Source organism: Nomascus leucogenys, chromosome 20, assembly GCF_006542625.1.
Source record: "Nomascus leucogenys isolate Asia chromosome 20, Asia_NLE_v1, whole genome shotgun sequence".
NCBI classification, from domain to species: Eukaryota; Metazoa; Chordata; class Mammalia; order Primates; family Hylobatidae; genus Nomascus; species Nomascus leucogenys.
This window is the reverse complement of record NC_044400.1, coordinates 71433988-71572058: the sequence shown is the minus strand read 5'-3', so window position 1 is coordinate 71572058 and position 138071 is coordinate 71433988. Positions and strand designations below refer to the sequence as shown.

Below are 138071 nucleotides of genomic sequence, written 5' to 3'. Positions count from 1 at the left end.
AAAGTGTTGCCATAAGGAGAGAATGATCACTGGTAAAATGTGCTGCTGTCAAGCAATGTGATAGAGAAATGGCCCTTGGATTTGGTAAAATGGACATTATTGGTCACCTTGATAGAAACCGTCTTGCAGAGTGAAGGGAGCACATCAGATTGGAATGCGTTGAGGAGAACATAGTACAGGTAGAAGCAGAGTTAGTGAATACAGGTAACTCTTTGAATAATTTGGCATGAAGAGGAGCAAAGCAGTGAGATGGAAGATGGAGGGGATCCTGCATCTAGAGATTTATTTTTAGATAGAAGATACTATAATATACTGTTATACAGGCTAGTAAGTAAGCCAATAGAGAGTGACAATTGATAATCCAGGACAGAAGAGAAAATTGCAGTAGCAAAATCCTTGAGAAGGTGAGACAGATGGGTCTTTTTAAATGACTTACTTTTAAAAACTGCCAGATGAATTGATATACCTTCAAGTTTACTGATTCTTTTTTCTGCCATCTCTAATTTGCTGTTAAGTCTGATAAGAACTTATTTTCTAAGGAACCTTTATATAAATAATGTATGAGTAATATAGATATATTTATAAATACATAAATAAATGGAGTACAATTAATCTCTTGCCATATGTAATTTAATTTATATGTAATTTATAAATAACGCAAGCTGGAGGAGGCAGTTTGTGCCTGTAATCCCAGCTACTCAGGAGGCTGAGGCAAGAGGATTTCTTGAGGCAAGGAATTCGATACTAGTCTGGGCAACATAGCAAGACTTCATCTCTAAAAGCATAAAAATTAGCCAGACGTGGTGGTCTGTGTCTGTATTCCCAGATACTCGGGAGGCTAAGATGGGAGGATTTCATGAGACCAGGAAGTTGAGGCTGCAGTGAGCTATGATCACACCACTGTACTCCAGCCTGGATGACAGAGTGAGACCCTGACTCTAAAAAGAAAAAAAAAAAATGCAGATGAAACAATGTCTGGGGCTGGGTGTGGTGACTCACGCTTATAATCCCTGCACATTGGGAGGATTGCCTGCAGTCAGGAATTCGAGACCAGCCTGGGTAACATAGCGAGATCCTATCTCAAAAAAAAAAAAAAAAAAAAAAAAAAAAAAAAAAAAAAAAAAAAAATTAGCCAGGCATGGTGGCACGTGTCTTTAGTCCCAGCTACTTGGGAGACTAAGTTTAGAGGATCCCTTAAGCCCAGGAGTTCGAGGCTGCAGTGAGCCAAGATCAAGCAATGGCACTCCAGTCTAGGTGACAGAGTAAGATCCTATCTCAAAACTAACTAAATAAATAAAACTGTTTACAATCTGTAGCTAGCTACAGTGTGATGCTGAAGGCTCTGGACATGAAGTTGGCTATTTGTTATAAGGACACATTGACAAGGGCTACAGACATGTCACCAAATGCTAGCACCAACCTGGACCTTCCTTTGACATGATTAGCCAGATTAAAAGAGAATTGACACAACAGAAATGCATACATAAGTTCACCAAAAGACATATGCCAGAATGTTCATAGCCTCATTTTTTGATAATAGCTCCAAATCTAGAAATTATGCAAATGCTCAACAGTGGAATGGATAAATCAAGTGTGGTATATTCACAGAATAGGATACTATATAGCAATGAGAACAACCAGTCTACATCTACATGCAACCATATGATGGAAGTTCATAAATGCAATGTTTTAGATGACTCAACTGTCACGTTCCTAGGGCCTAGAATGGGCCTGGCACATGGTAGGCTCTTAGCAAATATTTGTTAAATGAATGGTCTCATTTTATCATCAATACAACCCCATGAGATTGGCAGGGCAGGTATCAGAATTTCTGAGAGGTGGAGAGGTCAAGTGATTTGCTCCCAGTCACCCCGATCATGGTCACTACATTAGGATCCCTGCTAAAACAGCTAGCTCTGTGAAATGTGTGTTAACGCACCATCATTCTAAGTAACATTGCTGTTTCCTCAGCCTTTTAGCACAAATAGCATATTTTAGTTTCTTTTGTTGTTGTTAAATCATATTCTGGGGCCTAACTTGGAGATGTTTATTTCCATTATGGGATATTTTGGACTGGGATTTGAAAGAGAAAGGGCCAGAGGGCTGTGCTTTCAGAGAAAAAGGCTTAAGGTAAGGGGAGAAAGCTCACTGGAGAGATTTATGTCAAGGAATTTGCAGCAAACTCTGTCATTCCATCTGAGTAAGTGTGGCTAGAAACAGGAAGGGAAAAACAGGATACTGTGGTAACGCACGGGCTTAATGGAATGTCAGATGAACAGATGGGTTGGAGCTGTCCTGGCAACTGTCAAAGGAGGAAGTCTGAGGAGCCTTCAGAGGAATCCTTACACAAATGCAGGTGAAGTGGGGATGGGGACGTGTGTTTTCTGTAAAGTCAAAAAGAGTTGTGAGTGAAGCGTCAAAAGGACAAGCAAAGGCACCTCTGTCCAAGTCATCTCTCTAAAGTCAATCCGCATTTGGGTCAGAAGGAAGTAGGGGCCCAGTAGGTTCCCATCGATTTACTTTTAGGAATTAGAAATGATCAGTTATGCTACAGCTCCCAGCCTGAGCGACACAGAAGATGGGTGATTTCTGCATTTCTGTTTGAGGTACCGGTTTCATCTCACTAGGGAGTGCCAAACAGTGGGTGCAGGACAGTCGGTGAAGCGCACTGTGCACGAGCCGAAGCAGGGTGAGGCATTGCCTCACTCGGGAAGCGCAAGGGGTCAAGGAGTTCCCTTTCCTAGTCAAAGAAAGGGGTAACAGACGGCACCTGGAAAATCGGGTCAGTCCCACCCTGATACTGCGCTTTTCCAACGGGCCTGGAAAACGGCACACTAGGAGATTGTGTCCCACACTGGGCTCGGAGGGTCCTATGCCCACGGAGTCTCGCTGATTGCTAGCACAGCAGTCTGAGATCAAACTGCAAGGCAGCAGCGAGGCTGGGGGAGGGGTGCCCGCCATTGCCCAGGCTTGCTTAGGTAAAGAAAGCAGCCAGGAGGCTCGAACTGGGTGGAGCCCACCACAGCTCAAGGAGGCCTGCCTGCCTCTATAGGCTCCACCTCTGGGGCCAGGGCACAGACAAACAAAAATTCAGCAGGAACCTCTGCAGACTTAAATGTCCCTGTCTGACTGACAGCTTTGAAGAGAGTAGTGGTTCTCCCAGCACTCAGCTGGAGATCTGAGAACGGACAGACTGCCTCCTAAAGTGGGTCCCTCACCCCCGAGCAGCCTAATTGGGAGGCACCCCCCAGTAGGGACAGACTGACACCTCACTCGGCTGGGTACTCCTCTGAGACAAAACTTCAGAGGAACTATCAGACAGCTGAATTTGTGGTTTCACGAAAATCCGCTGTTCTGCAGCCACCGCTGCTGACACCCAGCCAAACAGGGTCTGGAGTGGACCTCTAGTAAACTCCAACAGACCTGCAGCTGAGGGTCCTGTCTGGTAGAAGGAAAACTAACAAACAGAAAGGACATCCATACCAAAAACCCATCTGTACATCACCATCATCAAAGACCAAAAGTAGATAAAACCACAAAGATGGGGAAAAAACAGAGCAGAAAAACTGGAAACTCTAAAAAGCAGAGCACCTCTCCTCCTCCAAAGGAATGCAGTTCCTCACCAGCAACGGAACAAAGCTGGACAGAGGAGGACTTTGACAAGTTGAAAGAAGAAGGCTTCAGACGATCAAACTACTCTGAGCTACAGGAGGAAATTCAAAACAATAGCAAAGAAGTTAAAAACTTTGAAAAAAAATTAGACGAATGGATAACTAGAATAACCAATGGAGAGAAGGGCTTAAAGGAGCTGATGGAGCTGAAAGCCAAGTATCGAGAACTACGCGAAGATTGCAGAAGCCTCGGTAGCAGATGTGATCAACTGGAAGAAAGGGTATCACTGATGGAAGATGAAATGAATGAAATGAAGTGAGAAGGGAAGTTTAGAGAAAAAAGAGTAAAAAGAAATGAACAAAGCTTCCAAGAAATTTGGGACTATGTGAAAAGACCAAACCTACGTCTGATTGGTGTACCTGAAAATGACCGGGAGAATGGAACCAAGTTGGAAAACACTCTGCAAGATATTATCCAGGAGAACTTCCCCAATCTAGCAAGGCAGGTCAACATTCAGATTCAGGAAATACAGAGAACGCCACAAAGATACTCCTCGAGAAGAGCAACTCCAAGACACATAATTGTCAGATTCACCAAAGTTGAAATGAAGGAAAAAATGTTAAGGGCAGCCAGAAAGAAAGGTCGGGTTACCCACAAAGGGAAGCCCATCAGACTAACAACTGATCTCTCGGCAGAAACTCTACAAGCCAGAAGAGAGTGGGGGCTGATATTCAACATTCTTAAAGAAAAGAATTTTCAACCCAGAATTTCATATCTAGCCAAACTAAGCTTCATAAGTGAAGGAGAAATAAAATACTTTACAGACAAGCAAACGCTGAGTAATTTTGTCACCACCAGGCCTGCCCTAAAAGAGCTCCTGAAGGAAGCACTAAACATGGAAAGGAAAAACCGGTACCAGCCCCTGCAAAAACATGCCAAATTGTAAAGACCATCAAAGCTAGGAAGAAACTGCATCAACTAAGGAGCAAAATAACCAACTAACATCATAATGACAGGATCAAATTCACACATAACAATATTAACTTTAAATGTAAATGGGCTAAATGCTCCAATTAAAAGACACAGACTGGCAAACTGGATAAGGAGTCAGGACCCATCAGTGTGCTGTATTCAGGAAACCCATCTCACGTGCAGAGACACACATAGACTCAAAATAAAGGGATGGAGGAAGATCTATCAAGCAAATGGAAAACAAAAAAAGGCAGGGGTTGCAATCCTAGTCTCTGATAAAATAGACTTTAAACCAACAAAGATCAAAAGAGACAAAGAAGGCCATTACATAATGGTAAAGGGATCAATTCAACAAGAAGAGCTAACTATCCTAAATATATATGCACCCAACACAGGAGCACCCAGATTCATAAAGCAAGTCCTGAGTGACCTACAAAGGGACTTAAACTCCCACACAATAATAATGGGAGATTTTAAAACCCCACTGTCAACATTAGACAGATCAATGAGACAGAAAGTTAACAAGGATATCCAGGAATTGAACTCAGCTCTGCACAAAGTGGACCTAATAGACATCTACAGAACTCTCCACCCCAAATCAACAGAATATACATTTTTTTCAGCACCACACCACACCTATTCCAAAATTGACCACATAGTTGGAAGTAAAGCTCTCCTCAGCAAATGTAAAAGAACAGAAATTATAACAAACTGTCTCTCAGACCACAGTGCAATCAAACTAGAACTCAGTATTAAGAAACTCACTCAAAATTGCTCAACTACATGGAAACTGAACAACCTGCTCCTGAATGACTATTGGGTACATAATGAAATGAAGGCAGAAATAAAGATGTTCTTTGAAACCAACGAGAACAAAGACACAACATACCAGAATCTCTGGGACACATTCAAAGCAGTGTGTAGAGGGAAATTTATGGCACTAAATGCCCACAAGAGAAAGCAGGAAAGATCCAAAATTGACACCCTAACATCACAATTAAAAGAACTAGAAAAGCAAGAGCAAACACATTCAAAAGCTAGCAGAAGGCTAGAAATAACTAAAATCAGAGCAGAACTGAAGGAAATAGAGACACAAAAAACCCTTCAAAAAATTAATGAATCCAGGAGCTGGTTTTTTGAAAAGATCAACAAAATTGATAGACCACTAGCAAGACTAATAAAGAAGAAAAGAGAGAAGAATCAAATAGATGCAATAAAAAACGAAAAAGGGGATATCACCACGGATCCCACAGAAATACAATCTACCATCAGAGAATACTACAAACACCTCTATGCAAATAAATTAGAAAATCTAGAAGAAATGGATAAATTCCTCGACAAATACACCCTCCCAAGACTAAACCAGGAAGAAGTTGAATCTCTGAATAGACCAATAACAGGTTCTGAAATTGTGGCAATAATCAATAGCTTACCAACCAAAAAGAGTCCAGGACCTGATGGATTCACAGCCGAATTCTACCAGAGGTACAAGGAGGAACTGGTACCATTCCTTCTGAAACTATTCCAATTGATAGAAAAAGAGGGAATCCTCCCTAACACATTTTATGAAGCCAGCATCGTCCTGATACCAAAGCCTGGCAGAGACATAACCAAAAAAGAGAATTTCAGACCAATATCCCTGATGAACATTGATGCAAAAATCCTCAATAAAATACTGGCAAACAGAATCCAGCAGCACATCAAAAAGCTTATACACCATGATCAAGTGGGCTTCATCCCTGGGATGCAAGGCTGGTTCAACATAGGCAAATCAATAAATGTAATCCAGCATATAAACAGAACCAAAGACAAAAACCACATGATTATCTCAATAGATGCAGAAAAGGCCTCTGACAAAATTCAACAACCCTTCATGCTAAAAACTCTCAATAAATTAGGTATTGATGGGACGTATCTCAAAATAATAAGAGCTATCTATGACAAACCCACAACCAATATCATACTGAATGGGCAAAAACTGGAAGCATTCCCTTCGAAAACTGGCACAAGACAGGGATGCCCTCTCTCACCACTCCTATTCAACATAGTGCTGGAAGTTCTGGCCAGGGCAATCAGGCAGGAGAAGGAAATAAAGGGTATTCAATTAGGAAAAGAGGAAGTCAAATTGTCCCTGTTTGCAGATGACATGGTTATATATCTAGAAAACCCCATCGTCTCAGCCCAAAATCTCCTTAAGCTGATTAGCAACTTCAGCAAAGTCTCAGGATACAAAATCAATGTACAAAAATCACAAGCATTCTTGTACACCAATCACAGACAAACAGAGAGCCAAATCATGAGTGAACTCCCATTCACAATTGCTTCAAAGAGAATAAAATACCTAGGAATCCAACTTACAAGGGATGTGAAGGACCTCTTCAAGGAGAACTACAAACCACTGCTCAATGAAATAAAAGAGGATACAAACAAATGGAAGAACATTCCATGCTCATGGGTTGGAAGAATCAATATCGTGAAAATGGCCATACTGCCCAAGGTAATTTATAGATTCAATGCCATCCCCATCAAGCTACCAATGACTTTCTTCACAGAATTGGAAAAAACTACTTTAAAGTTCATATGGAACCAAAAAAGAGCCCGCATCGCCAAGTCAATCCTAAGCCAAAAGAACAAAGCAGGAGGCATCACGCTACCTGACTTCAAACTATACTACAAGGCTACAGTAACCAAAACAGCATGGTACTGGTACCACAACAGAGACATAGATCAATGGAACAGAACAGAGCCCTCAGAAATGATGCCGCATATCTACAACTATCTGATCTTTGACAAACCTGACAAAAACAAGAAATGGGGAAAGGATTCCCTATTTAATAAATGGTGCTGGGAAAACTGGCTAGCCATATGTAGAAAGCTGAAACTGGATCCCTTCCTTACACCTTATACAAAAATTAATTCAAGATGGATTAAAGACTTAAATGTTAGACTTAAAACCATTAAAATCCTACAAGAAAACCTAGGCAATACCATTCAGGACATAAGCGTGGGCAAGGACTTCATGTCTAAAACACCAAAAGCAATGGCAACAAAAGGCAAAATTGACAAATGGGATCTCATTAAACTAAAGAGCTTCTGCACAGCAAAAGAAACTACCATCAGAGTGAACAGGCAACCTACAGAATGGGAGAAAATTTTCGCAACCTACTCATCTGACAAAGGGCTAATATCCAGAATCTACAATGAACTCAAACAAATTTACAAGAAAAAAACAAACAACCCCATCAAAAAGTGGGCAAAGGACATGAACAGACACTTCTCAAAAGAAGACATTTATGCAGCCAAAAAACACATGAAGAAACGCTCATCATCACTGGCCATCAGAGAAATGCAAATCAAAACCACAATGAGATACCATCTCACACCAGTTAGAATGGCCATCATTAAAAAGTCAGGAAACAACAGGTGCTGGAGAGGATGTGGAGAAATAGGAACACTTTTACACTGTTGTTGGGACTGTAAACTAGTTCAACCATTGTGGAAGTCAGTGTGGCGATTCCTCAGGGATCTAGAACTAGAAATACCATTTGACCCAGCCATCCCATTACTGGGTATATACCCAAAGGACTATAAATCATGCTGCTATAAAGACACATGCACACGTATGTTTATTGCGGCACTATTCACAATAGCAAAGAGTTGGAACCAACCCAAATGTCTAACAACGATAGACTGGATTAAGAAAATGTGGCACATATACACCATGGAATACTATGCAGCCATAAAAAATGATGAGTTCATGTCCTTTGTAGGGACGTGGATGAAACTGGAAAACATCATTCTCAGTAAACTATCACAAGGACAAAAAACCAAACACCGCATGTTCTCACTCATAGGTGGGAATTGAACAATGAGAACTCATGGACACAGGAAGGGAAACATCACACTCAGGGGACTGTGTGGGGTGGGGGGAGGGGGGAGGGACAGCATTAGGAGATATACCTAATGCTAAATGACGAGTTAATGGGTGCAGCAAAACAACATGGCACATGGATACATATGTAACAAACCTGCACATTGTGCACATGTACCCTAAAACCTAAAGTATAATTAAAAAAAAAAGAAATGATCAGTTATATCCTCTGACACTCCGTCAGCGTTTACTGGAAAATAATTTTTTGAAGAGCTGGAGAACCCCAAAATGACAAGGATGAAATTAACATAAATGTTCAAAGAAGGAAAGGGAAGCTCTTCTTGTACTTATTTTTGGCTGAAAAAAACAGTCAGTTTAACTATTTTAAGTACGACTCATTGAAGAGTGACAAGTTGGTGTTTTCAAATAAGAACAACTAATTTTGGAAAGGATAACTTTATTAGCCTGTTTCACACTGCTATAAAGATACTCCCAGAGACTGAGTAATTGATAAAGGAAAGAGGTTTAGTTGACTCACAGTTCTGCATGGCTGCAGAGGCCTCAGGAATCTTACAATCATGGCAGAAGGGGAAGCAGGCACTTCTTATGTGGCAGCAGGTGCGAGAGAGCGTGTGTAGGAGGAACTGTCACACACTTATAAAACCATCAGATCTCATGAGAACTCACTATTATGAGAACAGCATAGGGGGAAACCACCTCCATGATCCAATCACCTCCCACCAGGTCCTTCCCTTGACAGGTGGGGATTATGGGGATTACAATTTCAGATGAGATTTGGGTGGGGACACAGAGCCAAACCATATCAATGACATTTTTTAAAACAGCATTGCACAAATTCTACTAGTGGTCTTAAGGAATGCATTAATTAAAAACTAATTGAGAAGCTGATCCTTCAGATGTAAATTGAGCAAATGAGGACACAAATGATTTCTGGAGAACTTGGAAAATGTATTTGGAGTTTCCACTTTACATAGCATGGCAATATTAGGTACTTATAATGATCCTACTGCAGCAAAACACCCAGATGCTGGATTAATTACATACTTGAATTGCATACTTAGTGTGCACTGCTGGGTTTACTAAAGAATAAGTGATATCCACTAGCCACAGGTTGTTTTTTTTTTGTTTTTGTTTTTGTTTTTTTTTTGATGGAGTCTTGCTCTGTCGCCAGGCTGGAGTGCAGTGGCATGATCTCGGCTCACTGCAACCTTTGCCTCCCAGGTTCAAGCAATTCTCCTGCCTCAGCCTCCCAAGTAGCTGGGACTACAGGTGCATACCACCATGCCCGGTTACTTTTTGTATTTTTAGTAGAGATGGGGTTTCACCCCCTTGGCCAGGATGGTCTCAATCTCTTGACCTTGTTATCTGCCCGTCTCAGCCTCCCAAAGTGCTGGGATTACAGGTGTGAGCCACCGTGCCCGGCCACCACAAGTTGTTCTTGTTATATTGAAGTTGAAATATGTATTGAAGGATGGGATAGATAAGAAGAGTCAGAAGTGTGGCTGTGCTGATTGTTAAGCTATTGTCTCTTAACTCCAAACTCACTCTTCTATATTCTGCTTTATGGTGCTAGAATTGGGATTCTGCAAGCCAGATTTCCTCCCTAGCCAGCAGGCCCACTGTTAAGTTCAGTCAATAGGGGATGCTGAAGAAGTCCAGAAGGCTGAGATTGAAAAGACGTCTTATTTCTTGTTTGGTCACTCTTTTGTTAACATCACTCCAGCAATAGTTCTTCATCTCAGTAATGGCAGATGATGGCAGTTGCACTTGGTTCCAGTTTCCAATTTTCCACCCACTCTCCTAGGACAAGCCACGTTGTCCTCTCTCAAAGATAACCAGCACTGTCTGGGTAGCACCTCTTCTTAGGTTCTAAATCCCAGCCCTGGAGGGCTTCTCCTTCAAACTTCTAATAACCTCAATTTTTTTCTTTCTGTTCTCCAAGCCCGGAGATAGTACTGGTTGCTTTCAGAAATAACTCTGTATTATATCAGTGTTACCTTTTCCCCTCTTAGTTCTCTAATAGCTATTTAACTAGTTCCCATTAAATTATTGTCTTAATCCATTTTGTGCTGCTATAATAGAATACCACAGACTGGGTAATTTGTAAAGAAGAGAGATTTACCTATTGTTCTGGAGGCTGGGAAGTTCAAGATCAAAGAGTTGACATCTTTCAAGGTCCTCTTTGCTGAGTCATCTCTTGATGGAAAGTGGGAGGCAGAAAGGAAAGAAAGCATGAGCTAGCAAGAGGGGGGCTGAAACCCACTCTCACAATAACGAAACTACTCTCATGTTAATGACATTAATCCATTGCCCTCATGACCTAATCACCTCTTAAATGTCACACCTCTCAACACTGTTGCATTGGGGATTAAGTTCCCAACCTATGAACTTTGGAGGACACATTAAAATAAACAGCAGTTATTTATTCAAATAGCTGGTGCAGTTTCTAATAACTGACTGGACCATAACTGAAACAAGGTCCAAAATTTATCTCCTATAATATGGTAACATGAATATAGTTAGAATCAGGCCTTGCATCCAATACCAGGGCTACACCCCTCTGAAAGAAAGGTGACCTTTAGTTACGAATCCTTGTAAACTTGCTAATAAGGATAGACCTCCAGGAAAACAGCTAGTGGTGTTTACTAGTAGGAGAGTTGGCACTTATGAAATGCTTTTAGCAAGATATACCTGGTAGGTTCAGAATTGCTTATGGTAACAAAAAACCAAATGAAATCCCTTAGAATCTATTGATATGTGGGACATGGCTCCCTGGAAAGTATCACACAAGTTATGTAACCATCTGAATAGAGAAGTTCCATGACTGAAATGGCTTTCTTCTAAGTAATGGAGCTCCAGATTTTTTTTTTTTGAGACCTCATGTTTTAATCTAGGCACATGTGTGTCCTGATGAGAAAGGGCCTGGGAATAAGTTGGCTAGCTTGGACCTGTGTGCTTCACTTGTGCCTAACAACTACTTATATCCTTGAAATTATTTGTAAAGCTTGATGCTGGGTAAGATCTCTGATTCAAGAGTCTGATTTAACAGTTAATCCTTTATGCTATTGCATAGACCTTTGCTCAGAATGCTACAGGTGCTTCAGTAAAATACAGGAGTACACAAGCAAGAGGAAGACATAGGATATGGGTATTAGGAGATCCAATGGGAAGAGAAGTGAAGGGTAACCCTAGGACAATGATTAGAGAAGCCTCCAGGATGAGATGGCAGTGAGTCCAGACTGCATCAGGAGGACTCAAGAAACAGGTGGAGAGTTGTCTTCAGCAAGACGCCTTCTGGCCTTGGACCATCTTTTAATATCTAGGGGTACCTGGGAGAGTTTGACCTAGATTCTTTTATATACTTGGCTTGCTGCCAAAGCTCTTCCTTTCCTCTCTATCTACTAAATGTGAGGCAAAACATTAAAACTTTTAGAATATCTATTTGATCTTGAGTCTTTAGGACTCAAAAAAAGCTGGCCACAAGACTAAATTTATATCAATTACATTAAAATTAAAAACCGTTCATCAAAAAGTACCATAAAGAAAGTGAAAACATAAGCCGTGTGTGTGTGTGTTTGGGGGAGGGATATGTTTGCAACACATATACATGAAGGATTAATATCCTGAATATATAAAGATATGTAAAGAACTCCTAAGAGTTGATAAGAAAAACACAATAACCAAATGGAAAAATAGACAAAAACCATGAACCGGCATTTCACATAAGAGGAAATAAGGATGGAAAATAAGCACATGAAAGCATGCTCAACCTTCTTGTAACCAATGCAAATAAAGGCCACAATGAGATATATTATCCCTACTAGATAAGCGAAAATCAAGAAGTCCTGTACTACTCAATGTTAGAAAGCGAAGTAATTTTTAAACACTACTGGTATGAGTACAATATGGTACAAGCATCTGGGAAAAATTTTGGCATTATTTTCCAAAACTGAAAATATGCTTATCCTAGGAATTAGCAGTTGTACCATGGAGCAGAAAGCTGTATATATCTTAGTGCAAATAATGGATGCAGGTGTAAAGATATATTAATTCCCTAGCTTCAAAGTAGCTGAGTGGTCTGCTTTTCTGGTTAACAGGCTGATAGTCTCTTTAGGCAGCAACCAGCCTGGTCCTTCCACTTATATCCTGTGCCTACAAATACCACTTTCTGTATATACAACAAAATTTGTAAGTTTAGGAAACTCTACCATAGAGAAGCTTCATAAAAATGTTTAAAACAAAGCAAATTAATCTGTGAATAACCCAAGGACCAGTTAGAGGTGAATGGCTTAGTATACTGAGATAATATATATTCCTTCAATGGAATACTACATAGCAGTGAAAATGAATCCAACTGGAGCTATACATATTAACATAGATGAATTTTAAAACATAATGTAGAAGACAAAAGCAAGTCTCAAATGATCCAAAAATGATTCTATTTGGAAAGCAAAAAAATTTAAAACTGAATATATTGTTAGGGATATATACATATGTAGTAAAACTGATAAACAGCTATAAAATAATAAACCTTTATTTAGAATGGTGGTAATCTTGAGGGGGAAAAAGAGTGGCACAATAGGGATAAGGGATGGACATACATTTTTTTTTTTGTATTTTTTTTTTTTTTTCAGTAGAGACGGGGTTTCACCATGTTAGCCAGGACGGTCTCAATTTCCTGACCTCGTGATCCGCCCGCCTCGGCCTCCCAAAGTGCTGGGATTACAGGCGTGAGCCACTGCGCCTGGCCCGGGGATGGACATATTTTTTAAAAGGGCAAAAAGGTGGATATGTAAAATCTCATTTATGTAAAAAAGAATCTACTATTTCATTAATTCAAAGGCAGCTTTTTCCCCTGTATTTTAACAGCTCTGAAGTTAGAATGTATCTTGAAATTGCTATTGAACAAGTGACATTATGATATCGTTGTCATTGCCATGCCTGATATTGTTCCTAACTATTCATATATCACTTCAACTGAATTATGTATATCATTAGTTCTAGATCCTTTGATTTTAAACACCAATTAAAGTTTTTTAAAAGGTTAGAGTATGACTTGGCATCAAAACGGAGTTACTGTGTACTCAGAAAGGCACAGGAACCAAGGACTGAGAAATATATTTTATATCAATGAGGCAAATATTCAGTGTTAGAAAGGAGAAATAAGTATGATTCTATATTTTCTCAGAAAGCAACAACCACGTGCTTTCTGTGACTTAAGAAAGGAAGATACCTACAAGTAGGTGATGTTGTTACATTTTGTTCCTGAGATATGTGCAAAGAATTGCCTAAAACATGACAAATCATACAGCTAAAGGTGGAAAAATCACCAAATCCCTTGTAACTGAGGAGAGACATCTTAAAGCAACAAGCTGATATAACTGATTCATGCATGCCATTAAGAATATCATTAATTTTTGTGTTATGGTGTTTCTCTTTCCTCACAGTATACAAAGTAATGGTGCATGGGCATTTTATAGTCAATAGCATTTTAGATTCAATGATTTGTAGTATATGAGTTTTGAATATAGGTAAACAGAAAAAGGCCTGGAAGAATTACACATCAGACTGTTAATAGTGATAATATCTGACTTTGGGACTACCAGTGATTTTTTTTCCTCTTTATTGTTTATTTTTAATTTTCTACAATCAAAACATTGCTCACATAATAAAGAAAAATTAAGATTTTATAACATTTGTTTTGTTTTTGAGATGGAGTCTCCCTCTGTCTCCCAGGCTGGAGTGCAGTGGAACAATCTCAGCTCACCGCAACCTCTGCCTCCTGGGTTCAAGCAATCCTTCCACCTTAGCCTCCCAGGTAGCTGGGATTACAGGCATGCACAACCACACCCGGCTAATTTTTGTATTTTCATAAAAAGTGGGGTTTTGGCATGTTGGCCAGGCTGGTCTCAAACTCCTGACCTCAAGTGATCCACTTGTCTTGGCCTCCGAAAGTGCTGGGATTGCAGGTGTGAGCCACCATGCCCGCTTTTTTTTTTTTTTTTTTAAATCAAACATATTCCAAGAGAATGTCAAGGGAAAGCTGTTTCCACTTAGATCTGTTGTGGGCATTAGCTAGGTGAATGAAGTGGAGGAAGTCATCAAACAAGACCTTGGTTCCAATCCTAGTTATGCTTCACATGTGTGTTCTTAAGCAAGCTATGTAATGGCCCTGTGCTTAAATTCTCCCAACTATGAAATTGGGTGTATGATACTCTTCCACAGGGCTATTCTGAAACTCTAAAAGGTTTTCAAAGTTTTGTGCAACATCAGTTTCCATGGATGTTAAATTAAGTTCCTGTGTGTGTGGTTTAGGGAAAGCAAGCAGGAATTCTAAGGTTTAATAACCTTGGAAAATTCTGGGTTCAACAAAGTTAACCTGATTCCTCTCATAATTTCTTAGAATTTGTATTTGCTAATGTGCACAGTGAACTTCCAAGAAGGGCTATCATGTGAGGAAGCATCTCTTGGAACTAGCGTTTTGTGTAATGCCAAGATATATTGATAGTATTGTCTGTATCTTCCTTCGGGAAGTTTCTGAAAGGTTGACTTACTGGTAAAAATGGCATCCATTATTGTCTCCAGTCGTCCCTGCTCTTCAGCTTCCAAAATACTCTCTTTAGGTTCCAACCTTGCTTGAAACTCCATTTTAGACTTTTAAAAATAAACTCCTCCCTTCATCTGCCAGGAGTTAGTCCTTTGTCCTGCTTCTCTAAGGAAGGTATTCTTCTCCCGTTTGCTGTTCTGTGACAATGCCAGTGCAGCCCAGCAATGCTTCATATGATTGTGCCCTTGAGACTTGAGCCAACATTCGAGTCCCTAGTATTGGGCAGAGTAGTAGCTCAACAAATGTGTCCTTTCCTAGCACAGCAGTTTCAGTGGGAAAAGTGCTGGTTCTAGAACTATTTTCTTCGCCTGAGAACAGTATCTGTCGGTGTATTCTGAAAAGCATCTTGTTCTTGATTTAATCATACGAAGATGGCTACACAGTAATTTTAGTAAATGTAAGGTGCTCTTGTACAAATGATGAACAAGACATCCCAAAATCCAAAAAACCAAAATATAAAAAAGCAACCTTTTCCAGCATTTCTTCTAGTTAGAACTATCTCCTTCTGACCTCGAATCAGTTAGGTTTTATCATTGGCAGAGATGTTTGGGGAAGGGCTCTGCTATATTATGATCCTAAGAGCAGTGAGCCTGCTGTTGAGGTGGAAAGATCAATGCCTCCCTCCCATGGGCTTTCATATAAAGAGCCCTGGCCTGGGGGTTAGAAGACAAAGAGTTCAGTCTGTGTTGCCACCAACTTGCCATGAGATCTCATTGGGAAGAGGAGTGTTACCTGATGAGCATTCCTAATTGGTGTGGTTATGGTAAACCTCAGTTAGTAGATTCTAGTATTTAAGTAAAGTCTAGGTGGTAGGGGTCAAGTGGTACCACCCTGAGGAAAGAGGCCTGAAGCAGGCAGGGAAGGATTGTGGTTGTGGATGACCAGCTTCAACTGAAGAGGAACTGGCCATCGTTGTGAGCCACATTGCCCTCAGTCACAGGGCACGCCGCTGCCTTCACTAAGTCTTGTGTGATCCTCCTAGCCTTGTCTCAACTCCGGGTTGGGAAGAGCAGGTGGGCTCTTGTTCAGGTTGCTCATGTTGCTCATGGAGAAGCAGTGAGGCAGTGGCAGCGGTAACCAAGCCAAGGCCTGGGAAATGTCAAATTTGGAGATGGTGTGCAAGTGCTTCTCAGTGAGTTAGTGGAAGCTACTGGATTTTAGGCTGGATATTTTTTTTTGGAGTCAGGGACTGTCCTGTAAATTGCAGGATGTTTTGCATTCCTGACCTCCTTCCTTCTGCTCGATACTAGTAGTAGCAAATCATTGTGATGACTAAGAATTGCTTCCACCTATTTCCAAAGTCTTGTATTAGAACCATTGGAAGGTATGTGGTCTAACTGACTTCCCCATCATAAAATTTTTCATTTATTTCCACGATTTAGTTCCAGTTTTATCGAGAGGCAGCATTTCTTCACACTCCAACTACTCGGTCCCTATAGGGTCATGCCCACAGCAGCCATTACTAAACTGAATAACATCAGTGTCACAGTAAGACTGCAATTTCAGAATGCACTCCTGTTGAACCAATCTAAAACTGACAGTGCAAAGACTGTGACCAAAGGAATCAGGAACCTTAGAAACTAGTTCAGCTTCTACCCTTTTACTTTTTACATTTTTTACTTATATTTTGTATTTTAGATTTGGTTTTCTGTTCCTGAGTAAATTCACTTAGAATAATGGCCTGCAGCTGCATCAGTGTTGCTGTAAAGGACGTGATTTTGTTCCTTTTCATGGCTATAGAGAATTCCATGGTGTGTATGTTCCACATTTCCTTTATCCAATCCACTGATGATGGGCGCCTAGGTTGACTCCTTGTCTTTGCTATTGTGAGTAGTGCTGTGATAAACATGTTAAGTGCAGATGTCTTTTTGGTAGAACAATTTACTTTCCTTTGGGCATATACCTGGTAATGGGATTACTGGGTCAAACGGTAATTAATTTTAATTTTTTGAGAAATCTCCAAACTGCTTTCCACAAGAGCTGAACTAATTTACAGTCCTACCAACAGTGTATAAGCATTCTCTTTTCTCGCCAACATCTGTTATTTTTTGACTTTTTAATAAAAGCCTTTCTAACTGGTGTGAGATAGTACATCACTGTGGCTTTGATTTGCATTTCTTACTTTTAAGACAAATCACTTTAGATTTTTCAGTTTTGGTTAAAAATCATCCATATACGTAAAAAAGAGAAACTCTCATGTTCCTCGTCTCTAAGGGCCTTTCTGGATCTAAAGTTCAGTTCTTCCAAGTTCAATTCTACCAAGTTCAGTTCTACTGAGTTCAGTTCTACCGGGTTCAGTTCTACTGAGAAAGACCATCACTGACTCAAATTTGAATGTGAGCATGGAATGACACAGCTAAGACCAATTATTTAGAGAGAAGAAATAGTTGTCATGCAGACACATTTTAAAACACACAAATAAAATTCTTACCACTCAAATTTTGGTAAACATTTTATAATTTATATATAAAATCTCAGTAAGAAACCATGTAAAATGACAGAAATATCCACCTTACATTAAGAGTCAAAATAAAAAAAAAACCCATACACACTGAATGTAAATTTTAATTATAAAACAAGAATATGAACAAAACATTTTAAAATAATCTCAATTATTTGGCAACTCATCACATCATTGCAAGAGACAAATTTGATCGTAAGAAGTTTAATCTTATGAAAAACTGAAGTTGGACAGTTTGCTCATATGAGAGTTAAAACATGTTTAAAAAAACACTTGGCAATAAAGCCAGTTTCTATACTGAAATAATTGTGTATAAAACAACATAAAATCCTGAAACTGGATAGACAGAAGGGACCTAATCTTGAATGCATTTCTCTTCACTGAAAAAGACAATATGGAAAGAGTATTGGTAGAAGCTTCAGAATAGCACATAGAAGAGGAATGAACACAGAGAAGAGGAATGAAGAGGGGTTTCTGCTGCAGGTGACTGACGCAACTTTACCTGAACCAGAACCTGTTTTATGTCAATGCAGCTGGTAGTAAAGTCACAGATGCAAGTATAATCTAAAAACAAGTTACATTCTTAAAAAACAGAGCCACAACTGTGAACAGAAAAGCAATGAAGAACCTTTCTTTAGCTAAACTACTTTACTTGGATACATGCGAGTTTCTGCCAGATCATATTAAGATAGTTACAGGGCAGGCAGAGTCCTAAAAAATTTTCTACTAATGACTGCATAGCATTTAAAACCCTTTTTCATTTAAAAAAAAATAATAAAGTAAAATAAACAGATATATAGTAAAGTTCACAGATAAGTTTTCTCTGTAAAATAAATAAAGTGTTCATTGATTAGCATCATACATAGAGTAAAATACAACCTATTTTTACATGTTTATATACTATACACAGATTACCAGTAGGCAGCCTGGCGTCTGATGGGCTGGAGGGGTTTGCATTCATGATGTGTCACATTGGGAAATCCCAATTTTGAATGTTAAAATATACAACTACTTTGTTTTGAGTTCAGATACAAAGTAAACTTATTGTCCTTTATCTGAAATAAATGTACATAATATCTTCTATGAACAATAGTTTATAAAGCTGTTTAAAACATAACAAGAAAAAGCTTGCACCTAGGGACTTACAGCACATGCATATCTTTTTCCTGGTTAAAGAGAAGCCTATGGCCACTGAGGCATGTCTCTTTCCTCTCCACTGTGTTCCTCCATAAGCCTAGGGCAGCAGTGGTCAGGATTATCGCTTCGCTTTTTTCACAGGGGCTTCCTCCACCCTTTGCTGGCCTCTTGTTCGGGCCCCAGGAGGGCTGACTTCTCTCTTGCGCTTGATAGAAGGGGAGAGCTGTGTCTTTGATCTGCATTAAGCAAAGTCAAGGCAATGGTGAGGTTTAAAAGCAGCTGCTTCAAATAACTTGGGAGTTCCTTAAAAAAATAGAAGAGTTTTGAACTTGACAGCTAAGAAGAAGAAAACCCAGTAACATTTATACACGAAAGGAGCTACTTCGCGAAGAGCTTGAACTAACTGGTTATTTGTTGTCAACCTCACACACAAACACAGGACACTGGAAGAGAAGTTTGAAGCCTGTGCTCTGGTTCCAGCTCTACCACACTCTAGGTGCTGATGGTGCTCAAGTCCACTTCCTTCTCTGGGCCCTAGTTCTTTCATCTATAAAACAAAGACATCAACAGCGGGTCCCACCAATATACAAACTGTCCCAAGTTCAAACAACTAGCAAGAACACAGCAGGATTGCAACCTAGGTCAGACCAAGTGCAAAATCATGTTTTGTAGCACAGTATTACAGAAAATAGCTGTGTTAGAAAAGGCACAGGAATTTCAGAAGAACGTTCTAACCAATCTCCCTATCACCAGCATACCCTGTTGATATAGTCTGTGATTAAAATTATTTGTTGGAAACTCCAATTAATCATGTTACTGTCCTGGAGATGTATGAAGGTCCTCTTGGGTCTCTGATGCTTTCAGGAGAAAATCATCCAGAGCCTTTTAAAGTTCTGCCTTCTATTTGTGCACCATCTGGGCCTGCACTCCTGCACCTTCCACATCACAAAGCAAGATGCCCCATCTTTGGAATCCCCCACAGAGAAATGCGACTTTGTTGATATGAATACTTTAGGTCTTTACCACAGCGTTTACCATTGTAATTTATCTGCTGTGTTTTTTCAAACTGCAAGTTACAATCAATATTTTAAAACAACATGTTAATAGGACACAACAGAAAATACCACTCGTATCACATCTATTAAATTTGACTCATGAAAATTTTGTTTCAGTTACAGCAGCAGGAATGTGAGCACCAGCTGTATTGCAAAACATTCTTATAGTGGGTTGTTGCCAAGAAAGTTTGAAAGTCTTATACACATATATCTCTTCCATTAGACATGATGATTCTCTAGGGCAGCTGCTGAGATTTATCATTTTTCTAACTCCAGTGCCTAGTGCAATGCCCAACACATGGCAAGCGGGCAGTAAATGTCCTGTCAATGAATAAAAGACTTGGAAAACCAACATTGCAGGAGATGGAGAAATGGGACTCTTAGTGATATGAAGACACGTCTTCCGTTTCTTGTTTGACAGCAAAAGTAAATAAACTCAAATTGAGTCAAAAATTGTTGCAGATGATGTGGTTTTGGCATGTGTTGACAATGACTGAAAATGTGTTTGTTGATAATCCATTTCAAACTGTTTCCATGGAAAGCCACCAGCCACTCAGTGAACACCTCTTCAGTAAAGGTGCCGTGTGCAGTATTGTGCTGGGGGCCAAGTGGCAGCCAACAGAAGCTCTGAGTCAGGCTGCTTCTCCCCAGCCATGTGAGCTTCGTAGCTTATCCAGGCCCTTCTAGTCCACCCAGAATGTGGTCTGTGAGGAGGGGCACTGGTCACTGAGGAGCTTGTTGGAAATGCCAACTCTCAGGCCCCAGCCTAGACTTGCAGACCCAGGATCTGCATTTTACCAAGAGCCTCAAGTGATTTGACTGCATGTTCAATTTTGAGTAGTACGCATGGAAACCTTCCTGAGATTCTTTCCCTCACATATAAAATAAGAGTAACTATTACAATTCACTTACTGAGGGTTAAATGAGAGCATGTATGTGAAACTGCCGGGCAGTATAGTTTGCTTTCATTTCTAGAATGTGGGGAAAACAGCACATAGATACATTACAAGTATGCTGTGAAGATGAAAATGTGGTAAGAGGTCAAAACAGTTTTGTGTACAGTGAAGAGTCTTTTATTTTTGAATATGATAATGTATAGAAAGTATGACAAGCTCCTATCTCAAGAAAGAAACCTACAGCTCAGAGGGGTAAATAAAAGGAATATACCAAACCAATGCTACGTGGCATCTCAAGTGCCCAATATTGACCAGAAGTGCAGCAAGAAGAAGAGATGAAAATGGGCTGAAGCAGGATGGAAAGGATCTGACTTACTAGGGGTGCTGATGGTGAGGATGCTCCTCACTAGCTCAAGCAAAGGCAAGAAAGGAAGGCTCAGGACCACCTCTGGGAAGCAGTAAGACCAGTAAGGCTGCAGTGAAAGGTGTAAGCTGGCAGGGGCCGTGCCTGAAAGAGGAAGCCTTCTCACCTCATCACCTCTCCATTGCTCTAGCTAAAACAGAAATGATTCTGGGCTGTTAAATGCTTTACCACACTGCCTTGCCTTTGGTCTTGGTGGATGGGAGAAGGCATATAACGTTCATAGGTGTCAAGGACAAGCCTGTGTGGCAGTCCACTGCGGCAAGGCCAGACTGGTGAGGCCACAGAGACACCTTCTGCAGCCCTTCCTATTCTTCTTGGAAACCAATGATCCCCAAAACCAGTTATTTGGTGAGACAAAATCTTAAAGGAAATTAGGAAGGAAGCATTATTGTACCAAAAATAGTCTTAGGGGGTTAAAAATGACTTGAAGTGTAAGCAGGGACTTACCTTCCTAATGGGGGAGAGTTACTAACTTTTTCGCTGGTAGGTAACTTCTCTTTTGCTAATTTTTGGCGATTTCTAGGAGAAACTGTGTCTGGGCTGCCAAGTTTGGATGTTGCACGTGCAGATGGCTTGCTATGTTGCTTTCTGAAACAGATTATAGAAACACTGGGCAATGGTAGCACTGAATACTCCAGTCCCTGGAACTATGTAGGAAGTATGAGGCTCCTTGTGGGCAAGTCAGAACAACAGGAACTAAAATCAGAAAAATGGTTGCTTTTCCTGACCAATGCTGATAAGTCGATCTTAATGTCATCTACAACTACCTCTGCTTGTGTGACACTATCTTTGTTCTTACTGTGCATGATATTTTATTGTGATTTAGAAAAAAGATGTATCTGTGAAAAATAGAAAATATACCGGCTGACAAAATAAAGATTACAAAAGAGCTCATCAGGGTAGAATAAAGGGCCAAGATTAATGAAAGTACAATTCACAAGGCTTAGAGTTAAGGCCCAAGTAGTCAACTGCACAAGAATCAGATAAGGAATTCTGATTCCAGTAAAAACTCTGAAAAAGGAACTTGTTTAGCTGGTGTATTTTTCAATTTGAGGCTCAGTAATGAGGATGTGCACTGAAGAACAATATCCAGAAAATAAGGTAGAACAGTACTCTTCTGGATTAATTAGACCACACTTGGTATACAGAGTTTGCTTCTATCTATCTTTCTTTCTTTTCTCTCTCTCTCTCTCTTTCTTTCTTTTCTCTCTCTCTCTCTCTTTCTTTCTTTCTTTCTTTCGAGAAAGAGCCTCGCTCTGTCACCCAGGCTGCAGTGCGGTGGTACAATCTCTTCTCACTGCAACCTCCACCTCCTGGGTTCAAGCAATTCTCCTGCCTCAGCTGCCCAAGTAGCTGGGATTACAGGAGTCTGCCACAACGCTCGGCTATTTTTTGTACTTTTAGTAGAGACGAGGTTTCACCATGTTGGCAAGGCTGATCTTGAACACCTGGCCTCAAGTGATCCACCAGCCTTGGACTCCCAAAGTGCTGGGACTACAGGCGTGAGCCACTGTGCGTGGCCTCTTTTATTTTTTATTAATTTAATTTTTTTTTAAGAGGGTCTTGCTATGTTTCTTAGGCTGGTCTCGAACTCCCAGCCTCAAGCAATCTTCCTGCCTCAGCCTCCTGAGTAGCAGGGATTACAGGCATGAGCCACTGCGCCCACCTGCACATTTGCTTCTAAAAGAGGATAAAGGTAACTGAGGAGCACAAACAGGGATGATGAAGGGGCTCAATAAGCAAGCAGAGAAGACCTGGTAGCTGCCCTCAAATACGTAAGGGAAAATTAGACAGAAGGTTCTGAAAGTCGAACTAGAATCAAGAGTAGAAGCCATAGGGTGGCCGGCTTCTACTGAACACAAGTCAGAAAATGCTGAGGAGGATGTGGCTTTCCCTGCCACTGAGGTCCATGCAAAAGCAGGAAGACCCTTTCAGAGGAGCTGCAGGTGCAGTGACTCAGGCACTGACTGGCTATTGGTACTACATGACCACTGAGAGCCCACCCAACTCAGACAATTTATGAAATTATGAAGACACCAGAGCCCTGGGACTGATCAACCAATGCCAAGGAATCTAAACTAGAGAGAAAAGAACTCATTTGTAAATCAAAAGTTTATATTATAAAGTGCATGAAGGAAGAGCTTTGATAATCCAGGTGATTACAGAACCATATAAATCAAATAAGATTTTTAAAGAATTTATAAAAGGCAAATCTGAGAGCAATTTCTAGACACTCACTCGAAGATGGCTAGAAGGCCTATGGAACTTTCTCTGAGTTGAGTCCTACTTTCCACAACTGTTTTAGAGGGAGGCAGTAATTCTGGTGGGATGGATGCTATACCCAAATGCATGGGTGCTGGGCTCCAGCACCCTCACCCTCTCCTAGCAGCAGCAGTTTGGATTCTGTGACTTCTTTTCTATTTATCTGAGCTGCTCCACCTAAAAAAACAAATATGAGACCACCTTATAACTTTAGCCGTGTAAGCTTCGAGAGTCCTTTGGCTCTAAAATCTGATTGAGAAATCAAACCATGGCACAAATGGCTAATAATGCGTTAAGTTTGGAGGAATTAGAAACAGATTGATTTTAAGTTTTTGTTATTTTTTTGTTTTTTTTTTGAGACAGAGTATCACTCTGTCACCCAGGTTGGAGTGCAATGGTGTGATCTCGGCTCACTGCAACCTCCACCTCCCGAGTTCAAGCGAATCTCCTGCCTCAGCCTCCCAAGTAGCTGGGATTACAGGCATGTGCCACCACACCTGGCTAATTTTTTATATTTTTAGTAGAGACAGGGTTTCACCATATTGGCCAGGCTGGTCTCGAACTCCTGACCTCAAGATCTGCCGGCCTTGGCCTCCCAAAGTGCTGGATTACAGGCATGAGCCACTGCGCCTGGCCCCGATTTTAGTTCTTTATGTAAACACAAGATACTATTATATTATGGTGTTAGTGTTATTTTTGAAATAAATCTTCCTGAACTTTTTGATCAATCTTGAATAATGAAATTAAACAAGATGATACCAAGATTAATAGCTTGTAAATCACATTAATTAAAAATTAAAAAAAATATATATTTTTTCAGAGACAGAGTCTCACTGTCACCCAGGCTAGAGTGCAGTGGTGCGATCACAGCTCACTGCAGCCTCAAGCTCCTGGGCTCAAGCGATCCTCCCATCCCAGCCTCCCAAGTAGCCGGGACTACAGGTGCATGCCACCATGCTCAGCTAATTTTCAAAATTTTTTTGTAGAGATGGGGTCTCCCTGTGTTGCCCAGGCTGGTCTCATAAACTCCTGGGCTCAAGTGATCCTCCCATCTTGGTCTCCCGAAGTGTTGGGATTACAAGCATGAGCTACTGTGCTCAGCCTGGAAAATATTCATGTTTGGGAAAGTGATTAACGGTTAGGATGAGACTACACAGTTACGTACCATTTCTCATGTGCCATGGGGAAAGGAACACTGGATGATGTGAACAGGTATAATGATATAGGCCAACAACAGAAAAGGGGTATCAGCAAATAATGCTTGTTTAAACAAAGTTCAACAGGCTTCTTTCCTTTAGGAGTTTGCCAAACCCTTTTTTTTTTTTTTTTTTTGAGATGGAGTCTCGCTCTATCACCAGGCTGGAGTACAGTGGAGCCATCTCAGCTCACTGCAACCTCCGCCTCCCACGTTTAAGCAATTCCCCTACCTCAGCCTCCCGAGTAGCTGGGACTACAGGTGCGAGCCACCATGCCCGGCTAATTTTTTGTATTTTAGTAGAGATGGGGTTTCACCATGTTGGCCAGGATGGTCTTGATCTCCTGACCTCATGATTCGTCCACCTTGGCCTCCCAAAGTGCTGGGATTACAGGCGTGAGTCACCGCGCCCAGCCCTGGGTTTGCCAAACCCTTATATTTTAATGAACATGTAACTGAGGAAGGAGAGAGAATTCAATGACATTCCCAAACTCATCTGACCATGGTACTCTTTTTCTCAGAGGTTTCTGGCTACAATAGGGCTTGAGAGAACACATTTTGGGAAATATATGAAATTACCTAAAAAATGGTCAAATTTGGGCACTTTCCTATGATCAACCTATTGCATAGCACTGGTGAGATGCATGTGATGACAGTGGTGCGTGGGCCTGGTTCCTCCTGCTTTCTGGGTTGAATTAAGTATGCTGAGAGGAGGGATGATGTTTTATGTATGTCCAGATTCATGAATGGTGCTCAATATGACATTTGAAGGATGGCAGATGCTCAAAAAATATTTGTAAGGAATTGAATGGGTTCCACCAAATAGGCATTTAAAACCTGGTAAAGACTCTGAAGCAATCCCCCAAAATGGTTTAGGACAGAAAATGTGTTCTCCAAGAACTATGTGCCCACTGCTAACAATAAAAATGAAAGGGAAGAACTTCCACTGCAGCATGAATAATTCAGTTCAGATAATCCCAGGAAACCCAGAGCAGTTTTCAGATGGAGAAGCTGGTGAAGGTCTCCGGCAGCTCTGTGCTGCCCCCATTACCTCTGAGCCTCTGATCTGGTGGTGGATCTTGTGGTGGCTCCTGAAGGCTCGTCCTCTTCTTCATCTTCCTCTTCCTCATCAGACTCCTGCTCTTTCTTGTCCTCTGCTGGATCAGAAACTAATTTCTGGCGTTTTCTTTCTGGCTCTGAGGATTCTGTTCAAATAGAAGGGTAACACCTGGATTTTACAATTCCCAAAGATACTTCCAAGAGAGACAGTCAAGGAGTTTAGAACTTAGGATATTAGGGACTTGGAGGCAGAGAAATGGTTTTCCACTTCCTTTTTGTTTTAGAACTTGCAATTCACAACTGTTTAACTTAATCTCAAACACATTTTGGATAGTTTACATATGCAGTTCACAGCCAGCGTTCATAAAAAATTCACATGTACTCAGAAAAGCATCTGGGATGTACCATTTCTGACATGGGATTAGACCTATTTCACACATATTTATGTAATATTAATATTAGCTGTACCCATTGGATTTTTCCTCAAAGAAAAACTCTTTAAAAAGGTGATTTTGAAACAATAAGACTTATTAAGAATTTGCTAGAAACATACCAGCATCATCTGATACAGTGAGAGAACGTTTGGGTTTTCTTCCTCTCCGACGCACACTTGCTACTATTTTTTCTTCACCATCATCCTAGAAGCAATAAAATTAAAGTTAAAAGGGTGGTCAGCTGAGCATTTAAGTTGATTTCTAAACAACGTATCTTGGTAAGAAATTTAACACTTACATTGCTTATAGTTCTTTCTTGTAGGTTAGCTGTTTCTTTATTGGATTCATCTTTAAGAAAAGGGAAATCTCTGCATTAATATCTTATTACTGTAAATTTAAATTTCAACAATCAGCCTGGCTTCTCTGTCAATGTATCAGTATTAATTAATACATTGTTGTACATTTCATCATTATTTTGTATCAGTCAAGCAAAGATAGAATCAGAATACCTAGCAGAGATCACATTGGATTGTGAGTCACAAAACATAAGTTTTCATTTAAGATTTTATTTAAATTTGCTGACTCTCAGTTTTTTCAGCTGCAAAATAAGAAGTTGGATTAGACTACTTTTTTTTTTTTTCTAAGACAGAGTTTCACTCAGTGGCTCAGGCTGGAGTGCAGTGGCGTGATCTTGGCTCACTGCAACCTCTGCCTCCTGGGTTCAAGTAATTCTCCTGCCTCAGCCTCCTGAGTAGCTGAGATTACAGGTGCCCACCACCACATCCAGCTAATTTTTTGTATTTTTAGTAGAGACGGGGTTTCACCATGTTGGCCAGGCTACTCTTGAACTCCTGACCTTGGGTGATCTACCTGCCTTGGCCTCTCAAAGTGGTGGGATTATAGGTGTGAGCCACCACGCCCGGCCGGGTTAGACTACTTCTATTCCCTTTCAGCTTAAATGTTCTGACCCCAAAAAAGAAAAAAGGGGGCATATAAGGAGCCCACAATATGTACCAGTAACTGCAAGTTGGAATGATATATAGGCGGAGCATCCCTAATCTGACGATCCAAAATTTAAAATGTTGTAGAATCCAAAACTTTTTGAGCACCAACATGACCCTCAAAGGAAATGCCATTGAAGCATTTTGAATTTTGATTAGGAATGCTCAACTGGGAAATGCAAATATTCCAAAATCTGAATAAATTCAAAATCTGAAACACTTCTGGTATCCTAGGCATTTCAAATAAGGATATATAACTGGTACTTTTATTTTATTTTTATGAGACAGGGTCTTGCTCTGTTGGCCAGGCTAGAGGGCAGTGGTGCAATATAGGTTACTGCAGGCCTCCAACTCCTGGGCTCCAGTGATTCTCCTGTGGAGGCCTCCGAAAGTGCTGAGATTACAGGTGTGAGCCACCACAGCTGGCTAATATGGACTTTTCGATTTCAATGTAGCTCTGCAAGTATTATGATCCCAGCTTATAGTCTGAACAAACCAGGCTTGAGTAATTTGTTCAGAGTCACATAACTAACAAGTAGAGTGACAGGTAGAATTCTTTTGACTCCAAATACATCATGGTAGCTAACAAAGTACATTTTATGACCGGTTTGTAGGGTGCATACATACATTCTTTATGCATTTGTTTTCTGCAGATGTTATAATTTTCTGAGACTGTATCATGGTAAGAAAAGTAAAGATTAGTTCAATGCACTACTTGAAGCTGAAATTATGGGGATGTTCATCAGGCACTCAAAAACTCAAAGGTACTTCTTTTTAGTGACTGTAGCAGTTGTCCTTTTTTGCAAGTTTAAAATACCAATGAAGATGAAAAAGTTAACCCAATAGAAAGGTCAACAAAGAGGACTGTCTTAAAATGGTCATCATTTTACCCACATTCAGAAAACATTCTGAATCACACAGCTTTAATTGGAGTCCTTAAAGGGCACTGAAGTTATAAAGATTTCTTGTACGGATTCAAAATACTATAAAATTATTAATAAAAACTGGTTAAGACCAAATGTGCAGAATCTCCTCCCTCTTTTAAAAAATAAACAAACCTTAATTTACCAAGACACAAGAAAAAATGAAGTACGATCACACATAGTTGAATGTGGAAACAATTTTATATTACCTATTTGCTTTATTTGCTGATCAGAATATGTACTTTCTTAATCTGACCATACTATTTATTTGATACAAAATAGCTGTCACATTAATCTTTGTTGTTGATATCAACACTTCAAAGCTCACTAATGGCTCCTCTTGTTTTATGTAAAAAATTTTAGACCACAACAAAAAATATCTGGAAAATGCAGGCAATATTGACAAATAATATGGAATGCTCCCATTATTCCACCCTCCAGAGCTAATCATTATCAACATTTTGGAATAGATTTTTCTCCTTGGAATGAGGAGAAAAATAGTCAAAAAAATTTCAATTCTTAAGTCCTGGGCTCTGTAAGCCAATAGATATAGTCTCTCCCAGATACAAGGACAACTATTTTTACCAAGGGGGCCACCCACTTCAGTGAGAAGCAGTATGGAAGTTCCACCTTCTCCAACAGCCAGCCTCTCCTGCCCCTCCCTCAGATAACACACAGAGGAATGCTGTAGGTACATACCTGTTTGCATTACTTTCAGTTTGCTGCTAGATGGAGATTGTTCTACCTACGTTTAAATAAACAAACAAAAAAAATTTTTAAATCAGCAGTTTATAATCATCACATAGAAATGCATCAATGATGTAAAGGTGGTATAGGATCTTTATTTACATAGGCATATTTGAGACCTATTTTCTGTAATTGATTAAGTATACCTAGCAAACATGGATGCCTGAGCTTCTAAATACAGACTTTCCAATAAGTAACTTCCCTTCTGTGATGCTACAGGATGAGAAGTGAGGCAATGCAGCATGGCCGCTGTGGTTAATATTTCCCAAGGCAAACCATTTTACATGTTACTAAATGCATTCACATGTGCTTCTCTGGTTTTGTCTTATAATAATTCTATGAGATAAGTACTGCAGGCATCATACCACTTTACATTCAAGGAAACTGAGTCACCAGAGGGTCCCATGACTGGCCCTAAGTCACAGGTCTCGGGGTAAGTGACAAAGCTAAGGCTTGAATCCCACGTTCTTTTGTTAGGTCAGTGAACACACGTCTGTCCTCCTTACAATGCTCTTCTTGTAATGTCCTCCTTATAATAATCCATTGAAATGCATGCGATGGAATCCTGATACAATGATTTTGGTGGGTATATATGTCAGGGTCAAAGATAAAGAACATTCAAACATAAAATATCACTGAGGATTTTCCTGCACTGAAATCAGTGTATATTTTAGGTCAAAAAGAATTCCATAGAAAGTAGTAAGATGGCAAGACAACTCACAAGTCTCTATAAAGAAGCCACTATCTCAAAATCATATAAAATAGCTAATTTGTACGTTTTAACCAAGGGTGGCCACAGGAAGATAAATCCCTAGATAATTTTTAAATAATCAAACTCATGAATTAGAATGGAATCAGAATGAAGAACTAATATAACTCTGTTTACACAAAGATACTAGTAATCAAAATAGTTGAATGGTTACTCAGTCTTTTAAAGCTTTTCAAGTACTTAAAAAAATAAAGTTCAAAATACTAGATATTGCATTATACCGTTTTTCAGGTTAAGAGCAAGTATTTGAAATTGTCGTGTTTTGCAATTACTTACAGTGACAATGCCAGTATCTGTTTTGGAGTCGTCTTCTAAAAAAAAAAATATTCACTTAGAAAATGGGTTCGAAAATTTCTTGTGTGTGAACTGAAAACACACCAAGTACCTACTCATTTTTAACGTTGTGTCTACAGGGTATTTGCGAGGTCTTCCTCTTTTCCTTTTAATAATTATTGGCTGATCTTCCTAAGGAGGAAATAAAAAACAACAACAGCAATAAAAAAAAATTTTTATCCTTTATTATACAAAGTTTTCTCAAAAATCAGATTTAGAGTTCCTGTCTAAGAGAGCTCAAATCCTAGCTTTGTCACTTTAAAAATATGTGACGTAGGGCTTAGTGTTTTATTTACTGATCTCACCATTGTTTCTTCAACTTGATAAATATCACTAACTGTCATAAATTAATGGAGCTGTGAGGATTTTGAGACAATGAAGTAATCAAAGTGTAACCTTTTACTTCTGTAATAAATATGTATGTCCATTTAAATTGGGATTTGGCCCAGTTAGTTGTGACCAAATGATACCCTTATAAAAAAATAAGGGGGTCCGCTGAATGTATCATGCAGACAGAAGTGAGAACAATAACAAATGATTTAACAATGGGCAAACTTGGCAATGGTTATCTAGACCTGGCTAGTGCACAGGCTGTGTCTCTTGATTTATGGTGCTCAGTCTCAAGCCACTGCAATTCTCTGCTCCACAGGCTCCCTGAAAATCTATGGGCTTACAGCGGGCAGGGCTGGGATGCTCTGTTTGTGCATGCAGCCTCCAGGAATCCATGACTTTGCCTCATGAACTAGGTCCCCTTGAGTATTCCCTGCATGCCTTCTGCACACCCTGCTGCTGTTCCCATTTCATCCTAGCTGGACTCCATGTCTCAGACAGCCTCCTGTTTGCTGCCACGTGCCTGGCCTGGCAGCTCAGCATTGCCAGGCCAGGAACCTGACATTGCCACTGATGTAGAGCACTAAGCTGATCCTATTTGGCTATGACATAAGTGGGTCTCATACAAATGTTTTGAAGAAACAAACATGAAGAGAACAAAATTAATCAAAATGAAACTGATAAAATGCACTGTATGAAATGGTGTTCCATTGCACTAAAAAACCCCAGCTTCTTCAAAGTACTTAAGAAAAACTCAAGATAACAGTATTTAATGAATTTAATTTGGTTAGTGCTTAAATAATTGTGAACAAATAAATATGAAAAGCACATCTCACCTCCTGAGATTTTATGGTGTCATCATCGTTCTGCTCTGGCTTTTCACCAGTAGTTTCACTGCTGCTATATTCATCTGTAGAAAAGGAAGAACTTTGTTCACTGCTAGTGACCACGGTCAGCCTTCCCCACCTTTACCCAGGTGAGCTACACAGCTGCAGCCACACATAACCACACACTCCATTTTCAAGTTTCTACCATCAAAATTAACAAGCCTGAATTTGGGTGACTAGTAAACAGCACACTTTGGGTATAGCAGGATCCAAATTAAAAATGATTCCCTAGCCCTATTAATCTTAAGCATGAGGCACTTTATTATACAGGAAAAGTAAATGAGCAAAATAGACGTTTCGGTTGAGAGATATGCTGGCTGCTTTGAAGGCTCAGTCAATTTACCCAAGCAAATGTTTTACTCACCTTTTTCTTCCATGACCCTTGAGGCAGTGCTATTTGTCTCAGAACTGGTTTTAGATAATTCTTCCAAATCTCCGGAGTTCTCTTCCTATAGAGAAGTTGAAAAAGACTAGAAGCTTCTTCAAACTGAAGCCTTCATCCATTCATCCTCCCCACACAAGTTTGCCTTTCTATTTCAAAAAAACTTCCTAGCTCTTTTTTAGGATAGTTTTTGGAAAATGTTTTTGAAATGTAACTATTATTGCTGCTAGTGAGACTATAAAAAAAATAAACATTCTGAGAACAGAAAAGCATAAGTTCAAGTATAAAATATCAAGGCCATTTTCTTTCCTGCAAAATAGAAATTGTTCTTCTCCTCCCCCTACTTGGATTTTGTTTTTTTAAGACAAACTCCAAAGGCAGAATGGACAGATATTGACAACAGATATTTATCTTTGTGGAGTGATGGAGGGGAGAGATGTGGGGAAGCAATAATTTGGGAGGTGCCAAAGGGAATTTCTGGGTATTCAGATGGGCTGACTTGGAGCAGTGATCTTTCAGCAATTAAATTATCCCCCCATAGTGGCAAGAAAGTTCTCAGCATGAAATGCCAAAACGTTTAAACTATAATACTAATATAGTATATAAACAAAAATACATAAAGTAGAATAAGATCAAGATGAAATAGGAAACTAAAGCTTTAATTTTACTTTAATGGCCCATTATAAACAATTGTAAATCCTCATTTCTATTAATGTTAATTTTACTTATTTTTTAATAGAAATATATTCTTGTGGCTCAAAATTTAAAGGGGTCTATAATGAAATGCCCTCACCCCCGATTTCCCTATTTGGAGGCATTCAATGTCATTGGGTTTTGATATAGCCTTTCAGGGACTGGAAGGGGATGGATATAAAAGCAATTCCACATTTCACACACTCTTCTGAAACAGTGGAATTTCTGGCCCACTTCATGTCAGATATGATTAGATCTTCATTCTTTTTTACCTAACAATGAGGATGACACAGAGCTTCTGTTACTTCCTAGTAAAAGAAGTGTCAGCTCAGCCATTTCTCTTATTATTTGCTTGTATCTGCATTACAAATATTATCTTTGTCTTACGGGGTTTTTTGTTGTGGTTATTTTTGGAGAAATCTCAAACCAGTGTCTGTATTGGGAGGGTCAATTCAATTAAAACAAAGTAAACAAACTCTGCAAATTCATTTAGTTGAGCATCTGTAAACCATTAAGTCATATAATGCTGAAAGTGAACAAACAAGTGAGGGGCTCATTCTCAAGTCCTCTGTGTTGTGGGACTCTCAGCTACCTTTAAAGTACTTTGACAGTACTACATAACTAGGTCCAAGACATGAGATAATGTGCAAGACTAACAGGTAATGTCAGAGGAGAGCTCACTTTCAGTGATGGCACCAGGGCCAATCTATACAGTAAATATTAGTAGAGATTACTTATTAAGATTTTTAGATAAAAGGCATATATAAATCGTGGTTCTACCATTTCTTCTCACATTCTGATGGCTTGTCGTACATCCAATTTGGGAGGGTGTTGATTTAGAGGATGGAAGGTCAACTCATTTGGGAAAGCCAAGGAGAAACCTATTTGCTCTGTTATCAACACATCAACACTGAGGCTTCACTGAGATACTCATGCTGCACTGCCATTTTCAGCTCTTTAAGTGCTGTGTGTGTGTGTATGTGTGTGTGTGAGAGAGAGAGTGTGTGTGTAAGATGGAGAGAGGCAGCGTGTGTGTGTGTGGCGGGGAGAGAAAAGAGAGAAAGAGTGTGTGTGTGTGCGTGTGTGTGTGTGTGTGTGTGTTGGAGGGGGTTTAGGGGCAGGCAGACGTTTTTGGGGTCTTCTCCCTCATTTCAGCCAGAACATCTATACTTTTATCTGTTCCATATAGTGGGCTGAAGATGTCCTGCACAAAAGTCTTCAAACCATTGGATGAACTGCATTTCTGTTTTTGAACTGGCTCTTTCAGAGCCAACACTTGGTCCTGTAAGCGCTTTATCAGATCCTGATGACATGCATGCAACTCACTTTTTATTTCCTGCTTTTATTTTTCCAGTGCCTGGAATTTTTTCACTTATTCAATTTTGGTCTTCTTTTGGTCTTACTATATACATTTTAGAATAATGACTTTATTGCTTTTATAAAATGGTACATATTTACTACACAGAAAACTTTAACAGAAATGATGAAATCACTCCCAATTTACTGTCCAAAAATTACTAATATTAAGATGGTATTAAATAAATGCTATTGCAGACAGCTTTCCATGTAAGAAAAGATTCTTTTGTAGTAACTGAAAATACTGTGTCTATAAAACTGCTTAATGAAAATAAATTAGATTTTATTTAAATTTAACATTAAAAAATCATGAAATTTAAGACAAAATAAAATGATACTCCTTCAATCTGCTTTTCTTCAAATTTAGAAGTATTGTCTCAGGATTTTTGATTTTGGACAGGGCAGGGTGAGGGATAGCTTAAGAGCCTGTTTCTTCCTTTGGTCACAACCAACTAAAATTCATGACAATATGCCACTTTCCCTCTTAGGTTATTAAACCTTTTCCTATTTTTTATTTCGTTCTTTGGTTACTGGGGAAAAAAAGAGACCAAAGTCTGGTTTTAGAGAACTGGAAGTCAGCTCAAGTATTTTCATAACTGGACTTAAACACTTTTGGAATAAGGTGTTTAATAATTTATAAAAATATAAATTAGGGAGAGGAAAAGATGGAACTAGTTTAGACAGACGATGAGAAATTTTAGAGTACTGAGTCTCAGAAATGGAAGAACACCCAAGAAGAGGTATCTAGTAGGGAATGAAAAAATCTGGGCCTACAACAAGAGACGGCAGAACACAAATACAAATTTGTGAGGAGGTTCTGTGAGTCATAAGATGAAAATAAAACCATAGGAAAAAAGGCAATGGGTGAGGCCAATCCTTAGAGTACCCAGATTTTAGAGGCAGGAGGTGATATGATTTGGCTGTGACCCCACTCAAATCTCATTTTGAATTATAAGTCCCATAATCCCCACTTGTAGTGGGAAGGCTGCGGTGGGAGGTAATTGAATCGGGGGGCAGGTTTGTCCTGTGCTATTCTCCTGACAGTTAATAAGTCTCATGAGATCTAATGCTTTTATAAAGAGGAGTTCCCCTGCACATGCCCTCTTGCCTGTCATCATGTTAAGACGTGACTTTGCTCCTCCTTTGCCTTCCACCATGATTGTGAGGCCTCCCCAGCCATGTGGAACAGTGAGTCAATTAAACCTCTTTCCTTTATAAATTACCCAGTCTCAGGTATGTCTTCATTAGCAGCATGAGAACAGACTAATACAGGAGGTAAGCTAGAGAGTGGAGTACTAATAATAACTGTATTTCAATATTTTGGTGCAAGTATATCTGTGATAAAGCACATTATACTTTGGAAGAAAGCATTTAGAAACCTTAAGAAATCAATACTACTACTGAACAAAAACCTAGGCAATGTTATATCTAAATTGTAATAATTAAGACAATCTTGCAGTTTAAGAATTATAAAGTGCAACATTTGATTTTTGGGAGGAGACTAAAAAATATACACCTTTTATAATAAAGTGATTATTATTAGAGACATATAAAGAGGGACACTAAAATGAAAAAAATATTATAATAAGTATTCACAATGCTGTAATTAGGCCTCCCTACCCCCACCCAAAACTTAAAACTAATATGTGGAAAAAATACCTTTGTGTCATGTGGCTCCATTTCAGAACACTGCCTTTGTGCCGTTTCTATTCTGGAATCCAGGACATCTGGATTATCATCTGTAAATCAGTTTAGACAGAATCACAAAGGAACAAAAGCTAAATGAAAAATGAAATGCATAGTTCTATTTTAAGACTGTTTGAGCCTCTTTCTCAAAGAGAAGCCAAAAGTTACTCTATATTTATAATATCATGTGATTTGAGCACTGAACACTTGCCTTTCGCCCTGGCAAAGTAAAAATAAAACAAAATACAAAAATCCCATATGTTCACATGACACCAATGAAGTAGTGGGTTCTATGGGAAGGGCTTAGTGTATAGTTCCCAGAGATACTTTAACTTTCTAAACGAGTTACCACCTAAGAGGTATAGCTTAGTAATTGAGACCATGGGCTTTGGAATCAGATTTATGTGGTGAAGATAAAGTCGTAATTTTTCAGAACTTTAATCTCTTTATCCATAAGATGACAATACCACCTAACTTACAGGTTTATTGTAAAGATTAAATGAGAATGTGTATAATGTACCATGGATAGTACCTGAATACATCAGGAACTCAATAATTGCTACCAAATAATATAAAATATAAATATTTCATTCTTCACTCATTCTTTCTCATGTAGTCATTCAGTAAGTATTGAACTTCTCCTTTGTGTCAAGTATTAAAGGTCACTGCACCGTTCAACATGATAGTCACTAACCACATGTGGCTACTGAAATATAAAATAATTAAAAAACAATTAAAAATTCAGTCTTTCATTTCCACTGACCACTTTCAAGTGCTCAATAGTGACATGTGGCTAGTAGCTTCTGTATTAGACAAAATAAATGTACAACACTTCTATCACTGCAGTTCTACTAGAGGGCACTGTTACAGACCATGAGAAAATCAACAGTATGAAGCACAGAAGGGGTGTCAGAGGCACTTTTGGACTAAAGTGCTTTACTAGCTCTGTAGGGCATTTGCTTATGATATAAAATACAGACTGTAGTGGCACCTGGCTGGGCCCCAGGGTGTGGTTCCAGAGAGAGCCTGTCTTTGTTTGAGATCCAGGGGTTGGGTCTTCTGCAGGAAACAATCTAGTTTCTAGACTGGGATCCAGAAAGGACCCCAGAGGTATCAAGCCAGTCTAGAAACAAATTAGCCTCAAGACTTGTGAAGTAGAGAGTTACTATCCTCAAAAATTCTCTATGTTTTTGGCTCATTCTTTTGGATATAAAAATAATGATTTTCAAAGATATCTAAAACAGAAACATATATGTAAATACCCGGTTCATCTTCTGAAGAGAGAGAATGATGCTTTCTTTTTCTTTTAGGCATATGCCTTTCTTCCTCTTCAACCTGGAATTAAGAATGACTATATCAAAGGCCACAGAATCTTGATTCAAATAAACTGAAACAGGAGCACACTGTACTAGATTCTAACCTTTGGAATAAGTTGATATATAAATTTTTAAAAAATCTAGAAAACTTGGCCGGATGCGGTGGCTCACGCCTGTAATCCCAGCACTTTGGGAGGCCAAGGTGGGTGGATCACGAGGTCAGGAGATCAAGACCATCCTGGCTAACTCAGTGAAACCCTGTCTCTACTAAAAATACAGAAAAAAATTAGCCAGGTGTGGTGGCAGGTGCCTGTAGTCCTAGCTACTTGGGAGGCTGAGGCAGGAGAATGGTGTGAACCCCGGAGGCAGAGCTTGCAGTGAGGAGCATTCACGCCACTGCACTCCAGCTCGTGCAACAGAGCGAGACTCTGTTTCAAAAAAAAAAAAAAAATCTAGAACACTTGAGATTTAGATTTGGATTAGACTAATTTTGTAAGCTTTAGTCTCTTTTCTGGGTTTGAATGCGAATTCATAAAAAAACATGCTGTTTCTAGCTACATACTGTATATTTCAATAATTCTAAAACACGTTTAAAAAATTACTTATCATTTCACCATTTCTGAAGTCAAGCTATATATATCTTACAACTGACGGCACATCACAATTAGTATTTTTCTACTGTCTTAGTGGCTTATTAAAAATGGACTTCTTATGGTTGATGAAAGGTGCATGAAAAACCATTCTGACTGTACAACATGGACACTTCCAAACAGTCCTGGGAACTGCCAAATTGCCTAAACATTGAAAGGGCATATACAGGTAAAAGTGACATGTGGAACTCTCAGTATACCCATTTAATATTTAATTTATACAAAGAAGTAAAGCCTTTCTAAAGCCCTTCTTTGTGTACAGTGAAAATATTATGTATAAAATATCAAACACTTGAGTTTATTAAAATGCACCTCTTTAGGATCTGCTTCAACACTGTCACCGCTTATGGCTTCTGCGTTGTCTTTTCTACCACTGGATATCTCTGAGTAATAAATACAAAAAAGAAAAAAAAAATCTTAAATATTTTTATATTCCAATACTTATTTTAGGTGTGTGTTAGGGGGGCTGGGAGAAAACTGAATTAGTAACTTTACTGAGTACCAGTTATATACAGGGCACTGTGGTAGACAGTCACAAATGATTTTTGATGGGATCCTCCACACAACTCTGTCAGTTAAATTCTCTTTTTTCCACTTGTAGATGTGAGGGAATGGGGTTCAAGGAGGTCAGTAACATGTCTGGGGTAACAACACTGGACTTTACACAGAAGACTTCAAGGCCCTTCCCCCCAGTTTGTGTAGCAACACAGTATTAAGAAGCATCAGTGAAAATAAGGAATCACTGCATTATAATCATCAGGCTAACAAACATTCACCAAACAATACCAAATACAGGAGATGGTGTGGAGGGACAACTGGTACACCACTTGGGGTCAATTTAGCACACGCAGTAAAGTTGAAGAGGTGCCTATAACTGAGCAATTCCATACCCAGAATTACAAGTACACTACATAAGCACTGGGAAAGGTATGAGAACATACACAGTAGCATTCTTTGTAATTGGGAGAAGTTTCAAAATACCTACATGTGCAAGATAATGTACAAATGAAGCAAAAAAATACTAACTGTGGTATATTCAAAAGCAATTAAAATAATTGTTAATACAAATCAACAGAACAAAATCTTAGAACACTGCAGAATGAGCAAATAAGGTGGGGAGGGTTTATGTAATGTGAGACCACATATTTACCTAAAGCAGGCAACATAAGTTACATATTGTTTATGGACCTATATATAATTAATGCAGAATAGCAGTTCCTTTTGGAGTGGGATTAAAGGGAAAGAGATTGGGATTGGGAAGGGGTAAATGGGGATTCCACCATAACTGTAACATTTTTTAAAAGGTATGTGAAGCAAATATACTAAATTGTAAGATAGGGCAAAACTAGGTTGGGGGCACATAGGTGTTTATTACTGCTTTACTTTTGTTGGAAATATGGTATATGTTATAAAAATAACTGTCTAAGTAAAGAAGCCTCTTTCCCCACTCTATAATAGGAAATTAACAAAATTAGTAGGCATCAAGAAAATTCTATGTTCTGTTTGAGAAGGGAATTATCTGTCGAATTGGCAGCCTGCACAGGTTGTGTGGCCACCAGACCTCACCCCTGAGAAGACCCACATAAATGTGACATCCTTGATATGCTACCCTCCTAAACTGCCTGTCAGAAGTTAACACATTTCACAGTTTGGTACTTGCAATCCACAGGGGGCTATGCGTTTTGTATTTATGTTGGATTGAGTCAACTGGGAGACTAATGGCAAAGTTCTAGTAGCTATTTAAAGCAAGACATCACTTTTAAGCTGTATGGCTTGGAATAAGTCACCTGGCCTAAGACTCGTTCTCCTCAACTATAGGAGTGATGCTGTTAACTATCACTTTACTGAATTATTATGAACTAAATGAGAGAAAATATGTAAAATAATTAACACAAGGCCTGGTATACAGACCACACTCAATAAATGGTAACTATAATTAATATTAAAACTATAACTATGAAATTCATTAACTTACCTCCTTTGTTATAAGATTCGCTACGACTTTCTTCATTTGTTCTGAAGCCTGAATTTTCAACCTAAATATACAATATAAAAGATATTTATGGATAGTCTCACAAAAAATTTAAAGGCAAAAAGAAAGAGAGAGGAGAGAAGGTAATTTACATAACTTGGCTATTTGTACAAATGCCAAAAGGAATTGGGGTACATATTCTTTTTAATTTCACCCAGAAGCTCAAAAGCATGCAGCACCTTCTTTTTGAAAAAGTTTCAGTTTAACAAATTATTGTGCTTATTCTCCCTGTCCTTAAAGCAGCCAATGGCAAAAGAGTAAGAATAAATAAGAGAAAAATTTTCTGAATTCCATAAATTTCCCTTCCCATCCAAATCCTGCATGATTTTCTTTTTTCTTTATTTAAAAACTCTATAGGATTCTGTAATAAGATTTCCTATTTGGCAAATCTTATCAATTCTACTGTTTTTCTTTTTTTAAACTGAGTGGAAAGGCTCGGAATATCCTATAATATCCTAAGTCCTAGCTATAGGCTTTTGTACAAATTTGGAAAAGACATTTATGCTCGACTGGGGAAAAGACAGCTGCTGGTGGACTCAGGGGACTGAGGTAGGATGGAGAACACGCCAGCTGGCTCAGTAAGCTCCAACCCCATTTAAAGTCTTTTTAACTTTTAAAATGTATTTTATTTTAAAAAAAATTGTTTTTAAATAAAAAAATTATGCTATGTTGCCCAGGCTGGACCCAAATTCCTGGGCTCAAGTGATCCTCCCACCTCAACTTCCTCAGTAGCTGGGACTATAGGCCGTGCCACTGTGTCCAGCCATAATCTTTTTAACTCTTGGATGGCAAACTTGAACCACACCAAGTGGTGCTTTTCTCTTTCTTCTTATTCAGCATATGGTGTATGAGTTTCTAGCTACAAAATAGGGTGCTTGATGAGGAAATACTCTGATCTCACAGTTCACTGATAGTACCCTAATTCCTCTAGGGGCATTGGAAAGAATGCAGTTGTCTGCACATTTGGAAACATTTTATAAAATGTTCACTCCTGGTACAATACAAGGTTCCTTATAAATATATTAAGACAGACCAAAAATAAGACTCTTTCAAGAATGAACGGGATTATGAGAGCCACATCTGGGAAAAAATATGTACACTTAGCAGTTACAGGTTAGTATCTTGAGAAAAGCTTTCTAAAAACATAAAGTGAAATTTAATTCTCAAACTAAAATCTATTTTGTCTATAGCACCAGGATGATTTAAGACATCAAAATCCAATTTTCAATCCTGTTATAATAATAAACAATAGCGAGTTCAAAGTTCTTCGTCAGTGGGTATAGGTGAACATGGAAAAGAGCTAGTGAAAGCTGCTGTCAGGATGCTGAACTCAAATGAAGAGTACACTACCAAACGCCTCCTGGCTACTACAGAAATACACAGGCAACCCCTCCAGATGGCTCCTCCTCAATAGCTCTCCAAAAAAATAAAATAAAAAAATCCAATAACCACAAAAATCAAAACCATTACAGTGACTTACATTGAGTAATTCATTCACCAACAAAGGCTCCCTCTGGAGTTCAGCTGTTCAAAAATAAAAACGAGATGTAAAGAAACTGAATATTGTGTCTGAAATGCAGAGAAACAAATTTGAAGATTTTTAGGATTCGGAACCTACCCTATGTCACCAAGTGGCTTAGCTGCTTTCATAAATTATAAAAATCTGACCACTTATTTCCCACAATCAATCCATGTTGTACTACCAGAATATACTACCAGAAAAAGACAACAGAAATTAGTGTTGCCTGCATTTTTATAATAATGGTATTGGTATATTAAATCACTATCGTGATTTAACTATGTTGGTGATCTGAAGCTTAGAAAAAAAGTAAAAGACCTTAATGTAGCTGTTAGGCTGCAGTATAACACTGGTTCATTTAAAATAATAGCATCAAATGAAAAGTTAGATCCTATCCCCTCAAACAGCAATGGTCTGTTTATATTCTTTGGAAACATGAAGTACAAAGTCTACTGTTTCTACTCAACAATGACAGAACACACATTTTTCTTTTAAACAACTTCCTTTTACGTAAGTAGATCTCTTACTGAACTGTACCTAAACACAGTAAAGTTATCTGAAATATAACTGTGGGAACAACCGACTTCAGAATCCAAAAATGTTAGCTTCTTGACAATTAACAAATGAGACGTTAATTATTTGTAGTATAAAACACCCATGCACATTTTAACTAATGTATCTGTCCAAGTTTTGAATAGATTAGTCATCTTCAGGGTTTTAACATGTCAGTATAAATGACTTACCAAGCCTTGGTGTGGTCTTCCAGGACTGGCTGACACTTCTTATGAGTCTTCTGAGACCCTTTCAGATGGTTTTGTGTAAGAAGCTCCTCAACTGCTCCCACTCCCCAAACCTCCCCAGACAGTCATGGGTGAGGGTTTATATGCACTATTCACTTAATCTGAATCATTCCACATCTATTGCCCTTCTCTTTGCCTTGTACACCTAATGCATACCTACTCATTACTCAATATTTAGCCCCAAATGAGTAACAAGTACTTATAAAAATTCAAAACATATACAGGTTGAGCATCCCAAATTCAAAAATGAGAAGTCTGAAATGCTCCAAAATCTGAAATTCTTTGAGTGACAACACGACTCTCAAAGGAAAGGCTCACTGGAACTTTCAACTTTGAATTTTTAGATATGGGATGCTCAATGAGGTATAATGCACATATTCCCAAACCCTAAGAAATCTGAAATTCGAAATACTTCTGATCCCAAGCCTTTTGGATTAGGGATACTTAACCTGTATATTCTTTGACCCTCCCTCCCCCAATCCAATTTTATGAAAATACTTGGTAAAACACATGTAGTGACATGCATTATGAAAGTTCGTTGCAGCCCTGTAACAGTAGAAACCTTGAGGCCACTAAAAGATCTAAAACTCGTATTGGGGATGATTATTTAGCTATTAAAACAAAGAAAGTGGATCTGTATATGCTAATAAAGTAATGATGGGTGCCTGCAATACATGGTCAAGTGAAAAAAAATTCTAGAACAATATAAATATAATTTTATTGTACCGAAGGTGTTTATAGGGAATGGGAAACTTTTTATGCATTTCTGTATATCTTACTTTCTATAATTAAAGGAGAGGGGTGGGGGAAGAGATTGATTGAGCCAACACAAGTCTTCCCCGAGGCCCTACCTCAGGGAAGCTGACTCCCACAGTCAAGGACGTATCTTTATTATAGTACCTTACTTATTTGCACGTTGATTTCAGTGAATGACTTATTTCCATCAGTCATTTCCATGTTGATTTCCCTAGTACTCACAGGTAGCAGACTTGATGTTTGTCAGGGAAATAATTTAAAGAGCCAATCCAACTACAGTAGACATTACAGTTGCCCTCCTGGCACCTTTCCCAAGAGCCCAGACTGTGGTCTGGAATACCATGTGGATCCAGGAACAGAGCACCTGACTTAAGTCAACTGGTAAGCTACATTCCTCTGGTCACAGTAATTAGTTTAGGGTGGACACATGTACTTATGCTAAATCAGAATCTAAGTCTCAGGATTTTGGCCAGGAATGGTAAGCCAAAGCTAAAAATAGAGGCTATGAATGAGAAAGCAATGACCCTTATTCAGGGGATGAGGAAGAAGATATAAAATGGAGTTTCTACTAGATGTGTCTTTGGAACTATCTGCATCCTCTTGGATTATGCTTTACCTGAATTTTTCAGTTTTGTGAGCTAATAAAGTCCCTTTAAGCAAATACCTATAGAGTTTTTTGTTATAAGTATTTACAATAAAAATCACCCTGACTGTTTATTCCACCTGACTTGCATGGACATTTTAACATTGTGGAAAAAAATGGAGGACTGGCTTAAATTTGGTCACATACTCTATAGTTCCTAGTATTTAAAAAAAATATATTGTGGGAATCGGAAGAAAATACACAATCATGTTTGCAATACAAATTACAAATAATTCCTCACTGTCACAGTTCTTCTCAATTCCATTTCCTTAAGCCAATATGGTCCAGCCTCTCTGGGGAATTCCTGAGGCTTTCCATCAAGGAATCCACAAGGGCCAAACTAACATTATTTGTCTTACAGACTCATGAGTGCTCAATGGAATTTTCCAGAGGCCAAGATGTACCCATAATTATCTGAAAAGGCTATTAAAACCCAACCATTGGCCGGGCGCAGCGGCTTGCAGTGGCTCACGCATGTAATCCCAGCACTTTGGGAGGCCAAGGCGGGCAGATCACGAGGTCAGGAGATCAAGACCATCCTGGCCAATATGGTGAAACCCCATCTCTACTAAAAATACAAAAATTAGCTGGGCACGGTGGTGTGTGCCTGTAATCCCAGCTACTCAGGAGGCTGAGGCAGGAGAATAGCTTGAACCAGGGAGTCGGAGGTTGCAGTGAGCCGAGACTGCGCCACTATACTCCAACCTGGCGACAGAGTGAGACTCCGTCTCAAACAAAACAAAACAAAATAAAACAAAAAACAAAAACCCAACCATCTATCTGTAATGTTGGATTTTCTTCATTTACTTTAACCAAAAAAATAAATAGCAACAGGACTGAATGTGAAAATAGATATGAGAAACAGCTGTTTTTTATTAAGCCAGACTTAAAGGGATTTGCAAAAATGCAAAACAATGTCACTTTTATCACTTAATTGGGTTGTTTTGGAGAATCTAGCTATTTTTCATGAAAAAAGAGTTGTTAACTTATAGTGAGTTAATTATATTAAGAGTGACATAATATTTACTTTTCTCAATTTTAATTTCTTATTTGGCAAATGTCAACAGGTATAAGCCATATAACAAAATCTCTTTGGGGTCTTCGGTAATTTTTCAGTAATTTTTGGTCCTTGAGACCAAAACGTTTAAGAGCTCCTGCCTTTATCCTTTCTGATATTGAGGCTCTCCTTTAAAATCTGTAGTCCACAGTGAAGAATGTTGCACAGAGAGACTAAGAAGAGGTTATATAAGCTGAGAGTAGTCTCTGTGCAGCCACTGGGGCAAAAGCCTGAGCAAGAGACAAGAGCAAATGGTGTAAAGTGGGCCCTTATGCTCAGACTAGCCTTTTGGAAGTGAGCTGCAATAGCGTCTGGGGACAGGCAGGGGTATGGAGAAACATTTCTGAGATAGAGCAAGCGTTTGCTCCAAAACAACTTCCGTTTTGCATTATTATTTGGGGGTGATCAGATTTTAAACAATTACCCTACATAAGGTTGATTGACATTTCGTGAGGAAAAGTATATGTTAAAAATAAAATAGTAAAGAATTCTCCCTAATCTATTTTAAAAAGTGAGAGGCAAATTAATAGAGCCTGTATGTTATTATGCATCAGCTATTGAATTTTAGAAAGGTAAAACCACATGCAAGGCAAAAACAAAAACAATGTGAACAACCATTCTAAGGAGCTCACCTATTCCACTTGGCTTTCCCCCACACAGACTTTCTGGTGGTGCCAGAATTTCACGATTTTTCTCTTCCTCTGAAGGCACATAAGCCTAAAAAATCCAAAGCACCATAAAAATAAGTTAACCAGGGTTTTTACAAGAAGACTAACCTCAAGTGAATTAAACAAAAAACACAGCATCCTGAAACAATATAAAAGCCTATCTTCAAGAGTACACAGAACTTAAAAATAAATACATCAACCTTTAAAAACAAAGCCAAAAAATCAATTTAATCTTGTATTTCACCCGTCAATGGGTCTTCTATTGCTTTAAAGGTAAAACCCCAACTCAGCACACCACACAAGACTCTTCCTGATGGGCTCCCACTCCCTTCCAGGCTTAAGTCTCACCACAGCTCACCGTGAACCACTGCAATGCCTGAGACACACCACGTGCCCTCCTGTCTCTGAGTCTAGAACACAACATTCTCTTTGCTTGGAAGGCTTTCTTTTTTTTCTCCTCTGGGAAATTTCCCACTCTACTTTCAAAATTCTATTCCAGTATCCTCCTTGCAAGCCCTCCTGTCTACCTGCCTATTGCTACTATTGGGCAAGTTGTGTTTCCTCTGTAGTGTTCATAACCCCCATGTTCACTGCTGTCTTGTCACATATACTTGGATGGTGCCTTGAGATCAGGCTAGAAAGCGGATAGGAAGACTAAATTGTGTAAAGCACCAAAGCCATGCTTAAAAAAAAAAAAAAAGCAGATTTTCTTCTAAGCATGATGGGAAGCCACCACAAATTTTAAGCAGAGCACGGACAGGGCCTAAGTTATGTTTCTAAAGACTACCTGCAGGACTGTGTGAATCACACCAGAGGAGGGCTGGAGTGAAATAAGCCTAATGGAGAGGCTACTGAAGTAGTGGCTTAGGGTGGTGACTGTAGAAACAGAAATAGATGGACTTATATTTTGGAAATGGAACCTGTAAGAAATGGCGATAGATTAAATGTGGGATGACGGAGAAACTGAGGGTGACTCTTGTGTTTCTGGCTTGAGTAAATGGAACTGATGATGGCACTATTTACTAAGATTACTGAGGTTCTTAGCTTTCCCCCCCACAGGATATGGCAATAACAACACAAAGTGTCATAAGTACAATGAGAACAGGGGCTATATACCACATAAGTATATATATGTGTATATGTGATGAAACAGTATTTAATCACTTACAGTTCAGCACAGCTGAATTATAAGCCATACCTCCATTTTCAAGTTGGCTTTCAGTTCCAATCCTCCCAAAACATTCAATGGAGACTCTTCATTGCCTAATAAAATTCAAGCCATTTAGTACAATTTAAGAATTTGCTTGCAAAATACACCCAGGGTCAAAAAGTAATGGAATGTGGTTATCTGACATGACATGCCACCTTCCTTTTCTGGTTTATTTTGCTGTCAGTAGAAAATGATCAAAAGGAATATGTTGTATAAAAAGAATCTAGATGAAAGGCAGGCATTATTTGCCCATTTTGGGTGAGTGAAATTCTTATTTGCACAGTAAGATAACTGCCCAGAAAGAATGACAAAAGTATTATCTGTGGAGACATCTTCATTTCCAAGTATTTTTCTGCAGTGATCTCCATCAAGTTTGTTCTTAAAAATATTCTGAGTCACTAAGGTCTATTCTCAGTAAAGGTGATTTATTAACAGATTCACCTTACTTGCTTCACACTGAACACAGAAAAATTGAACACAAAGTTAAACTGTGAGGTAGACAAAAAGAAAAAATTTTCTCAGGTGGAAAGATTCAGTTCTGCTCTGGTCTTGCCTCTTTCTTATATCCTTCTGTAGATTGTGTAGAAGCTTCTGTGGAAACCCTTCTATTTTCACTTCTTCAGGAAAAAAGGAGGAATGAGTAATTGTAGCAATGATTTGAGTTATAAAAACTTCTGGAGCATTCAATTTACTCCAGGCTAAATTCAACAGAAACGTGTAAAGTTACTTGTTTCAACCCTTGGAGCATTTCTTAAAGTCTCCTAAGTCTCTATAATACAAGACTAAATCTATTGGCCTCAGCTTCCTGAGACTGGGTTAGATGATGGCTAAGGTCTATTTCAGTTAAAAGTCCAGGATGCTACAATTTATATAGCCAGAGTGGAAAAGAATTCCTCTGCCCCTTCAAGTCCAGCCCATGAGGACCCTTTGGTTCCTACAGCATCCTGTGCTTAATCCCAGTCTATGCAATTGTCATGCTTTAAAGTGTCACTGTCCACTTTTCTCCTATCTGGACTGGTATAAAGTATCTGAAGTTGGACCGTATAAGGCATGACTGAGATAATATCTTTGAAAGTTATTAACTATTTCTAAAAGACCAGAACTGTCCAAAATCTGTCAGCAGGGAAAAATGTTTCTTTTCACTTTCAAATATATTCTAAACTAGAAACTCATTTCATCTGAAAAATAAGCTCAGTTAAAAATAACATGCTCCTTTGATTCAAAGGAACCAACAGACTGAACAAATAAATACTGCAAACCTATAATCAGATGAGGGTTGGAATCGTGTTTGCCTTTGTATTATGATCCCATCTTATTATCCCCATTTTATACAACAAGAAATGGAGGCTCGGAAACTGATTTTTCCTCTAAAAGTCACCTGAGGCCCATGAACGCTATTTAAATTTTCTGACCCTATTTCCTCATTTGTAAAATGAGGGTGGTAAAAAAAAAAATATGTTGCTTTCATTGGGTTGTGGTAGGGTACTCTTCTTTTTGATTGACAAGAAACCTGTAGGTCAAAGAGGTTAAGTTGCAGCAGTCATGTAAATAAAATGTGGACTTCCCATGCCTCAGCCTCCTGCTTTTTCTCTCCCCACACATGAGAAATGGGCCAAAGGTTTTAAACTTTTAAACACAAGTAGCTTTTAGGGAAGTTTGACCTTCAAGTTTGATGAGTTATTTTGCAACATTATGATATGATAAAAAAATTTATAGATATTTTGTCTTTCTGGAACCAAAACCATCTTTTGGAAGACTGTCCTAAATGCACTCTGTTGTACAATCATCCTTGTAAAATGTTAAAATTTGCAATTAGGTACAGATTCTCACCTATGTCACACACATTTTCTTCAGAAGACACAGTAACCACTGCGTCTCCTTCCTCAGGGAATGATTTCCTTGTGCTGTTACCATCTCTTGTTTTCTCAGCAGATGCTTGATCAGTCCATTTGCCACTATAATCACTCTTTATAGTCAAGTCCTGCTCACATTTAGGAGCCAACAGAGCTACACTGTAGGTAGCTGGAAGGATCATTGTGTGGGAAGGAGCAATTTTTGATTCTTGGCCAGTAATACATTTGGTGGTACTGGTTTTCAAGTTGTCTTCAGGCCCCTGCTGCTCAGTAGGAAGAAGGGAAGGCTCAGCCATGGTGCCTTGAACAGGTGGCATGTCATCAGCTTTTATAGCACCGGTATTTACTGCTGCCAAATAGCGAATACTGACAGAGGGATCCTTAGCCGTCTGCCCAGACATCTGTTCTGGTCCTCTCAGGTGGGCAGGTGAGTTGGCATTCCCCTCTAAGCCCCTTCCTGTTGAATAACTTGCTGTGCTACTGCCCCCTGCTGTCCCTGTCTCTGGGCTGTTATCTTCTTTCTGAAGGGAGTTCAACAATACATTCTTCTCTTCTGCATTTATGAGGTGTAAAGTGCTCTCTTTCTGTCCTCTTCCTGCAAATGGTCCGATTTCGGGGCACTCCTTGCCATGCTTCTCTTCTTTTTTCGCACAAACAGCACTTGGATGGCCTTGCCCTGCAGAGGGCTTGTGGACTGATGGCCCGTTGTGCCCCTCCTCGGTGCTCACTGCCAACACGGGACCCAGTTCTTTGCCTCCCCTGACTGGCCCAGGACACCGACAGTTATTCTCAGCAATCAGGCTGGGCATGGGGACCTTGTGCTTGCTCACTTCTGTGGCTGACAGGTCACCGTTTCCTTCTGGGTTGTCTGCAGTCAGCTGATTCTCTTCATGTCTGTCAATGCTGACAGAAATTGGCACACATTCTGCTGTGCTGGTGGAGATGATGGCGGCGTCACTCAAGTCTTCCACTCTTGTGATGGTGAGCCGATCTTCATCCTGGAGGACAGCATCAACCATGACTGCTTCACACCCTTCAGAGGTGCTTGTGGAAATCATGGCAGTGTCACCCATCTCTTCCGCTGGTGTGACTGAGGGGTGGCCTTCCTCTTGAGGGACAGCACTGGACACTGGGCCCTCACAGTCTTCCACCGAGCTCGTAGAGATGATGGCACTCCCGTCTTTTTCTTCCATGACTGTACCAGCTCGCTCATTTTCACTTTCAACAACTACACCAGAAACAGATGCCTCACATTCTTCTGCTATGCTAGTGGAAATGAGAGCACATTCATCCTTCTCCTCCTTGCTGGTTGAGGCAAGAGGACTTTCAGCTTCTGGGGGTGCACTGGGCATAGGCCCCTCAAAGTCGGCGGTGCTTATCAAGACTGGACCTGTAGCCCTTTCTTCCACTGCTGCAGCAACTGGCTGGAGACTTTCAGCACACTTGATGGTTGTTGCACTGGAGATAGGCACTTCGAATTCTTCCCCTATGCTTGTGGAAATCATGGCACACTCATCTTTCTCTTCACTTCTGCTGGCAGTGAGTTGGCTGTCATCTCCTGAGACTGCACTGGGCATGGGGGCCTCAAATTCTTCTGTGTTTACTCTGGTACCTTCCATATTTTCTTCAGTTCTCAGAGCATCTGAGTGACCTCCTTCCACATCTGTAATTGCGCTTACCTGAGGGGTGTAATCATTTGTGGTACTGGTGGAAATAACCAAGCCTTTGCCTTGATTTTTACCCCCAGCTAAGCTATTCTGGTTGGTAATATCATCACTGGCTGTAGTTGCCATGAGACCATCGCACTCTTCATTTTCTACAGAGGTGATGATGTCCTCATCTTCTTTTCCACTTGGTGATGTGTGGGCAACTTCACATTCTGGGACTTCACCAGATACAAGAACATCGTAACTACCCCCGACCAGGCCAGTGGAAATAGTGGTATCTTCAACTTTTTCGAGCTGACTGTCACTTTGATCAGATGCAGCACTAGTCATAGGACCCTCACAACCTCCTGGAACTGGTGTCACTTCATCCTTTCCCGAGACTGCACTGGTCACACTGCTTTCTACAATCCCTTTTGCACTGGAGCAGATATCTGTGTCTTTACTTTCTTTCTCTGTGCCACTCATGCTGTCAACATTATTTTCATTTGCATTCATGATGGTAGCTCCAGCCTCAGCTTCCACATGCTCTACCACAGTACCAATCTGACTGTCCCCTTCTGCACTTTCACAAATCAATACCCCTTCACTTTCTTCTCCTAACCCTGTACAAGTTGAAGCATGCCCAATTTCATTTCCTCTTCCAGTACTAGTCACAACATCCTCCCCTTCCTCATCTTCCTCTTTTGCACCTGTGCTAGTCACAATGCCTTCATCATCACAAGGACCAGCAGCAACTAATGGTACATTAGTGCCTTCTTTGGCTACTGTGCTGTCCATCGCACTCTCTCCATTTTCTTCTGATTCAGAACTTATAGCAAAGCCTTCGCTGCTATCTTCTGAACCTGTGCAACTTGCTGGCCCCTCTCCATCTTCTGTTATCCCCGTGCTGGTGACTGCACTCTCACCTTCTGTACCATCATTCACAGAACCATCTCCTTCTTGGCTGGCGCTTGTTCCTGGTGGTGCATCATTATCTCCCAGGACAACACCTGCACCTGTAACCATGCGTTCCTCCCGGGGCCCTGCTCCAGTTACTGAGCAGATCACAAAGTTATCGCTTCTGCCTTCTGCTCCTGTACATGTCACAGTGCCCTCTGTTTCTTTTTTGGGACCCATTCTCATCATATTTCCCTGGGAGCCATCCACCTCTTCACTGCTTATAGATCCTGCTCTTATTTCTGTTCCAGCACTTGTAACTGCTCCATCACTTTCAACTTCACTAATAAAAGTAATAGTTCCTTCAACTATTTCTGAGTCTCTACTTAAAGAACCATCACATTTTTCTTCAGAGCCTGCACTGGTTACAGCATCATCCTTTTCCTCTGTCACAACGCTATTTACATTGGCTTCGATTTGAACTGCATGCACAGCCAGTAGGTCTGCTGCTCTGTCCTCAGATTCAGCCACAGCACACTCCCCACTTTCCCCTTCCTTAGTGCTTGTGAGGAAGGTTTCACTTTCAGCAAATCCCTCTGTGACAACAGCCCCACCTTCTTCAGCTGCAGCAAAAACAGTGCATTCACTGGCTTCTGCACCAACATGGAGAGGATTATTTCTGGAATGTGTTCCTATTATGAGGCCTTCGTCTGCCTCAATGCTGGTGCAGGGCAAAGCCACCTCACTCTCTCTTGTTTCTGAAGAAGTGGTTGTGGCAGGCCCAGCCTTCACTGGACTTAAAGTGACATCTTTGTCCTTCCCTTCAGTGCTAGTGGCAACAGAAGTCTTTTCTACTCTCCCAGGCCCAGTTGCCACATCCTCAGTTTGTCCGTTCCTTTGGTGTAACACAGAGGGTGCAGAGACACTTCCAGCACTAGTGTCTACCTCACTGTTTTCATTCCTTCTTTCAACACCAAATGATATGTCTTTTACTTTACCTGGGCCTCTTTTATGCTTAAGTTTGACAGTTTCAGTATATTTTTCTGTACTCAGGCCTACAACATGATCAACAGCAATGCCATCCTTCTTGCCATTCTCTACTGTTGCTTTAACTGTCTGCTTTAAATTGGGCTCTGCATTTAAGTCATTTTCTTTCTTGGCCATGTCCACTAAGCCACCTTCTTTGGTAACATTCTCATTTTCCACAATCACGCCCGTTAACTTGCTTCCAAGAGACATGATTACCTTTCCTTGTTTACCATCCAATAAAGTAGCCTGGTGACCTTCTGGAATGTGTCTTTTGCTAGTGATGCTTGCTTTTGCTGGTATATCTACTGTGAAACCTTCACCACCTTCTTTGCTGTCACTTGTCTGAAGGACTTCTGATTCCCTAACAGTCAGACTTTGGCTAGGGAGAGCAGAGTGATCCACAGGGGAGGTGCTGGCTGTGCTATCTTCCAAAACAGTTCTTTTGTCAAACAGAGGAATTATATCTGGATCATATGATTCCCTCAGAGGCACAACAGTCACTGAACTTAAGGATGGTGAGGAGTCTAAATTTGTGGAATGTTGAAGAGTGGCATCTCCTTGAGCAACATGTTCTTCAGCAGCTGTGTTTTTCAAATTCTTCTGTACCCTATCATTTTCTGATGGGGCACTCAGTAACATTCTATGAACAGTTTCAGAATCTGTATTCACTTCATTAGTTCCTCTATGAATGGGTTCTTTCTCCCCAGGGTTCAGTTTGGATGCAGCACTTTGGATATGCATTTTCTTGGTCAAGGTGCTTCTATGGTCAGCATGCTTTTCAGAATTATTAACTCCTGTTCCACGGCCTGGCTTATAAGTTGGAGCTGTTGTTTTTGAATCTGCTGTGCAAGTTCTCAATTCATCCTTTTGAACTGTGGCAGAAGTTTTTTGTTTCATATTTTCAGAGTCAATGTCTTGCTGAGAATTATTATTGCGGTTGTCTTGGGTTTTAGATACTTCAAACACATTTTCAACACCTGGCTCAGAATCAATTTCCATTGGCTCTTGTTCAGGGATCAATGTCATATCACCACTTTTTTTTGGTCTCTGAAGGGAGGAACCGCTGGGAGTGCTCAAAGTGTTTGCTGCTAACTTTTCTTCTCCTTTGGCCATTTCTTGTGACAAGCTTCCTCTCCGATTTTCACACAACCTTCTACTTAATTTCTTTTCCATGAGTGAACTATTACCTCTGGCCTTTTCATGATTGCTGTCAACTTCTTTACCATCCTTGTCATCTGATTTATTTTCTTCCTTCTTTTTTATGTCTTTACTACTATGCTTTAAGCTTCTGCTTTTGTGGCCATCTGACAACTTTCTCTCAAGCCTGGTGGAAGCAGAGTCTTTATCACTCTTATATTTCTCCTTTGCTAACGGTAACTTGGCTCTATGACTAGAATCCTTCTGTGTACTATGTGCTGAAGAAGAAGCAGTCTCTAATACAGGTTCAACACCAGTTTCTTCAAAAGGTTTGTCTTCAACTTTAGACTTACGCTGTTTTTCTGAGTCATTTTCTTCTGTGTTCTTCTCCTTGTCTGGTTTTGGAGTGGTTGCCTGTTTTGTGGCACCTTCTTGTAATTCTGTTTCTACTACTTTTAACTGTTTGCCTTGATTTTTTGATTTAGACTTCAACACAAGTTTCTCTTCTAACAAGCTCTTTGTTCGTCGTTTCTCCTTGTGAACAACCTCTTCTGGTTTCAAATTACTATCCATGTTAGTGGAGTCCATATCACACTTATCTTCCGAGTAACTTTCACTTCTTCTTTGTAATGTGATACCATGTTGCTTGGAACCCAGAAAATCTTTCTGAATTTTAGAATCACTTGACCTTCTTGATTTGTGCTCTGTCTTAGTTTTTTCAGCTGACAAGCGTCTCTCTTTTTTGTTGTTTTCTTTACGAACATTCTCATCTGTTTTTATAATATATTCAGAAACTGGCTTTCCATCTTTGCCTAATACTGATAATTTCCTTTCATTCCTATGTTTACTTTTTCGTTCAGCTTTATCATCTGAAGAAAGCTTTGTTTGTTGACTTTGCTTTTGAATATTTTCCTCTACTTTTAAACATTTCTCAGAAGAGTGAAGCTCAGTCTCATCACCTGTTTTATGCATACAATCACCTTTATATTTATGTTTCACAGACAATTTGTCTTCCGATGGAGTTTTCTCTCTTTCAGGCTTCTCCTTGGAGGATTTCACCTCTTTCTTAAGTAGGCTTTTCAAATGTGGTGTTTCAGAATCATCTTTCTTTAGATGCTTTTCATTTTTAAGCGTGCTTTTCTGTTTCTGGGGCTCTTCGGTGCAAATTTCTGAGCGTTCTACTTGCCTTTTTACATCTCTTGTGTCAGTCTCTTCCTGTGCCCCCTCCATGATAACAGGGGTAGATGTCCGTCTTTTATGTTCTCTTTCTATTTTGGATTCATTTTTGTTTTCATCAACTACATGCAAAGACTCTGAAAGTCTCCGGGCAGGTTTACTTGGTTCACTTTTTGCATGAACATGCTTCAGCTCCTTTGAAGAAGACATTTTTTCCTTTTCACAATGCTGAAAGAAAACAAAGGTTAAAATATGAGAAATATCAAAATCAATTTTTAGATTAAAACATAACATTTGGGTGGACTGAACATGTTGAGTGCTGTCACATATGTAACATCTCACTTAATTCTTGCAAACAGCCCGTGTAGGTGTCAAAAACTCACCTGATTTAAAAAAATAGGTATTTTTAACTTGATTTTAAGAAGTTAAATTCCTCAAAGAACTAACAGGAGTTTCCATCAACCACATTTTACAAAAAAAAACTAGTTCTAAACAATATGAACACAATTTTATGAGATTATTTCTCATAGAGATTTATCACAAAATAAAGTTAAATACTTATAAATATGCCATTAAAACATCAGGAAATTGGAGCTCAGCATGATTCTATAACTTGACACTCAGACCACAAGTAGGTGTGTTAGAAATGAGTTTGGATTATTTCATTCCGAGTCTAGTACTCCTTCTAGTATATCACAGGCACTGACTTGTCTATGAATTCTTCAATTCTGAATCACTAGAGCTCACTAATGCTCAGTACTCAATAATAAATATAAGCTGAATAAATGACAGTCCAATGTCCTTTTCAGTCAAAAACATAATACATGAAGCAATTTAAAATTGAAATATACTGAAATATAGATTTCCTATATTTTAATTTAGAAAGTTGAATTATGTATGGAAACCTCATGAATTTAGGCTACTTGTACAACATTCTACACATGAAGCTTCAAATGTACACAATAACTCACAGTAACCATATCATATATAACATATGTATATGTTTATGTATTCAAAAAAAGATACAGAGAGACAAGAGCATCTAAACCTTCCTCCTGGCCCTGTGTTTTGGCACTAAGTAGGTGATTAATATTAATGAGTGGATGTTGACTAAATCCACTTCAATAATGACTCACTGACTACTAGCTATAATTATTCTTACGCAAATAATGGGCCAAAGTTCTTAGACAGAACTTTGTGCCTCTAGGTCAGTTTAACACTTCATCTCCTTAAATGTCGACACAAAGATTAATGTACTTCTACTAATAATAGGGTCCAGGACATAACAAGACCGTATTAAATAGCTTAAAATAAAATTCCTCAAAGAACTAACAGGAGTTTACATCAACCTAACTTCACAATAAAAAACTAATTCTAAACAATGTGAATACTATTTTATGAGATAATTTCTTATAGAGAATGATCATAAAAGAAAGTTAAATATTTAAAAATATGTCATTAAACCATCACTATATACTTCTAAATACACCTTTAATTTCTGAGTAAATAAATTAAATTTATGTTTGCTGATGATGAACAAATAATCACTAATATTGCTTTTTCCCTCTGGAAATATTAAGATAGTTTAGCTACAGAACTACAGATAATGTGGTTTTCGTAAACAAGAATTTTAAACCAGTGAAAGCAAAAGTTTGTCCCACGAAAATAATCCTGAAAGGGGGAAGAAAATATTGTACATTACTTCTACTGTTTAAAATGATCAAATCTTGGAAACAACCTAAGTGCTAAAATATACGGATATGCTTAAATAAATTATGGTATGTACATTAAATGTAACACTACACAATCATTAAATAATTAGGATGCCTAGAAGGTAACATGAAATGAGTAAAATGTTAAAAACAGTTTGCCAGATTACTTGTTCTCTAAAAAATTATATGGACCTGTGGATAAGGAATGAAAGGGAATAAAAAGGATAATTTGTTATAGTGGAGGGATTTTAGATTTTAATTTTAGCCTCCCTTTTTCTTTTTTTGTCATTAATGGTATTTTTCTTATTGCAATTATAAGAAATGAGAAAAGACAAGAAAAGTAGCTATTACTTAGATAAAAGACAAATATATAAATCAACTCAACAAAATGGGCAATTTGGGACATAACAAAATGGGGTTTCAAAAATGCTGAATGTAAGTGACTTTTTATTTGACTTGAAAAAAGTCAAATTACATTCTAAGTTTTATTCCAAAGGAATAAACAGCCTATATCTAACAAAACAGCATTTGAAATGAGGTTTTATTAAGACATACCTCACTTGTTTTAAGGGTTTCTTTGGAATCTTCTTCAGATTGCTGTTTCTTTTTGGAGTTCTCTTCAACATTCCTAAGGGGAAAAGAGTCAAATATAAAGCATGAATCAAATGTGAAAATTTTTCAGGAAGGTTGAAAACAATAAAAATCTTTCCTTTACTATAATTTTTATTTATCTTATTTTATTATTATTATTTTTTGAGGTGGAGTCTTGCTCTTGTTGCCCAGGCTGGAGTGCAATCACACAATCTTGGCTCACTGCAATCTCCGCTCCTGAGTTCAAGTAATTCTCCTGCCTCAGCCTCCCAGTTAGCTGGGATTACAGGCATACACCATAATGCCTGGCTAATTTTGTACTTTTAGTAGAGACAGGGTTTCACCATGTTGGTCAGGCTGGTCTCAAACTCCTGACCTCATGTGATCTACCCGCCTCTGCCTCCCAAAGTGCTGGGATTAAAGGCATGAGCCACCGTGCCCAGCTGTTTACTATAATTTATACACTTGACTGATAAATGGAGACTTGTTACATTTCAATTTAAATCCTATCAATTATTGGTCAATAAAGGAGAGCACAATCCCAAATATGGCATGAACTGTTCTTGGTGCTAAAGGAAAGTACAGGTGAAACAAAAATTCCTAATTTGTTGCTTAAAGATGAATGCTTTATGAGACATAATTACACTTCAAAATTACTATCTTTTGAGTAAAGAGGGCAGTCTTATTTATTCAGATCAATAAGGATGAGATGTAATAACAGTAAGAAATTTGAGAGCTTACTACTCTTACCAAGTTCTGCAAATTATCGAATCAGTTATCCTGAAGTCTGTGATAAATTTACATAAATGCAACTTGATGGAATAGCAAAATTGCAGCCCATGGCTCACATGACTTCATAGCTACCCTCAAGGGTCTCTAGCTTTCTAATTCTTAAAAAGTTAACAATGATAATGCAGTGTTAACAAGGAATCTGGCTCAGATTCTGGGTTGGGGGAGAATCATGGAATACTGGTAAAAATAACGGCATGGAAAGACTGGAAATAATAATTCTAAATAAGTGGTTACTGAACGCCAACAAGAGGAATACCTCCAGAGAACTTCTAGAGGATTCATAAACTCTGAAAGTCTAGGGATAACTGTTAGCTTATGCATGTACGTTTTTCAGGGGAGAGGGTCTAAAGCTCTTACCAAATTATCAAAAAGATCTGAGACACCCAAAAATATCAGGATACACTATTTAGAAATGTTATAGATATTAACATTTTGATACTAAACATGAAACCCTAAGGTCCTTCATAAACATGCAGTAACATACACATCCAAAGTACAACTCTTTGCTGCTACTTCAATGCCTCTCTTCTGAAAGCACCCAGGGGAATGTTATAAGGGAAACATGACAAGATAAAATATGTACCTTGAATCTTTTTTTCTCTTTTTGCTTAAGGCTACTTTTTTTTCTAAAACTTTCCGTTCTTTAAGGACTTCTTTAATTCTGGGGGCTTTAGGTTCCAAACTCTTTGTTGATGATTCTTCTAAGTCCACACTACTCCTGCCTAGAAAAGAAGCAATCAATAAAATGTATTTCAGAAAAGTTTTATAAACAGTGTAATATTAATTTTTCATTAAGATTTTTCTAATCATTGTTAAAGCCAAAATGGCTTTAATATTCTTAAGTTGTGCTGGAATAGACATAATATTTTGGATGAAGAAGTCTTATCTCTCTTATTTCAAATGATCACATAAGTGTGTGTATGTGTGATTTCGTATATTACATAGGATTAGTGTCCAGAGGGAATACAATTTTGTTCAACGCAATATTACAGGGAAATGTTTGACATTTTAATTAACATAAGCATAGATTAATTTCATTAATCACCAGCAAGGGTTGATAACTCATGTGTTAACAATCTACTTTCCAGTGATAATTCAATCATTACAGAAAAATAAACTGCTAACAAATGAGTTGCATAAGCTGGTATCGGATAAAATGTTTAATTTAGATTTAGCAATATAATAAAAAAGAAAAATGATGAAACACATGAGACTAAAATGTAAGGAAATCTTCCACATTTGAGACTAGATCATTTTTATTTTATATTCATGTCTCATAAGTAATGTAAGAGTACCTGGAAAATAATGAAATATATGAGATAGTTTAAAATATTAAAAGTTGACATCTATACCTTGACCCTTGGTTTTTGAAGACTTTGTCTTTTCTGCTTTCTGTTTTCGTTTTTCTTCAAGTTTCTCTCTATTGATTTGCCTTCTTAAAAGCCTCTCTTCTTTTTCTTTGGCCTAAAACCACAAAATATCCTAACAGATTATTAGGCAAAGGCAAAAACACACTGAAAAACTGTATTTTTTTTAAGTTTTAGTTTACCCTTCAGATATTCTTACAAATTAATGGGCTCTGAAAAAATGCACATACACTACACATATATGCACACATTTATCTGTGTGTGTATACATACATATGTATGTGTATGTTTCAATCTGGAAGCTACCAGAATAAAAGAACAGATGTCAAAATTTGCCATTACTCTTTCAGAATGCCATTAGTTTAAAGAATGGGAAAGGTATTATTTTGGGAAAAAGTGATTAAATAAGCTGGTTGTTTCAATTAAAAAGATAGCTGTGAAAATATCTATGAACATCAAGTATATATAGGTAGGTGTTTATAACTTTCCAACTATTCTTATAGAAAACAGTTGAAATAAAAATTCAAGTGATAGGCTAGTTCTACAACATATATGACTTGCTGGTTATACGCTTGGGACCCAAGGGACTCAGGACTTGCAGCTGTTGTCTTTTACAGCAGAAAGAATTCACAGTCACTGTGCTACTCCCACTATCCCTTTCTGGCCCAGAGTGCCAAAAATCCTAAGCAGGTGCATAACTTCTAACCAAGTAAACTTTTCAAAAGAGAAGCCTGAAGGAAAGGCTAATCACTAATAGCATTTTGGGTTAGTTTCTTCAAATCATTTTCCTGTGTAACAATATTTCCTGATTCTGAACTTTTCATATTTTACAACTTTTCATATTTTAATGTTTCTGAAATTGTAAGCTATCTTAAAACCAATTTACATATGTAACAATAAGGTAGTAATTTTCTTTAAAAAGCTGTTATTAATTCGGTGGTACATTTTATAATTGGAAATATTTTTGAATCCAAGAAATAGGTAAACAGCACTGCCATCTCAATAGTATGTTAATGGCTGCATACTATATCTTTGCAGGACTGGATCTACACTTGATGTAAACATTTCCATACTGTGAAGCATTTAGGTTGTTACCAGTTTCACTACTACAGGTTGAGCATCCCTCATCTGAAAATCTGAACTCTTTGAGCACTGACATGCTGTCACAAGTGGAAAGTTCCACACCTGACTTCATGTGACAGGTGGCAGTCAAAATGTAGTCAAAACTTTGTTTCATGCACCAAATTATGAAAAACATTGTATAGAATACTCTTCAGGCTATGTGCACAGATATATAAGAAACACAAAGGAATTTCATGTTTAGACTTGCGTTCCATCCCTAAGATTTCTCGCTATGTATATGCAAATATTCCAAATTGTGAAAAATTCCAAAATTTGAAACACTTCTGGTCCCACCCATTCCGGATAAGGGATATTCACTTGTATTCGTAATGATGACACAAACATCTCTGTCACATGTTTACATCTACTCTACCTAGTTAAATGAGAAGCTTCCTGAAGGCAAATCCTGTACATCTCTGCTTCATATGCACACCAGTACCTTGCAGATAGACTATTTAAGTTTGTTAACCTGACGTAGTAGGTTAAAATAACAAAACAAACTGGACTTACAATGGACTGTCGTCGTTGTTCTACAGTAAGCTCATCATCAGAATCACTATAGTACTTTGAGTAAAGATATGGTTTGTGGACATACGTATGCCGTACACTTTTTGTTTTTCCTTCACTAGAATCACTAGTTTGAGTTTTTGTTTTATTCTGTTTGTTCTTCTCTTCATCTGTAAGAAAGTTAATAGAAAGAGGAGTATGTCTGTGAATTAGCATAAAATCAACATTATGCTGTACAAGCAGCAAAGGCAAGATCAATTGGAGGTCCAAAAGGGGAAATACCAGGATGTGAAAATTTCAGAAATTGACTTTTAAAAGCTATAATTCATATTTTTATTTCTTATCAGCTTCTCACACATAAATAAGACAAATAAAAATTAGACATTATAGTTACTTACGCTGTTAAAAGGAAAATTTCAGACAAATTAAATTTAACAGAGTTTTTTGGAGCAAAGAATGATCCATGAATCAGGCATCGGAACCAGGAGAGGTTCTGAGGGCTCTGCTGCGGCAACACCAGCCGTGTGCTTTCACAGGCTCAACACAAAAGCAGAGGAAATACATGACTGGACTGGCTACAGCTAGGTGTGTGCCTTATTTGAATACGATCTGGTGGAAAGTCCCTAGTTAGAGGTTAATTGGAGGTTTCTGATGAGCTAAGTTTAAATTCTGTTTTACTATTTAGACTGGGCTTCAGTTTGCCTTTGTAGGAACCCAAGGCACTGGAGCTATCTCAGCCTAAGCCTCCATCTGCGCCTCAGTGTTCTCTTGACAAACAATTCTTATTTGTCACTGGACTTGATATTTATGCTTTACCATTGTTAAGTTCAACAAATCCACTGGAAGCTGTACTTTAAAGTAAACTTGAGATTTTAATGACCACCTCTGAATTTCTCATTTAGGGAAGAGGTGGGAATCAATAACTGGAAGGTAATTTGCTTTGCTTTGACACAGCAAGAAGAAAAAAAAGTAAACAAGGTTTTCATTTCTTACCATGTACTCTTAAAATAGCCATCTTCTTCTCACTTTTTAAATCCCATACACATAAAATCTAGTCTTATCAGGAAAAAACTTAAGAAGACTCAAAGAGGCAACAAGAATTAATTTTAGTTAGGGCAGAGAAAGTGGAGCGTTCGCAGGATAGGGAGCACTCTTCCTACACAGGTAATGCAGAGCTGACCTCATGAGGACAAATACGGCAATTAGGAAGTACTGCTGCTGCTTTTTTTAGTTTGTGAAATGGAAGAAAACAAAATGGGAGGCACTGAGAAATACATCTATGGAGTTAAAAGCTTATACTTTTTCTCCTCTATGATTTTCTCTCTAGGTAGCCTATCTGAAAGCTAGCAACAAATTAATAAGATGCTCTCTACAGGCAATTGCAAATAAAACTCAATATTTTTATTACTCCTAAACTAATAGTCCTAAACAGAATTTAATCACGTGGTAAGAGCAGCATAAGATATTGGTAAGAAGCACAGACTCGGGTTTGAAATCTGCACTGGTGCTCACTAGCTACATGACTGGACAAGACAAGGTCTCTCTACGACTTTGTCTCCTTGCCTGTACCTACTTCCTGGGGTTGTTCTGAGGACTACAGGAGTTATTATACGAACGTCCTTAGCACAGTGCCTGGAAGATAGGAAGTGCTCAGGAGAGGTTTTCTGAAAAACAACCTGTATTATAAAGAATTCAGCCTTGCCCAGAGAGGTCTGGCCTTTACCATTAGCTTCTGAGAGGTAATTTCTAAGCCTCTGGAATGCTATGCCTGACTGGAGTGTTTTACAGTGAGAAGGCTCTTGAGTCAAGCTAAACAGTCTAACAATGTGATTTAGGGTTGGAGTGTTGGGTCATGGAGTGAGAGTTTGACCTCTAGAGGGGGTAGAGACTGAGATCAGCCATGTGGGCAGCCAACTCTGATTACATGCTAGAGCCTTGGTAAGAACTTTGGATCCCAAGGCTCTGGTGAACTTCCTCGGGTGGCAATATCCTGCGTATGTTGTCAGACATCAAGGCAGAGGAAGTAATTCAAGGGGGAACAACTGGAAGTTACTGTTTGAAACTTTCCTGGACTCTGCCCTCTGTGCCTCTTCCCTTGTCTGATTTTAATCTGGGTACCTTAACTGTAAACAACCATAGCTGTGAGTATACCACCTTTTGGTAAGTTCTATGAGCCCTTTTAGCAAATTATCAAATCTAAAGGCGGTATTAGGGAACGCTGAACTTGCAACTGGTGCCATTAATTTAGGGCAGTGTTGTGGACTATGCTGCCCCCAAATGTGACACACACAAATAAAAAGCATCTTCATACATTTATCTCCTCTAAATTTTAAATTAATAATCATACTAGGGGATAGAGTTAAGGAATGAAGAACCAAGGGTTGTTGAGATTTAGTAACTTACCAAGCTTGCTCAGACAGACAACTTTGGAGCTGGGACTCAGAAACAAATCTTCCAACTACAAAATCCCATGCTCTTGCTACTATACCACACTGTTTCTCAGGATATAGCCATCAGAATATACAAACAATGCTTCACAGGATGCTTCAGAGGCATTATTATGTAAAATGCTTTACCATCTGACGTAATCTCTCCTTCTTCCATGCTATCAGACATTACAACTTCCTCCTCAGTATCTTCTTCAAAAGACGAAAGGTCACTGGTATGAACAGAGCTAACTGTGATGTCTGTAAGTCCATCCACATCAGAATCTATCAAAGAGAAATCTTCAAGAGGAAAATAAAACACAGAAAAAAAAATCATCTTATTATAAGAACATACTCAGAGCTCAATTACTAAATTACATTTAAAATTTTCTGCTTTAAATAAGTGTCAAACTATCAAACAAGGCAGAGTGGTTTCCAGAAAATACAAAGGCAAAGTAGACTTCTGTAAAAATAACTAAACTATTAATTTACAATGTATGATATAATAAAATGAATTTTAAGTAAGTGAAGTATTTACTACCTAATAAAGATTAGGATATCCAACTATGAATTAAGTTGCTTAAAATAATGTATGTGAATAAATTATAAGACAAATTATAAATTCATAATTTCTGTTAATTTACTCTGTGAACAGATATATTAGTATACAAAAATACAAATATTTGTTGCTTTTTTTCTTAAGCAAAGGGGATATAAGTTTCCAAAAGTATTAAATAAACTTATTAAAATATGAAGGCAAATTTGATACTTCCCTGATCCCAAAATACTCTGTTTTTTAAACTTTGTAGATGTTTGCAAGTTTTTATATACCTTCTTTTGTCCCTTCAACAGTTTTAGCTTTATTACTGTTCTTTTCTGAAGGAAGTTTTAAACTCTCTACTTCTTTTTCCTTCGCTTGTTTTTCATCTTTAACTTTCTGTGTATCTTCACTCTTTTTTGAGTGATCAAATTTCTTTTCAGTCTTTTCCTTCTTTTCTTTCTTTCTTTCTCCTTTCTCATTGCTGTCTGGCTTCTTTTCACCTTTGTCTGTTGATTTATTTTTTTGCTCACTGCCTTCCTGTTGAACATCCTTATTTAGCAGAATTAAATTATTATGCTCTTTTGTGTAATTTTTAATTTCTTCAACTGGACAGGGGAGGTCGCTAAACTCTTCCGATTTAGGGGCTGTTTCCAGTCCTTCACCTCCAGAGTCAGCTGTAGATTTTTCTTTATCAGCCATGTCCTCTGAAGTTCTTTCTTTGTCAGTACTAGTATCAGTGGTTGGCTGAGATGGAAGTTTTTTTGATGCTCTCTCACTGGTCTTGGCATTTGACGTTTCTGTTGAAGCCCTAGCAGCACTGGCTTCTTGGTTAAGAGAAGTTATGGTTTCCAATATCGACATGGCATCATTGGCTACATTAGCACTGGGCCCAGGAGTAGGAACACCTTAAAGAAAAAGAGAAGTTTTAGAATACATTTAATCAGAAGGAAAATACCTCTGCTAAATCAATAACACATGCCATTGTCATCTTTATATGATGCATATGCTGTGCAGACCATCTGTATATTCTTTTAGATTTTCAGGTACCAGTACTAGTATATACCATATTCTGAATTATCTACCTCTCTAATAATATATTATCTTAGGGAGGGCACCATGCAAATCTGAGGAGTTGTCTACTTCCTAGAAAAAGACTATATTCTCTAATTATTTTAGTTATTCCTTCTATTATCATACTCACACTCACATCACATTACTAAAATGCTTCTTATTTTTATTAATCTAAAAAAGTAAATGTTATGACAACTGAGGAATTCAGGTGATATTTAAAGTAAGTACAATTTCACTGGAATAGGCAAATTAAAAAATGTGTTAAAGAGCCAAGTATCCCTAACTTGATATTCAGTTCAAGAAGAAAAACAATGGAACTGACCAAGAGTAAAAGAAAAGCACCTTGTGTAATAAGGGAAGTGTCTGGTTTCTCATCATCGGGAGCTGTGTTGCCACTTGCTTCCTCTTTGTGATTTAGCGTGGCCAAAAACTCATGCACAGCTTTCTCCACCTGAGGTCTGAATGTGTGGTTGATCTTTGGGTCCACAACCTGAGAAATAATTCGGTCAATACCAGACTCCAACATTCCTGATCTGAAACACAAGATAATTTATGGAAAGGTGAAAAAATAATATATTATTTGCATTAATTACTTTAAAATAACACTCTATAATCTATCTGTCATCTGTCTATCCATCCATCCATCCAACCTTAAATTGTCCCAATCCATTTACTTGGATATAGATAGACAATGGAAACTAAGTTTCATGCTATAGTAGCATTTAGATATACCATACTATAAAAGTCTGTAAACTTCTCTACCACTGTGTCACTAGTGGAAATACTGAAACAGACAAAACAAAACACCCTTAGAACTAGATACAGTACACTGCCTAGGGTCCAGTATAGAGGTGATGCTTATCTCACCCCTACTCTCATGGCATATAGGAATATGCTCATTAAAAAGCTGAGTTCTGGGTATAAAATAAACCTATGGTCTCTACAACTTTTTTTAACAGAAAAAATGTAAGCTTTTTATAAGCATTAGAGTCCAAGAAAAAAAACAACACATACAAAATATAATTTCATCAAATTGCAAAATAAAAGAAGGAAAACTTTAGGGAAAAAAATTTGGAGAAACAAGACTTCTGGCTTTCTATTATTTTCCTGCTGTAAAAACTGGATGACTTATTCATTCAACAATTACATTATAAGTGTCTTCTATGTAACAGGCACTATGCTGGCCACTGACAGCTACAAATTGACCTGGTCCCTGTTCTGGATGGGGATGTAGACACAAGCAATTAGACATGAGATGACAGGCACTAGTACATAACATGTACTATAGGAAAAGAGAGGAATAAGAAATTATTTGCTTATTAGAGGAATAAGAAATTATTAGATATGTTGAAGATAATTTAGGAGTGCTTCATAATGAAGAAGACATTTGAGCCAAGTCTTGATTTCTACAGAAGAGAAGGGGAAGAAAGGTACATGGAGTTAAAGAAATATCATATACAAGAGACAAAAGAGCAATGAGGACAACAATCTGTGAAATGTGCTTCTGCACAAAGGCATCTGAGTAAAATATGAGAACATGAATTTATTTTAAGAAACACACTTAAATCTTGTTTCTTCCTAAAAAAGAAGTGGAGGAGTCAAGGTACTCGGGATAGTGCTGGAAGATCAAAGTGCTAGTCATTTCTAGCTTCTAAGCCTCAATTTCTCTCTATGGAATGGATGAGGAGCCATCTTTCTTTACACTTTACAAATGCTATTTTTGAGTGCACTTCCATTGGAGTGAAGGATGGATTTGTTTTTCATTTCTGGAAGCACCTTGTTGCCTTGTGAAACTATAATCTACTTATGTGGGCCATAGAGAAAAATGAGCCAACTCAGCACAAAGTAGGTTACCTGCTTTTTAAAGTCTAAGATTAAAAAAAATGCAAATCTTGCAAACATTGTTACATCTTAGAGGTGTATTTAAAATGTAGTAGGTAGAAAAGAAATAAGAAAAAGCAATCTTAAAATGAGGTTTTAGGGTACAAGTAAAAAGGTACAAAAAGGGCTGGGCATGGTGGCTCACACCTGTAATCCCAGCACTCTGGGAGGCCAAGGCAGGCAGATCACAAGGTCAGGAGATCGAGACCATCCTGGCCAACATGGTGAAACCCCATCTCTCCTAAAAATACAAAAATTAGCTGGGTGTGGTGGCACACACCTGTAATCCCAGCTACTTGGGAGGCTGAGGCAGGAGAATTGCTGGAACTCAGGAGGCAGAGATTGCAGTGAGCTGAGATGGCACCACTGCACTCCACCCTGGCGACAGAGTGAGACACCACCTCAAAAAAAAAAAAAAAAAGAAAAAAGAAAAAAAAGTACCAAAAAAAACCAACTATCCACTCCCAAATTTTTGCTTCAGTCTCTTTCTCTGTTTGCCTATGTTCTAGCCTCTTGTTCTGCAAACAAACAAAACACTTCTACTTTAGTCCTTTCTCACACAGAGGTCAGCTCTGATCTTACAGAAAAATGGAGTCCAGTACTAATGATCATACTGCACTTAGCGGCCATAACTGCCTCACCCAAATGGGGAGAAGCTACAGCCCTAGGTCAACGGCAAAGCCAAAATGCCAACAGCTGGTGTTTTTCTGGTTAAAGTTACTTCCTTGTCTTCCTTTCAAATTATGTTGAGCTAAGTTCACTATTCAGTTATCTAGGATTTTCAGATTCTGTTGTACAAATAAAAGCTTAAGTAGAATAAAATTTTCCCTCCTACTGAGTCAGCAGATCAGCTATTAAGTTGAACCATCTGAAATTACTGACATTAGACCATTTTTGTCTTACAAAAATGGCAAGTGCTGATAGCTCAACCTAATGGAGTCAAGTGAGTATGTCTCAAAGCATACGTACGAAAAACTATTTGAAATTATATTTATTTACAGGGGCTAGTCCACCCCTATACCTTCGGATTGAACACAACTAAATAATCTCTTTAAGGAAGCTTTAAAATGTTATTATCGGTATCATAAGATGTTACTAATGGATATTAAATGAAAATAGTTCATTTAAGAATAAAAATAAACAATACAGCTAGAAGAAAATGTACAAATGTCCCAGGAAAAGCAATGCCTAAATTATCCAAGAGAAGGCAGCTGTCTTCCCTCTTTCAAAATGTCTCCAGAAAAAGAGATTCGTCATTACTCACAGGCAAATTGCTCCAGCATTTAATCACTGACACAGCCACAAGAACCCCTGACCTCGCACCAAACATGATTTTGTGATCACAATATCTTACTGGTACAGCAATAATTTTAAGTGCTTAATTTTCACATGTGTAAGACTTAGTTCCCTTAAATAAAAGAACGACTGCTCCCTTACCTTATAGATTTTGTACACTATAAAAGTAAATGCAATTCTAAGAAGTTTGCCTTCAATCTGACTATCAATATATGAAGAAAAAGAATGCCAGACTCCCCAAAAAATATGCTTTTAAAGCAATGCAATCATTTGTGAACAGGGAGGTGGCTATGCAAATCATTGAATGAAAGTAATCAGTACAGCTTTGTATAAATGTGTGTGAAGGGGTGCTCTACCCTACCTCCACTCCCTTATCCCCTAGTCCTAAGCTATTTTGGTCATTGTTCTCTTTGAAGGCCTTTGTGGAAACGACAGGCAGTGGGCCTGTCACCCAACAGATCTTTTTTGTGTCTACTTTTTCTAGAAACAGCTTTGACCTTTTCCCACCAGGTATTATTATGCAGCCTTCTAATGGCATCTTTTGATCTCACCTGGACTCTTTTACAGGTTCCTCAGACATCCTTTAAAATGTAGACAACAAAGCTATTGTGAATTTCCCTCTTCTCTTATGCACAAGGAGACACTGTCTGAGCCTCCAGGCTTCTGGTTTCTAGTATTACCTGTGGCTAAATAGGTTTGTCTTTTAGTCAGGGTGTGAATTTTGATTTGTGGGGCTTCCTGTTTGTTGAAACTATCAGACTAGATAGGATTTCGAGAGGTTCCTACGGGACAAAAGGAAATTAAGAGGTGGTAGGTATAAAACAGATTTGTTTAACTGTTAAAAAAAAAAAAGCTACACTTCATTCTCAAAGATGTACTTGAACATAAACACTTGTCAAGTCAGGGAGACTGGATGCTCTCTAAATAACTTAGTCACCCTTTTTTTGAGGGGTATAGCAAGGGTAGAAGGCTTTCTTGTCTTTGTAAATATTTACATTCAAGGACAAGTAGTGGCCAGGTGAGGTGGCCCATGCCTATAATCCCAGCACTTTCAGAAGCCAAGGAGGGAAGATCCCTTGAGCCTAGGATTTGGAGACCAGTCTGGGCAACATAATGAGACCATGTCTCTACAAAAAAATACAACGATAAGCTGGGCATGGTGGCAGGTGCTCAGGAGGATGACGTCGGGAGGTCTGCTTGAGCCCAGGAGATTGAGGCTACAGTAGGCTATGATCATGCCACTGCACTCCTGCCTGGGGAACAGAATGAGACTCTTAAAAAAAAAAAAAAAAAAAGGTAGAAGACTGTAAATCTAGTTTCCTAAGGATGCTCCAAACACTCGAGTTCTTATAATTGTCGTTACCTTATGTTCACTCAAAATGGCTCTGACAGGTCCAAACACTTTGAGGGGAGTTGGGGAGCTATATCATTCATAAACAGCAGTTAAAAGTCATAGTAAAATGCAAAAGACGGGGGCACTGTATTAAAATAAGACATGGCCTCAAATCAAGAGATAATATTTTAATTTCAGTAATCTTTAATGTCTTTATTTGTAAAATAAGAACAATAAAGCCTGCTTGCTCTCTTAGGGTCAAGAAAATAGTTGTGAAGGCAACTGTGTATATCATCTATTAATATTATATCTAGATTTTTTTAGAAAGTCATACTGTTATTTCCTTCCTTCAAATATTTCCAAAGGTCTATAGGAACAATCAGACTGTTAAAATGTATAGGAAAATATGAAGTGATTAGACCCAAATCCAAAATTATGCTACATCACACGAAATAGCCACACCAAATCTAGTAAAACTGTCAACATCATTAGGTGAACAAACATGTATGTAATGTCTCTGCTTTCAGGCAAAGTAGGTTAGGACATTTAAAACCTGCCCAGAACTCTATTTCTGAGACTTACTTGAGGACTTGTTGTCTAATGTTGTTTCTTAGCTGGTTCTTATTGAGATGGGGACTCCATGTGTGAGTTGCCAAGTGATTTGCAACAAAGTTGTCAACACGTTGTCTCAGATTCTGATAGGCAGGCTAGAGAGAAAAAAAAGAAGGTAAGTCTTCAATGTTACACAGTATCAATATTCACCTCTCAGAAAAGTATTTTTACCATGGGACAACAAAGTTTCACAGTTTCTGACAATTCTGCTTCAAGATAACTTACACTCATTAAAATACTACTTATTTTGTGTAAGACAAGGTGTTTGGAGATATGAGGAATATAAAGAAAAAAGATACATCTCTTATTTATAGACAGAGGACTGGAAAACAAGACACAAACAAGTGTTATTATTAGATGATTTGCAGTAAAAAAGGGAGAAGAGCTGATGAAGCATGCCTTCATTGAAAATGTGCCATTTGAGCTGGAAAAATCAATTGCACAAAGAAGCTGGGAATGGGAATGGCTGGCTTTGCTCATACAGTCAATGTAAACAAAGAGCAAGTGGATGAGAAAACTGGAGGCCAGGAGCATTTAGTGAGCCTCCAAATTGGTGGTCCAATTTGGCTATAGAAGAGAATACAAAAAGCAGAGAAATGAGGTTAAGACAGAGAGGTTGGGGCCAGGTGCTAAAAGGCTTTGGTTACTTGTACAAGTTTGGAATTACGGGGTAGAGAATGGGAGCCCCCTGCACATATGGGCAGAGTGATAGAACAGCTAAGCTTTCTGGTGGTTAATCATCCTACAGTGCAAGAGTAAAGAGACACAAAATACTTTTAGGAAAGCATGCAATAACTACAGTGAGGAAGGTCTGTACTGGGGTGGCAGAAACCAGCTAATGGCATAGACTCAAGAGAAATTATTGAGGGACAACTACTTGAACTAGGCATTAAATCTGAGGTAAGGCAATGGTTCTCTACCAAGAAGGATTTCACTCCCATCCCCCAAGGGACACTTGGCAATGTCTGGAGACATTTTAGGTTGTTACAACGATGAGAGTGCTACTGGCATCTAGTGGGTCAAGGGCAAGGATGCTACTGAAGATCCTACAATGCACGGGGCAATCTCCCGACAGCAAAGAACTATCCAGCCCCAAATGTCGACAGTGCTAAGTCTGAGAACACTTGATGCGCTCCCTGAGGGGAACATGGAGGGGAACACATATTACATCATCTCTACCTGAAGGGGCATTGCCTGGAAGGAATATGTGACCATGCATTCAGGACTGCACTCCATTTCTAGAGGCTGTCTCTCAACACTGATGTTCTTTCTCCGTTTCTTCTATACAGCTTTTAATGTGGATGAGTTTGAGTGTCCCTGACTGATATTAAGCAAGCACTGTACAGCCTCACCTTCTGCCATTTGCCTCCTTTTAGCTTCAAAGTTTATACTCCAGTGAGAAATTCTCATATCTGCACCTACCATCCTGCAACTACCATTCCCTCTGGTTGTCCATCTGACAAACTTCTCACCTTCAGAGCTCACCCTAATCTGTGAAATCATCTTGACACTGAAGGTAGGCTTATGGGCTCTTCATCCACGCTCCTACTGTTTTCTGTACATGCTACCATTCGAGCAGTTCTTGCACTACATTGTATTTTCGGGAGCAAGGCATATTTATCCTCCACTGACGTGTAAGCCTCCTCCTCTACCTCTCTTAGAATTTGTTTTCATGTAGCCTATCAAACTGCTTGGCAAATGAGCAATTAAAATATAGTCATCAGCTGAATGCGTAACTATCTCTAACACAGAATGATAAACATTTTATCCCTCTGATGCCCTTTCTCAGTTCCAATTTTCAGGCCTTTGCTGATACTTATTTCCTGTCCTACAAGGTAGTTTCATGATCATTTCCCATGTGCCTGTCCATTCATCCAAAATCGATATGAACTAAAATTAATTCTATTTTTTTTTTTTTTTTGGCAGATTCTTGCTCGATTGCCCATGCTGGAGTACAGTGGTGTGATCTCGGCTCACTGGAACCTCCACCTCCTGGGTTCCAGTGATTCTAGTGCCTCAGGCTCCTGAGTAGCTGGGACTACAGGCATACGCCACCACACCTGGCTAATTTTTGCATTTTTAGTAGAGACAAGGTCTTGCTATATTGGCCATATTGGTCTTGAACTCCTAACCTCAAGTGATCCACCTACCTCGGCCTCCCAAAGTGCTGGGATTACAGGTGTCAGCCACCATACCCAGCCCTAAAACTAATTCTTAATTCTTTCTCCCCAGTGATTCTAAAGCCTAATTCTTCTTTCCAGTATTCCCAAATCTAACACACATTCATTAGGCTCTAACGTCACAATGCATTTGGCATTCTAGTCTAGTCTTCCCATAACAAGTTCAAATTTGAACTACTCAACAGGTAATTTTCCTTGTTTTCAAGCTCTCCTTTCAGTAAAAAGTTGAGTGACTAGAGAAACATTAAGTATTCATTGAGAAGTATTCTCCTAGGAACATATATGTATCCACATGTACACACACACACACACACACACACACACATATTACACATACTTATACCCTTTCTTCCTTTTCCAGTGCTTTGGTGAAAAGCCTTAGAGTTATCCTTGAGTCCTCCCTTTGTCTTCTACTTCACATGCATACCATTAGCAAATTCTCTCAACACTAGCATGAAAATACACCCAGAATCTGACCACTTCCCACTACCTTTACCAACCCCATTCTGTTCCAAGGCATTCTCATCTCCTGTCTGAATTATAACAACTGGCCTCATGCTTCTATCCTCACCTACAACAAAGTTAAGCCTTCTAAAAATAGGGTAACCATGTAATTTATCGACCCATTCAAATCACAACTTAGCAAGAAAGGGGAAGCTATTACACATGGTCAACCCATCTGAAATGGAAGTCAGATCATGTCCTCCTTTTGCTCAAAACCTGCCAATGGCTTCTGAGCTTGAGTAAAAGCCAAACTCTTCTGATGGCTCCCAAGACCTGACAGATCTGTGAAGGCATACCTACCTCACCTCTTGTCACTTCCCCTTAGTGGGTCTATCTCAGGTCTTCTATACTTGCTATGCTCTCTTCTTGGAATGCTCAAGCCCCAGACAGCTGCATTGCTCCTTCAATTCCTTCACAGATGGCTCAAGTATCATCGCACTGAAACCTACCCCGAACAGCTTACTCAAAAAACAGTCAGCCTATCCATCCCTCATCTTGCTTTTTTCCATAGGACCTATCATACAGTATTTGTTGTCTATTTTTTTTTCCACTAGGATGTAAGCTCCATAACAGTGGGATGTTTGGTTCACTGCTGTATCCCTGGCACCTAAAAAAATGACTGGTACATAAGAGTTGCTCAATGAATGTTTGTTGGGTGAATAAATTGACCAGGGGCCATTTATAACTAAGAAAGTGTCCAAAAAATCAGACTTTGTTACTTGACAAGAGAGGTACCATATTTACCTGGTTGGTGAGCTCCCTGAAGGGCCTCTTGATCATCCCACCTCACACTCTCCAGATGCTAATCAGTGCAAAGGAGACGGAATGGCTTTGTAACCACTAAGCTTGCTCCAGAGATCTGGAAACTGGTAGTGTATAACGGAGGAGTCTTCGCAGTACTTGGAGCTTAGGGTTGCCCATGGTTCCATTTCTTTGGGTGGGAAAGGCTGATTTGGTCTGCTACAGTCAGATCTCTGTCTTGGTTAAGGACTATCAATGACCCTGGACAGTTTGGAGGGGGGGGTTCTGTGGTCTTCTGGTGTAGCAGCAGACTTTGGTACTTCTCATCCTGGTTTAAACACACTAAACTGGATGACGGTTTTGCTCTTAGAGAGCACCTGGCAGGTATCAAATGTCTTCATTCTTAAATATGCATGTGACAGACATAATCCACCATAACTCTATATGCTACAAGTTAAGACTTGTTGACAGAAAGCAGGTCAGTCTTTGAGGTTCAAGTGGCAGATGAAACTCAAGGATTCCATTAAAGTGATGGTTCTTTGCATGAACAGGGAATCTTCTACTTTGGCCCACTCATCACATTGATATGAATGTTATGTTCTGATGAAGAAAACTTTGGCTTTTTGGGAAGCAGGGGGGAATAACTTTTTTTTTCTTTTCAAATAAGAAAATGAAGTATAAAATGGTATTCAATGAGAACAAATCTTTTAAATCAAATTAAAATCTACCTAATTGCTAACTAAGGGAGTGGAAGAGAAGGAGAGAGTCATGGGGGAAAGGAAGCACCAGAACATAACCTGTAACATAACCAGGAGCAGGTACAGAGGTTAGTGGCAAGGAGGGCAAGAAAGAGAGAGATTTTGTGGGAGAGTTTAAGCTAGCATCTGAGCACCAGAACTTCAACCATAGCTGAGTGTTCTTTTTTGTCTGGGAGGGTGTCATTTCAGTTCTAATTTCTCAAAGCAACAGAAATATTAGAAGTTTTCATAATTATTAAATAGTATATGCAATTGTATTGAAAAATATGTATTGTTGCTTTTTAAAAAAATTTTTTTTAGACCAAGTCTCGCTCTGTCTTCCAGGCTGGAGTGCAGTGGCACAATCTCGGCTCACTGCAACCTGTCTCCCGGCTTCAAGCAATTCTCCTGCCTTAGCCTCCCGAGTAGCTGGGACTACAGGCATGTGCCACCACACATGGCTAATTTTTTTGTATTTTTAGTAGAGATGGGGTTTCACCATTTTGGTCAGGCTGGCCTCGAACTCCTGACCTGAAATGATCCACCCGCCTCGGCCTCCCAAAGTGCTGGGATTACAGGCATGAGCCACCGTGCTTGGCCGTATTGTTGCTTTTTAAAGTTCCTACATCTGTGGCTGAATACGTCTTAGTACTAGAAGAAGAAGGGTTGATCATCAATTCTATTCCTATTTCTAATTTTTATAGTCATGTGCCCTGAGAAACCTTGTTCATATAAACAAGTACTGTGCCTGGGAATGGAAGAGTTTTGTTGTAACAATATCATTCAATTCTTGACCTCCAAAAAGAGGCTAAGAACATTAAAATAGGTTCTTATTCCATGGTTCCTGAACTCCCTGAAACTGTATATGTTATTAGATTGATTCTCATGAAATTGCCTATAGTTGACCATTTTGAAGTAGAAAAATGGCGTTTTAATGTGTTACTTGTGCATTTTTCCTGTGAGAAGGTCCTAACTTTCATTAGATGATCAGAGATACTGTGCTTCCCTCCTTTCCTCCAAAAAAGGTTTTAAACCTTTACTTTGAAGGGTCTGGCAGGGATATTATAGACACATACCAATAATATTTTGTGGGAACAGGATAATAAAAAAGTTGATCCTTGGACATTGCAGCAGTACATTACAATTTTTAATTTGTATACATAATGATAACACACAGATTCATGGGTTTCTGAGAACAGCAAAGCAAAAATTCTACTTGTTGAATACGAACAACTAACTTTATTCGGTAACATTTACCTGGCCATGTCTAACCTTTTCCCATTAAATAACAACAAAAATAATAAAGGCAATAGAAATTATTTCTAAAAGGTAGCAGTGCATATTCCTGAAGACCAAAGTAAAAAAACTATACTTCCTACATAGATGAACACTCCCAAGTGAATTGAATTCTTTGTGGTGCAAAACCTCCAATATCCTGAAAAACCACATTTTACATAGTCGGCCCAGTATGAGTCCTTATAAAGAAAGATGTACCAGGATATTCAAGAGAGTTTCCCCAGAAGAGATAGTGGAACTGTGTGTAGTTCACCTGAAAGCTTTAGAAGAAACTGTGGATGTTGTAAACATGCATTTCTCAAAGAGACAAGGCTCCTCATAACAACTAAACATACTATGAGAAAACCCTCGACCAGGCGCGGTGGCTCACGCCTATTGGGCGAATCACGAGGTCAGGAGCTCGAGACCATCCTGGCCAACATGGTGAAACCTTGTCTCTACTAAAAATACAAAAATTAGAGGGGCGTGGTGGCACGCGCTTGTAATCCCAGCTACTTGGGAGGCTGAGACAGGAGAGTCGCTTGAACCCGGGAGGCGGAGGTTGCAGTGAGCCGAGATCACGCCACTGCATTCCAGCCTGGCGACAGAGTGAGACTCCGTCTCAAAAAAAAAAAGGAAACCCTCATTTCATCAAAACTCCAATCCAGTGGACCCAACCAGATTTAACAAGCAGACAAAAACAACCCCTACAAACCAGTTAATTTTCCAACATGCTTTCTGCTTCCAGAATTCTAGACTCTACTGTGGTTTTCCATCCGTCTCACTGACTGCTCTTTCCTGGTGTCTTTGGCTAATTCTTTGCCAATCCAGCTAAGTTTACTTGTTCCTGCTAATGTCCCTTTCACTCTGACATTTGGTACAAAATCCCTTCCCCTTTCCAGCCTCTCTTTCTGGATAGGGAACCTCGTTGCTCACCGTTCCCTTCTCTACATTACTCTCCTGAATCTGCTCTCTTTCCTGTCCTTTCTCCACTTCAGTATCTGCTGTCACCTCTCTTGCATCTTTTCTCCACTGAATGACTCGGTTCTCTCTACCCCACCTTCCCGTCCCTTCTCACCTTAGAATGGTGACATGGCCTAAGTTACCTAAATCAGGCAGTCACTGCTAGAAACAATACTGAAGTCCTTTCTCAGGTTTGCCTCCTTATCTTTGCGCTCCCACCCCCACGATGTCCAGCAAAGCATACTGCACATAACTTGATTCAATTACCATTTAGTGATTTCTCCAAAGGATAAAGGTTCATGGCCCTTACCGCCCAGAAACCTTCAAGAAAGAAGGCAAACATAACTTCGATACAAAGTAAAATAATCAGATATGAGAATGGATACAAAACTGGCCACTGTTAGCGCTACTATTTCCAAACCACTTCCTGCAAGAACAGTGCCTTAGTGTTGCTCACCAGACCGGGGTAATCACTGTGCCGAAACCATGACTGGCACGTAGTAGGTACTTAAACACTAGTCGGTAAAACAAACCAATAGACATGCTAACGAATGAACACGCTGTGCTTTGCACAGTCCGTGGCATACAGCTGCAGCTCCAAGAGGAAGCCACTGCAAAAGAAGCGCGCCCTTGGGTCCTCCCCTTCCCTCGCAGACCCCCAAACCCGGAGCGCTCCGAACCTTGGTGTCCACGTCGGCCAGGCAGTCTCTGCGGAACTGGTCGAAGAGCCCCTGGCTCTTGAGGTGGTTCACGATCATGGCCACGAGCTGCGGGTCCCCGGCGCCCGCACCCGCGCCGCCCGACCCACCCGCGCCTGGGCCAGCCCCGGGGCCCGGCGGCGGCGGCGGTGGCTGCGGCTGCGGCGGGGGAGGCGGCGGCGCCGGAGGAGGCGGCTGCGGCTGTGGGTTGGTGGCCATGGTGGCCTGTGCCGGGGAGGGCAAGGGCCCTGACCGGCGGACGCTCCTGGGAGGCGGCGGCTGCACTGGTCCCGCCGCCTGAGGGAAGCCAACGGGATGTTGTTACGGAACCAGCGGATCCAGAGAAACCCCGGAAGTGAAAGGGAACTGGGGGAAAGGAAGAAAAGACGGTGACAACATTGACGAAAGTCCGGCGACGGAGGCCGCGAGGAGCCAGTTTCGACAGTCGCCGGGCGCAAGCGCCCTCGCGAGGCCGAGCTGCGCCGGAAGTGGCGGCGACTGTGGCGACGGAGACGAGAAGGCTGTGCTGGCCGCGGGCTGTGGGGTTTAGGTCACCGGCAGGGGTCAGGAGTCCCCGGAGGTTAGGGCTTCGACCCGCGCGACACCTGGGGCCCTAGGTCTGAGCGGGGGCAGTGAAGTTCTGGCCCCGCTTCATCCGCGACGACATTTTAGGCCTGCTTCTCTTGCTCCAGTTTCCCGGAGCAGTGCATAGAGATCCATAGACATAATGCGAACCCTACGTGGATCTGCTCATTCTAAACTCGCCCAACCCTCGTCGTTCTTAGCCAGTGATCCTGCACTCTTCTTGTCCCAGCAGGTAGCTCCAAGGTCCTTCTGTCTCTCTTCTGCCTGCACTTTTTCCCCGTGGGGGTCCCTTGTTTCTGTCAGTGTGCCTGTGGATTAGACCCGATCTCTCCAGCCCGTTCTTCCTATCTGTGAAGACAAACCGACAGGCTTTTATTTTTAGGAGCTTTGCTATTGATTACTATGATTATAGCAGGTAAAACATCTACAGCACATATTATGTACCAAGCGTGGCGTTAAGTGCTTTTACATGTATTAACGCATTTAATCTTTGGACAAACACTAACAGCTAGGTCCGATTACTGTCCCCAATTTGCAAATCAGGGAACCAAGGCTCAGATAAATTAAGTATGTTGAGTAAGATTACACAGCTAGCAAATTACCTGCTTTTGGACTGCATCATCTTTAAAATTATTATTAGTATGTGGTCAAAGCAACAGAAATATTAGAAAATTTCATAATTACTGAATAGTATATGTAACTTTATTGAAAAATGCATATTGTTGCTTTTTAAAGTTCCTACATCTGTGGCTGAATATGTCTTATTAGTAGGAGAAGAAGGGTTGAGCCTCAATTCTGTCTCTATTTGTAATTTTTATAGCTGTGTGCCCTGAGAAACCTTGTTCATATAAACAAGTACTGTGCCTAGGAATGGAAAAGTTTTGTTGTAGCAATATCATTCAATTCTTGACCTCAAAAAATTAGGTTTGATGATCTATGAGCTGACTTCAGTTAGGCCCTCCTTCCATTTTATCGAAAGCAAAGAGCTGAAAACCACCTGGCTTGCCAAAGGATTTGTTTACTTAATCCTTATTATTTTTTCACTCAATCCTTATTATTTTTTCACTCAATCCTTATTATTTTTTCACTCTTTCAGATTCTGGGAAGTATACCAGATAGGTTTTACAAAGATACCAAATGACTATGAATTAGACCTGATTTTTTCAATGAGATGTACCTTTCACCTGATACACTGAAAGTTTGCAGAATATCTAAACATTTTTCATTTTCATAAATAGTTTTGGATAAGATTAATTTTTGTTATCAGATGGTTAAATTACGTTTTTGTCAAAATTTGCAACTGCAGATTTAGCTCATTCAAGTTCAAAATCTTTGTCACTGGGCACAGTGCCTCACGCCTATAATCTTAGCACTTGGGGAGGCTGAGGCAGGAGGATTGGTTGAGTCCAGAGTTCAAGACCAGCCTGGGCAACATGGCAAGACCCCACCTCTACAAAAAAATAAAAGAAATTAGGCGGTGTAGTGGCGTGCAGCTGTAGTCCTACCTACTTGGGAGGATTAGGTGGGAGGATCACCCAAGCCCAAGAAGTCAAGTCTGCAGTGAGCCATGATGGGGCCACTGCACTCCAGGTTGAGCGACGGAGTGAGGCTCTTCCCAAAAACAAGAAAAAAAAAAAAGTTTGTTAAGAATGTTAAATGTTTACCTTATAACCTAATTAACAGAGCCCATTTTCATTGTCAAACTAGACAAATCAGATTTACTTTAAATCAGAAACAATTTGACTTCATTGTTTCAATTCAGAGTATCCTGTGTGTTTTGAGGAGTTTGATGAAGATAGCAGAGAGGAGAAAGTCATGGAATGAATCTTAAAAGATTAATTACTATATGCAGTCAAGGCTGGGCGTGGCAGCAAACCCCTGTAATCCTAGAGCTTTGTGAGGCTGGGGCAGATGGGTTTCTTGAAGCCACGAGTTCAAGACCAGTAACAAAACAAAACGAAAAAGTAACCAGGTGTGATGGTGCAGACCTTGAGAAACTGAGGTGGGAGGATTGCTTGAGCCCATGCAATAAGCTATGGTGGTGCCACTGCATTCTAACCTTGGTGACAGAGTGACACCCTGTCTCAAAAAAAAAAAAAAAAAAAAAAGGCAGTCAAGATTACAAGACTAAAATAGCGTAAAATATAAATGTCTTATTCATTTTAAAAATTAGTTATGAAAAAGTGGGACTATAACATTTACTTAATTACCAACAATACAATATAATATATGTTGCTATATTCTAAGTTTATAAGTTTTTAAGTGTGTAGTATGATAAAAGGTGTGGTATTTCTTTGGTATATTTGGATGTGTGAATCAAATTTATTCAGCTTTTTGGGAATAACTAAGTAGAAATCATCCATAAGCGTTCTGAAAAACTTTACAAATTTAATTAGGCATAATGTCTAAGTTTAAAAAACTAATGAGACAATAAGGTATTTACTGCTAAAAATGAATTGGGTCGGTGGCTAATAAATAATTTGTTTTGTGAACAGTATATAGAAAATCTTAAATATTTTCTACAATGCAATAAGATGAGAACTTTATAAGAGTTCACAATCCGTTTTCTCAAATATGCCCAATTGCCTTATTGAATAACACACACTGAATCTAAAAGATACATCTTTGTATCTCTGAGTTCAAGTTACACTGGGTAGACACATTATACTGGTTGCAGTGTAACTTGAACAATTTTGTAGCCTTGAAAAACATTCTAGATACATTGAAAAGAATCTAGGTCACTGATCTGCACTGCCTTGGCTGTTCATAGGTGATTTTCTTTTCATATGAATACAGGTCCTAGGGATGAGTATTTTAAATACTCGAAAAACAACAACAACAAAAAGCATACATTTAAATCTTTGTAACAGACTGCTTTAAGCAGTCAGCATTTCCTACCAATGACGTCTTTGCTGTGTTTCCTCCTGATTGTCTCTCTAGAAAAGAGTATATAATTTCTTTTTTTTGGTAAATTACTTTATTTCTTCCATGATGATTTAGAGGGACTATACTCCAACCAGTACAAATATTTCATAAATAATATCTTGCCATTTTCTAACCAATTGAGTCATTTGTTCCACAATAAGCTACCTCACATCTTTCAGCAAGAAATATGTTAAATTTGAATAGTAAAGACATTACATAATGAATTAGGACACAATTAAAATGTGCTTTAAAGATTTCTTTAAGGGAGAAGACACCACAGTTCTACTCAATGAAGACAAACTTTTTTTTTTTTTTTTTTTTTTTTTTTTTTTTTGGGCCCAAGTCTTGCTCTGTCGCCCAGGCTGGAGTGCAGTGGTGTGATCTCGGCTCACTGCAAGCTCTGCCTCCTGAGTAGCTGGGGTTACAAGTGCCTGCCACCACGCCCGGCTAATTTTTTTTTGTATTTTTAGTAGAGACGGGGCTTCACTATGTTAGCCAGGATGGTCTCGATCTCCTGACCTCATGATCTGCCTGCCTGGGCCTCCTAAAGTGCTGGGATTACAGGCGTGAGCCACCTCGCCCAGCTGAAGAGAAACATTTTTACAGTCCAGAAGTCTTTTATTTTTTTATTTTGCCATGAATTCATAGGGAATAGATTCCAGCAGCTCAGGCTCCTTCCCATTGGTTTTCACAAACTGTGCTTCCCTGGGTGGAGCAGGTGGCACTTCAGTTGAACCCAGGTGCCTTTCTCTTTGGCTTCTTTCTTTTTCTGGTCATTTTCCTTCATGCGTTTCAGGAAGCTATCTCGGCTCTTAGTAAGCTGAATGTGCTCGATACGCACATTAATTCTCTTGGCAAGAATCAGGCCCTTGTTGGTATACAACAGTGCCAACAGTGTGCTGGGTAACATTGTAGACTCTTCTAGTTTTGCCATGATAACACTTGTGGGGCATTCCTTTTTGAACAGTACCCATTCTCTTGATGTCTACAATATCACCTTTTTTTTTTTCGAGACAGGAGAGAGAGTCTTGCTCTGTCGTCCAGGCCATAGTGCCGTGGAGCGATCTCGGCTCACTGCAACCTCCGCCTCCTGGGTTCAAGCAATTCTCCTGCCTCAGCCTCCTGAGTAGCTGGGACTACAGGTGCGCCCTCCCATGCCCGGCTAATTTTTTGTATTTTTAGTAGAGATGGGGTTTCACTGTGTTGCCCATGCTGGCTTTGAACTCCTGAGCCCAGGCAATCCGTCCACCTCGGCCTCCCGAAGTGCTAGAATTACAGGTGTGAGCCACCGAGCCTGGCCTCAGCTTTCTTATAGATTCATATATACGTGGCCAAAGGAACAACTCCATGTTTTCTAAAAGGCCTAGAGAACATCTATTGGGTGCCTCTCCTCTTTCCCTTTGTGTTTGTCATTTTGGCGAATTACTGGAAGATGCCAGTTCTGCCTGAAAGGAAAAGAGTATATAATTTCTAGCAGTAGTTAGGGCATAGAAGAGGTGAGATCTTCACAAAAGAAATTGCCATCATTCTCTTACTCTATGCCTGTCTGAATTCAGAACATTCCAACAAAGGTCAGATACTTTCTCCCTTAACAGGATTGACTCTCATTCTATTCCCCAAGTCTGATGTCAAGGTGACGGACTTTACAGTTTGCGAATTAGGGAAGCAACAGTAGGTGATGATGGCCCCCATTACTGGTAGCCATGTATATGGTTAGGCACCAGATTCCTGACGAATGGTTTTTGTCAGGAATTTCTCCTCATTTCTACAGTGCAGCCTGTCCCCCACCCCTACCCAATCCTCCAGACTGTTTCTGTGAGCTTGTCCAGTGAAAGCCGAACATTGATCTCCTAACCCCAGGGATCCCATCTGATTATTCGGCAGAGTTGTTTCCTTATTTTCTTCCCCTTGTACCCCCATGGGATCCCCACTGTTTGGCATCTCCATTCCTGACTAGGCTTTTCATAATCAAAGGGAAATGAATATTTCCTAAATCTCCATCAACCCAAAGCTTAGTAGAAACTTTGAAAGTTCATTTTTCTCCCTCCCTCCCTTCTTTCTTTCTTTCTTTTTCTTCTTTCCCTCTGTGGCCCAGGCTGCAATCTACTCGGCTCGCTGCTGCCCGCGCCGCGGACTGCCTGGGACTGCCAGCGCGCGCCACCGCTGCCTGCTTTTTCTCCTTTGGCTGCAGGCGTGCGTTCGCCATGTTGGCCACGCTGGTCGCCAGCTCCTGACGCCGAGTGCTCTGCCCGCCTCAGCCTCCCGAGGTACTGGGACTGCAGACGGAGTCTCGCTCACCTGGTGCTCGGTGTTGCCCGGGCTGGAGTGCGGTGGCGTGGTCTGGGCTCGCGGCAGCCTCCGCCTCCCAGCCGCCTGCCTTGGCCTACCAGGGTGCTGGGATTGCAGCCTCTGCCCGGCCGCCGCCCCGTCTGGGAGGTGGGGAGCGTCTCTGCCCGGCCGCCCCTCTGCCCGGCCTCCCCATCTGGGAAGTGAGGAGCGCCTCTGCCCCGCCACCCATCGTCTGGGAAGTGAGGAGCGCCTCTGCCCGGCCGCCCCATCTGGGAAGTGAGGAGTGCCTCAGCCCGGGCGCCCCGTCCGGGAAGAAGTGAGGAGCGCCTCTGCCCGGCCGCCCCGTCTGGGAAGAGGTGAGGGGCGCCTCTGCCCGGCCACCCATCGTCTGGGAAGTGAGGAGCGCCTCTGCCCGGCCGCCCCGTCTGGGAAGTGAGGAGCACCTCTGCCCGGCCACCCATCGTCTGGGAAGTGAGGAGCGCCTCTGCCCGGCCGCCCCGTCCGGGAGGAAGTGAGGAGCCCCTCTGCCCGGCCGCCCCGTCCTGGAGGAAGTGAGGAGCGCCTCTGCCCGGGCGCCCCATCCGGGAGGGAGTGAGGAGCGCCTCTGCCCGGCCGCCCCGTCCGGGAAGAAGTGAGGAGCGCCTCTGCCCGGCCGCCCCATCTGGGAAATGAGGAGAGCCTCTGCCCGGCCACCCATCGTCTGGGAAATGAGGAGCGCCTCTGCCCGGCCACCCATCGTCTGGGAAGTGAGTAGCGCCTCGGCCCGGCCGCCCTGTCTGGGAAGTGAAGAGCGCCTCTGCCCAGCCGCCCCGTCTGGGAAGTGAGGAGCGCCTCTGCCCGGCCGCCCCGTGTCTGGGAAGAAGTGAGGAGCACCTCTGCCCGGCCACTCCGTCTGGGAGGTCTACCACGGAGGCCAGAAGCAATGTGGGGGCTGGACGTGGTGGCTCACACCTGTGGTCCCGGCACTCTGGGGGGCGAGGCGGGTTGATCACTTCGGGCTAGGAGTTCGAGACCAGTCTGGCCAACTTGGCGAAACATGAAAAATACAACAGACAAACCAACCAACCAACTCAGTGACAACAAAACAGGTCTACCCTGGAGTCATACTCTAATTTTTTCTATTTTCCTCCCTTTCTGATCCTTTATCCCACTTTCTTTTTCTTTCTCTTCCTTCTCCCTCTTCTTTGTCAAATAGAGGATTGAGTTATTATCACTGATCCATATAAAGTCCCTCTCTCATTTAACTCCCACCCCCCATTTCTATTCCCCGACTTCCCATGTGTAACCTTCCTAATATGTTTGATACGCATCTTTTTGTTTGTATGTATTTTTAGAAAATGTTTATTGTTTTTGTGTGCAAAAAAAAATTAATAAAAAAAAAACAGAAAGTTCATTTTTCACTGATAACAGAAAACATAGGAGGAGGGGGAGAGGACATATGTTAATATTATTTGTCTTTCCAATGCAAGCTGCATGGTCACACGTATTCTATTTTTGTGGCAGTATAGTAGCACCCTGTTATCCATGGGGGATATGTTCCAAGACCCCTAGAGGATGCTTGAAACCATGGAGCACCAAACTCTATACCATGGGCTGGGCTCAGTGGCTCACACCTGTAATCCCAGCACTTTGGGAGGGTGAGGCAGGTGGATCACCTGAAGGCAGGAGTTCAAGACCAGCCTGGGCAACGTGGTGAAACTCCATCTCTACTAAAAATACAAAGTTAACCGGGTGTGGTAGCACGTGCCTATAATCCCAGCTACTTGGGAGGCTAAGGCAGGAGAATTGCTTGAACCCGGAAGGTGGAGGTTGCAGTGAGCCGAGATCGCGCCGCTGCACTTCCAGCCTGGGTGATAGAGTGAGACTCCATCTCAAAAACAAAAACAACAACAACAAAAACCCCAAAAGTCTATACTGTGTATATTATGTTTTTTTCTGATCTGATAACCAAGATGGCTGCCAAGTGACTAACAGGCAGGTAACATACACAGAGTGGATATGCTGGACAAAGGGATGGCATGGTATGGTGCAAGATTTCAGCATGTTTGTCAGAATGGTGCAACACTTAAAATGTGTTCATTGTTTCTGGGATTTTCTATTTAATATTTTCAGACCACAGTTGACCATGAGTAACTGAAACTGCAGAAAGCAAAACCTCAACTAAGGTAGGACTACCATGACAGTGGGGCTGCAGAGTGTTATACAATGTTAATGTGAAAAGCGGGTACTGATTTTTCCCTTGAAAGAATTGTTACTTGCCCTAGGGTCAGGGCATGGAAGTGGAGTGGTACAGGGGGATGGTAAGGCAGAGAGGACAAAGGGTGATTTTGGGACATTTGGCAGAGACTGGAAACTTCAGCTCCCTGCCAGTCTGGGAGTGTTCTAGGGTAGGGGTGCTTTGGAAATGGTGGCTTTATGAGAATATATTACCTTGAGGAGCTGCAGAATTCAAGAGAGTGGCCAAGTCCTAGTTGGTGGGAAAAAGGAGGATGTGTCTGGGGCAGCAAGACAGGAGTAATGTCAACTGAGATGAAGATTGGGATACATAAGCCCCCGGGATATTGGGATAGGAACTTCAGAAGAGGAGGGAAATAGAGTGGTGGGGGGTATTTGGTGAAGTTGGACCTATCAATCACATTAGTTATTAATACTTTATGGGATGGGAGATTCCTCTGTGGGTAATCTGGAAGACTAATAGTCGTTCTCAAATTTTAGCCTGCACCAAAATCTCCTAGAGGACTTGTTAAAATAGAGTGCTAGGCACGCCATCCTGAGTCCCTGATTTGATAGGTCTGGGACAGAGCCTGAGAGTTTCCACTGTTAACAAATGCATTTAACAAAGGCTGATAGAACACTATATGAGAAACACTGGACTAGACAAATCACAGCCCACAGGCCTAATCCAGTCTACCTGTTTTTATAAACAAAGTTTTATTGAAACCGTACTTTCTAGTTTGAACTTTTTTTTTCATAAGACGATACTTCTTTTATGCAAGTACCATTAATTTTTATACATTTCTTTGCTCATAAGGTTTAAATTCCTGGTAGTGATAGCAATCAGATTTATAAAAGTAAGATTTATTATGAAGTGAGGTAGCCTGTGCCTATTAATGCTACTGAATTGCTGGCTATTTTGAAAATTGAGATGTCAATATTGCAGTTGGCTTGAAATGCAAGGTATCTTTTATATGCTTATAAAGATGGAAAGAAGCTTTGCATTTAGCATTTTCCATTTAGGCTTTGTGAAAATTGTTCTTATTTTAAAAATAGCCTTAACGTGTGTGTGTGTGTGTTTCCTGAATATTCTAGATGGTACATGGTATTCTGAAAACTGAAAGTCACACCACCAGGAATAAAATTAGGAAAAGTAGGAATTGGAGGGAGGTCTCTAGAAATGCTGTAGTATTATCTGAATACCTCAAATCTAATCTAGGTCATCTGGGTAGAAATTCTGGGAGGGATTTATTTAAATATAAATAAAAATTTGTATACGTAAACATTTGAAGAAAGATTTGTTTTTTTTTCTTTTAGAGTAAGAGGTGGTTGGCATGCATGTATGAAAGGAAGGAATTCAAAGTGTCTAGAATTGGCAATGTCTCTGGAGAGCATGCATTTGCTATTGGGTGCCAGCCATTAAGATGATCTCATTCATTTCTCCTCTGATTCTGTGATTGTTAAGTAACTTTTGGATCACATTTGGCTTCATTTGGATTTGCCTATAGGAAGAGAAAGTGCTGAGTAGTAAATATAGGAAGCTGTCTACTTGGTAGTTGTATTTCTCCCCATGAATGATTTTTATGCATATTCCCTGAGAGCTTGGCGAGTTTTGAAACTACCCAGGATTCAGATGTATTCTTTTTGTACTGACAGTCACCTCTTACCTTGCAAGACTGAAGGCTGGACCCCACACTATGGTCAGCAAATTGAAGTGTTGCTGTGGGGGTCCAGTCAGGGTGACCAGCTTACCTAACATCTAATTTTATTGGCCATATTTTAAATTTAAGTTGTCTTGATTGCAACTTAAATTGTACAGAATGAGTAGACTACTAGTAAACTAGGAAAAGAAAGTTTTTCTTGTAGAAAACTAGGAAAAGACAAAGAAGTCTATTGACAACAGGGAATAGGCTGGAGATGAGGACCTGACCCAAGCTGGACCAATTAGAACCCTTCCTTGGGATTTTTGAAGGTAATTGGTATTCCTCTCGGCTACGTTGTAAGCAGGTGTCTGGAGTAGGTAATAACCAGATCTTCTGTTATGTGTATCAAGCCAATCTGCCAAGAAAAAAAAAATCCACTAATCCACAGAGCGAAGCACAGATGAGGATGGACAATGAACACCCTGCCTGCAGTCCACATATTCCTGAGGGCCAGGTATGCTTGTTTCTACCGTCATTTGATTATGTGAAACAAATTCACAACTAATAAAAGTCCTATTTTTAATAGGAAATGTGCATTGTTATGGTAATGGGTGGAAACTAACACAGGAAGGGATTGTGAGGAATTGTGCAGTGTGGATAGGCATCTAGTGAATGTCGACATTTACCAGCATCATTTATCCCTTTATAACCAAACTAACATTGGCTTGACGCACCAGTACTGGCATGCATCAAAACATCAATAGAAGTCTGATATTCTTCAAGCCAGGTGGATTGTTCTTTTCATATTGGTGCCTCAGTTGCTCTAGAGAGGCCATGGATTGGATGGGGACAAGTCTTTTTAAACAAGAACTGTCTTGGTAGAAAGATTTGATTCAAGAATGATTTCTATGGAGTTTAACCATATGCCTCAAAAGTTGGAATTAGGCTGTTCATTTTTTAAGATAATAAGTAAATAATAAAAGGAAAGAGAAGATATGCCTATTTCTTGAAAGAACAGTGAACAAAAATACTCATCAGTGATTATTTTAGATAATGAATACTAAATTGACAATTGTACATTTTTATATTTAAGTGAAGTGATTGTGATAAATGAATCCCTTTTTCTGTGACAAGAATAAGCGATGATGATTGAAAGGTGACATTCAAATAATCATTACAAAAAGACGGAGTGACAGCTATGATTCTTCTTGATTGAATACAAATTTAAATCTCTACTATTTTAAGTTATTAGCAATGCACTTTGATGTGGCAAATATGTTGAACAAATTATAACGGTGGTTAAACAATTTTTCATTAAAGCATTTCAACAGAGAATGGAGAAGGAGATGTACTTTACTTATATATTCACATTTTCTGTTATTAGGCAACTGTACAGGGATTCTTGCCATCTTGTTGGTGCCCGTGTAGATGTGCTTAGGACAGGATGCCCAGTGGGCATGCGCCCCAGTCTCTGGGAGCCAATGTGCTGATTGTAAGCATAAAACATGCTTCTTATATACACAATACATATACAAAATACAACAGGAGTAGTTGGATAAGTAGAAATGAGGACAAAGTGGTAGAAAATGATGTGCATTTATGTATTGGTGCAAAAGTAATTGTGGTTTTTTGCCATTACTTTCAATGGAAAAAAATCGCAATAACTTTTGCACCAACCTAATAGAAGGGTGGCTGAGATGAGCTAAGCTAACCAGTGAAGCACTCTGGAGAAAATGGCCTTGAACCAGATGACGGGGAGAAGACAGGAACAAGTCGCAAGCAGCTTAATTTTCAAGATCAGTCATAAGAAAATATACATTCAGACATTCATAGGTATATTCCATTTTCTTAATTTGCAGAAAACATTAGCTCTTTGATTAATGAATGGTAGATGAACTAATTTAAATGAAATCTAAAGCAAAGGCAGACGTATTTCAATTTCTTAGACTAAATGTGAAATATATTAATATAAAACAGGAAGAATTGGCGAAGAAGTTTGTTTTTACAGGCATAAGGATGAAGAGGTGAAGCCTGGGGTCTTTGAATTTCAGCTTTGCATTTCAGCTTTGTTATTTTCTAGCTTATGACCATGAGCAAATTGCTCAACCTGTCTGTGCCGTTTTTCTTGTGAAACTGTAAAAATAACAGATTTTGCCATAGGGTTTTAGGGAAGGTTGATTGAGATCACTCCTTCATTCCACAAATATGTTTTGGGCTCCTATTATGTGCCAGGTGTTGTACTAGGAATGGGAGAGAAAGCAGTTGAGCAGAACAGACAAAGCCCTTTCCCTAAAGGTGCTTCCATTCTACTGGAATTGCTAGTCAGAAAAGAAATGCACAACTAAAATATCAGATAGAGGTAAGCACTCTGTAGAAGATTAAGTGGAGTGATATGATAAATGGTGACTGGATAGCAACTTACAGGTTAGGGTAGGCCTTTTTCACCTCCGAATGTCACATTGAAATCAGCCCTGAGAAAATAAGGAGGGGTAGCCCTGGCAGGGAGAAGAGTTGGTGCTGAGGTCCTGGGGCGGGAATCAGCTCAATGTATTTGAAGAACATAAATAAGGTCATTGCAGCTGAGGTTAATGGGCAAGAGGCAGAGTGGTAGTGGATGAAATTAGATCATGTAGGGCTTTGAAAACAAGGATAAGGAAGTGTGTTTTGTACTAAGTGTGATGCAAAGCCCCTAAAAAATTTTAAAGTGGGGAGTGGCGTGACTTCATAACAGATGTAAGGAGCTCATTGCCAGTCCTTGCACAAGAGAGACACCCAAGTGTATGTTAGCTGTTGCCATTTCATTTAATCCTCACACCAGCCCTATGTGATGGTTACTATGAAAGGAAATTATCCCAAACCGGAGCTGGGGCAGAACTTTGTAGGCTAATAGGATTTTCAGCCTCTTTGGGAAGGATCTAGCATTCCTGATAAAGCCCTGTAGTATTTTTCTGATAGTTTTTTTTTTTTTTTTTTTTTTTGAGATAGAGTCTCGTACTGTCGCCTGGGCTGGAGCGCAGTGGCACCAGCTCGCTCACTGCAACCTCTGCCTCCCAGGTTCAAGCGATTCTCCTGCCTCAGCCTTCCGAGTAGCTGGGATTACAGGTACCTGCCACCACGCCCAGCTAATTTTTTGTATTTTTAGTAGAGAAGGGGTTTCGCCATGTTGGCCAGGCTGGTCTCGAACTCCTGACCTCATGATTCGCCCACCTTGTTCTCCCAAAGTTCTGGGATTACAGGCATGAGCCACTGCGCCTGGCCTTTCTGATAGATTTTAATGAGAGTTAGAGTGTTTCTGGGAAGCTAGATTGGCACCACTCTGCTCTTATTTTTTAGATGTGTTCAGTAACCTTTAATCAGACATTTAAGGCCACAACACTCTTTAAGCCTTATGCTGTCCTAATAATCTTTAAACCAGATATTCCTCTTTTCAAATGCTAGTTGAATAGTATTTATTAAGTCATTTTTTCCTCCCAAAAGTAAATTTTTGAACTAGTTTTTTTTTGAAGTCTCTTTCCTTCCACCAAGTTTGAAATAAAACGCTTGTCAATGTTCCATTAATTTATCTGAGAAACCGCTTTGACAGTATTATTAATATCACTATTTTACAGACAAGAAAACCATAGCCTGTGCATTTAAGCACTCCATCGTACTTTCCCCCAGGAAGAGCAAATTAACTCAGCATTCTAGGAAGCAACAAAGCAAATCTGGACCCGAGAGGTCTCAGTCTCCAGTAAAAAAAAGAAGCACTCATTTCTTTTACTGGAATCCCATTATTATCTGTTTTATTTCATATTAATTTGTAAAGACTGGTAGTCTGTGATTCATTGGGGCCTTCTTTTTGCCCCCAACATATATGTGTGCAGTTCACTCTCACTCTGCTTTCTAACTTTTAAAAGTTCTAATTTGCTCTTTTAGTAACTGAACCCAATCTTGACTTTGGTGAAACTTTTCTCCAGTTTATCAAGAGCCATTTAATCTATTTTTATGGTCTAGAGTGCCACTTCCTTGGATCTTCAGCCTACCAAGGCTGGAGCTTTAATTCATTAGTGTATATGGCTTATGGCAATCAACTCAACCAGATTGTGTGGGTCTGCTGAGCTGAAGTAAATTACTCATGGTTCTTGTGAGAAGAACCTTGAATGAGATCACTGAGGGATGCTAAAACAATCTGGATACTTTTGGACTGGAGGATGGGGGATCCCTTTTCTAACTAACAAGCATTATATTCTTAGAATGAAATCAATTCCATGGTGTACTGGAGTCAGTTCAATCAATTCCTGTTACATTTTCAGGAAATTTGTGAAATAGTTCACGACAACTTTGTAGCTTTAAAATGGCCATTATAGCTGTATTTATGCCACAGAAACTGGCAAATGCCACAGATCAGGGCTTTCTTTCCCCATAGAGTCTATTTTTAAACACTTAGCAAGGTTACCCAAACAAAACCAGGGTTAATTTTCCTGGCAAGCAACCAACAACTCTCCACGAGAACCCATAGGAGTGTTATTACTCATCACAAGTAAGGAGAGCACTGGGAGTGTTCTCCAAAGCAGTGTCTCCCTGAGGGAAAGTGACAGCGTTTTATGGGGCGATGGAGGGGGAGAGAGTGCGTCATCTCATGCAGGGAAGGGGTCCCAGTGGCGCAGATGCAGTGAGTCATCGTGCTAGCACATAGGTCATCTGCTTTATAGCTCCTTCTGGGCGGGAGACATTAGCATGGTAATGAGGAAAGTTCACTTGGGTTCATCCGTAAGTTGCTAGGGTCTGTCAGAAACTGGTTTCAACTGACTAGGGGACTGCATTCCACACAGGGCCTGAAACAAACAGGCTGTTAAGAGAGGAGGCTGTAAAGCAGGTGCTTTGGTAAAGCCGGTTGAGTTCCTATAGTCTCTGGAGACCTTCTCAATCTGCTTGTAGCAGTACACCAGTGCGAGTGCCTTGCAGGTTCTCCTTGTTTTTTTTCCTAGTTATAGGACAAGAAGAAGATAGGGAAAGAGGGGAGGCTGCCAGTAGGCTTTTTTTTTTTTGGCTTCTTGCCTGCCTTTTTACTGCCATCAGGAACTGCCAGAAGTTCTGTAGTCAACTAGACCCCACGCTCCTAGTAACAAATGAGGTTTGCTATCATTTTCCCCCCTAGGGTTGAATACCAGCTCCATAACTACTTGCTTTGGGACTTGGGCTGATCAGTTTACCTACATCTCTAGGGCTCAGTTTCATCATCATTACAATAAGAATAATACCACCAAACTCACTGTGTATAGATGTATCTGTGTGTGGGCGGCGGGGTCGGGGGTGTTGGGGATGGGATGGGGTGGTAAATGATATGGTTCCCATTAAAGTCTTTGCTGAAGACTTGGTGCATTAGCTCTCCATAAATAATAGCTCTGATTATATTATTCAGTAAGTTCTCACACATGCTCAGAGGTAATAAAAGAAAAACTTTATCTGAATTAAATTTAAAGGAGTTTAATTGAGCAATGAACAACTTGCAAATTGGGCAGCCTTCCCAGCCAGAGTAGGCCCGGAGACTCCAGCACAGCCACGTGGTGGAAAAAGATTTATGGACAGAAAAAAGGAAAGTGATGCCCAGAAAATGGAAGTGAGGTGCAGAAAACAGAAGTGAGTTACAGAATTGGTTTGGCTACAGCTTGATGTTTGCTTTATTTGAACATGGTTTGAACAATTGTACATTTGCTTGACCAAAACTCGTGACTGGCACAAGCGTAGGTTATGGTTGTTTACACCTCCACTTGTTATAGTTCATGATGTACAGAGAAATCCTTAGGCTGAACTTAAAATATTTAAGGAGGCAGCTTTATGCTAAACTTGATTTAACAGAGGGCACTTGTAAACTACTATTTCATAAAGGCCTTTCTGGTAATGTCTGATGCCTCTGAACCAGTCTGATCTGCAGCATTTTCCCACTGAGGTCTCTCTCTCAATATCTCTCTCTCTCTCTGCCTGTGCCCTATGTGGGCTGGGAGCCCCAGTACAGGTGTGATTCCAGTACATTCCAAGTCACACCGAGCACGTACTTTCTCCATTCCTTTCGGTACCTGCCTTCCAGTGATACCCCAAGTGTATTGAGCTTGACAACTTTTTCAGCTATAAATAAGTGGTGGTGGGGGGAAGGGGTGGTTGTGAGAAGAGACTTTTCTTGAAATATGTTGATTTAGGCTGGATGGCTTTTCATTGACATGCAGAGGTAGTATTTTGTGTCTCTATGCAAGACTCCCCCTTTATTTACTGCAAGGATGTTTTTATCAGGTCAAGGAGAAAGCTGAGGTTGGAGAAGGTGTGCTTTCTGTTCCCTTTTGTCTGTCAGTTTCTCTCCTCATTCTCCAGAATCCCCAAGAGACCATGTTAGAGTTAAATCAGTATGTGGTCAGCAATCAGACAGACCTGAATATGACATGTGATTCTGCTACTTATCAGCTGAATGACCTTGTGATGGTCATTTGAATGTCTAATCTTTAGCTTCCTGATCTACAAAATGCATCTCTCTTTTTTTCTCTTTCTCTCTCTCTCTATCTGTCTGGGGCTAGCTCTGTACTTCACAACCTGGCTACACATTATATTTACTTGGGGAGCTTTTCAAAAATAGTTAATTCCCAGGCTGCGCTCCAAAAGACTGATTCAATTGGACTAGGTTTCAGCACAAACATCCGTCTATTTTAGAAACTCTGTGTGAAATACTATGTGTAGTGAATGTTAAGAACTGCTGAGCTTCTCTTATTAAGCCTCTCTGGACCCCATCTGGCCCCCATGCTCATTACCTGGATGTCCCTGGACCACAACAGCTTGTGTAAATACAAAATACAAAACGATTAACTGCTAACCACTGCTAACAGTCACTTTTTAACTCCAACCCTCCACCTGCTCAGATTTGCAGGCAGTGCAGTCATCTCTAAACTTCTTGTCTTCAGGAGCCCTTTCATGGAATGCCCAAGAACCCCTGTTGGTGCTCTGCAGATGAGAAAAATAGCTACTGAGATCCTTGTTCCCTTGCTGAAGCTGGAAGGCCTCGTGGTCTGGAGAAATGCCAGCTTTCGCAGTGGTTCATCTGAGAACAGTGGATGCTGGTCTTTCTCTGGGTAATCCTTGGTCGAGAATACTTTCTCCCCAATTGGCCTGGGTTGTCAGGGAAGAGAGTATTCATCTGAGAAACTGCTTTGACAGTATCATTAATATCATCATTTTACAGACAAGGAAACAGAAGCTTAGAAATGGTAAGTTGATCAGTGTCATAAGAGGTAACCTGACCTGACCATAAGACCTGACCGTAAGAGGTCAGGTCTTCCACTTCACCTAAGTGAAGCCAGGCTTCCCAAGGCACAGCTCAGCACCTGCAGAGCCACATTGCAATGAGTTACAGCACCATCCACTTACTGCCTAGAATCAGCATTTTGTTCCAGAAACATAGGTCCGGGTTGCCCAGACCACACTCCCTATTCCTCTTGGTGATTTTCTTTCATTTCTTCCACCACCTGGCCCCACGTGGGTCCACTCTTGTCCATCAGATGTGTTCTAATAAATAGTTAAATACTAAACCCTCTTCTTCCAGAAGCATCCTTGGTTCCTTCTACATATATGTGTAGATTCATATATGTAAAAAAAGTATGAAAAAGGATCTTTCATCAATTTACTTATCAGCTTCTTCTAAACCCATGCTGTTTCCAAGCTGCATATCCAATAATAAAAAGTCACTATTCCAAAACCAGTGGGTAGGAATGAAATTACTTTACCCAGGTGTAACTCAAAGGGATCACTGAGTGATTATTTCCAGAACAATGGGATGACTTGCTCCAAAGGTAAGTTCAAGTTTTCACCATGAACATATAAAACACCCAGTTCTTCCTAGTTTCAACCAGTTTTAGGATTCCATCTCCGCTAGTCAACTGATTATATGTAAATGCCGTTATATGAATGTTGATCTCACAGGGTTGTTGAGAATAATACATGAGATAAGATGTAGACAGATCAGTTTGTAATATTTTATTACTGACACTGTTGCTAATTGGTTAAGCTAATCAGCATCTCATTAGAATTGCCCCTGTGGGCAGTGAACATCCCTCCTCCTGCTCCTCCTGCCCCCTTCCTGTAGTCAGTGTAGTGGCCCTGACCTCTGGTCAATACAATCCAGTGGATTCCAGGTTCTCACCACATCACCACTAAGATTATGGTCATAGTAACCAGGGTGATGGGGCCTCTGCATTGAAATGCAGTGCTGTGGGATCAGTGATACTTGCTCTCTTGCTGTCTCCTGCTTTGGTTATGAGAGAAACTCAAGAAAGCAGCTCTTGCTCAAGTAGACTTCAGGTTGGTTCCTGAGCTTTGATTTTCCTCTGGATTGGCCTAAAGGTCTTCAGGGGTTGAGGAAAATACTGGAGAAGGTCTTTATTCATCCATGTTCTCCAACAGAGTAAAGCCAAAACACTTAAGTACCGGAGTTATTCTGTACTTGCCTTCCCTAAGGGAAGTGTAGTACTGTCTCTTGATTTTCATGGAGCTCCTTGCCTCTGCCCTCAGGAATCTGGAAGGGAGGATGGTTGTACTTAGCATTTCTAAATAGACAATAGTTCTCTTGATTGAAAGGCTAAAACACTTCCAACCTGGAGTTTTACTGACCATTGATTTGTTTGTTTGTTTGTTTGTTTGTTTTGAGACAGGGCCTCAGTCTGTCACCCATGCTGGAGTGCAGTGGTGGCGCCATCTTGGCTCACTGCAACCTCTGCTTCCCAGGTTCAAGCTATCCTCCTACCTTAGCCTCCTAAGTTGCTGGGACTACAGGCATGTATCACCACACGCAGCTAATTTTTGTATTTTTCATAGAGACAGGGTTTTGCCAAGTTGCCCAGGCTGGATCATTGACATTTTAAGAAATGTGCGCATGTCCCTAAAAGGGGAGGTCAGTTTGGGATCTTCCCTCATGGATGATGTGGGTTTGATTACCTAAGGGGACTGGCTTATCTTTCTTATGGGTGGTCACATAATATTCAGGAGGTGGTACTGACTAGGCTCACTCAGTGATTGACTGGGTGAAGCAGGAAGGAAGAGGGGAGCTATCCAGGTAGACAGGTTTCCTCTGGAACAAGAGTTGGCCGACCTCAGCCAGCAGGTCAAATCTCACCTGCTGTCAGCATTTATTAACTTTTTATTTTGAAATGATTTAAGACTCAACTGCCACTTGTGTTATAAATAAAGTTTTATTGGAACATTACAACTCTTACTTGTTTACATATTGTATGTGGCTGCTTTCATGCTACAATGACAGAATCGAATAATTGCAATAAGAACTTTTTTGTACCCTCTGGCTCTTTATGAAAAAGGTTTCCTGATTCCTGTTCCAGAGTCAAAGATGCTTCTCAATCAGAAATGCTCCCCCAAATTGCTGTATATTTCATAATCCCCCTCACTGTGACCCAAAGGCCACAAAACCCTTGTAGAATCAGAGAACACAGGGTTGGAAGGGGGTATTAGTGGTCATTCAGTGCAATTCCTCATATGAGGTCAGAATCTCCCAATGGTGCCCCTTCAAGCAATCCCCTGGTGGTGGAGGCACATCATTGTGTATAGTGGTCAACTCAGCTTTTTGGGGGAAGTTCTGGCTGTTGGAAAATGATTTCTTATATTGAGCTAGGCTGTGGTGGATGAGAAAAACTATTAAAGTTATTATTTATGACCCCCTCTCCAGCCTTTGAAGGAGGAAGACTTCATCACCAGCAGAATGTGCTGCACTGCCTGTGTTATGTGGATCAGCACGATGGATGGGGAGGAGACCTGAAGATGCTGCAATGGCAAATTTGCTCTACATGGAGATGCTGGATGTCCCTAGACATAAAGACCCCACAGAGATGCTAGAGGGGCATGGCTGGACAGGGGTGGGTGAGGGAGGAGCTGCAGGTGAGGAAGGAGTCAAGGTGTAGAGTTTGTATCAAATTATTCTTCAAAGCTTCTCAGGTAGGATTTGGGCATTTGGGTGCATTTCTAGATGCTTCAGCCAGTTGAAGAAAACTGGGGAAACAAAGGTGCCCACATGATGCAGGTGCATTTGGGTTGTGTCTGTCACTTTTACACTCCCATGCATTGGTCTTCTATTCTCAGTCCAAACAACTTTCAGCCTGAGTAGCACCCTAGCAATTAATTGTCCAAATTCTACCTCATTGCCTTTCTACCTAGCCACAGATTTCCTCTCCTCTCAGCTCAAATTTTTTTTTTTTTCTTTTTTTTTTGAGATGGAGTCGCGCTCTGTTGCCCAGGCTGGAGTGCAGTGGCGCAATCTCGGCTCACTGCAAGCTCCGCCTCCCAGGTTCACGCCATTCTCTTGCCTCAGCCTCCCGAGTAGCTGGGACTACAGGCGCCCGCCAACACGCCCGGCTAATTTTTTGTATTTTTAGTAGAGACGGGGTTTCACCGTGTTAGCCAGGATGGTCTCGATCTCCTGACCTCATGATCCGCCCACCTTGGCCTCCCAAAGTGCTGGGATTACAGGCTTGAGCCACCGCATCCGGCCTCAAATGTTTCTTCAAACCAGCAGGTGTGGAGGGAGAGAGGTGGAGGAAGATTATGTACCATCTTTTTGGCCCATCTTGAAGACTTTCCAGGGTACAGGGTAGTGCCGTGATCTCTAGATGTGCATTAAGGGCTCTGGCTTCCAGATCTATTTTGCAGTAACTTTCTGTGCAACCTCTTGTCATCATTTCTCTTCTTCATGCTTTAATTTACTTTTCTGTAAAACAAGAGCTGGAGCTGGAACAGGGTTTCAATTTTTTTTTTTTTTTTTTTTTTAGAGAGTCTTGCTCTTTTGCCCAGGCTGGAGTACAGTGGCACAATCTCAGTTCCCTGCAACTTCCACCTCCTGGATTCAAGTGATTCTCCTGCCTCAGCCTCCCAAGTAGCTGGCACTACAGGCACATGCCACCATACCCGGCTAATTTTTTGTATTTTTAGTAGGGACAGAGTTTCGCCATGTTGGTCAGGCTGGTCTCGATCTCCTGACCTCAGGCGGTCTGCCCACCTTGGCCTCCCAAAGTGCAGGGATTACAGGTGTGAGCCACTGTGCCTGGCCTCAAATGCTTCTTACTGAGCCTCGAGCCAAGTGACCTCTGGGGTCTTGAGCAAGGTAGTCAGCAATGTAAATGCTAAGAGGCCAGATTTCCAAGCCGCCCTGGCTGGCTTTCTTTAGAGCAGTTATCTATTGGACAGATTGGGGTCCATTAAAACCCCAAAGTATTTCCACTGCTAAAAAACAAGCCTAGAATCCAATGGACTATCAGTCTTTCTCAAGGTGTGGGGCAGGTCCCACTAGGGAGATACAAGCTTATATGTGATACATGGATGAACATTTTAAGTTTTCATAGTTATATTTATTTTAAAGTCTATTAGGAAGAAAAAAAACCATCACATCAAATATGTGATTTCATTGATATTATTGATTAAGATGAGGCTACATTTAATTGAATAAGTGAGCTTACTTGAAGGAAGAGAATAAGTAAGTAATAGTACAGGTGGTATAGGATTATGGCCAACATGATTGACATTTGGGAAAATGGGCAAAGCGACCTCCACAGGCCCTCCTGGCTCTGACATTCTAGCATTCCTCCTCCTCCCCATCTTTTCTCTTGTTTCCTCTGTGGTCAGGTCCTCCTCAGTAGAGAGGGCATTACAATGTGTACTTTCAGATTTAAAACAGTGGCCTTGACATTCACGAGGTCTGCGCTCAGTGTGTCCCCTTGGCCCTCCCTACGAGAGCTCTCGGTCGGGGGCAGCTCTGTTTTCCCACCTTCAGTTTCTCATGAGGTACATGAAACCCACAGGAAGCAAACCAAAATGAAAGCAAAAAAAAAAGGCTCGGCAGAGAGCGGCTATCTGCACTTCACTTGGGATTAGAGAAGGTGCTTTTGGCTCCATTAGCAGAATACCTAATGTGCTTGTATTTGAAGAAGCAAATCTGCAGAATTAGCAGCCAGTGAATTGTTAGTCTTGCAGGCTGTTGATTCTGTCTTGCTCTTTTTTAACCATCAGAACTCACTTATTTTTATTACTTTTTGGCATGAAATAATTTCCTATATCCTCTTTTTAACTCACTTCTAATAGGATAACACATCTATTTTTCTCATTCTGAATTCTGGATGATTTTATTGTTGAGGGAAGACAGTAGATATTGCATGTCTACTTTCTTTTTTCTGTTGTGTGTGTGTGTTTTTTTTTTTTTTTACAGTTTTATTTAAACACAAAACATGCACATGAGCTGCCTACTCATTTTCTTCACTGCACAGCCTGGCATTGGGGTTGGTGACTCTGATGACCAGCTGGGTGGCCCTTTCCATGATGGCTTTGCGGTTCAATTAAATGTATCCTCATCTTAATCAATAATATCAATGAAATCACATATTTGATGTGATGGTTATTTTTTTTTCCTAATAGACTTTAAAATAAATATTAACTATGAAAACTTAAAATGTTCATCCATGTATCACATATAAGCTTGTATCTCCCTAGTGGGACCTGCATCACACATTGAGAAAGACTGATAGTTCATTGGATTCTAGGCTTGTTTTTTAGCAGTGGAAACACTTTAGAGTTTTAATGGACCTCAATCTGTCCAATAGATAACTGCTCTGAAGAAAGCTGGCCAGGGCGGCTTGGAGGAAACATTGTGAGCAGTCTCAGCACAGTAAGATTTGTTGCACATCAGCAGCACTTCTTGCTCCTTGACGTTGTGGACCAGGAACTTCTGGAAGACATTGGGCAGCATATGCTTTGTTTTTTTGTTGCTCCCATAACCAATGTTGGGCATCAAGATCTGGAGCTTGAACCGTCTATGAACCCTGTTGTCAATACCTCTGGGTTTCTGCCAGTTGTGCTTAATTTTGACATAGCAGTCTGACTGGTGCCCGATGAATTTCTTGGTTCTCTTTTTGACTATTTTGGGCTTCACAAGGGGTATGAAGGCAGCCATGATGCTGAGGAGGAGATGGCGGCCACCTCCATAGGCAGTGCCAAGGAAGAGAGAACATATCTACTTCCTTAATGTTGGACTTGAACTGGGTGTCCATAGTTGCTGAAGTGTGGCATGCCACCATGGTGGACAGACCTTGGGCATCTGGGGCAGACAAACCTGGATTTAAACTGGGTTTAACCATCCGTCATCTGTGGACAGGCATTTCTTATTTAAATAAGCTTGTTTTTTTAATTTCTTAACAAGAATTATGCTTTTTTTCCCCCCACAGAAGGTTTTTTTTTGTTTTTTTTGTTTTTTGTTTTTTTTGTTTTTGAGACAGAGTCTCACTCTGTTGCCCAGGCTGGAGGACAGTGGTGCGATCTCATCTCACTACAAGCTCCACCTCCCGGGTTCATGCCATTTTCCTGCCTCAGCCTCCCGAGTAGCTGGGACTACAGGTGCCCACCACCATGCCCAGGTAATTTTTTTTTATTTTTAGTAGAGACGGGGTTTCACCGTGTTAGCCAGGATGGTCTCGATCTCCTGACCTCGTGATCTGCCCCTCTCAGCCTCCCAAAGTGCTGGGATTACAGGCATGAGCCCCCACAGAATTTTTTGTGTGTGGATTTAGGAGGCAACATATAAAAAAAAATCTCTAGCTTTAGTGTGTTGAGTTTAGATGTGAGATAAATATCAGCTCTTTTTTCATTTCTCATAAGCTTGACAAGTGCTTGTACCAGATACTACAGCCAAAGCAAAGATGAATATGACATAGGCCAGGATGGCAAATAAGTTTTCTTTCATGCCCAGCTCTCATGAAGTGGTGCAGCCTCAGGGAGTACTGTGTTGAGATGGATTTTAAGGGTCAGCAGGGAAGAGCGTCATAGTGGATTAGCCATATCCTTCAAGGCTCAGGAGGGGGCATTGAGGAACACAAATGTCACAAATTTGCCATCACTGAAACAGCTTTGTTTTGGGAAGTCAGAGCTAATGGAGTGTGAAATTCGTTTAGAAGAAATGAATAGCTATTGAAAATAAGAAGAGTGGTAGACACTTTTACACGTGTTATGTCTACACGTGTTATGTCTTGAATGCACTCAGCAAACCGGAGAGGAATGATTTACTCTTTGCAGGACAGTGCTCCAGGTGGCCTTGGACCGACCCAGTATTTACTCCTTTTCCACTTGTAGTTCTCAAGAATAACTGTAGAATGTGCCAGGAATGTAGCATCTGAGATAAAGGGGGAGATGGCTGGAACAGCCTGAGTTCTGTTCCAGTCCTGCCCCGACCTCCTAAAGAAAAAGGGTGTCCTCCGCATGTTCTCACTCGTAAGTGGGAGTTGGAGTTGAACAATGAGGACACAGGGAGGAGAACATCACACACCGGGGCCTGTTGGGGGTGGGAGACTAGGGGAGGGATAGCATTAGGAGAAATACCTAACGTAAATGATGGGTTGATGGGTGCAGCAAACCACCATGACACGTGTATACCTATGTAACGAACCTGCATGTTCTGCACATGTACCCCAGAACTTAAAAGTGTAAAAACAAAAGAGAAAGAAACAGGATGTCCTTCAGTGCCTTAGCCCAGCATGTCATGTGACCATAGGGAATACAACCCAGGGTGGGCTGCTTTCTCTGGTTCCTTAGCTGTGGTGCAACTACAGCACAGGCAGACGAAGCATTATCTGCCTTAGGAAGCTTTTCTGAGCCTTGGGGGCCCGCTTACAGTGAATCCCAGGCTTCTGTTATCCTTGCTGCCTATCTATAAGTAATAAATCTGCTTCATGTAACTTGTGTGTGAATGTGTTCCGTCTCACAGCACCCAGACAAGTTGGCAACCAGTGCATAGGGATCTGCTTCCCATTATTCTCATGCTGTATGAAAGAAAATGGAATCATAGACAAGGTAAGTCATTTTCTCAAGATCTTACAAAGTAAGAAGTGGTAAGAAGAATCTGAGATTTGGACCCAGATGCCTGATTCCAGAAGCCTTTGTTTGTGACTATTTAAACTCGGGTGTTCAAATGGAATCTTTAAAAAAACAAAAAAAAACTGAGGTAAAATGTAGGTACTTTAAAATGTGTCCAAGTGCAGTAATCTTAACTCAGCTTGATGAACTGTTTTTTTTTGTTTTTTTTTTGAGACAGAGTTTTGCTCTTATTGCCCAGGCTGGAGTGCAATGGCATGATCTTGGCTCATTGCAACCTCTGCCTCCTGGATTCAAGTGATTCTCCTGCCTCCACCTCCTGAGTAGCTGAGAATACAGGTGTGCACCACCACACCCAGCTAATTTTTTGTATTTTTAGTAGAGATGGAGTTTCACTATGTTGGCCAGGCTGGTCTTGAACTCCTGACCTCAGATGATCTACCCACCTTGGCCTCCTAAAGTGCTGGGATTACAGATGTGAGCCACTACGCCCGGTCTAGCTTGATGAATAATTAGTTGTATATACTTGTGTAACCATCACTCAGACTGTGACATAGAACTTTCTTACCTTTCCAGAAGCTTCTCCTGGGTACCTTCCTGGTCAAAAGTGTCTCCAGGAGGTGTGCTTCTACTCTGATACTTACCACCATCAATTAATTTTGACTGTTCTTCAATTTCATACAAATGGAATTATATAGTATTTTCACTTTTGTGTCTGGTTGCTTTGTCAACATAATGTCTATGAGATTCATCCATGTTGTCATGTTAGTAGTTTGTTTTTTTCAAAAATTACATTGTAATACTCCATTTTATGAATATACCATGATTTATTTATCCATTCTCCTCTCGAGTGACATTTGGGTTGTTCAGTTTTTGGTTATTATGAAAAAAGCTTCTATGAACTTGCTTGTAATGTCTTTGGGTGGGCATATGAACTTATTTCTCTTTAGTATATACCTAGTAGTGAAATTGCTATAGTTTAGGTGAATATTTAACTTTAGTAGATATGAGCTGCTATGGTCTAAATGTTGGTGTTCTACTGAAATTCATATATTGAAACTTAATTGTCAGTGTGATAGTATTAAGAGGTGGGGCCTTTTTAAGGTAGTGACTTTATAAGATAAGGGTGGAGCCCTCACAAATGGGATTAATGCCCTTAGTAAAGGGATTTGAGGGAGTCCTTTTGCCCATTCCACTCCGTGAGGGCACATAGAAGGTGCATCTATAAGGAACGGGCCCTTACCAGACACCAAATCTGCTGGTGCTTTACGAGACTAAGACATAGACATTTGCTTTTTACAGGGAATGCTACACAAGTTCAGAGACTCAGGTCCTCTTATTCTCTGCTGTGTCCCCAGAATCCACAGCAGTACCTGGCTCAAAGTCAGTGCTAATAAGTCATTTTTGAGTAAATTAATATATCTGTATCTTTGGCATCCTCGTTCTTGGCTTTGTATTAGGGCTATTGTTTCAGTGAATAGAGAAGTCAGAACCTCTCTCCCTGCATCCAGAATTCCTCTTTTGAAACAAGTATCTTCTAATACCTCCTTAAATATCTTGAAGTGAAGTTCACAGATAATACAACCTGTTTACACATGTATTTTATTTTTAATCAATATAGTATCCTAACCATTCTACAAAGGAAAACTCTAAAGAAAATAATTTATAATAAGGTAATGAGTGCTGCAATATACAAATAACTGGGGAATACTACACTCAAAGTCCTCATGAAATACACAGACATTTGTGACTATATCCATAATCAGTACAAATGCCAAGTGAGAGGTGATGTTCTGCTAATGCATACCATGTTTTGCACTGTTGTTGGTGATATGATTTACCAAATAGTGACCAACTCCTGGTAAAATTTATCATAAAATAAAGTACATTCTTTCTTCAATTGACTCTGGAAAATTCATTGGATATTAAAATGGTATAAGAATGTTTTGTTTTTAGATGTAAAATGGAGCAAGGTTCTAGGTTCACATAACTTTTTCAACTACACAAATATCTTCTGGGATATGTAGGGCGTTTACTCACCTTGGTCCTCAACCATGAAATACCATTGAATGCCCTCTCATCATAGCACCAACTATCCTCACACTTTTCCAAAATATCCTTGGGTGTGGTGCCACCCCTACAAAAACCCTGATTCTAACTCAGCTCTCTCATTTTACAGATGAAGGAATCGTCTCTTTGGGGAGGGAAGAATTACTCTCTGGAAAACACAGGGATTTAAACGTAAAGCCTGGACCAGGACCACAGACTTCTAACTCCTTAGGCTAAATCCCAATTGTATCCACCATAGGAATTGAAGCCAAGGATTAGAGTCAAGTAGGCTTGGGATCAAATCCTGGCTCTGACCTTGGGAAAACTGCTTCATCTTTTTGAGCCTCCCTTGCATCATTTGCATAAATGAGATTAAAAATAGCATTTACCTTAAAGAATTGTTATGAGGACTAAGAGAGGTTATGACTTTGAATTCCTGGCACATAGCGAACTCTTAATTAATGGTAGCAATTATCACACTGCTTATTCCCCCCTTTAAAGCTCATTCATTTAAGTGCCAACAGAAATTGTCATATCCTAGAGAACTTCTATACTGGAACTTTTTTCTCTGTAGAGAAATAATTTTTTTTTTGTTTGTTTGAAACGGAGTCTCGCTCTGTCGCCCAGGCTGGAGTGCAGTGGCGCAATCTCGGCTCACTGCAAGCTCCGCCTCCTGGGTTCACGCCATTCTCCTGCCTCAGCGTCTCCGAGTAGCTGGGACTACAGGCGCCCGCCACCACGCCCGGCTAATTTTTTGTATTTTTAGTAGAGACGGGGTTTCACCGTGGTCTCGATCTCCTGACCTCGTGATCCGCCCGCCTCGGCCTCCCAAAGTGCTGGGATTTACAAGCGTGAGCCACCGCGCCCCGCCGAGAAATAATTGTTTATCATTTGTTTCCAATACTTCAGATCATTCCTTTTCAGGGCAAGGCCTCCTTCTAATCTCCCCATTTTCCTCGAAGATGTCCTGCGCCACATTTAAGGGAAAAATGTCTTGAGCAGAGTAGCTCGGAACATTCTCATACCTTGACTCTTACTTAAAGAAAGGAAGAAGAAACTTTGGGGCTTTGATTTGGTTTGAAAAGGAGGAAGGGAGGTGATGTCAAGCACTTATTTTGAGCGCTTATTTTGTACCAAGTGCATTGCAGGTGGTCTATTTTGTTTCATACTCTCAAGAATAGTCCCTGTGAGGTGGACTGTTTATTATCACCTCCATCTTACAGATGAGAAAGTGGGGACTCTAAGCTGGTAAGACCCTTTCTTGGCCGGGCGCGGTGGCTCAAGCCTGTAATCCCAGCACTTTGGGAGGCCGAGGTGGGCAGATCACGAGGTCAGGAGATCGAGACCATCCTGGCTAACACGGTGAAACCCCGTCTCTACTAAAAATACAAAAAATTAGCCGGGCGTGTTGGCGGGCGCCTGTAGTCCCAGCTACTCGGGAGGCTGAGGCAGGAGAATGGCGTGAACCCCGGAGGCGGAGCTTGCAGTGAGCCGAGATCGCGCCACTGCACTCCAGCCTGGGGGACAGAGCAAGACTCCGTCTCAAAAAAAAAAAAAAAAAAGACCCTTTCTTGAGGTCATACAGAGCCAAGATTAAAATATTAACAAAAAATAAAATTCTAGAGCCCCTCCAAGCATCTGAATGGACCCCTTCTTGGCCAGGGCACTCCAAAATTAACCAGAAAAACTGGTTCAGGCAACGACAGGAAGGGGTGTCAGACATGTCTTGTTATACGCCCTTCTCTTTAGGAATTCAGGAAACGTGACCAGCATTTAACATCAACACAGACCTTAAGTCTGATAAGAAACATTTACATTCTATTCTCTCTGAAGTCTGCTACCTGGAGGCTTCATCTGCATGATAAAACCTTGGTCTCCACAACCTCTTATTGTAACCCAGACATTTCTTTCTAGAGATAATAACTCTTTCAACCAATTGACAAATCAGACAAATTTTAAATTTACCTACAACAGGAAGCAGACCCCCCCCCCAACTTTCCCTTTTCTGGACTGAAACAACGTATATCTTAAATGTATTTGATTGAAGTCTCATGTCTCCCTAAAATGTATATAGATTTATATACATATACATCTAGATTGGTGAAGCCCCAATCACCTTGGGGTCATGTTCTCAGGATCTCCTGAAGGCTATGTCACGGGCCATTGGTGACTCATATTTGGCTCAGAATAAATCTCTTTAAATATTTTACAGTCTGACTCTTTTTTGTCAACAAAAATCAGGTCTGATAGACATTGTCGTGATTTGGGTTCTTTCAAAAGCAGATCCTGAGACAAGGGTTTGAGTGCAAGTGAGACTTTGGGAGGTGTATTTATCTTTTTTAAAAAATATTTTTTTGTGCCTCTCAGCTCTGAATGGAGCCTTTATTAATGTATGCTCTGGGACTAACAAAGGCGTGCCTTTGAGCCTGTCTCCTTTAAGTGAGCGCGATGCTAGGCTTCCTCAGTAGAGGGCGCTGGAGGACACCGCAGCTGGCGGAGGGTTATTTTTTTTTTTCTTTGAGACAGAATCGCGCTCTTTGGCCCAGGTCTGAGGACAGTTGGCGGAGGGTTCTTCCCGGTTGTGCGAGGACCGCGGCTCCGCAGTGTGCGTGGGCTAGGACAGCGCGTGGAACTGGTCCTTCTGTGACTTTGCAGCCCCAGCTTGGTGATAATTTTTGTGCAGCCTTCTTGACATGGAAAGCAGAGCCCCCCAGCACAGAATGAGCGCTCCGAAGGGCCCCTGCCCTTACCGGTTCCCGGATTACTCTCCCTTTCCCTGCTTGCTGCACTTGGGTCCGGGACTCAGCCTCCCTCTGCAAGCTTCTGCGCGGCCTGTGTGCAGCTGCACTTAGCTGGCAGGGTCACGCGTTGAGTAGCCGCTGCGCTCCTTCTGCAGCCTCCTGCAGTCCCCGCCAGCTCCCGGGCTCTATCCCTCACCATCAGTTGCTGACTGGCACCCCCTGCGTGCACAACGGAGGTTGACTACACTCTGGTGGTTCACAGCAATTCCAGGCCGGCTCCAGCCTGGCCAAAGCAGCTAACTTCTCTGCTGTCTGGTGGGCTGAACCTCACCGTTTCCCAAGAGGTCTGAATCCCTCTCAAGTTCGTCTTTTCCTAAGTTCTCCCTCTCAGCTCTAGGGTGCGTTGTAGAGTTTCCTTATATGTATACTCTTCATTGTAGTTGATGACTCTGTGTTGCACTTGTCCTATTGAACTTACTGTGTAGTTTCTGTCTCTTGACTGGATGAAGGCTCTCACAGGAGTCAATCCCAGAAAAATGATGAGGGAGTAGGGAAGAGAGAAAAGCTAATAAACAGTATGTTAATGAGTAGGTCCCACCTCGGGCTCAGTCGCACTGGTGTCCGTCCCTCTGAGAGTATGGGCACCACACACTTTGGCATTGCCCCAGCAAGGGGCAAGCAAGGGAGCTGGGTGTTTATCTCCCGAGTCATTGCTTGAGGCTTGCTCTTGGGGATGGTACCTCCCTGGAACTTCTGTCCTGCCTGCATATCTGGACTGTGCAGGGGATACTTCTGTGGCCAGAAAAAGCCCTTGGGCAGAGAAAAGCAGGTTCTTGATGCTGAGATGTCTGCGTGCTTGGGAGTTGACCACTGCAGCTGCAGGTGACCTCTGGGGTGGGCCAAGGGGATGTAGGTGGGCAGTGATACATCTGCTACAGACATGTTGCAGGATGCGGGGCAGCAGAAGGAAACTGATCAGCTGGATGCCAATGAATGGCCCAGACTGATTCAAGGGTAAATTTGCTGGAAGAAGTCCGTTGCAGAAGATCAGATGCTTTCCTGACTGGTGTAATTTAATTGTTTGGTCAGTGTTTGCTATGGATAATTGGATTTTTCTTTGACCTTCACAATCTTGCTGGCTCTCTATCCACACTGGAAGACACTTTTCTAACTCTCTCAAATGCAATAAGATTAACCTGGCTTCCATCAGGAACTCGTGGGCTTGCCATTTCCAGGAGGTGCCGATGGCTGTGGTATCCAACCAGCAAACGGCAGTGGTGTTTGTATTTTCCATTTTGCCCTTTACAAGAACATTTCAGCTGAAGCAAAAGGCTTTTTCCTTTACCCTGGGTTTTTTAATAGAAATCTTGGTGGCATTAAGCACTTTTAATTCTGAGCACTAGCCTGTAAAGTTCAAAGCTCTGTTCTGCTCTTGGACACAGTGGATAGCAAGGCGAGAGATTCTAATCACAAGGAATACCAGAGAAAAAAATAGGCAGGAGACAAGTTTATTATGAAGGGTTGTGAGCGGTATTTGTGATTAATGTGGACCGAAAAAGGTTATTTCTACATTAGAATCATTCACATTTGCAATAATTTAAACAATTTATCTGGTTTCCCCAAATGGGGATGTGTTCTTTCCACATATAACATGCTCAGTGAAGGAAGAACAAGGAAGGTTACTCTGCCCTGAGACATATCTGGGAGAGCTTTTCTGCCATGGAAGGATCACCAAGTTATGTTGTTAAGTGACTAAAACAATATCTGGAAGAGTGTCAAATAGCTAATTATTGTGTAAGAAGGAAAAAAAGAAGACTACATAGTCACATTTACTTATATTTATATGAAAAGCTAATAAAAGTAGCTAGGTATACGTAAGGCAGTCAGAAACAAGACTTTTCAATTGTAACTTTTATATCATTTTAATTTAAAAGTTATGCTAATATATTTCCTGTTAAAGAAACAAATAACAACATGCCCAGTGGAAAGTATCATCATTATAATAATGTCCTAAGATCATTTTTTATGACCTTTGAAGGTAACTTAGGATAGGAAAATGCATTCCATAAAATTCAGCTACCTGCACATAGTGAATCCTTTGCAAACACTTGGAATAGGGTGAGGGTTTTTATATGACCATGGAATTTTTTTTTTTTACATCTTTGCTGCTATTCGCCATCCAGGCAGCAGGGGGAGGTGTTTCTCTGTTTTTCTTTGTGCCGCCCACGCCTTCTCCCCAACTTCATATGCAAAACTGACCAAGAATTCTCTAATTCAAATCTATGCATGAAAGGCACCACATTTTCTAGATTCATGTTGTTACTCTCTCATATCCCGAATCTCGAGACTTGGGGCTTCCAGCACGCTGCTAATGATTATTCAAAAGGGGCAGATTGTTGGATTTGCTGGTGTAAAGTTTGTCTTCCCTCTTCTCTGTGCCCCTCCTTGTCACTCCACTCAGCCTTTATACATCACTCGCCATAATCGAGTCATAGAAAACGAAACTTACATTATGGAAATTCACAGCCTTTTTTTTTTTTTTTCCACTTTGTAGATGAGACTCAGGATTTAGAAGGCAAAATAAACAAACAACCAAACAAATAAAAAGGGGATTAATTTTGGACCTTCATGAATGGTGCCAAAGTAAAAACAAACAAACAAACAAAAGGTAAAAGAGGAAGGGACTGTTAGATGAATGTTTACCTCGGTGCCTGGTACCATACCTGCCTTACACACTCATAACGCAAGGAAGGGTGTGTCACTAGAGCCATTTTGCTAAGGAGGAGATTAAATCTCAGAGGGGCTGAGCAACTTGCCCAAATTTATGTTGCTAGAAAATGATAGAACTGAAATTGGAAGCCAGACTGTATCTAAAGTAGAAACGTTTAAATATTTTCTTCCTATACCACACAAAATAAGCAGAAGGCAGTGTCTCTCTCTCTCTTGTCCCTGTCCGCCCCCCACCCCAGTTTCTGTACCTGTTTTCTCACAAGGGTGTACCACCTGCTCCCTACTCCACATCGCGTCTATAAAGAGAGAAAAGGAAGAAAAGGAAGTCGCTTCAAGAGCTCCCCAAATGCTCAATGGAAGCGGCTCTTTGTTGTACATGGGCAGTGATTTCTTTAGAAAAAGTAGTGACGTAGACCTGCCCGAGGTCAGTGATTCCTAGAGCTGTGGACTTGGGGAAGTGCCAGGGAAGCATTGCGCTGTTTAAAAAAATGTTTTGGAGCATGTGCTTGTGCGTGTGTGTGTTTCTGAGCGTATCTGTTTTCTCCTAGGAGCTGCCTGGCAATGGTAGCAGGTGAAGGTCATGGTGAAGAAGATGCAGATATTGGCAATTTGGAGCATTAGATGAGGTAATTACAATGTTAACCTAAAGAACAGTGGTGAGAACATTTTATCCAAAGTGAAGTTCTTGAGAGAGATCTTGGGTGGCACCTAGTCTCTGCATTAAATAAAATGGACATCCCTTGGGAGAGAATGTGGCTTTTTTCTATTCTGATTAGGGCAAAAAGAGTCTCCTTTGATACCAGCATGACCTTAGTGCCTTTAAACATATACTATGCTGCCATTTCCACAGAGAGGGACAAGCAGCAGCCTGGGGTCCTTGGGCAGGCAGTGGGGCCCAGCCAAAATTTTCTGAGATTGTTTTATTTTCCCTTAATTATGATTACATGTATAGCAAATGATTATGGTTTTCTATTTGTGATAGTGATAAGGGATGTCTTTTAAATATATGTATTTAAGTAAAAAGGTTAATTTACCCAGCACTTTGGGAGGCTGAGGCGGGCGGATCACGAGGTCAGGAGATAGAGACCATCCTGGCTAACACGGTGAAACCCCATCTCTACTAAATATACAAAAAATTAGCCGGGCGTGGTGGCGAGCAGCTGTAGTCCCAGATACTCGCGAGGCTGAGAATGGCGTGAACCCAGGAGGCGGAGCTTGCAGTGAGCCAAGATCACACCACTGCGCTCCAGCCTGGGCGACAGAGCGAGACTCTGTCTCAAAAAAAAAAAGGTTACTTTAAAGGAAAAACAGTTGAGTGAATGATAGTAATGTGGAGATGTGGCAAAAAGGATGAAAGTGTCACTAAAATAACTGAAATATGTGGGCTGGGTGCAGCAGTTCAAACCTGTAGGCCCAGCTCTTTGGGAGGCCGAGGTGGGTGGATCACTTGAGCCAAGAAGTTCGAGACCAGCCTGAGCAACAAAGTGAGACCTTCTCTGTATAGAAAAATGAACAAAATTAGCCTAGTGTAGTGGTGAGCACATGTAGTCCCAGGTACTTGGGAGGCTGAGATGGGAAGAGCATTTGAGCCCAGGAGGTTGAGGCTTCAGTGAGCCAAGGTTGTGTCACTACACTCCAGCCTGGGAGACAGAGTGAGACGCTGTCTCAAAAAATAAGAAAGAATTGAAATATGGGGATATTATAGTGGATTAGTTTTCAGCATGTCTTCCATTTCAGACATTTTATAATTCTAATTCCATCATTTGAGAATGATGGGAAAATTTGAATCATACAATATTAGAAAAGAAAGGGATAACTGAGTCTGCCTCCTCATTTTACAGCTGATGAAATGGAAACTTAGAAAGATGTGACTGGTTCAGGGTCACACAGCGTTCTGTTGGCTCACATCCCATTTGTGTGGGTGCACGGGTGTGTATGCACGGGTGTGTGCACACAGGTGTATGTGTGCATGTGTGTTGATGGGAATGGGTAAGGGAGAGAGGAGGAAAGTAGCCTAAATATCGAGCCGCCTGGGCTTTAACGTAATTCAGGTTATTTTGGCACCATGGAGGGAAAGAGGGAAGACAGAGGGAACATTCTTTGAACAAAATGAGAACTCCTAGATAACACGGGGGTGGGGGAATATCCTGAAAATCTAAGTTTCCTGTGCGTGCTACAGCAACAAGGGCAAGAGCTGGCTAATTTCCTCCAGTAAACACAGCAGTGGCTTTTTGCTGCAGAATGTGGCGTTAAATTCAATAGGTCAGCATTAAGCTTGAACAAAATGTGATGACTGATTAGGAAATGAATGGTAAGTCATGGACAGCAGATCCTGATTACGATGATGCTTATCAACACCTCCCTCCCCCGCACTGGCACAAACAAAGCTGCACAATGTCCTTGCAGGCTGACAAAACTGGACCCACATGTGCTGGTCCTGGGACAATTGAATTCTGGCTTTGACAGTCATCTATGAGGAAATCAGATGTCAAAGGGAGAAAGGACCCAACGACGCTTCAGGGCCTGTGCTTCTAAGGAGGGGGTGTCCCTGCCTCCTCCTCACCATGAGGTCTGCTCTGAGACCTGCTTTCCTATTGAGATTACAAAAGTGAGATGTAATCCAGGATTAAAGCTCCTCTTTTCAGATGGGGCTAGGGGCCAAATGCATGGCCCAGAGTGGAAACTTAATATGTTTTTGTGGAATGAATGACCAGAAGCCTGGATAAATCAATGGGTCTCTCACAGTGCTTGGCGTAGAGCCAGAATTTGATAAGGGTTCATCTCCTGCTCATCCTCATCCTGTGTGAATAAGTCACTCAATGTTTTCAGTGTCATTATTTTTTCATGCCTAAAATTCAGATAAGAAAGTGTCTCCTACAAATAAGTTATTGGGGTATGGGACAAAATGAGTCTGCTGAGTGTGATAGTTGCCTATTCATTCACTCATTAAATCATTCATCCAACCAACTGCTATTTGTTAAGTACTTAGTAGAGATGTAACATAGACACCTCCATATAGAGGTTAAGATCTAGTGGGGAAGTCAGATAACAATTATGTAAATAAACAGATAACCAAGATAATACTTTTAGAATATCATACATGCTAGAATGAAATAGTAATTAGATAAAAATAGTAATGGTAATAATAATGATAAAAGCTAACATTTATTAAATACTATAAGCCACACACTCTTTTAAACCTTTACCTGTATTATGCATTTAATCCTTATCAACATCCTATTCTTTCAAAGAATAATAAAGTTATTATTCCATTTTATAAAGAGCTAGAAAGCAATGGGGAGCAGTTGGCATTTTAGACAGTGTGCCAAGATAGACTTCCGTGGGAGGTGACAGATAAGCAGGGCTGGAAGTATTCATTTCTTGTGTATCTTTAAGATCCATGTTCCTCTTTCCACTCACCCCACCCCTGCACCACGATTGTTTGGTGAAAACCACCATATTGCTCATTGTCATTGCAACTACCTTCTAACTGGATGCCCTTTTAGCAGCCAGAATGGTGTGAGAGTGACTGGAGGTGCAGACAGGTTGCATATACGCATTTGGTCCATTTACTTCCCTGCTGACCTTTCTAGGATGTGGCTTATTGATGTTCCCTGAATTTGAAGACTACATGGTTCAGACTCTGGGATGACATGACATGGAGTAATGACTCACTACCATGTATTCAACCATGGGGAAGCTGGGAGTTTTTTTGTCTTTTAAACATTAAGATATGCCATTTACTGTGGGAATGGGGCACAAAATTACCCAGTGGTGGAGGCAGAAGCAAGAACAACATCAACAGAAGATAAGTTCCACAGCTTTTCACCTCCAATATCCCACCTAGGTCTCCCAACAACCTTGTAAAACTGATTGCTATGCATGTTGCATGTTTGGGAGATTACAGAAACAAAGGCTGAGACGCTTCATAAGTTTAGCCGAAGCATACAGCTAGTGCTTGAGCTTTTCCATAAAGAACCTGTTCATTCACTCGACCATAGCATATAGAGATAGTGTCTTTCTTAAAAACAAAGCCAACTACCGCCACCGCAACAATTACTACTACTTACTGTTATACATATTTACCCTGTGCCAGTATCTTAATTCTGGCTGCTGTAACAAAATATTATAGACTGGGTGGCTTATAAACAATAGAAATTTATTTCTCACAGTTCTGGAGGCTGAGAAATCCAAGATCAAGGTATTGGCAGATTCAGTGTCTGGTGAGGGCCTGTTCTCTGGTTCATAGATGGCACCTTCTCACCATGCCCTCACATGATAGAAGGAGTGAGAGGTCTCTCTGGGGTCTCTTTCGTTAGGGCACTAGTCCCCACTCATAAGGGCTTTAAACCCATCACCTAATCACCTCCCAAAAGGCACCACCTTCAAATACCATTACCTTGGGAAGCTAGGATTTCAACTTATGAATTCTGGGGAGACATAAACATTCAGTCCATAGCATTCTATTCTGGCTTCCCCCAGAATTCATGTCTTTCCTACATGCAAAATACATTTATTCCATTCCAGTAGCTTCAAAAGTCTTAACTTGTGCCAGCACTGACTTTAAAGTCTAAGTCCAATGTCTCATCTAAATATGATATTTAGATTTCAGATGTGGGTGAGACTCAAGATATGATTCATTCTGAGACAAATTCCCTTCTAGCTGTGAGACTATGAAACCAAACAAGTTATATGCTTCCAAAATGCAATGGTGGAACAGGCACAGCAGACATTCCCATTCCAAAAGAGAGAAATAGAAAAGAGAAAACGAGTGACAGGTCCTGGGCTAGTCTAAAACCTCAAGGCTTGAGAATGATTTTCTTTGACTCCAGGCTCTGTCCTCTAGTCTTACTGGGATGGTGACCCTGATCCCATGGGTCTGTTGAGCATTGCTCTAATCGGGGCTCTCTGTGGTGGCCGTACCCTACGGCAACTCTCATGAGTCATGAGCCTGAGGCTCTGGGCAGCTCCATCTTTCTAAACCTGGGTGGAGGCAGCCATACACCCATGGCTCATGCACTTTGTTATTGGCAGATATGGTACGTTGTGGATGCTGCCAAGATTTATCATTTGTACCTTCCAGAGGGGCAGCCACAGTGACCGGCACCACATCTTGTTGGAGGCTGAAAGAGTGCGGGTCGTGATCAACTCAGTATACCACTGGAGGCTATATGAGTAAGCAGCAAACTGTTTCTCATAAATGCAGAATTTTGGCAAACTGACAAACTGCGTATGCCACCCAGAAGGACTGCTGAGGGCGGTCATGACCCAGGCGCAAGAGTTTCTTATGATTAGGCATAATTGAAGCCTGCAAGTAACAATATGAACCTGTGATCAATTAAGCAGCTGACCAATCGTTACCTCCTCCTTCCTGCTCATTCTACCGGATAAATAAGAAGGGCTGTGGAAGCTTGGTTAGCTACCTTTGCTCTCTACAAGCAGGAAGCCCTTTTCCTCTTCTCTTCTTCTCTTTTCTTCTTCCTCATGCTAAACTTTCCTTAAAATAGTTACTTTTGTTTTTTGTTATCATTTCTGTTTGTCCCTTTGTTAAGTCATAATGACAGTCTCAAGCAGTAACAGTAGTAAGTGCTGTAATGATGGTCTCAAGTAGTAACCGTGGCAGTCATCATACACCTGGCCTCACTGGAGCCACACCTGGGTGGCTGAGAATTGCCACCCAGGAATTCCCACTGGAAAGTAGGGAGTAGAGCCTAAGATAGTGCCAGGCAGCCAGTGTTGAGGGCTCACAGGTGTCTGAGGCTCTTTCTTTAAAATTGTTCTGTCCTCCAGGCTCTGAACTCTGGGCCTGAGAAGGTAAAGGCAGCCTTGATGATCTTTGAAATGCTTTTGGGGTTACTTTTCCCTTGTCTTAGACAATAGGTCCTGGATGATCCATACTAATCTTCTTATCAAAAGGTTGCTTGGCCACACCCTATTCCTGAATATACTTTCTGATACTTTTAATACAGGTAGGCTGTGAAATTTCCTAACCTTTAAATTCTGTTTCCCTTTTGATAAAAATTCTGTCTTTAAATCATTTTTCTTTTCTTATATTTGACTATAAATATTCAAGAGGAGCCAAGCCATACCTTCAACACTTAGCTTAGAAATTTCCTCAGTCAAATATCCTATTCTTTGTGTGCAAATTCTACCTTTCACAAAACACTAAGACACAGCAATTCAGCCAAGTTCAATGCCACTTTGTAACAAGGATAACCTTTCCTCGGGTTTCCAGTAACATGTTCCTTATTTCTATCTGAAACCTCACCAGGATGGCCTTTACGATCCATATTTCTACAAACATTCTGTTCATGACGTCTTAAGTATTTCCTTAGAAGGTTGAGGCTCTTTATACAGCTTTCTTCTTTTCATCCTGACCATCACAAGGGTCACCCTTAACAGTCAACCTGGCAATGTAGGCTATTTTTTAGCCTACCCCTCAAAACTTTTCTAGCCTCTACCCATGATCCCATTTCAAATCTGCTTCCATATTTTTAGATCTTTGTTACAGTAGCACCCCCGATTCTTGATTCCAATCTTCTTTGTGAATTTGAGCTGTTATAACAAAATACTACAAGTTGGGTAGCTTTGTAAAGCAGATTAATCTATTTATTACGCTTCAGGAGTCTGGTAAGTCCAAGGTCAAGGTGCTGGCAGACTTGATGTCTGGTAAAGGCTTGCTCTCTTGTTCATAGTGCTTTCTTGCTGTGTCTCCACATGGTGGAAGGAGTGAGGGGTCTCTCTCAGGTCTCTTTTTTTTATAAGAACATGGATATCAACCACACTTATGAGGGCTCTGTTCTTGTGATCTAATCACCTCCCAAAGGCCCCACCGCTTAATACCATAACCTTAGGGGTTTAAAATTTCAACATATGAAATTAGAGGGGACAAAAACATTCAGACCATAGCAGCCTGATTCTGAATCAAGAGAATCATATATATTAACCCACTTAATCCTGTTGCATGCTGTGTAGAAATAATTTGGCAGTATCTAGCATATGTTAATAATTTAATTAATGTTAACTTATATGACTATTTTTGGATAAGGAAAAACCGAGGCCCACAAAGGTTAAGTATCCTGTACAAAGTTGCACAGTTGGTAAACAATGGGCCTAAGATCTGACTACAGGCCATGTGGTTATGTGGTTAACTCTTATCCATGATGTACTTTGCCTACCTGTGTAATGGTTGGGTTGTCTCAGTGTGTGTTTGTGGGCAGTACATGCTGAGTTTTAGTCTTTTGCAACTTGTTTCTGGCAATACTTAGAGGTTCTTTCTTTTGTATTCAAATTTCTATTTGAAGTCATTTTAGCTTTGGATCTCTAGTTCCTCAGAGACTACTGCGGGTGTGGCCCTCACTGTGATTCCTCCCTAGAGCCAATTCATGTCTTTCTCATTTAGGAAGGTCTGAGGATCTGGGATCTTGGAGGAGGAGGATTTTTTACTTGTGGTGCCTGAGTGATGGATGCTTTTTCAAAGAGTTTGTAGAATTCCATCCGCATGAGCACGATTGGATTTGAAATTTAAGTCATAGGGGTTTTCTATTTTGCATTTTGCGAAAATTTCAAATATAAAGCTATTCCCTAAGTAGATAATGTCTTGGCATTCCCTCTTCTCTAGTCCAGGCTGCAACTTTTTGTTCAATTTGCTTTATTCCACAAAGATTTTATCTGTTAGGCTCTGTGCCCAGTAACATAGAGAAAGCAAACTGAAGGGGATTCAGACTCTCTATTCAAGTCTCTGGGATATGGCAGATAATTCTTTCATGAAGGAGGTAATATTTTACTCATGACTTGAAAGATGCTTGGATTTTGATAGAAGGAGAAGGAAGTATAGCTGAGAAATCCAGAGCCATCTGAGCCTAGGCATGGAGGTGAGAAAGGTCAAGATGAGCTGAAGGAGGCAGAGGACATTTCAGAAAAGCTTAAGATTTCTGTTTGCAGCAGAGGAAAATATGACTCTTTAAATTTTTGGATGCTCTTCTCTGATGATAGGGTAGCCTCAGCAGGGGCTTTCCACTCAATCTCACCATTGGAAACCTTCACCTGTCACATCTCCTCAGAGGATGAAGAGACCCTTCATGTCTCACGAAGTTAACAGTAAAAGCCAACCTTTATTGTTCACTGTCTTAGCCCATTTAGGCTTCTATAACAAAAACACCATGGTCTGGGTGGCTTATAAACAACAGAAATTTATTTCTCACAGCTGTGGAGGCTCAGAAGTCCAAGCTAAAGCACCAGCAGATTTGGAGTCTGGAAAAGGCCCACTCCCTGGTTCACAGATGGTACTCATTCATAAAGACCTTGCCTCATGACTTAATCACCTCCCAAACGGCCCATTTCCAAATACCATCAGATTGGGGTGAGAATTTCAACATATGATTTTGGGGACACAAATATTCAGTTTATAGCATGCACTTTCTGTGTGCTAGGGACAACGGTAAGCACTTTATATGTGTATTGCCTTTGAGCTAGTGTTGATTATTCCCATTTTGCAGGGGAGAAGCCGGTAGGCTCAGAGAAGTTCCAGGTCACAGGCCAAGTAAGGGGTGAAGTAGGCTTTCAACTCCATGTGTGTTGGACTCTAAACCTTCTGCTTCTTTCACTACACTTTGGCACTAGAAGGAGATTTTTCCAGGAATTGGCAGTGGAAAGAACACTGCTGTTGGCCTTAGAAGGCAAGCTTGGAGCTGTGGTGGTCAGTTCCCATTGAAGGCTTTAGAGCAGCACTGCTCTAAAATATGATGCCAGCCACATAGGCAAATTTACTATTAGCCCCATTAAAAAAGGAAGAAGGAACATGTAGAGTTTGCTTTAATCATATATTTGATTTAACTCAATATATCTAAAATATCATTTTAATAGCAATCAATACTAAAAAAGTCATTAGTGGAAATATTTATATTTTTGTAGCAAATCTTTGAAATCCTATGTTCATTTTATGCATAAATTACATCACAGTTTGGCCTAACCATGTTTTGAGTACTCAATACACACATGTGAGCAGTTGCTGCCTTCCTGGATGTCACAGGTTTACAGGAAGCTTTAGTCATCATCGCCATGATAACAACAATTGCTAACTGTAATCAAACATTTATTAGGTGTTGGAACTTGTATTAGTTTGCTAGTGCTGCCATAACAAAAGACCACAGAGGAGGTGGTTTGAACTACAGAAATTCATTTGCTCAAAGCTCTGGAGGTGACAAAACCAAGAAGAAGGCGTTGTCAGGTTTGATTTTTCCTGAGGCTTCTCTTCTTGGCTTGCAGATGGCTACTTGAGTCTCACTGTGTCCTCACATGGTCTGCGCTCTGTGTAAGCACATCCCTGGTTTCTTTCTGTGTTTCCAAGTTTCTTTTTATAAGGACACCAATCAGATTGGATTAGAGCCCAGTCTGACAGCCATGTTTTAACTTAGCCACTTCTTTAAAGGCTGTCTGCAAATACAGTCACATTCTGAGGCATTGGGGCTAAGCCATCAACATATGAATTTGATGGAGAGGCACAATCCAGCCTATAAAAGAAATCAAGCTATATATTTTATGTAACAAGTGTAAATTTTCATAATTTCATGATTAGTACCATTAGTAAATGTACTTTACAGATATAAAATTTGAGGCAAAAAGAGATCAGTTATCTTCTTTAAGGTCATACAACTGGTAATGCAGAGCCAGAATTTATTTATACACAGTTCTGTCTGATAAGTCTTCATTCCTTTGTAAAATTCACTACAGAAAATTTAAAATATAATTGGGAGCCTTGATAACAGACTAGACAAAGCAGAAGAACGAATTTCAGAGCCTGAAGACTGGTCTTTTGAATCAACCTAGTCAGGCAAAAATAAAGAAAAAAGAATTTAGAAAAATGAACAAAACCTCTGAGAAATATGGAATTATGTAAAGTGACCAAACCTATGATTCACTGGCACTCTTTAGAAAGAAGAGAAAGTATGCATCTTGGAAAACATATTTGGGGGTATAATCCAGGAAAATGTCTCCAATCTCCCTAGATGGTTGACATGCAGATACAGGAAATCCAGAGAACTCCTGAAAGATGCTATACAAGATGACCATTCCAAAGGCTTGTACTCATCAGACTTTCCAAAGTCAATACCAAAGAAAAAATCTTAAGGACAACTACAGAAAAAGGCCATATTACCTATAAAAGAAATTCCATCAGACTAACAGTGGACTTCTTAGCAGACACCTTATAAGCCAGAAGAAATTGGGGACCTATTTTTAGCATTTTAAAAGAAAAGGAATTCCAACCAATAATTTCATATTCTGCCAAACTAAACTTCATAAACAAAAGAGAAATTATAGTCTTTCCCAGACAAGCAATCTCTAAGGGAATTTGTCACCACCAGACTGGCTTTACAAGAGATGTTTAAGGGAGTTCTAAACATAGAAACAAAAAAATGATACTTGCTACCACAAAAATACATGTAAGTGCGTTACCCACAGACCTCATAAAGCAACTACACAATCAAGACTACACAGTAACTAGCTAACAACACCATGTCAGGAACAAAACTTCACATGTCAATATTAACTTTGAATGTAAGTAGCCTGAATGCTCCACTTAAAAGACATAGAGTGAAAAATTAGATGAAAACCAAGGCTCAGCCATCTGCTATCTTTAAGAGACCCAGCTTACATGTAATGACAGCCATAGGCTCAAAGTCAAGGGATAGAAAAAGATGTATTACGCAAGTAAAAAGCAAAAAGGAGCAGGGGTTACTATTCTTGTATCAGACAAAACAGGCTTTAAACCAATAATGGTAAAGAAGAAAAAAAGAAGGAAATTTCACAATGATAAAGGGTTCAATTCAACAATGTTTAATCATCCTAAATATATATGCACCAATACTGGAGCACCTGGATTTTTAAAGCAATTACTACTAGACCTAAAAAAAAGACTTAGCCACACAGTAATAGTGGAGGACTTCAATACCCCACTGACAGCATTAGATAGATCATCCATGAAGAGTCTTCATTCTTGCCACCCAAGCTGGCCAAATGAAACATGGCTGCCTTCATGATAGGTATATTTGGGTGCAGCTAAGAGCCTGTTGCACTTTATTATCAGCTCCTCCTAATGGTGTATGGAAAAGCGGCACCACCAGGGAAAGGGATCCAGAAGGCTAGAAAAGTTGAGAGCACACGTGGGTTTTTATTTTTATTTTTCTAACAGACACTTTGATCTTGGAATGGAGATACAGGTCTGGGAGGAGAAGGGCTGGCTGCGCCGATGGGGTTGAACAATAGGATTTGACGTCCTGAGCAAAGGAGGAGATGGTGATGGCTTCTTGGGCTGGCTACATCACTGAAGATGAAGAATGCACTTTTCCCCCTGCAGTCTAGCTGACCAAACACGCAAGGATATGAAATAAATATGGATGGTATTGTAGGAGGAATTTTGTCCCCCAAGATAATATGTTGTAGTCCTAACTCTGGAACCTGTGAATGTGACTTTATTTGGAAATAGGGTCTTCGAAGACGTAATTAGTTAAGAAGAGATTATACTGAGTTAGTGAAGCTGTAAGTCCAATAACTTGTGTCTTTATAAGAAGGCCATGTAAAAACAGAGACACACAGGGAGAGCACTGTATGAAGATGGAGGCAAAAATTGGGGTGATGCATCTATTAGTTTGGTACAAAAGTAATTGAGTTTTTTGCCATTACTTTCAATGCCAAGGAACACCAAGGATAATACATGCCAAGGAACACCAAGGATTACCAGCAAACACCAGAAGCCAGGAGAGAGGCATGGAACAGATTGTCCCTCAGAGCCTGCAGAAGGAAACAAGCTTGCTGATATCTTGATTTTGTACTTCTGGCTTTCAGAATTGTGAGAGAATACATTTTTGTAATTTTAAGTCACCAAGTTTGTGGAACTTTGTTACAACAGCCCTAGGACACTACTACAGATGGGAAGGGAGAAGCATTCATGGAAATAATTGCTTTGGATGATAATAAGTATGACTCAGAGAGAAGAATAGAGGTGCAGGATATGTCTGGGGACTTACAGGAAAGAACACATTTAGAGGAAGATAGAAATTTTGGTCTTAGAATCTTCACACAATTGGCTAGGGCATAATATATAAAATAAAGTAATGACAAAAGGTGGTAGGTGTGATATTTCAAAGTCACCAAAAAGTGGGCTGGAAATTACTATTTGGTATAAAGGGAAACAAGAAGAATATACCTATTACGTGGGGAGGAAATTGTGTTGACAACAACAACAACAAAAGACAGATTTATGGAAATCAGAGGGCCTGAGGGGGGATCAGGCCAGCAAAGCTTAGGGTGAGGATATAAAAAAAGATGCATTGAAGTGATGTTCCTAAAGGTATAATAAAAAGACATGTGAACCTTGGAATGAACTGATGTCTTTGTTTCCTGTGTCACAAGCTGGCTCAAAAGTAAGATTTTGTAGTAATGGAAACCATGTTAACTGTCCAAATATCTGCTACACGTTTTATCTGACCGAAAGTGGGAAAGTGTGACATGATTTTTTTTTTCTTTACTGATAATTTCATTTCACAAGGGCCTGTGGCAAAATAAATTTCTACTCTGGACTTAATTGTGAGCTGTTAATTGGTTGGTGAAGTGGAGGTGACAGGAATCTTAAGAGCCAGATGGGATTTCCCCTTTTAGGGTGGTATGACCTTATTGAATTTTTGAGCACTAATGAGAAGATAAGATAAACTTAGTCAGGATTGCACCCTAGACTTTGGAAAGAAAGGTTTAAAAAACGTTCAGAGAGCATCCTTGTCTTTACTTCTTACTGGTGGATAATGTCAGATTCCATAGGCTTTCTTTCCCTCTCTCCCTGCCTCTCAGATACTTCTACTTTCAAGTGAATCATTAAGGAATATTAAATTTTAGCATTTAAAAGTTGAAATTTGCCAGGACTGGCATTTGAGGAAAAATGAAATTGGTGCTCAGCCAAAAGTCAGGCAGCCTCGTGAAGCTTCTGTGCATGGCCGCATCCAGGTGGTGGCACTCCCACTGGATGAACTCTTAGTTGCTCTATATCAAGGGTAGATGGTTGTGCTTGTCACATGCTGCTATCAAGCTTGTTAGATATAAATGGAAGCTTGTTTCATCATTGTTAGTTTAGATTGTTGTACATTGTTAGCAAAATTTTTTAGTAGTTTGTTACTTTTATTATGGGAAATGAAAAGATTTTTGTGCTTTATATTTTGAAACTATAGTCCTCCGATAACTATACATTATTATATATATTACCATAAATTAGAATGTGAAATAGCAAGCTGCTGTGGTTAAGGCAAAGGAATGCATCATCTTCACCATCCTTAAATATTGTACTGTACACATTTTGTTGCTAACACTAGAAGCAGATTAACAAGTGTGAATGTTGATCCCACCTAAGCTATTTAAACCTCACCTCTTTTATCACTAAAATGGGAATAATAGGACCTATTTTAGTGAGGGTTAAATGACATCATGCATGTGCATTGTAGAAAATGTTCAATAAAGAGCTAATAATTACTACTAGTTAAAGGGTGCTTATAATTGGCTAGGCACTATATGAAGTGTTTTGCATATGTTGACTAATCCTCAGAAAGCCACATAATGTAAGTACTACTATTATCTCTAGTGGTAGTTAATAGTTGTAGATAACGGTAGTTTTATAAATAAGAAAAGCCCAAGGCACAGGGCATTTAGGTTAACTCTCAAAATCACAGTTAGTAAGTGGCAGATTGGGTATTTGGACCCAGGAAGCCTGCTTGTCGGCAGGCATCTTACTGGTAACTAGTATACTGCCTCTGATAATAACAACAACACACCCCTTTCTTTTCCAAAGGCATCATACAATAAGTTGAAAGTGATGGCCGAGTGAATGGTCTCTATTCATTTGCAAACCATTTCTCTCCCTACTTTCTGTGGGCATCTGGAGGGGATGTGTCTCACCCCAATTTTCAACACTAAGCTCAACCCTTGCTCAATGAATGGCTGTCAGTCTCATCCCCTTATTTACCTTTTCAATCATGGTATTTTTGTTAATGATGCTAATACAGCATTGTTCTGTCTGGGAACACCACCTGGTTGGAAGTCTTTCTAGATTCCACTTTGAATCCAATGCTTCTTGCTTGAAGTACACTTTGTTGAAATTCCAGGACCTTAGGCTGCCTCTAGAATGGAAGCCATCCAGCTGAGCACGTGGAAAATACCATTTTCTACTTGTGTTTATCAGGAGCTCCCTGGTCATAGATTTTTCAAAAATGTAGGAGGTACAAGGGCAGATTTTGTACACGCATGTATTTTGCAGTGGTGAAGTCTGGGCTTTTTGTGAACCCATCACCCAAAGAGTGAACATTGGACCCAATAGGTAATTTTTCAACCCTCACCTTCTTCCCATCCTCTCACCTTTTTGTAGTCTCCAATGTCTATTATTTCACTGCGTATATCCATGTGCACCCATTACTTAGCTTCCACTTATAAGTGACAACGTGCAGTATTTGACTTTCTGTTTCTGAGTTATTTCAGTTAGGATAATGGTCTCCAGTTCCATCCATGTTGCTGCAAAATACATAAGTTTATTCTTTTTAATGGCTGAGTAGTATTCCATGGTGTGTGTGTGTGTGTGTGTGTGTGTGTGTATGTATATATGAACATGCTATAAATATCCTTATGTATGTCCTAAAAATGTTCATTGTTAAAATAACCTTTTAAAAGCACAGTTTCCACTTGTTAACAAAGCAACAGATGAGTACTTGTTTAGGTTTTTCAGCTTTAATTCAAATATATGACATATTAGTAAAGCCCACATTGTAAAATTCATAATATTCTGTTTTTTCTATATGCAAGCTGAAAAGGACATGTACAGTGTACATATATATATGTGTATGTACACATATATACACACTGCACATATGCACACACATATATGCACATACCATACATATGTACGCACATATGTACACACTTCATATATAACGTGGTATATATGTACACACATGTACACACATATACACACTGTACGTATATGCACACATATATACACATACTGAACCTGCATATATATATACGCACACACACACATATATATACACTGTATACACACACACACACACAAACACACAAACACACCCTGTATTTTCTTTATCTAATCCTCATTGATGGAAATTTAGGTTGATTCCATATCTTTGCTATTGTGAATGGTGCTGTGATGAATATACAAGTGCAGATCTGATCATAGATTTTTAGTCTTGAAATGAATCTTAGTGATAGGCCACAAGAGAAGAAATAGAGATCCAAAGATGTGAGGTTACTTTCTGGAGCTTACACAGTCAGAGAAGATTACAAACTAGAAGCTAGGATGCCCAACACTGTACGTGTCTTTTTCAACTTATGTATAGAAAGAAAACTTGGAATATTATGAAGTTTACAAGATGAGCTTTACTAATATATCACAGAACATTTGAATTAAAGCTGAAAAATCTAAACAAATATTTGTCTACTGCGTTGTTAACAAATGGAAATCTGTAGTTTTAAGAGAGTATTTTAACAATGAATATTTTTAGGACTTATATAAGGACATTTATAGAATGCTTATGAACAATAAAACTGAGATATTACAATTTAATGGCACTTGATGGGACCTCAAGTGAAAGTTCTGTACAATTAGCTTTGTTTTGCACATCATAAATCACGTAAGTGTTCTATGAAAGATCAAAGGAATTCAAAACATTTAAACTGTATCATTTGTTGAAATCTGCAACTATCTAAGAACCAAACTAGACAGTGCTTTAGGCAAACTCAAATTATTCCACTAAAGGAAACTGTAGAAAAGACAGTTTGAGTCAAGGACTCTGTTTGAATCAGGACCCATTAAAATATTACTTTAACAAATGAGCCATTTGTGAAATTAGATTTCAAGCAAATGGCTAGTCCGTATTTTAAAATAAGTGGCTTAAGATTTTCCTTAGAAAAGAAGAGATTTGTGAATTTAGGGGAAAGATATTTTCTTGATGAATATATTAATAGTGGTCAAAGATAATAATTGATTAATCAATGCCAAGCATTTACTAGATATATGACCCGGATACAATCTGTCATTCTTTCCTTAGAGCTGCCTCTGTCCTTTGCATATACTTCAGGTATGGCAGTAATCTCACCCTGAAAGTGTATATGGCCAATGAGCAACTTACCGGCAAGGATACTACCTCTTTAATTTTTTGTTTTAACAGGCAAGGTGAATTATTCATGTCACATATGGAATCTGTGGCAGACCCAGGATTAGGACTCAGATCCTTTGACTCAAAGTTCTGTGGAAATAGATGAAGACCCCCCAAATGAGAATAAGCAAAGGCTATTTATTCAGAGCTTGCAATAGCAAGGGAGTCAACCACCATTGTCACTTGTTAAAGACAGGCAGAGTAATGAGAAAGTTTAATAGTGGAAAAACGGGAAGTCTTCAGATATGCCCTGGCTGGAGACTGTTGGCCCGGAAAAGCTGGAAGTGGCTAACCAGAAGTGAGCATCCTATGAGATTGGTTAGAGGTATGTATTTGACTTCTTTGGTTGGTCCTAAGTTGGAAGCAGGAATAAAAATTAGAGAAGCTGTCAGTTATTAATCAAGTCCTAGTTATTTTGGGCCAATTGTTACAGGGATTATTATTTGGCTTCCAGGACTGGTTCGTAGAGATATTATGTTGGTGCAAAAGTAATCACGGTTTTTGCTATTGAAAGTAATAGCAAAAAACCACAGTTACTTTTGCACCAATCTAATAACTGTCTGACTTCCTGTGAGTGTGACTCATAGACAGCAGGCTGGCTTCCTGGGCTGGTTACTAGAGACAATGTGTTGATTTCCTGAGCTGGTTGCTGCAGATTGTGGGTCAGAGTTCATATGGGCTCTTAGGACTCAATTTATCTACAGTCTGGCCGTTGATTATATATTCTGTCAGTTCAATTCTCTTCCTTCTAGATCAGGAGCCAGCAAACTTTCTGTAAAGAGCCAGATTAAAAAAAAATATTTTCAGCTTTGCAAGTCTTACAATCTCAGTTGCAATTACTCAGCTCTGTCGCTTAAGCACAAAAGCAGCAGCAGACAATAGGTAAACAAATGGATTTGGCCATCTTTCAATAAAACTTTATTTTCAAAAACAAGCAGCAGGCTTGATTTGACCCTAGGGCCCCAGTTCACTGAACCCTGTTCTGTACTGAAGAATTTGCACAAAATCAACAAATGTGCAAATAGCAACTCTCTCCTCCTATGTTGTGATTCATTCCCTTTTGGCCTGTCTTAATGCTATTGAAGTTGTGATCATTGTAGTTTAGTTTCAAAGTGGTATCTTATTCAAAAAACATAGTTCAACAACCAAAAATTTTAAAAAATATTATTATTTTTCCCCTCCTCTCAAAAGGTATTAGCACTCATTTAATTACTAAAGCAACACTTATCATCATAGTTTCCTTCTGTCTCATTTCTCTATAGCCCATACTCCCATTTATAGCCCATATTCTCATTTAAGATCCTCTTAGTTGCTAAAACCCCCAAAAAAAGCCTCTGCCATGCACAAGGAATCATCATTCCCTCAACACATCACATGGCAGGCAAGAGTAACATTGTCAAATTGGCAAAGGTGGTCTGTCCTTAGCCTTGAACCCTTGTGTGTGCAATATGGCTGCCATAGTTCCAGGCATCACAAGGAGAAAAAATAGTATCCAGAGAAAGTAGAGGCCATTTCTTGCTTGTATCTCCTTAAGAGTGAAGAGGTCTCTCCAGAAGCTTCCCAACAGACTCATCCTCACGTCTCATTTAGCCAATTGCATTACCTACTCACACCTATGTCAACACTGCCAAGGGCAATGGAATCACCATGATTGGCTTAGATCAAGCAGAAGTCATGTGCTGAGGCTGGAGATGCATCCTGTCTTCTCTGATGTACATAGTTTTACAGGGGAGGGTAGATGTGAATGAGTGAATTTGAGATTCTTTAGGAAGGTTGAGGAAGAGAGGGTTGATATTGAGAAGCCAACCAGTGGTATCTTTGGCAACAGGCAAAGGGATAGGGAGAGAAAAGGGAGCAGGAGAAAGCAGAGGATTTATGAAGACTCTGTCTTCAGGTTTTTAAACATTTTTCAAAGTAGAAACAATCAAGGATATTCTTTTTGTGGCAGACGGAAGGCCTGGCTTTGTTGATAAAGAGTTGACTCCCACCTTCCTCTCAACACATTATGTCATGCAAGAGCAGGTAAGAGCAACATTGTCAAATTGGCAAAGATTGTCTTTCTCTCCAGCCCAAATTTGATGTCTACTTTTACTCTTTCCATAAATCTCGCCCTATTGTGCATTGAGTACCTTGCACACCCCACTGTGAATGTTTTGAGTGGAGAGAGCTCTGGATATGGAGATGGAAAGGCCATGGGCATGAATCCTGGCTCTGACACTTACTAGGTTATGACCTTGGACAAGTTACTTGACCACAATGAATACTAGTTACCCTGCATATACAGAGAAAAGATGTCTGCCTTCCTAGCTCATGCAGTTGTTATGAAGATTAATCAATGAAATCATTTTTCTTAAAGTACCTGGCACATATGCACTAAATAATATTTTTATTTTTCCTTTGGGTTAACCAAACCTGTCTACTCATTGTTCCCTGAACTCACTCATTTTGTGATTTTCTATCTTCACATGTAGCTTATATCATTTTTTTTTTCTTTCTGCTCTGCGACTCTCTCCACCTGCAATGCCTTTCCCCCTCTTCTCCATCTCGGGTCTGAACCAGTTCAGAACACAACAACACAAAACAGGAGTGATGATAAGGCCTGGTGTACTAATTTATGATTAAAGATTAAGAATCAAGTATGATCTGAAATGTGAACAAAGAACTATAGGCAGACATCTTAGTCATCTATAATGTAACTGTTGGAAGTCTGGCTTGATTCCAGATTATTTATAAGCCCCCTTTCCCTATTTCATACCAGGAGTACCATTCTCTGAAGGAGCTGCAGGACCTGTGGAATGGGGGGCATCATTGGAGAGACCTCATAGTACCATGTAAAGCCCCCAAAAGTTAATATTGTCCAAAAGATACCAGAGTAGTGCAATCCAGAAGCTGTCAGTCTGAGATCAGGGGCCACATGAGACAATGTAATAGGAGCTCAGGATAACTAAGTGGAAGAGAGAAATTACTGTGGGAGCTTTTGGCTGCAGTATTGATTCCTGCAAGTGTCATTTTTCTTCATGGGTGACTTGTGTGTTATTTGAGCATGAATTTTCTCATCTTCAAAAGGGAGTCCATACCTAACTCTTATTTCTTATCTTCCATGAGAATGAGAATGTAAACCCCAGAGAGGTAGAGTCAATATTTATTTTATTTATTAATTTACCAATTACATCTAATTCATAGTATACTACCTGGCATGTAATAAACACAATAAATACTTGTTGAAAAATGAAAGAGTGTAAAATAAGAGGACATAGATGCAAATCTTTGTGAACTTAGGGTATGATACAAATTAAATATATTCTGTTCTGCTCACCTCCAAGAGCTTAGCACAAATCTCTATATAGAATAGGTATGCAGCTGATGTTCACTGATAGGTCCTATGTCTTGTGAGGAATGTAGAGCATACTGTAAGGTTGTTTTAATCAAAATCTGAAATCTTTCAGAGCAGGAGAAGGCCTGTCCTGTGTAAGGCCATCATCAATATGTCTTGCCTTCAAGTTGTTTACTGGCAAATGGCTTCCTCCAAATGCAGGGCAAACATTACTAATTGATCGTGATACTTTCCTTTACATGGCCTTCACGTTATTTTGAAACCATTTTTTATAGGCAGCTAATACCAATTGTTCAAAATTGGCACTTACATTGAAGATTATTTGCCATCCATAGTCTTAATTCGAGAGTACTCTTTTTTATTTTGCATGTTTGTTTATTTTCCTGAGGATCTCCATTAATAGAAACTCCACGGTCTCATTTGCTGATTATTTCTTTGTTCCCATTTTTTGGCCATGAGAAAGTTTTAGTATCCAAGTATAAGCTCTCTTGCAGTAAAAATGGGGCTGTCCTTGTCCTTCAACTCAAACAAGTATTGCAAAGAAATATGATTTGCTTTGCTTCTAAGAAATAAGGGAGATATCAATGGGGAAATGAATCAATCCACCTTAGTGGGATTACTGAGAAGTTTCTGAGAAACAAGCCCCCATGCATACAAGGGCCACACCTAGAACACCAGATTCACTTTTAAGTGCACTTTTCTGTTTCCATAACCTGCTATTCTTATCCACACTTTTCATCTTGTAAAGCACTTTATAAACATTTACTAATTGATTTATTATTCTGGAACCAGTTCAGAACACAACACACAAGAGTGATGAAAAGGCCTGACATACTAATTTATGGTGAAAGATTAAGAACTGAATATGATCTGAAATTTGAACAAAGAACTGCGGGCAGATATCTTAGCCATCTATAATGACTTAGGAGTCTGTGAACTCCAAAGCAAGAGATAGATTATTTCACTTGGCCATCAGAGGTTTCAAAAGAGAAAGTTTATTTCTTAAATGAAGAAAAATTTAGTCAGGCAGATTGATTCATTAGGGCTATGAGCTGTCCCAGGAAGCTGCAGATTCAAGGTTGCTGTAGAACCAAGGTTGAGAGCAGAGAATGAAGCTCATTTACATTCAGGAATAAAACCAAAGCCTGTTTCTACTCTGCTCTTCCCATTCTTGCTACACTGACCCATCTGTTTTTAATATTTAATTTTGAGAAACTTTACCATCCTTATGTCTCTGGAAATAAACTGAGAATATACAACACTAAACCTAAGAGAGACTACAATTTAATACATTGTTAAGAATACTCCCTGTTGGGGAACATCACACTCCGGGGCCTGTCTGGGGGGCGTGGGGTGCTAGAGGAGGGATAGCATTAGGAGAAATACCTAATGTAGATGATGGGTTGATGGGTGCAGCAAACCACCATGGCACTTGTATACCTATGTAACAAACCTGCACGTTCTGCACATGTATCCCAGAACTTAAAGTATAATTAAAAAGAAAAAAAAAAAGAAAAAAAAGGAAGGAATAGTCTCTGTCAAAAAGATTGTGTCTGTTGATTATAGGCTTTAAAATGGGCATTTATATGACTAGTTCTTCCAGGGTTTTTGTTAGTGGCTCTGGTCTCAAGCCTACAGAAAATGTGTAATAATAGTATCAACAAAACTGGCTCATAGGTTCTTTTTAAAATTTTTATTCAATTGGCAAATCATAAATGTATACATTTCTGGGGCACAATGTGAAGTTTTGATATATGTATGCAATGTGGAATGATTACATCAAGCTAGTTAAGATATGTATTACCTCCCTGTCTTTTTTATGGTGAGACATTTAAAATTTACTCTTAGTCTGAAATATACAATACATTATTATTATTGATCTGTTACCCTACTGTGTAATAGGTCTCAAAACATATTCCTTCTGTTTACTTTAAACTTTGTGCTTATTGATCAACAGCTCCTCATTCCCTCCCTCTCTTGTCCTCTAACCCCTGGTAACTCTCATTCTACTCTCTACTTCTATGAGTTGAACTTTATTACGTTTCACATATAAGTGAGATCATGTGATATTTTTCTTTCTCTGCTTGACTTATTTCACTTAGCATACTGTCCTCTGCATTCATCCATGATGTTAGAAATGGCAGGATTTCTCTCATCCCCATTTAATGCTAAATAGAATTCCATTCTGTATATATACTGCATTTTAAAAAGTCTGTTCAATTGTTGGACACTTAGGTTTATGCCATATATTGGCTATTGCGAATATTGCTGCAATGAACATGGGAGGAGTGCAGATATGCCTTGAACATATGGATTTCATTTTTTGGGCTATATACCTAGAAGTAGGATTACTAGAACATAATTTAGTTCTATTTTTAGTTTTTTGAAGAACTTCCATACTGTTTTTCATGATGGCTATACTAATTTACATTTGCACCAACAACGTGTAATAGCACCTTTTCTTTGCATCTTCTCAAACATGTATCTTTTACCTTTTTAGAAAAGCCATTCTGACAGGTGTAAAGTGACATCTTACTGTGGTTTCAGTTTGCATTTCCCTAATTATTAGTGATGCTGAGCATTTTTTCATGTACTTATTGGTCACTTGTATGTCTTCTTTTGAGAAATGTCTATTCAAGTCCTTTGCCCATTTTTCAATCAGGTTTTTTTTTTTTTTCTTACTATTGAGTTGTTTGAATTCTGTTATGGTTTGGCTGTGTGCCCACCCAAATCTGATCTTGAATTGTAGCTCCCATAATTCCCACATGTTGTGGGAGGTACCTGACAAATGATAATTGAATCATAGGGGCTGTTCCCCTATATTCTTCTCGTGGTAGTAAGTCTAACGAGATCTAATGGTTTTATAAGGGGTTTCTGCTTTCACTTGACTCTCATTCTCTCTTTTGCCTGATGTCATGTAAGACATGCCTTTTGCCTTCTGCCATAATTGTGAGGCCTCCCCAGCCACGTGGAACTGTGAGTCTACTAAACCTCTTTTTCTTTATTAATTACCCAGTCTTCGGTATGTCTTTATCAGCAGCATGAAAATGAACTAATACAAGTTCCTTACATATTTTAAATATTAACCCCTTATCAGATGTATGGTTGTAAATATTTTCCATGATTCTTTGGGTTGTCTTCACTTTGTTAATTGTTTTCTTTGCTTTCTAGAAGCTTTTTAGTTTGATGCCATATCATTTGTCTATTTTTGCTTTTGCTGCTTGCACTTTTGGGGTGATACCAAAAAAAGCATTGCCCAGAGTAATGCCATGGAGCTTTATTCCTATATTTTCTTCTAGTAGTTTTAGAGTTTCAGATTTTATATTTAAGTGTTTAATACATTTTGAATTGATTTTTGTATATGGTGTAAAGGTCAAAAATTGTTTCCCCATTGTGTGTTCAAAGGTTGAAAAGAGTGTGCATGGCCTTTATAAATTTGGAAAATCAATGTTTTTCCATCAATTCCAAGGTTATATATAATTGTAAACTCTTTTTTTCCAAGTTGGTCTAGCAAAGGATTTGTCATTTTTGTTTATGTCTTCAAAAAACCAATCTTTAGTTTTGTTGACTCTTCTATTTTTTTTCTAGTTTCTTTATTTCTACTCTGATCTTTGTTACTTCCTTTCTTCTGTTAACTTTGGGCTTAGTTTATTCTTCCTCTTTTAGTTCCTTAAGTGTAATGTTGTCTGTAATCTTCTTGTTTGATATAGACATTTATTACTGCAAATTTCCCTCTTGGGACTGCTTTTGTGGCATGTCACAAGTTTTGGTATGTTTGTTTTAATTTTTGTTTGTTTTAAGTTTTTTTTTTTTTTTTCGAGATGGAGTTTCGTTCTTGTTGCCCAGGCTGGAGTGCAATGGTGCGATATCGGCTCACTGCAACCTCTGCCTCCTGGGTTCAAGCGATTCTCCTGCCTCAGCCTCCCAAGTAGCTGGGATTACAGGCATGCACCACCATGCCTGGCTAATTTTGTATTTTTAAATAGAGACAGGGTTTCTCCATATTGGTCAGGCTGGTCTTGAACTCCCAACCTCAGGTGATCCACCTGCCTCAGCCTCCCAAAGTGCTGGGATTACAGGCTAAGTTTTTTTTTTTAAATTTTCTTTTTGCTTTCTTCTGTTGCCTGCTGGTTGTTTAGGATCATGTTTAAGTTTTATGTATTTGTGTATTTTCCAAGATTCCTTCTGTTACTGATTTCTACTGTCATGCCACTGTGATCCAAAAATATACTTGATATGATTTCAATCCTCTTAAATTTGTTAAGATTTGTTTTGGGGCCTAAGAGAAGATCTATTCTAAAAAATGTTCCACTTACACTTGAGAAACTTATGTATTCTGCTACTACTGGAAGGAATGTCCTATATATGTCTGTTAGGTCTATTTGGTCTAATTCAAGTCCAATGTTTCTGTATTGATTTTCTGTCTTATGATATATCCATTGCTGAAAGTGGGGTATTGAAGGTGTCTACTATTATAATAATGCAGTCTATCTCTCCCTTTAAATTATTTAATAATTTAAATTATTTAATAATGGCTTTAGGTGCTCTGGTGTTGGGTGCATATCATCTTAGCGAATTAACCCCTTTATTATTACATAATGACATTATTTGTCTCTCATTATAGTTTTTGACTTAAGGTGTATTTTTGTATGATATAAGTATAGCCACCTCTGCTCTCTTGTGGTTTCCATTTGCATGGAATGCCTTGTTTCATCCCTTTACATTCAGTCTGTGTGTGTCCATACAAGTAAAGAGAGTGTCTTGTGGGCAGCATACGTTGAATTTTGTTTGTTTGTTTCATTTATTCACTGTATATAATTTTATTAGATAATTAAATCCATTTACATTCAAGGTAAATATTAATAGCTAAGGATGTGCTACTGCTACTTCGTAATTTGTTTTCTGATTGTTTTGTAGGTGTCTTGCTTCTTTCTTCCTCCCTTGCTGACTTCTTTTGTAGTTTCATGATTTTTTATGATGATATTCTTTTAATCCTTTCTTTTTATATTATGCGACTGCTACAATTTTTTACTTTGTGGTTACCCTGAGGCTTATATGAAATACCTTATCTTTATAACAGGCTACTTAAAGCTGATAACAACTTGACTTTAATCACATACAAAAGTGATATTTTCCCTCCCTTCCTCTCCACCATTTATGATTTTGATGTCAAATTTACATTTGTTTTTATAATTTATATCCTTTAACAATTTATGTAGCAATTGTTGTTTTTAATATTTTAATCTTTTAACTCTAATGCTAGGGATAAAATTGCTTTCCACACCACATTTATAGTATTAGAGAATTCTGAGTATGACTATGTACTACTTATACCATTAAGTATTTTTACCTTCATTTTCTTTGTTATTAATTAGCAGCCTTTTTTTTCAGCCTAAAGAACTCCGTTTAGCAGTTCCTGTGAAGCAGGCTTAGTAGTAATAAACTCCCTTAAGTTTTGTTTTTCTAAGAAAGTTTTTATTTTTCTCTTATTTCTCAAGGACAGATCTGCCCAATAAAATATTCTTGGTTGGCAGTATTTTTTCCTCTAGCACTTTGAATTTATTATTCCACTCTCTCTTCTCCTAAAGAATTTCAGCTGAGAAATCCACTAAAAGATGGATTGAAATTCCCCTAAATGTAATGTTTCTTATCTCTTGCTGCTTTTAGTATTTTTTTTTTTGGTCTTTGATTTTTGCTAATTTGACTATGATGTATCTTGGTAAACTCTTTGAATTGAATTTGATCAGCAACATCTGAGCTTCCTGTACCTGGATATTGTCATATTTCCTAAAATTTGGAAAATTTATTATTATTATTTCCTTAAATGTGCTTTCTAGGCTTTTTTCTTTCTTTTTTTTACTTCAGAAACTTGTATTGTTAATATTTGTTCACCTGATATTCTATAATTCCTATAGACTTTTTTCATTCCTTTTTTTTTGCTCTTCAGATTGAATAATTTCAAATAGCTTTTTTTAAGCTTACTGATTGTTTCTTCTGCTTGATCACTTCTGCTATTGAAGCTTCCAATGAATTTTTAAATTCAGTTATTGTATTCTTTGTTTCTAGGATTTCTATTTGTTTTATTGTTATTTCTATTTCATTGTCAAGCTTCTCATAAGTAATTTTCCAAATTTTATTTAATTTTCTATCCATATTTTCTTGACATTTTCTGAACTTCCTTGAAATAATTATTCTGAATTCTTTGTTAATCATTTCATAGATCTCCATATCCTCTGCAGATATATGTTTCTTCTGGTGGTGTTGTGTTTCTCTGATTTTTTAATAATGTTTATGTCCAGTCATTGATGTCTGGTCATTTAAGAGGTGACCACCACTTTTGGCCTTTGCAGGTATTATTTGGTGGTGATAGACCTTTACTGTTCAGCCTAGCCTGAAATTCTGGATAGGCCACTAGTAGCAATCTAAGGAAAGCAGTCCTTGGTGTCAAGCTCTCTAGTTGGGCTTGGTTGCTTTCTGTGTTCTAAAGTTGATTGGTACTGTTTATTGTGCTCCATGGTCTGGTGAGAACACTGGCCAGACTCTGTAGTGAGGTGGAACTATTGCCTGGGCTTTGTGCTAATCTCTGCTGGGACAGGGTTGCTTATTGGGCAGGTTGTCTTCCTGGCTGGGCAGTGCTGTTATTTGGAATCTGTAGTTGGACAGGGCTATGTGCTTGGCTGTAAGGCTGGGTGAAGCCTCTGGGATTGATGCTCAACCACATGGAGTGGGCAGGGCCAAAGGCTATGCGCCCCAGTTTATGTGTAGACTTGAGCTTGCCTCCCAGCCTAGGTAGGCATAAGCAGAGCACCATGGATTGGTGGTCATTACTTAGCAACCTGGGTTGGGTGAGACCAGATGCTCCTTCTGTGGCTAATCACTAACCTGTTGTTGCCTCCTAGTCTGGGGAAGACTTTGTTTACTAGTTGATACATAATATGGGTACATTTTTTATGCGGGCATATGTGATATTTTGATACATGCATACAATGTGTAATTATCAAACCATAGTATTTAGTTTACCTACCCACCATATCAAACATTTATCCTTTTTTTGTGTTGAGAACATTTCTTCTCTACTAGCTATTTTGAAATATACAATCTATTATTGTTAATGATAATCACCCTATTGTGTTTTGAACACTAGAACTTATTCTTTCTACATAACTATGTGCTTGTACTCATTATTGACCTCTTTTTGTCACCACCCCACATCATTCCTAGCCTCTGGTAACGCTCAGTCTACTCTCTACCTCTATGAGATCAGTATTTTTAGCTCCTACATGTGAGTGAAAACTTGGTATTTGTCTTTTGGTGCCTGGATTATTTGACATAATACAATGACCCCCAGTTCTAACCATGTTGCTGCAAATGACAGAATTTCATTCTCTTTTATAGCTTGACAGTACTCCATTGTGTATATATATACCACACTTTCTTTATCCATACACTCATTGATAGATACTTAAGTTGGTTCTATATCTTGACTATTGTGAATAGTGTTGCAATAAACATGGGGGTGCAGGTATCCCTTTGATATACTTATTTCGTTTCTTTTGGATAAATACCCAGTAGTGGCATTGTTGGATCAGCTAGTAGCTCTCTTTTTAGTTATTGAGGAGCCTCCATATTATTTTATTTAATGGCTATACTAATTTATATTCCCACCAACAGTGTAGAAGAGTTTCCATTTCTCTGCATTATTACCAGCATTTGTTACTTTTTGTCTTTTTAATAATAGCGATTATTTTTATGTAACGTTTATTTTAAGTTCAGGGTACATGTGCGGGTTTGTTACAAAGGTAAACTTATGTTATGGGGGTTTGTTTTATAGATTATTACTTAACACTTAGGTATTAAGCCAGTACTCATTAGTTATTTTTCCTAATTCTCTCCCTCTTCCTACCCTCCACCCTCTAATAGGCCCTAGTGTGTGTTGATCCCCTCTATGTGTCCATATGTTCTCATCATTAAGCTCCCGCTTGTAAGTGAGAACATGTAGTATTTGCTTTTCTTTTCCTGTGTTAGTTTGCTAAGGATAATGGCCTCCAGCTCCATCCATGTCCCTGCAAAGAACATGACCTCATTCTTTTTTATGGCTGCATAGTATTCCATGTTGTGTAAGAATCACATTTTCTTTATCCAGTCTATTGTTGATGGGAATTTAGGTTGATTCCATGCCTTTGCTATTGCAAATAGTGCTGCAATGAACTTACACGTTCCTGTATCTTTATAATAGAACACTTTATATTCCTTTGGTTATATACTGAGTAATGGGATTGCTGAGCTGAATGGTATTCGTGTTTTTAGATCCTTGCATAATCAGCACACTGTCTTCCACAATGGCAGAACTAACTTAAACTCCAACCAACAGTGTATAAGCATTCCTTTTTCTTTACAACCTCGCCAGCATCTGTTATTTTCTGACTTTTTAATAATTGACAGATAATAGCCATTCTAACTGGGAATATCACATCATGGTTTTGATTTGCATTTCCCTTATGATTAGTGATGTTAAGCATCTTAAAATGTGAGTTGCCCATTTGTATGTCTTCTTTTGAGAAATGTCTATTAAGACCCTTTACTCACATTTTAATGAGATTATTATTATTTTTTATTGTTGAGTTGTTTGAGTTTCTTTCATATTCCGGAAAGTAGTCCCTTGTCAGATACACAGTTTGGAAATATTTTCTCCTATTCAAAAGATTATCCCTTTATTCTGTTGATTGTTTCCTTTGCTGTGCAGAAGTTAGTTTAATATAGCCCCATTTGTCTGTTTTTGCTTTTTATTTCTCGCGCTTTTGAGGTCTTAGCCATAAAATTTTTGCCCTGATCAATGTCTCAACCTTTTTGGCACCGGAGACCAGTTTCATGGAAGGCAATTTTTCCACGGACCTGCGGTGGCAGGGGTTGGGAGGGTGCATTAGATTATCATAAGGAGTGCGCAATCTAGATCCCTCACATGCACAGTTCACAATAGGGTTCATGCTTTTATCAGAACCTAATGCTGCAGCTGATCTGATGGGAAGTGGAGCTCTGGCAGTAATGCTCACTTGCCTGCTGCCCACCTGGTTTGTGACAGGCGAAGGACTGGTATTGATTCATGGCCTAGGGGTTGGAAACTCCTGTCCTAGAGCATTTTTGCTGTGCTATCTTTTAGTAATTTTATAGTTTTGGGCTTTACGCTTAAGCCGTTAATCAATTTTGAGTTGATTTTTTTTTTGAGATGGAGTTTTGCTCTTGTCGCCCAGGCTGGAGTGCAATGGCAAGATCTCGCCTCACTGCAACCTCTGCCTCCTGGGCTCAAGCGATTCTCCTGCCTGAGCCTCCTGAGTAGCTGGGATTACAGGCACCCGCCACCACGCCCAGTTAATTTTTTGTATTTTTATTAGAGACGGGGTTTCACCATGTTGGCCAGGCTGGTCTTGAACTCGTGACCCCAGGTCAGTTGATTTTTTTGTATGTGGTGAGAGATAGGCATCTAGTTTTCATTCTTTTGCATATGGATATCCATTTTTCTCAGCAGCATTTATTGAAAAGGATGTCATTTTGCAAATGCATGTTCTTGGTGCCTCTGTTGAAAATCAGTTGGCTGTACATCTGTAGATTTATTTCTGGGTTCTCTAATGTGTTCCATTGGTTTTGTGTCTGTTTTTAAGCCAGTGCCATGCTGTTTTGGTTAGTATAGTTTTGTAGTTTATTTCAAAGTCAGGTAGTGCAATGTCTCCAGCTTTGTTATTTTTGCTTAGGATTGCTTTGACTATTTGGGCTCTTTTATGGTTTGATACACACTTTAGAATTATTACTATTTTTAATTTCTGTGAAGAATGCCATTGGTATTGTGATAGGGATTGTATTGAATCTGTTGATTGCTTTTGGTAGTTTGCACATTTTAACAATATTAATTCATCTGTTCTCTGAGCATGGGCTGTCTTTTCATTTGTTGGGTCTTCAATTTCATTCAATAGTGTTTCATAGCTGTGCTTGTAGAGGTCTTTCACCTCTTTGGTTACCTTTATTCCTAGGTATTTTTTTTTGTTGTTGTTGCTACTGTAAATGAATTGCTTTTTAAATGTCTTTTTCAGCTAGTTCATTATGAGTGTATGGAAAGACTACTGATTTTTTATGTTGATTCTGTATCCTGCAACTTTTCTGAATTCTTTTATCAGTTCTAAGAGTTTTTATGTTGGAATTCTTAGGTTTTTCTCTCTATAACATCATGTCATCCACAAATAGGGACATGTTGGCTTCCTTTTTTTTTTCCCAATTTATATTTCTCTTGTCTGATTGCTTTGGCTAGGACTTGTAGTGCAATGTTAAATAGGAGTGGTGAAAATAAGTATCTTCATCTTTTTCCAGTTCTTCAAGGAAAGGCTTTCAGCTTTTCCCCATTCAGTATGATGTTACCTGTGGGTTTGTCATACACAGCCTTCATTATATTGAGTTATGTTCCTTTAATACCTAATTTGTCAATAATTTTGTCATGAAAGGATATTGAATTTATCAAATGTTTTTTCTGCATCTATTGATACCATCTTATTGGTTTTCTACTTCATTCTTTTGATATGATGTATCACATTTATTAATTTGCATATATTGAACCATCCTTGCATCTCTGGGATAAATCCCACTTGATC

The 138071-nt window shown here is 39.9% G+C and overlaps 1 protein-coding gene, 2 long non-coding RNA genes and 1 pseudogene across 7 annotated transcripts; 2 read left to right on the top strand and 2 right to left on the bottom strand.

The window, feature by feature from the left end:
• Window positions 1-17522: 17522 nt before the first annotated feature.
• BOD1L1 (biorientation of chromosomes in cell division 1 like 1) lies at window positions 17523-76208 on the bottom strand. Of its 5 annotated transcripts, none has more exons than XM_012499860.2 (27): window positions 75834-76206; window positions 68724-68848; window positions 63974-64164; window positions 62851-63465; window positions 62170-62319; window positions 59597-59763; window positions 57950-58061; window positions 57181-57319; window positions 55770-55842; window positions 47595-53730; window positions 45753-45817; window positions 44519-44603; window positions 40592-40635; window positions 39055-39115; window positions 37392-37462; window positions 36376-36448; window positions 35087-35166; window positions 31361-31445; window positions 30946-31019; window positions 29836-29911; window positions 29723-29757; window positions 28630-28675; window positions 26305-26354; window positions 26126-26210; window positions 25565-25718; window positions 21504-21644; window positions 17523-18917 (listed from the first exon to the last, which is right to left on the bottom strand). In XM_012499860.2, exons 1-27 carry the CDS (start codon window positions 76068-76070, stop codon window positions 18800-18802), a joined length of 9288 nt encoding a protein of 3095 aa, XP_012355314.2. In that variant the 5' UTR covers window positions 76071-76206; the 3' UTR covers window positions 17523-18799. The 5 variants fall into 5 exon arrangements, with proteins under 5 accessions (XP_012355314.2, XP_030656855.1, XP_003258541.2 ...); XM_030800995.1 differs by having other exon boundaries at window positions 29723-29754; XM_003258493.2 differs by lacking the exon at window positions 21504-21644 and having other exon boundaries at window positions 75834-76208.
• Window positions 76209-83552: 7344 nt separating this feature from the next.
• LOC115831876 lies at window positions 83553-94215 on the top strand. Its single transcript, XR_004027366.1, has 4 exons — window positions 83553-85836; window positions 85918-86021; window positions 92434-93318; window positions 94177-94215. It is a non-coding gene; the product is annotated as an uncharacterized LOC115831876 (long non-coding RNA).
• A 986-nt stretch (window positions 94216-95201) lies between these two features.
• On the top strand, window positions 95202-101194 carry LOC115831875. Its single transcript, XR_004027365.1, has 3 exons — window positions 95202-95410; window positions 100272-100357; window positions 100955-101194. It is a non-coding gene; the product is annotated as an uncharacterized LOC115831875 (long non-coding RNA).
• Window positions 97696-98572, bottom strand: LOC100603262 (annotated as a pseudogene).
• Window positions 101195-138071: the final 36877 nt, after the last annotated feature.

Bases quoted from the DNA above. Each gene is read 5' to 3' on its own strand.
- BOD1L1 (XM_012499860.2), bottom strand. From the start codon at position 76,070: ATGGCCACCAACCCACAGCCGCAGCCGCCTCCTCCGGCGCCGCCGCCT. The intron at 25,719-26,125 runs GTATGTTTCTAG...CTATTTGAACAG, and splicing joins CACTGTATCAGATGATGCTG to AATCCTCAGAGCCAGAAAGA. The intron at 21,645-25,564 runs GTAATGGGGGCA...AATCTGTTTCAG, and splicing joins ACCAGATCAGAGGCTCAGAG to AAAGCAACATAGCAAGCCAT.